This window comes from Anolis sagrei, chromosome 2, assembly GCF_037176765.1.
Source record: "Anolis sagrei isolate rAnoSag1 chromosome 2, rAnoSag1.mat, whole genome shotgun sequence".
Classification (NCBI taxonomy): domain Eukaryota; kingdom Metazoa; phylum Chordata; class Lepidosauria; order Squamata; family Dactyloidae; genus Anolis; species Anolis sagrei.
The window spans coordinates 205718965-205821855 of record NC_090022.1 but is presented as its reverse complement, the minus strand read 5'-3'; the positions used below and the strand labels follow the sequence as shown (position 1 = coordinate 205821855).

At 39.5% G+C, this 102891-nt stretch overlaps 1 protein-coding gene across 1 annotated transcript; it reads right to left on the bottom strand.

Moving 5' to 3' along the window:
* Positions 1-23173: 23173 nt before the first annotated feature.
* LPAR1 (lysophosphatidic acid receptor 1) lies at positions 23174-82257 on the bottom strand. Its single transcript, XM_060762513.2, has 4 exons — positions 82026-82257; positions 56200-56368; positions 51651-52398; positions 23174-26533 (listed from the first exon to the last, which is right to left on the bottom strand). Exons 2-4 carry the CDS (start codon positions 56257-56259, stop codon positions 26232-26234), a joined length of 1110 nt encoding a protein of 369 aa, XP_060618496.1. The 5' UTR covers positions 56260-56368; positions 82026-82257; the 3' UTR covers positions 23174-26231.
* Between the last annotated feature and the right edge of the window lie 20634 nt (positions 82258-102891).

Below are 102891 nucleotides of genomic sequence, written 5' to 3'. Positions count from 1 at the left end.
ATGGAATATGAAGCATTCTCTTCTTTTTGTATTACATGTCTCAGAATCTTCCATCCTGCAGATCCATGGAGTCTCCTGGGAACCCCCAAATAAGATATTTCCAAAGTCTCCTTCTCCACTTGGATATTTCCCCCCCCCCCCCCACAAATTGAGTTTGCAAGATCAATTATGGCACATAACCTGGACTTTATCGCTCAAGGGAAGCAATCCGGCAGTGAATCAGGGCCATCTCCTTTGATGATGGTCCCTATTGCACAACACCATTCACACCTTGTTGCCTCTACTTCATCCACAAACTAACCTGCCCCACACAATAGCAGGGCAAATCCCATCAATATTTGCCAATCCCACAATGTTCCCGTCACCTAGCTTTTGTGATGAGTCTGCTCCACTGGCATGTCAACATTGAAGTTACTTCAGGTGGTGAGATTCTTCTCTTCTCCCCCATTCTCGCTTAGTATTCCTGGATTTTTAAAAATAATTACAATAATAGTTTTTTTTTTAAAATAACCATTACTGGATCTGAAATATTGCTTTAAAAACTAATAAGAAAATACTGAGCAGCGGAAGTGCAGAAAGGCAAGGTTAAGGGTTACTTTTTAGTATACTTTTTTGTTTCTTCTTTTTTCTCTTTTTTTCTTTATTTTCTCACTTTCCTATACTTTATTGTTCTCACTCTTTCGTTGTAATCTATATAAAAATTAATAAAATTCTAATTAAAAAAAGAAAGGCAAGGTTAAGAGGGTATGCAGAAGTATGCTGATGGGATCACGGGTCAGTGAATCAGCACAATTGTGCAAATCGAGAAAAGTACAACAATGAGGGTGCGATAATGTGGGCACTCATATTTCCGACTTCAGCGATGACATGACTATAGTGCATTTAGTGGCTTCATGTGATAAAGTCCTGTGTGTTTATCCCACACTTTCTTCAAGGATGGAAAATGCATAGCATGATGGCATTAACTAAAAGCCTTCCAGACATGGAAAATGTCTTTGAAGGTTCCAGGTTTTTCTCCTGTACAAGTTTATATTATCAATATTCTCAGAAAAACTCCAGGATTACCAAGGACTTTTCATTACCACTATTTAGGTCAGTTAAAACTAAACTACTATTTCCTGAAACAAAATTTACTTCTTCAGGGCTATGTTTATGTTTTACAAACAAAGATAGCCACCATCAAGAAGAATAGCCTTTTTTTCAGATCCCAGATTTAACAGGGATCAAGTGAGAGCAAAAGGAATGCTAGTAATGAAAGAAAATGATCCTAATGCTTAACCAGTGTAACATTGCTAAAGCATTTTAACAATTTCAGTATAATTCCTTCATAATACATAAAAAGGGCTCAGTGGAAATGGAGAAACACCAAGGAGGTGGGGATGAGGGAAACCTGGAATATTTCAAAAAGAGTTGCTATATTTATTTATTTATTTATTTACAATATTTCTATCCCACCTTTCTCAGCCTGAAGGCGACTCAAGGCGGCTTACAAATTGGGAGCAATTTGATGCAATAACAGTCTATAGTATACAATTCAAAACAATAAGACGTTATAAAATCCATACAAAACCATTAAAATATATTAAAACCAATGTCTTCCTGTTAATCTCATTTTCCAATAGCATCGTCTAGGCCATTCCATGTTTTGTTCTTTCATAGTTCCAAGTTTATCTATTATGCTGCATTTTCAAAAGTTTGTTCAAAGAGTCCCTTCAACTTTGTGTATGAGTTGAGGGGAGGTTTAGGGGTGTAAGTTATTAATTTTGCTATGAGCTGTGGATGAGTGCAGGATAAAAGTTAGGGACCTGTAACAAACAAGTATTTTCCTCTCCTTCTAAAAATGCATAAAGGTAGCATACTTCAGAAGAGTGAAAGGGAAGGAGAAGATCTGTTTGTCTTCCTCCTCCTTGCCTTCCTTACTTTTTTCACATTGAGTAGAATTCACTAGCAAAGTGAGGGATTCATTTTGGCCTCTTGAGGTGGAGCAGATGATGGCAGCCATGTTTACTAAGGGCTTCCTGCATAAGCTTCTCTACGGAGAGATTGATATGGCCATTTTTAATAGATCCTGACTATTATAAATCAACAGGTTTTGTGGGGATTTTTTGTCAATTATACAAGAAGATATGTGGTACTTGAGCCTTCTTGATTCTATCCTGACCAGTTTCCCCTTTCTGGATAAGCCCTGCATTGTATGAAACAATACAGCTGTGAGTAAGCAATTCATCACAAAAGGGATGAATCCCAGTGGCAAAGATAACATTTAGTCTGACCCATACACACGAGAGTCCCACTGGATTTCTATTCAACTCAGCATGCTATCTTTAATAAGGGACACTCATATGTTTCTGGGAAGTTTATGAACAGGACAGGGAGGCTGCAGTTGATCATCCCTAACATAAGGAAGGCAAAGAATAAACTGAAATATATAAAGGGATGTTGGCAGTCACATCTTCCACAGACGAAGTGCTTCAGCTATACATAGAATTCAAAACAAAACAAAAAAAGTCAACATAAATCAGTGGCAAAACCATTATCTCTGTGCTGTCATAAACACAGCACTTTAAACATGCTCTTGGGAGTTTGCAGGGGGACAGATGTCCATGTTTCAGACACAAACATACGCTCTTAGCAACTCCATGACACAAACCATCACACCAAACAAATGAGTTCATTGTTTATTCTGAACCATATGTTGACTCAGCACGATGCAGAACAAATATTTTCTTTGGCAAGCATACCACACAATTAAGCAGCCAATTCAAAACAATGCTCATTTCTCTAAACCAGGCCAAATGTACCCAACAGTTTACTTGTTTGATAACAATGTTTAAAATATATTTGATGAAGCTTTTAATAGGGCCAAACATAATTAAAGATACCTCGCCTTGTTGTTGTTGTTGTGGCTGTTGTTGGCCATATATAGCCACAATCCCATAGTTTCACAATAAGCACATAGGCTAACAGAAATGGATAGTAAGGAAACTGTCTAAATGAGTCCCACAATTACATGACAGTTAGCAGTTCTAAAAAGCAGTACACCTTGAAGTATTGATTCTTAACTCAATGATTGCCTTTGGTTTTTACTCTTCTATAAGGAGAGTTTGAGGTTTGACAATATTGTCTGCTTTTCAAGCTTTGGCATTGCTGTTAACATCAGCCCTACTACAAGGCTATATTTTAAATATTTCACAACTGTATTGTTTTAGTCTGAAATATTCTTATGTTTATGGAGAAAGCAACACATTGAGCAACAGAGAACATGCTCTCTGTACAGAAGGTCATTGCCATTTCTAGGAAAGTCTGAGCAAAGCAGTTTCTAAATCCCAGAAGGCCCTTGATTGTTGATAAGGCAGGTTCTTATTTTGAAACTAACACTTATAAATAGAGAAGCGTCATGGATTACTAACTGAATACATATGGCAGTTGTGCCGTAATCTACATTATCTTTTACTGTGTGATGGGGGCCCATGAAGGTTCTGGATATTTTAGAAGGATAACTTGCTTCATTTTTAATTTCTCTCTTGGTAATATCTGGTATTGATCTCTGAAAGATGCTGGGCTTCCATTGTCATCTCTTACTCTTGAGCCAGGTCCAATATATTTAAGATTTCTTTCCATGACACTGCAAGTTTTTACCCCATTTTTTAAAAAAAGCTATCTCAAAGAGTCATAAAGTTGGAAGAGACCACAAGGGCCATCCAGTCCAATAATGGAGGAATATATACAATCAAATCAATCTTGACAGGTGGCCAGTTTCTGTTTAAATACCTCAAGAGAAGGAGACTCCTCCACACTCCCAGGCAGCATACCCAGAACTGGACACAATATTCCAGGCAAGATCCCCCCCCCCCCCCCGCCTTTTCCATTTTTTGTACATGTCCCCTTTAAATCTTACTTCAGTTGAAAGTTCTTTAGACATCCCTCCCGGTTTCTTTAGACTAGTGGTTTCCAACCTGTGGTCCATGGACCACCAGTGGTCTGCAAGAACTAAAATATGGTCCGCAGCCTCACCATGACTACACCATTGCAACAAGAGTGACTCCTCTCACTAAACTCTCTTATAGTGCTGAGGCTTATTAAATATGGCTTTCTGCAGGCAAACAGATGGTGACTACTGGGTGGCATATGTTCTATATCGAAAACTAGAGCTGATATGGTCTGTCCAATACATTTTTCCAAATCAGCACTCGAAATAACCAAATTGAATCTAAAGTTGACCAAAAACTGATTCATAATCCTTTTGGTACTAATGTTGGAGAGTGATCCCTGGTCAAAGTGATCCCTGGTCAAGTGGTTCCCGGTCAAGTGGTCCCTGGTCAAAAAGGTTGGGAACTACTGCTTTAGACAGTGTTTAAGATTGTGCCAACAATGTCTCACTTTTCAGAAACTCCCATTTATCTTGGGGGGGGGGGGTTGTCGTGTCAGGAGCAACTTGAGTAATCTTGGAGGGTAAACCTGGAGATTACCATCCAAGTCACAAGACCTTATAAGCAAGAGTGAAATTTCTAGATTTGCTTTAAGGTTGACTCCTTCCCAAACCCTGAAATCCCAGAACCTGTGGAGGTCATTCCAGAGCCATGCCTTACACATAAAGGGTACCAGGACAGCCACCAGAATCTCCAGGCCTCAAAACCTAGTGCATGGGTTTATGCAACCCACGGGTCATTCTTTTCCTGGCCTAGACTAAAGTTACTTAATCTCACCAATGTGCCTGATATAGTATAGTGGACATGATACAAACTGTTTAAAAACAGGGGGAGGGGGATGTATACCATGATACATCCCCTCCCCCTGTTTTTAAACAGTTTGAATCAATTTATGGAATGGAAAGTGATGGAACCCATTCCACAACACAGGGGGACTTCCTGTCTGCACCTGTCATGATTTGTTATGTGATAATTGAAAACAGTGTCAAAAAAGAGGGGGGGGGGGGGGAGACAATCAGAATGTGATAAGTAATGATTGTCTTCTCTCCTAACACTAATGGATTAAATGCCACAATTTCATGATGCTACCCCCAAATGGGATAAGGTCCACTGTAAGCGTGATCATGCTTCTGATTTTGCCTCAGCCGTGAATGACACTCCCCACCCAATCCATAATCTGTTGCATGACAGTCATTGTGACCTTTCTGACTAGTTTGTTGTAAGGATTATTGATATGAATGCTTTTCTTATCAATGGAAACACGCTGTAGTGCCTCTCTTGGGAATTCATCTTGGTTGAGAAGTGTGTGCATATGGTAAATGTGTACGTGCCTTGAATGTGCTTCTCTTCCATGCATCTGCCAGTGAAAGAATGCAGCTCTCAGGGAGCAACATTCTCAAGAGGAGAGCTTCAGGGAGTCTGTATTTCCAGCTTGCTGAAGACGAGTGTCTTGAATCGGTCAGATGGTTTGGATCCTGACATACTTTGTAATCAACTGATCTCCGGTCGCAAACCAAAATGCTGCCAGAGAAGGTCAGCCACAGGTCACATTTATGTAACTTTAGCAAGAGCATGAAACAATTCATAAATCTGTGTTAATAGCCCTGCAAGAGCACATGGGAAAACTCCTTCACCTTGCCTTTGGAGCCATAAATCTTAATCTTGCAGAACCTTGGCTGTTATAAAAATCAGCATTTGGAGTTCCCAGCAGGACATTTTACAAAACCATCAGGGCTATTCTCTTTCTGTTTCCCTGATGCAAGGCATGAGTACAACACAAGAACTTTAGGGAGAACTGGAATGATTTTTGTAAACTTATGGCACATACATAAAGTATCAGGTTATTATTTCCAACATGGGACATGGAGCAGATGTTACGGGTCAGGTAGCCAGAGTATAATAGTCAAGATGTGTACAATGAAAGACAACTCTTGAAAAGCAGAGCTACACTGTTCTGAATAATAGATTAAGTTCAACTGGGAAGAAGGAGATGGATAACAGCAGCAGAAATACAGCAGACATTGATTGTGTAGGATTTATTTCCTGCATAGCAGGAAAGGGAACTGTGCAGTGCTCAATTGTTTCAATGCAATTCCCAGCAACCTTTCAAAGACTAGGGCAGTGTCAAGGGACTATTAAGATGCAGTTCAACCAACATATGAATTCCTGCTGCTGAGGAATCCATTTGTTTCCAAATGAGCCACTTGAGTTATCTTAGAAAAAAATAAGGGAGAAAGAAGTGATGTCTTTGTGGTCATTCACTACAGACCTCCAAGACAGGTTGACAACTTGCAACAGATGACCAGACATTCAAAGAGGAGAGAAGCCAGTAGTAATAGGACAGTTCAACTATCCTCATCTGTTAGAAGACAAATTCTGCCAAGAATATCATGTCCAACAAATTCTCACTTGCCTTGCTGAAAATTTTATTGTCCAAACGGTGGAAGAGGCAGCAAGGGGATCAGAACCCCAAAGATTGTTCTTCCCTCAGAATGCTGTGCCCTTAGGATAGTGGTTCTCAACCTTCCTAATGCCATGACCCCTTAATACAGTTCCTCATGTTGTGGTGACCCCTAACCATAAAATTATTTTCATTGTTACTTCGTAACTGTAATTTTACTACTGTTATGAATTGTAATATAAATATCTGATGTATTTTCATTGACTGGATCAAATTTAGCACAAATACCCGATACACCCAAATTTGAATACTGTGGGGTTGGGGGGATTGATTTTGTCATTTGGGAGCTGTAGTTGCTGGGATGTATAGCTCACCTACAATTAAAGAGCATTCTGAACCCTACCAACAATTGAACCAGACTTGGTACACAGAACTCCCATGACCAACAGAAAATACTGGAAGGATTTGGTGGGCACTGACTTTAAGTTTTGGAGTTGTATTTCACCTACATCCAGAGAGCACTGTGGACTCAATGGTGGATCAGGACCACAACTGGCATGGATACTCAATATGTCCAAATGTGAAGACTGGTTAAGTTTGGGGAAAATAGACCTTGACATTTGAGAGTTGTAGTTGCTGGGATTTATAGTTAACCTACAATCAAAGAGCATGCTGAATTTACCAACAATAGAATTGGGCTAGACTTCCCACACAGAACTCCCATGAACAATAGAAAATATTGTGTTTTCTGATGGTCTTTGGTGACAGCTTTGACACCCCCTCGCAACCTCCCTAGGGGTCCTGACCCCGAGGTTGAGAAACGCTGCCTTAGAAAGTCTATAGTGGTTATCTCAGGATAACCTCTCTTTAATTAAAGCTGTATCAAATTGCTCTCCCTCTCTTATGCCTTTCAGCTCCAAATAACCTAAATAGGACATAGACTAAACACAAGAAAGGTTATTATTATTATTATTATTATTATTATTATTATTAATGTTTACCTATACCCCCTGTATCTCTCCCCAAAGAGACTCAAAGTGGTGATGTCAGCATTCCAGGATCACAAGCTATTGATGGGCTATGGGTTAACTGGCGAGGAGGCAGTAGGATAAACACAACTTCAATATCAGTTTCCATGCCTTATGCAATAAACTCTACAAGTATGGGACTGCACTGAATCTCAATTATATTCTTCTCCAAGATTCCTGGATGATTTTATGTGTTGAAAATCAACTTTATATGATATTATTTTTACAGAGGTCCTCTGAAATCCACCCCCCTCACCCTAGTCAGAGTTGTGGTTGCCAGAAAATAAGTTAAGTACTGGTCCCTGGTGGGAGATCCACAGCAACACCTCAGGGTGGGGTGACCTCATTCTGAGATACCAATGATTTCCAAGAAAATAGAAGGTAATTATTTATCATTTTGTTCTATTTAAAAGAAACATTCCACATAGCTTATCCATTATTTTTTATATAGTTTATATTTCCAGAAAGTTATAAATAAAGATCTGCATTTTAAATAACACAGGAGTTCAAAGATTAGCTTCAAAAGTAGATATCCAGCTATCCTTGTGTGGCCTTCCAGACCACACATACTTTCCTTTATTGCACTCCGTGTCTTCCAAGGCAGCAGAAGGCCAATCATAAATCAAAACATAAACAACAGAATAGTAAACTTCTTGTCAATAGTATGATATTTCAAGTTCCACAACCTATCACAAAAATGTGTAGTCTCTCAAGGTTATGAGATGACAAAGACTCTTCTGGAGAATGCCCACCTTTCTTTAACATAGTTCTTCTCTGAGTTAGGATAGTTTGGTTTAAGAATAAAAACCGAAAATGTTTGGGCAGCAGGTGGAAGATGTGAACTTGGAACCAAGCTGTAGTTTGTTAATGAATTTCATGATATATGTCTTGGTTTCAATACAAAGTCCAATCCACTTGAGGCAACAAGTTCCGTGACACTTAGGTTGACATTTTCCCATAACACTGGGCCAGAACAGAACTACTACTCTCATCAGCTTTGGACAGATCTCACTTGGTGTGTCCACCATTGAGCACTACAGTTCAAAGAGGAGATTCATAGCCTAGAATGCATCCCGAGGAAGGCAACCAAGGTGATCAAAGATCAGGAAACCAAGCCAATGAACAATAGCTTAATGAGTTGAGTATGTTTAACCTGGAGAAGGTAAGATTGAAAAAAATGACAATTTAAATATCTGAAGGGGTGGCATGTAAAGAAGAAGAAGAAGAAGAAGAAGAAGAAGAAGAAGAAGAAGAAGAAGAAGACCCCACCTCCATTTCCCCAAAGGGACTCAGGGTGGCTTACATGGGGCCCAAGCACAAGGCAGAATACAATTAAAAACAGAGCAATAACAATTAAGACAGTATAAAACAGCGTAAAACAACATAACAATAATAGCTAGCAACAACAATAATAGCAGACTAATTTTGGAGGTGGGGGGGGGGAGGAAAACCACTACGTGAACTAGTTAAAGAATAAGATGGTTTAGTAAGGTGGATAACAATGTATAGCGGCATAGGAAATATCATGGAAACAGAGCAAATTAACAGGATCAGTTAGTATACTATAGGGCATCAGATTGAATGACAATTCAAGTCATGATACAGGCCATTTGTCATAAGAGTCATCAATTGAAAGCAAGACGAAATATCCACGTCTTTAATTCCTTACGGAATGTGGCTAGGGAGGGAATGTGGCAGGAACCTGTCTCTTGAGAAACTGGTTTGTTTGCTGCACTTTATGATCTCTTTCTGCTATGGCCTGACCCCACTCTTGGCTGCCCTGTTCAGAGCATTTGGGTTCTGGTCTTTCTTTACATATTGCAAACAAAATCCCTTGAGTAAAAAAAAGAAGTCATCTCTAGTACTAGGGAGTGGTGGCAAGGAGATGGTCAGAGGTAGATATGCCACATGGCCAATCAACCTGGAGACTGTATGTAGAATGGGAAGGGAGCACGGTCTTTTTCTCCTTTATAAAGAAGCAAAGCTCACACCGGCAGTAGGGATTAAGATAACCTTAATGTTGATATCTCTGTTGCTTGTCAGTTGAAAACTAAGTTGTTTGCGTTATTGGATGCCAAATAAAATTGCTTTGGGGGATAGATTTAGTTGCAGAAGCACACATGGCACTGTTGCACATTCAGAAATGAGAGAGGGCTAATGTTTTAGACCAGTGGTTCCCAACCTGTGGTCTGTGGTCCACAAGAACTAAAATATGATCTGCGGGCTTTCTGTTACTACACCGTTGCAAAATCCTTTTATAATGATGAGGCAACAGGGATGTTGGGAGGAGAAAGGCTGATGACCCATGAAAGGTGCAACAACAAGCCTCCTGACTGCTACTTCTCCTCCTCCTCCCTCCCCCTGATTGGAGCCATTCTATGTGGCTCCTGGAAGCACGGGCACCTTGGTGTCTTTGTTTTTAGGCCTGTTCCTGGGGTTATTTGGGGTGCTGGTTCAGAAAATTGCATTGGATCAGGGGTCCTCAAACCTTTTAAACAGAAGGTCAGGTCACAGTCCCTCAAACTGTTGGAGGGCTGGATTACCGGACTATAATTTGAAAAAAACAAACAAACTATGAATGAATTCCTATGCACACTGCACATATCTTATTTGTAGTGCAAAAAAATACTTAAAAATAATGCAATAATTAAAATGAAGAACAATTTTAACAAATATAAACATATTAGTATTTCAATGGGAAGTGTAGGCCTGCTTTTGGCTGATGAGATAGGGTTGTTGTTGTGTGCTTTCAAGTCGTTTCAGACTTAGGTTGACCCTGAGTGAGGGCCGAATAAATGACCTTGGAGGGCCGTATCCCCGGGCATTAGTTTGAGGACCTCTGCATTGGATAGACCACATCGGTTCTAGATTATTAAATACGGTTTTCTGTAGGCAATCGGATTGTGACTACTGGATGGCATATGTTATGTATCAGAAACTAGAGCTGATGTGGTCTATCCAATGCAATTTTTTGAATCAGCACCCCAAATCAACAAACTGAATCTGACCAAAAACAGATTTGTAACCTTTTTTGTACTAATGTAGGAGAGTGGTCCCTGGTCAAAGTGGTCCCTAGTAATAAAAAAAAAGTTTTTGATCATGGGACTTATTGGCACTCTGTTTTGAAGACAGGGCAGCTTGGCAAAGAAGTGGTGGTGGCAGCTTGACCAAGTATCCTATAAAACTAGCTACTGGCTAGGGTTACTTCACTATCCGTAAGCAGTACTTTATCTTTTGATATAATCTGTAGCACTGATGTTTTTGATGCACACCCAGCATTTTGATTGTGAATATCTCCTTTACAGCTGTTCTCAGAACTTGAGTGGGAGACTAGTCGCAACACTACATTCACTTACCCCAGAGATATTCCCATCCTGCACTTTCATGGAGTTGCTGCGCCCATAATCTTCACAAAATACTTACTCCTGATGTCTGAATAACAGAATCTAGGAATTCTGCCCATCTCCCATTACTTTCTGCACTCTCCCGGCCCACCTTCCTTCTTGTGTTTCCTTGGACTGATCATTTATCATTTTGCATAATTCAGTCTGCTGTATAACTGAACTTATTCAAATATTTGGGACATTTCAGGTGTCATTTGATTAGATGTTATTTTCCTAGATTTTAAAAAGAATTCTAGTTTAAGTCTGGTAAATTGGTCCTTTTATTCAAGTTAAACAAGTGTGATGTGTTAAGATCAAGTAAACATAGTTATGAGTGTGGTGCCAGTAAAATGCCAATTGTTTGAATCATATCTAATTGAATAACTAAGGTTATGTTTTATTATTTAATACAGATTTAAGAGGAATTCCTGTCTTCTGGCAGCTTTATTCTTTCCCCTCCCTAGTGAACTCTCCAGAGGAGAAACTGGATTTAATCCCTCGCTATTAAAAATGTAATAAAAATTAATTTAGTGAATAAATGTGTCAGCAAAATATTTGGTTTCTTCTTAATAGTTATAAATAGGGATCCTGATTTGAAACACATCTACTTGGAATAAAATCTCATTATGTAGTCCGTAAAACACATTTTTTTCAAATTCTTTACCCACAGAGTTGTTAAAATGATTTCTACATCCTACTTCAAGCCTGATTAAAGAATGCAATCATTCTATAGGTGACTGCTTAAAACAGTCACAAGAAACTATTGGTTAGCTGTTCATTTTAAATAATGAATAGTAAATCATGGCTACTGTCCATACTCGAGTATAAGTTGACCCGAATATAAGCTGAGGCACCTAATTTTACCACAAAAAACCTGGGAAAATGTATTGACTCGAGTATAAACCAAGGATGGAAAATGCAGCAGCTACTGGTAAATTTCAATAAATGCCAATAAAATTACTTTCATTGAGGCATCTGTGGGTTGTTTTTGAATATTTACATAATAATGTAATTTCAGATAAGATTGTCCAACTCTGATTAAACCATTAGTCTAATCCTCTTCAATATAAATGTGCTTATGTATCCTTCCAATAATAATATAGTAAAATAATAAATGTAATAACAATAATAAATTGAGTAAAATAATAAATGTAATAAAATAATAATAAAGTAAAATAATGTAAATGTAATAATAATAATAATAATAATAATAATAATAATAGTAATAATAATAATAGAGTAAAATAATAAATGTAACAACAACAACAGAGTAATATAATAAATAGCCTTGACTCAAGTATCAGCCGAGGGGAGCTGTTTCAGCCTAAAAAAGGACCAAAAAACTTGGCTTATACTTGAGTATATATGGTAAATAATATCATGTGATATAATGTTGAGAATAAGGAGCCATGTTGGAAACAATATCTTGAAATAGAGAGCATACAGGCACTATGGTGAATACATGATTTTTTTCTCATTAAGACAAGGTCCGTCATCTGTTACACATTCTGAAGAATGTTTGTTACCTCCCCCTCCTACGAAATGATCACATTACGCAATTTGTAAAATGTTTATCTATAACATATGAGCAAACAAAGAAAGGATCCCCTGTTACAAATTCTTGTATGCATGATATGTGAAGTCAACTGGTTTTTAATTTTGCCATTTGAGAAGCCATTTGTTGAAGGTCCTTCTACATTTGGCCTTTCTATTTTGATCCTGAACGGCAAATGTTTATTTCTTCAGAGGTCGTACTGGGTGAAAGATCAAAGAGCAGTTTTAGTATCTCCACTTCTGCTACTGAGAAAGTAGGTACTTCATCAATTTACCAGCCAGTCAAGGGGTGGCCCTTTTTTCTTGATGGCCATCCCGCACTTAAATCTTGAAGACTATGTCTGTTTTGGACTCATGAAAATTCCTATGGCATTCACATCTATTGATAACAATGATAAAACATATTTATTCTGACACAACTAAACAAGGAACATTGCCAGCTTTCTTTGATGTTCTCTGTAAGTGCGTCAGAGTAAAGCTATTTTACATATGGGGAAGTGAGCAAATGTGTCTACCAACAGCTGTCCAAATTCTGTTGAAAATCCTGCAGCTCATACAAACAGTACAAGGAGGAGCAGGTGCCAAAGGACACATAAAAAAACCTAAAAACATACTTCTGCCAAAGGACACGTAAAAAAACCTAAAAAGATACTTCTCTTCATTGGCCTATGAAGAAGAAGAGAAGGATCAGATAATGATACGGCCACTATACCTCTGACTAAGATCTGTTACTCTTATCCGGGCTCTGTTTTACCCTGCTTGCACAATTAACATTCTTGAAAATAATCAACCTATATATCAAATTAAATGCTGTTGGCTGTTCCTGTCTGACAGGTTGATATAATTTATTGTTGTTTATTCTTTCAATGTTTCCGACTCTTTGTAACCGCATGAACCAGCCCACACCAGAGCTCCCTGTTGGCCGCCACCACCCCCAGCTCCTTCAAGGTCCAGCCAGTCACTTCGAGGATACCATCCATCCATCTTGCCCATGGTCAGACCCTCTTCCTTTTCCCTTCCATTTTCCCCAGCATCATTGTCTTCTCCAAGATTTCCTGTCTTCTCATTATGTAGCCAAAGTACTTCATCTTTGCCTCTAATATACTTCCCTCCAATGAGCAGTCGGGCTTTATTTCCTGGAGTATGGACTGCTTGGATTTTCTTGCAGTCCAAGGCATGCTCAGAATTTTCCTCCAACACCACAGACATAATTTATGTGATAAATATAATGTATGTGATAAATAATTTATGCGGTAGATTCTGTTTTTTATTTTAATTTAGATGTTAAGTTATAATTTGTTTATAAGTTGGGTTATTATTTTGTTTCCTATGTGTATATTGATTGTCGAACTCAGGCATTGAATGTTTGCCTTTTTGTGATTGGAATCTGTCCTGAGTCCCTTCAGGGAGATCAGGCAAAATATAAATAAATTATTATTATTATTATTATTATTATTATTATTATTATTATTATTATTATTATGTGCCAAGGAGCAGATGAGTTGCCTTGCACTGAAGAAAATCTAATGCCAGTGTAAAGTATGTGTACGTAAGAGAGAAAAAAGAGCAAGGGGACACTGTGTTGTACACACTTCAGTCTAATTCTATGCATCAAGATGGGATAATCTAGTATCCCAGATTCATATTTACAGAACTCAGTTTAGATCTCACAACCTTTAAGGATGCCTGCCATAGATGCAGGCGAAACATAAGGAGAGAATACTTCTAGAACATGGCCATACAGCCCGAAAAACCTACAACAACCCAGTGACTCCAGCCATGAAAGCCTTCAACAATATATCAGTTTAGTCCTATAACCTATACAGAATCATAGTCACCCTTCCATATCATAGATTCAACCATATATGGTTTGATTTTTTAAAAGAAAATTCCAAAAGGAAAACCTAGATTTGGCCATTTTGTAAAATACACACCTGGCAAATTATATTATTACACTACTGTACATAATGGGACTTGAGCATCCTCAGATATCTGATAACCATACAGAGTCCTGGATCCAAAAACCCAACAAATCCCAAGGACTCATTGTACACCTACAATGGAGAAATTCTAAGATATAGTCACATTTAAAGTTGTACGGTAAAGGAAAAAGTTTCCCTTGGCATTAATTGTGTTTGACTCTGTGGGGTGGTACTCATCTCCATTTCTAAGCTGAAGAGCCATCGATGTCCAAGCATGTGGCAAGCATGACTGCATGGAGCACCATTACCTTGCCACAGAAGCGGTACCTATGGATCTACTCACATTTTCATGTTTTCAGACTGCTAGGGTGGCAGAAGCTGGGTGCTTGGAATGGCAGAGGGTTGAACTGGATGGTCTCTTCCAACTCTATGATTCTATGATTTTAACAGCGGGAGCTCACCCTGCTCCCAGGATTCAAACTGTCGACCTTTTCGTCAGCAAGTACCGCAGCTCAGCGGTTTAACCCACTGCATCACTGGGGGCTCAAATGTAAAAAGTGTCAACTGTTGACATGTTTTTCTACAAACAAATAAAGAAACTAGGACAGAAATTGTCCTAACAGATCATCAGTTTTTGCTATTGGAATACTGCTTTGTCGTAATCAATGTAATGCATTGAGATGGAAAATATCCTGTGGGTTTATTTTAAATGAATTGAAACAGAAGTAGTGTGCCCTGGCTGAAAGAGGGAAATCAAAACTTATTCCATGGATGGGACTTCTGAATTCTCATTGGCATCAGGAAGTACAAGAAGTGGAAAAGGAAACTCTAACCACGACTCTAATCCTTCACCTAATCCCCAATATATTGGAAGTCTCATTATGGGTCAGTCAGTAAGATTCCTGCACTCAATGCAGTTTTTTATCCTAGTGCATGAAGGTTAAATAAACCTACATGTTGAATTAAACAGATGTTGAGGTGGAGCCCTAAATGGGCTGAGGTTTGTATTTCCAGCATGCCGTAGGACACAGATTATTTCAGGGAATTCCATAGATTGTTAGTTTGTATTTTAAATAACTTGTGTATGTGTGTGAGTGTATTTGAGGAGGATTTATGCCTTCAGTTCCTCTTTTCCCTCTTGTAGGTACACCTCTGCACCATAAACATCTGCAAAGTCAGAGTTTGTGGCCTCCCATTGTTGAAGAACAGCATGTCGATTTGAATTTTCAAGGAGCAAAGCAAGGCTCTCGTTCTTAGGCACAATCACTAGTTCTTAAGCACAATCTTGGAATTGCCCACCTCTGTGCTTGTTAGAGTATTTGTGGTAGCATATACTAGACTCATTCTATGTATACAAAGGGTCCAGACAGACATCTGGTCCCAGGTTTTCTGCTTTAAACTGGATTATATGAGTCTGCATTGCCAGATAATCTGGGATAATCAGAAAACTTGGGATCAGATATAGGGCCTGTCTGGAAGGGCCTTAGTCTTTGATAAGAGGATTCAAAATGTATAAAAATATATGGACAAAAAGCACCAATCTGTTAATAAATCAAGGATTTAAGTCATATGGGAGTAATTAAAGATTGTGAAATTCATAGACTTTCTATCATTACATCCAAAAAGGATAAACAAAATGAGGTGCTCACTGCTCACATCCAGCAAAAAGCCAAACCCTTTCTTAGGTCCCTTCCACACTGCCCCTATATCCCAGAATCTGATCCCAGTTTACCTTCTTATCCCAGATTACCTGGCAGTGGAGATTCATATAATCCAGTTTAAAGCAGATAATCTGGGATCAGATATTGGGATGTAGGGAAGTTTAGAAAGGACATTAGAGAAGAGGACTCAGCCTTTACTTCTAAGTTGACAAGCCTTACTTTCTAAAGAATCTACTGGCAAAATACTCCCCACAGCTTATTCTGCGGTATGGCTGCAAGGCCATGCTAATGTCTGGATTTTCTTTTAAAAATACTTTAGGAAATAGCTTTGTCAGGACCAACCAAAATGCCACAAATGTGTGAAAGCAAATATATTGCCTGATTGTGGGGGTTTCTTCTTTGGAAAGATCACTAGAAGAAAACTTCCTGGAATCCAAAGCAGTTTATTTATCAGTTCCCTGTCAACTACAGCCGAATCATATTAACCTCCATTCCTCCACCTCCTCCTCAGACTCTATTTATTTATTTTTTGCACCACCTGGAAGGGCTGGAATCCTGTTTGATGAATGTAATGAACAGGAATTGAGATGAGAAAACTGTCTGGATGGGATAAAGAAAGGAGTGAGTGTGGGAAAGGGAATTTGCAAGATGTGAATCCATGTGGGCAGTAATGTGTGTCTTGGAAAGAACAAAGTAAGCAATGTGAGCGCTCTAAGAGCTTTTGGAGGCCATTCCAAGTGCCATTATATTCTGAGGATCCAATTCTAGTGAAAGGACTGTGGCAGAGGAAAGGAATTAATTAAGCTTGGAACCAGAGCTCTTTTTGAAATGGAAAACACCTAAAACAATACATATGTGGCATACATATAGGGCAAAAATGCAACCGAGGAGGAAACTTTATTGAGCAAAGAATGCAGTTTTACTTTAAGAGCAACTCTTGTGCATGAGAGGCATCATAAAAATCCTCTTAAAATATATTTTTTAAAACATGAACCTGGTTACTAGCAGTTGAGATGTAAGCCAAGGTAAAAAAAAAGTTTCTGTAAGGAAGGCTGAGTGAAGGAAGATGGACGCTTTTGAACTGTGGTGCTGGAGGAAAACTCTGAGAGTGCCTTGGACCGCAAGAAGCTCAAACCAGGAAATAAAGCATGATTGCTCACTGGAGGGAAGGATATTAAAAGAAAAGAGTAAGTACTTTGGCCACATAAAGAGAAGACAGGAAAGCTTGGAGAAGATAATGCTGGTGGGGAAAATGGAAGGAAAAAGGAAGAGGGGCCGACGAAGGGCAAGATGGATGGGTGGTATCCTTGAAGTGCCTGGCTTGACCTTGAAAGTGCTGGGGGTGGCCACGGCTGACAGGGAGCTCTGGCGTGGGCTGGTCCATGAGGTCATGAAGAGTCAGAAGTGACTGAATGAATAAACAACAACATTGATCTGAAACCAGGATAGGGAAATAGCTATTCATATAGAGAAAGACCTCTTACCACCAGAAGACTAAGAGCTTCATGGTAGTCAGATTAGCTCATTGAAATCCCCCACTATCACTGATTCTCCTTGTCTTGGAGCAAGGAAAACAGTTTTTGGTTTGCACAAAACTTGTAAAATTACCTGAAAGGCTGGCCATAAAACTTGGCAGAGTTATAGCTAAGGTAACCATGGTCCCAGTTCTATATTTTGAACGTTAAGGATATCCCATCTCTTGATCTAGTCCTGTTCATTTGCCCCACTTGTTCATTTATTTTAGTGGATCTTACATTATCCTTATCACCTATGTTTCTGTTGGAAGGCAGGGCATGGTGTGTTGCAGTGGAACATTTTGCATCTGCTCTTTTTAAGTCATGGGATCTGTACTGGCTTTTGTACACGCCATATCCTCCTACAAAGTAGAGGCAACATGATTAAGGAAGGGATAAAGTCACTGGGGCTGCTGTTAAAGAACCCAGAGAAAGGGTGATAAAAGAAAAGGTTGCAAGACCATTGTGTAACCATAAAATCTATAAAAAGAAAAGACTACTTATCTGTTTCTGTATTTTAGGGGCACTCTTGGTAGGAATATGGGAGAGGGTTTCCTGGGTGACTGCTTCGAAACTCTCTCCCTGAGACTAGGCATGTTTTGACACTGCAGAATTAATGTAGATTGACACCACTTTAACTGTCATTGCTCAGTGCTATGGGATCATTGGCATTCTAGTTTTACCCGGCTCTTAGCCTTCCCTGCCAAATACTGCTGATGTCTCACCATTCAGCAACTACCGTGATTCCATAGCACTGAGCCATGGCAATCAAAATGGTGTCAAACTGCATTAATTCAATTGTAGATGAACCTATGGATAATGCATTTATAATCTGGGTATATTTCAGTTGGCAACTACTTGGCCTGTTTGTGTTTATATAACATAAAAATGAGAATATAACTTGATAAAACCTATCAACTGATAAAGATAGAGCATAAGATCAGTGACAACATTTGCTGATTTTCTGTCTAAGAATAAAAGAAGGAAAAAAACTTGTTCAGGTTTCAAGTTTAGGAAGACAGCCTGATCTGACCACGGCGGTCCATGCCTTAGTTACATCTAGAATAGATTACTGCAATGGACTCTACATGGGGCTGCCTTTGAAGACAACTTGGAAACTGCAATTGGTGCAAAGAGTGGCAGCCAGGTTTCTAATGGGGGAATAATTATAGGGAGCGTATGACATCCCTATTGAAGCAGCTCCAATAACTTGCCAGGCTCAATTCAAAATGCAAGTTATTACCTATAAAGTTCTACCTAGTTTAGGTCCAGCCTATCTTTATGATTACATCTCCCCTTATGAACCGATACAGGCTCTAAGATCTGCCGGGGAGGCCTCCTCTCACACCATCTCAAGCGTGGTTGGTGTGGACGAGGGAGAGAGCCTTCTTGGTGGTGGCCCCCCTGCTCTGGAATGCCCTCCCCTTAGGAACTTAGGCAAGCCCCACACTGCAGCACTTTTGAAAAGAACTAAAAACTTGGTTCTTTCAACAGGCCTTTGATAACGCTTAAGATAGCAGCCAGACTATTCTTTAGCCAAGGAAAGCTAAATTGATTGCATGGATTTTTAATCAATGACTATTGCTAGATTTTATTTTTGTCAATTTTATATGTCTGGTTTTAAATATGTTATTGTATTTTTAATGTTGATACACTGTATTTTATATGTGGTGTGGCATGATGTGTGCTATTTGTAAACCTCGCCGAGTCCCTATGGGAGATTGTAGTGGGGTATAAATAAAAGATTATTGTTGTTGTTATTATTTTAACATATGTACATATAAACCACATAGGCAGAGCTAAAGTAATCCTGGTGCATTAGATGATACTTGATAAAAAGGTAGTATGGAGAATTCTAAAATGTGTACATTAAACAAAGATATCTGGTATATAAAATATAAAAACAAGATCTAGGCTTCTGATTGGATAATCAATGTGTTCTGTGATTGGCTGGAGAGAATAAAAGAACTAAACTAGAGCCATGAAAATGAGGCTGCTTTTAGCATGCCTTCAATGCTACCAAAGATGCTGTTTGAATAAACGTTTATTCCAGACCTGTACACCATGCAGCCCACGGGCCACATGTAACCCACACAAGCCGTTGGTGCGGCCCACAGACCGCTGCCTCTGCCCACTGCCAAGGGTGGGAGAAAGAAAGAAAGTTTGGGAAAAGAGAGGAAAGGAGGAAGGAAGGGGAAGGGAGGAGAAATAAAGAAAGGGAGATAGGAAAAAGAGAGGGAAGGAAGGAGGGAAGAAGAAATAAAAAAGATAGGAAACAGAGAAGGAAAGAAGAAAGGGAGAAAGAAAACTAGGTAGTGAAAATAGAGGAAAGGAATTCAGAAAGCATGTAGTGGTTGGACCTTGGGTTACAGTTCTGTGGGTGACTTTAGCCAAGTCATACTCTCTCAGCCTCAGAGGAAGACAAAGGCAAATCCCCACTGAATAAATCTTGACAACTCTGTGATAGTTAAAGTCTGAAATGACTTGAAGGCACATAACAACAATTCCAATTAATCATTCATTATACTTTATTTGGAAAGTGAGGTGCTAAAAATGTATTTGTGGCCCCAAGAAGCTTAGCCTATTTAATTTTGGTCCCTTACTATTGAGTTGTGCAGGCCTTGTTTATTCCTAGTAGCCTCAACATGCTGCCATAATACACTGATTCATGATGGTAATGCTAGGTTAGATATATACCTACCTACATGTTATTACTAAATATTTGTTCAAGGATTGCTTAAGGAGATTAACCCTTGAAGACAGTTAATAAGATGGTAGTTTGTCCTGGATAAGAAGTCATGTGTTAGGACAAGACGTCCAGATGAATGTCTTGACTTATAGTAAGATACCTTATCTTCAAAGTTAGGAAATGCAATGAAGGTGAAGTACCAAAAACATTGCTATTTGCTCATAACATACTATCTAATATTTTTCTTTGCAGGCTTTCTGCCTCTGGTTCATAACCAGATGTTATCTTGATAGTATGGATTAGCCAGATGTATGCTCATAGTTTAGGATCAAATCCTAAAGCAAATTGAACTTGCTCAGTATGTACCTCAGGTTTAGGGAACTGTTTGTTCCCAAACTCATAATCTGCCTGCGTAGTCCAGCGTTGGTCCAGAACATGCCCCGCATCACTGAAAGCATTGTTTGTTCAGTGTTGAAGGCAGTGCAATATAAATAACTGATCTTCAGCAGCAAGTGGTTGTTTCACTTTTAAAGAAACTCCAGGAAAATCAGTAACAGTCCAAAAGATTTTCATGAAATGTGATTTAATCAGTCTTCATTTTGGCATGCCCCTTTTGATGTCAAGTTAAATTACCTTCCTAGTGCCATTTTAAAAATACTGTTTGGCCAATGAATAAAGCTTTAATGCTGATCTAGTAATCCTGTGTCCAGCAAACGCTCCACATCGATGCAAGCATGTCTTGATCAGTGTTTTAAAAATACTGTTTTAAAAAAGAAAGGAAGTGTCTACAGTTTAAAAAAAACAAAATAATAGTTTTCTCTCCCACCTTTATTTAATTTTGAAGTGATCAAGGGAAGCAATTCTTCAGTTTAATTCCCACCACTTTATCAATGCTAACATTTTTTAGACTTAACTTTTGTGTAAATCAAAGGGAACACCTTCTTTAACTTAGGGAGTATTTGCACATGACTTCAAAATCATGTGTCAGGAGCAACTTGAGAAACTGCAAGTTGCTTCTGGTGTGAGAGAATTAGCTGTCTACAAGAATGTCTGGATGTTTTACCATCCTGTGAGGCTTCTCTCATGTCCCCGCATAGGAAGCTAGAGCTGACAGGGGGAGCTCACCAGCTCCCTGGATTCGAACTGCCAACCTTCAAGTCAGCAGTCTAGCCAGCACAAAGATTTAATCCATTGTGCCATCACTTTAGTATACTATTAGTATATATTTGTGTACCATGAGTACACTTTACTCCAGTGGGACCATTTCAAAGCTACCTTACACTTCAATTGCAGCAGATAAAGATCCACTACAAAAAGGGCTGTGTCTACATTTGCTGGTTAGTTTGGGATCGGTCTTGAGCAAAAATGCTCTGGAGCAGCCTTGGGAGTTAGCTACACTCACTATCCCAAACTCCTAGATCAAAGCAGTGGATCAAAGTCTTAGATTTTTTTTAATATCGTGTCAGGAGCGACTTGAGAAACTGCAAGTCACTTCTGGTATGAGATAATTGGCCATCTGCAAGGACGTTGCCCAGGGGAAGCCCGGATGATTTGATGTTTTTTTTTTATCATCCTTGTGGGAGGCTTCTCTTATGTCCCCGCATGAGGAGCTGGAGCTGATAGAGGGAGCTCATTCACATCTCCTCAGATTTGAACCTGCAACCTGTCAGTCTTCAGTCCTGCCGGCACAGAGGTTTAACCCACTGCGCCACCGGGGGCTCCAAAGTCTTAGATGAGTCCACATTGAGCCTACTGGATTGTCCCCTTATTGTATGTGTCACTGTTGTTGTTCCCAAATGGTGAACTCTTGATTGCCGGTGCCCCACATTGACATCAGCAGAAACACCAGTGTAACCAGGAAGAAAGAGGAAGCCCATCTTCCCAGCTTCTTCCTGATCACATGGGCGTCTCTTCTGATGTCAGCACTTCACAATGGCAATGGTCAGGAATGCACATAGAGCTTTGTGACTGTCTGGGAGTGGTGGCAATGGCACAATCCACCCTCTTTTCCCTGCACTGATGAGCATTAGGAAACGAGGATAGTTGCAGTGCCGGATGTGAGCAGTGGATTGATCCAAATTGGACCCAATCCTGTTGTCCACACTGCCCCCAAAGCCATGTTTTAGGCAAACTTTAGAGCCTTAGCCCAACTTTTCTGAATGTGGACCTAAACCAGATTAAAAGATTACGCCATGATACCTACTGGAAGTGCAAAAGTGTCATGGGGACAGCCAGGATTGACCTCTTAAGGGCCTCATCACACTAGAGAAAAAATCAACTTAAAATCCGGTTTCTGCCTCCTGCAGAATTCTGTGGTTTGTAGTTTAGGGGAGACAGCCTTTAACAGCCTCACGAAATGATAAACCCCAGAATTCTGCAGGAGGCAGAAACTGGATTTTAAGTGATTTTTTTTCTCTAGTGTGTTGAAGTGTACTATGGATAATGGTATGGATAATATTGCTCATGTAGTTGAGGCCAAGAAGTGATAGCTGCTTCCAACTGCCTAGGCTGAATATCTACATCATACATGCAATATTAAAACATTTCGTGTTTTATGTGTAGCCACTAAATTTTACTATGCAAATTTTTCTATTTGGAAAAGGATAAAACCAGTTATAAGATTGAAGTATTTGGGTTAGCATGAACATTGCAACATTTGGGAGTCTGGTTGGAGCTACTAACCTGGTAAAGAAGGAGGCATAAGGTTATGCGGAGCCATTGGATCAGGCAAAGGTACTCTGGAGCTAATGAAGCCATACTCCTAATGAAACATAAGTGTTCCTCTGCAATCAAGAAGATTGTATAGCCTAAGGTCAGTTTGCTAAATGTGCAGCAATAAATAAGGCTCCTGCTTATGCTTTTTTCTTAGGGGGACAGAGAGAAGAAAACAAAATTGAACCAGTGTATACAGTAACAGAAGTGAGATTCTTTTATTTGTTCAGCAAGAAATCGCAGTGTATGTTCAAGGTGGAATCTGAGAAAGCTAAAAAAGAAAGAAAAAAAGAAGGAAGGAAGGAAGGAAGAGAAGCTAAATCACATCCTTTAAAGTATTACAGATCTGATAAATGTTGAAGGCACACATACACCAAAGATTAAATATTCATTGAGAAAACTTTATTAGTGGCTTAGCATTTAGGGTATTTAAAAAAATTATAACAGCCTCTTTTATGACATAAGTAAAGGATAATGGGTTCATTGATTTTAATTTTGATAAGGAATTCATGAAATACTCATTGTTATTTGAATTTTAGGTTAACTGGCAGGGTTTTTCTTGGACATCTCCTTGTGGGATCAGCCACACTCTCTTATCTTCAATTTAGCATTTCGTACAGTACTAAATCGTCGGCCTTTATACATACTCTTTACCCTTTTGACATTGCTATACATTAGCCTTCAAAAACTACATACTCTACTCACACAAAAACGATATTGTCTCAGTTATTTTTCTCTGTCATTCCAGAGCACTAAGATGATGTCTCAGTTCCAAGCAAGGGCTCTTTCCAATACAGAACGATTCTCAGCACAGAAGAGGACCACCACAAAGTTACCATTGAAGCAGCACACTGTGCAATGATTGCATCCATCTCAGTTTCTTTCTAAAAAAATATCCTCAGCCATCAATATACACACCTTTAAATATAAAAAGTTGATGAAAAAAGGGCTTTGTATTAAAGCCGCTTTTCTAAACACCAGATTGTTTTGCAGGAATGGAAGACTAATGTATTTCAATTGTAATTATTATATTGTTGCCTCTACAAAACCAAAAAATAATACAATGGCCTAGAAATGTGTACTCTGGGCACACACTTGGATGTGAACAAAAAATTGCGGTGGATATATATAATAGATCTTCAAATCTGCCACTGCATTTTTAATAGCAAATTTGAGGGAGCTATGCCGATTGTGTACTTGTATATTCACATATTCATGTCCTCAATATTTGTCTAGAAATTTTAGTCAAAAATGTCCAAAAGACCCGAGATGACTTAGGCATGGATCAATGGAAGTACCTCAAAAGAAATTATCCTTTCTTCTAAGAAGCACAGCAAAAGGCAAGGGCTTAGTCCAGTGGTTCTCAACCTTCCTAATGTCATGACCCCTTAATACAGTGATCCCCAAACCATAAAATTATTTTTGTTGCTACTTCATATTTCGCTACTGTAATTTTGCTACAGTTATGAATTGTAATGTAAATGTAATCGTAATGCACAAAATACATTTATTTCATTCATTGCACCAAACATGGCACAAATACCCGATATGCCCAAATTTGAATACTGGTAGGGTTGGGGAAGAGATTGATTTTGTTATTTGGGAGTTGCAATTGCTGGGATTTATAGTTCACCTACAATCAAAGAGCTTTTTGAACACCACTAATGATGGAATTGAACCAAATTTGGCACACATAACTCCCATGACCAACAGAAAACACTGGAATGGTTTGGTGAGCACTGACCTTGAATTTTGAAGTTGTAGTTCACCTAAATCCAGAGAGTACCGTGGACTCAAACAATTATGTATCTGGACCAAACTTGGCAAATACTCAATATGCCCAAATGTGAAACGGGTGGGGTTACGGGGGGATTGATTTTGTCATTTGGGAGTTGTAATTGCTGGTATTTATAGTTCACAACAATCAAAGAGAACTCTGAATCCCACCAACGATAGAATTGGGCCAAACCTCCCACACAGAACCCACATAACCAACAGAAAATACTGTTTTCTGGTGGTCTTTGGCAACCTCTCTGACACCTGTGGAAAGATCCTCAACTTATTCACAGGTCATATCAAAATCCAAAATTTTGGTCCCAAAACTTGCCCTTGACATATACACAAGGCTGACTTATAAATTAATATATATGATATTTCAAAGAGGGGGGAAAGAGGTTCATTGGGTTTCAGGTGTTGTTTTAAAAAACCTGCTGCCCACAAGGGTAATAAAAAAACAAGGTCCTCGAAACCCTGCCTTTGCAAACATTGGAGCAAATGAAACAACAGCTATGGCCTTTGTTTTGTATACTTGTGGGATGGAGAAAATGACAGCTGTCACCATCTATAAAAGATTTGTGTTTTAAAAATGATGAAAAGGTAAAAAAAGAGATAACTTCCTAATCTCCAACATTTGAAACTCAAACATCTTTTCTCTGAATTATGTCAGAGTTTTGAGTGGGATCTTGCATCCTTCCCCAAACTGTACCAAATACTTACACTGGACATATATAACCTAGCTTTCACTGGAATGAACAGATATGACAAATCTTCCTTTGGAATAGGACAATAAAAATGCTACTTTTGCCCAAAACCAAAATCCTTTAGCCAAAAGACTCAACACCACAAATAGGTCTTAAAACACAAACGATTCATATTTTGTCCCTTAGGAAATGTGGCTCTTTATATCCCACAAAAAGGATTAAGCCCATGAGAAAATTGTGACTTCCAGTCTATATGAAATAGTTTGTTCCACTCTTAACTTTAAAATAGAGTTAAACTACAACACTTTTAGGTCTCATTGGTTTCCACGTGAGAATCAGGCATGGCTACATAACCACATCATACCTGTTCCCGAACACTGTTGCTAGTAAAAAAAAGTTTTTCATTGTTATTGGCATTGTAAATAATAATGAAAGCTATAACAGATTCTCTCCTTGCCCACAAAACATCCATCAAAAAGCATGCTGATGGGGATAATTATTAAATGAAATTCATTACAAAACATGACACTGAGGAAGGATCCGAAATGTCTAAATGAAAAGGCAGTGAAGCTGCTGTGAAGCTTATTAATTGGAGATGAATTCAGTTAGGACCATCACAAAGTATCAGCTGATGAAGGCTAGTTAAAGGAGTTTAAAATGGCTTCCCCAAGAGTTTGTCAGCTTCTTGGTAGAAGAAGCTCATTTTCCACTCTCACAAAACAGATGTCAAAACTCCAAACCCACAAGTGAGGTGTTTTAGCTTGAATAGTTTCATGGACATTTCATGTTTGAGTAAGTATCATCCATTAGTGATTAAGAAGAACGTTTAAGTGTGTCATTTCCTCTGCTTCAAAGGCTTCCAACAATGGTGTCAATAGCTGCACAAGACGTTTTCCACTGGGCATTAAATTCACAAGGGTAGGCTTTGTTTCCTTTTTGTAATTGTCCATTTCCCTTTTCAAACGACAGAGTGATCATTACTGTGTACTCCAGTCAAGATGGAGTGATTGAGTGAAGAGGCAGAACGGTCAGAGCCTTCTGTTGGGCCATTGGCATTTTCGGTACGCTGGCAGCAAAGAATCTGTTTGAAAGTAGCACTCATTTCCTTGTCCCGATAAGAGTAGATGATGGGGTTCATGGCAGAATTGAACTCGGCAAGCAACAAGAAGAACTTTTCATATGCCAAGACATTGCACTGTGGGCAGCAAACGTCAAGGAGAAGCAAGACTAATCCTGGAGTCCAGCAAATTATAAAAGCACCTGGAAAGGATAAAGAGAAAAATATTTATTTTTCTGCATGCAAATCGTCTTGCACTTTTTCAAGGGCTTCAGTAGAATGCATAAAGTTTTGTTCCCATTTTAGCTTTATAACAGCTTTGTGAATTAAGGCACACAAAGCATCTGAATTGTCACAGAGTAAAATATGCTATAATTATTATTGGTGGTGCAGCAGGTCAAACAGCTGAGCTGCTGAATTTGCTGACTGAAAGGTTGGCGATTCAAATTACAGGGGCGGGGTGAGCTCTCTCTGTTGGGCCCAGCTTCTGCCAACCTAGCAGTTTGAAAACATTCAAATGTGAGTAGATCAATAGGTACAGTTTCTCCAGCCACATGACCTTGGAGGTGTCTATGGACAACACCGGCTCCTTGGCTTAGAAATGGATATGAGAACCACCCCCTGGAGTTGAACATGAGTAGACTTAATGTCAGGGGAAACCTTTACCTTTACTTATTATTATTCATATTGTATTTATTTATACCCCACAATTTAAAATATAAAATTATGCAAACATTAATAGGTAATCAATAAAATGTACTTACATCTGTATTTCTAAACTACTTAGACTAGTATTAAACATTGCACAACTGTGATTAAAGTAGTGAATATTCTGATTTAATTTAGAAAGAGTTTTGTTTCCACATCGAAAAACAAGAAATGTTTGATATGAACAAAACACACGGTTCAATATAGGGGTGAAAATCACACAGCCCTCTAAATGTTGTTGGACTTCAGCTCCCAGCATTCCTCAGTGCTGACTGCATTACTTAGGACTGCTGAGTCTTGCAATTTGACAGTATCTGGAAGATCATATGATTCTGACTCATGATTTCACAGGATAAGGATAGAAACAACATTTAACAACCCCCCACCCAGGTATAAAAAATGCATTTTAACTAAAATGTTAATAATGACTTAAGGTCTTTTTCCAACTTCCCTTAGAAAGATGATTCACCCTGTTTATTACCTCATGAAATGGGAACGTGCCTTTCCTGTCCTCTCAGATTGATATCATTAGCAGTGAGAAAGAATAGTTTGCCTGCAATGTGCTAATCAATTTTAGATCTTTGTTTAACTAAACAATACTTGGACACATTGCATTTTGGAATTGAAAATGCTATTTCAATGGCTTCATTTTCTTCTTCTCAAAACGCTATTCAGCAGCAACCAATTGAGGAACCATTTGTTTTCTCTATCAATGCAGCACAGACAAATTAGCATAGTTATGATTGACCAAGACTACTCTTTCTGCTTCCTCCTGTACTGCATACCGCTCAAGATAATGTGGCATATAAAATATTTAACTAGTTTACTAAATGTATATCACAGTTTCCTCCCAGCACAGGGTGGTTTACAACGAACTGAAACAGCTCAAATGTTGGCAGGAAACTGTATTTATTTTACTAAATAAGGGGTTAGGTTTACTAGTAAGCCACCCCGAGTCCCCTTGGGGAGAGGGGGTGGGATATAAGTAAAGTATAATAATAATTATTATTAGTGACACAGTGAGTTAAAACGCCGAGCTGCTGAACTTGCTGATCAAAGATTGATAGTTCGAATCCGGAGAGCGGGGTGAGCTCCTGCTGTTATGCCTAGCTTCTGTTAACCTAGCAGTTCAAAAACATGCAAATGTGAGTAGATCAATAGGTACTGTTTCTGCAGGAAGGTAACAGAACTCCATGCAGTCATGCTGGCCACGTGACCTTGGAGGTGTCTACGGGCAATGCCGGCTTAGAAATGGAGATGAGCACCAACCCCCAGAGTCGGACACGACTAGACTTAATGTCAGGGAAACCTTTACCCTTTACCTTTTATTATTATTAGTAATCTTAGTAGAGTTATTTAGTTGGATCTGTAATGGTAGGATGCTGTGGTTTATGCTTTAATCAACAATGATGCTTTAAACCATGAGTTTTCAGAATGTTAGTTGTCACTGGCATCTTTGAGCAGCACTGTTCCATAGTAATCTGGTGATATCAACCCTGGGCCTTCATTATAAAAGAAATCTGCCTCAGCTTTTCAAGAACTGTTGGGTGTCTGGTCCAGAACATTGTGGCAAATTGTTATCAGATGCAATTGTCATCTTCAAATAAACCTGGAGCTGACCGAGGAATAAAAAAGCCCAACAAAGAGATTCCTCTACCCTGGAATGATTTCTTTGTGTGAGAGAGGTTCAGCAATGGCAAAGGGAGTGTGTGAGAGACAGCCATTATGGATAATTCCCCTGGAATGTGAAATCACATAGAGAATGTTACAGGCTTTCTAGAAAGTTCAAGCCAGAGCTTGGAAAAGCCACTGAGAGATCTGGGGATTTGAAATCCAAAAGAATCTCTCAGTAGAGTGGTCATGTTGGCTGGAAAATTCTTGGAGCTGTAATCCAATAACTATCCCAAACTCTGTTTAGAACACATGTGGAGCAGATGAACAGAGGTGTCTTTGCAGGCAAATGGATAAAGAAAGGATTATCCATGAAAAAAGAACTTCGCACTCCAAATGTGTGAATCCCCTGGTCTAGCCCATTCACACATAGCAATGACATAGTCTTATTCCATAATCTTATTCCATATTCCATATTCCATAATCCAAAATCCATTGGTAATGCTCTCCAACAAACAGATGAAGAATCTCCAACACATTACATGTCTCATTATGCTTATGGGGTCAGAGATTGTCTGGTGACCAAGGAATGTGTCTGCCTCTTCCAATCCACCCACTGCTGGGAGTTGACTATTCTAAACTACACCATGTTCCAAAACATTTCTTCCCTTTCTTTGGAACACGAAAAGAGGATCAGCACTTTTCATGAATTACAAAAAAAGAGAAGAAAAAGAAAATGTTTGTTTCACTTGGACAAGAAATCAGTGGAGCAAAGCTGGAAAGAATGAGTGGAGGCTGTCAAAATAATAGTAATAGAAAAACACAATATAAACCGAGAAAAAGGAAAGGGAAGATTTGCTTTAAAAAGTGATTTACTAAAATAAATAGTTAAACTCTATGGGTTTTTTTTTTTGCATATGTTCTATGTCAGGTATGGGGAAACCCATCCTATCCTTCCTTCCTTTTCTCTTCCTTCCTTCCTTCCCTTCCTCCCTTTCTTCCTTATCCCCCTCTTTCTTCCTCCCTCCTTCCTTCCCTTCCAAAGGGGGGGGGGGATTGACTTTCTGCTGTTCTAGAGACCAGGGCACAAGGAGCAATGGGTTCATATGGCAGGGAAAGAGATTCGACTGAAAAGATTAGGAAGAACTACCTGAGAGTAAGAGCTGTTGGACAGTGGTGTAGGCTGCCTTGGGGTGTGGTGGAGTCTACTTCTCTGGAGGCTTTTCTGCAGAGGCTGTCTATTGGGAGTGCTTTGATTGTGTCTTCTGCATAGCATGGGGTTGGATTGGATGGCCCTTGGGGGTCTCTTCTAGCGCTAGGATTCTATATCAGGAGTAGGCAATACAAGGTCTAATGGATACACCTTTTCTCTCCCATCCTGGCCAAAGCCAATCCCTTTGGGATCCAAATGTTTCCTGTATTTACTTCACTTTCTGCCTCCAAAAGAGAAGAGGAATGGGAGGAATGAGCAGGGAAGGGGCTTGGGGAGAACCATGCGGCCCACAAGTTATAAAGTTTGCTCATGCCCGGTCTATGTTCTGAACTGGTATTGTCTTTATAAACCAAAAGAAGGTATCATGTTGTCTTCTCCCATCACTTCCAGATCCTTTGAACAAGGGATAATAATATATGAATATTTGCACACCTGAGCTTATTTATTAATGACATTTATTATATCCCATCATTTCTCAAATGTACTCAGGATGCCATACATGGCTCTCCTCTTCCCAAATGTATCCACACAACAACCTTGTGAAATAGGCTAAGCTGAGGGCGAACTGCTAGTCCAATCTCACCCAGTATCTTTCAAATCCCAGTTGAGCGGTTTAATTCTGTCAACACTCGTTACTTTCCACTGTAACTTTGGTTCTGCATTTAAAAATATAATGTAAGCATCCAATAAAAAGAGGGAGTGAAATTTACCTAGGTAATGTAAATAAAACAAATGTAACAGTTGTTTTTTTTTTATCATGTCAGAAGTGATATACTGCAAGTCACTTCTGGTGTGAGAGAATTGGCTGTCTGCAAGGACGTTGCTCAGGGGACGCCCGGATGTGTTTCTATTCTGCGGGAGGCTTCTCTCGTGTCTCCGCAGGAGAAGCTGGAGCTGACATTTGGGAGCTCACCCCGCTCCCTGGATTGAAACTGCCCACCTTCAGGTCAGCAGTTCAGCCGGCACAAGGATTTAACCCATTGCACCACCGTGACCCAATGAGAACAATTTTCATTGTCTCACTCACTGTAATGTTAGAAAGTTCTGAACTAAAGAAAAAAAATCACTGGGGGGCATTATATGGAGAAGAAATATCCTATTTTTGCTCTTCTATATAACTATAACCCTTCATATGAGGCAAATAATAAACAATACATATACATTTAATATTTAAATAGGATCTAACATTCAAATTCTGGTGAACAAGAAAGCCTAAATATTCAAACAAGGCTACAAAATGACCTAACTCAAGGGTGGTACGCAGAATGCCAGTTTCAACTTCAGTCAACTCTCTTTACTGAACTCACGTCATATTTTGGGACTGGTTTTCTTCATGACTCAAGAGAATTAAGTTAACTTTCTTCAGCAAACAAGCTGAACTACTTAGATAAACAAGAAGCTTTAAAGATGACAGGCCAGCTCTAAATGAGATGGTCAGGATTTTCAATGGTATTTAAAACCAGGAAGATATGTGAAACTAATGTTATGAATGAATCCCAGCTGTTGGTCAAGACAATTTGAAATATTTATCCCCTGCAAAAGATATAAAACAGTCCCTATGGAATGTAAGCATTGCCAGAGGCCTGACACAAACAGGAGGTTTTTGTGCCTTTATCATCTTGTATCAATTATACAATAGCTCTGCTATGTTGGTTCAGTGCAAAGGGTAAAAAATAAGAGATACAGTGCCGAACTGCAAAAGACATTTGGACATTGGTGCCTAAAACTAAGTTGGAACAATATATAGAACATTACACAATGCTTTACGTGTATGCTTTATTAGTTGATTGCTGGGGTCAAAAGAGGTCTATTTTACAATTGTTTTCCTCCTCTTTTGGGGATAATTAATTGAAATTACTGGGACAGAAACCAAGTGTATGTTGGATTGCATCCCAAACTATGAATGCTTACGTCAGGAGAGAATGCTTCTGGAACATGGCCTTACAGCCCGGAAAACTCACAACAACCCTATGCATGCTTACAATCTATATATCATGCAGTTACACTGCATTTTGGTTTTCAAGGGCCAAACTCTGATAGAGAGGATTCTGTGGGTGCATGGAGGGCATTGTGTAGACAAGCACAACCAAGCATAATGTCCCAACATGTTCCTATTCTCTATAGACTTATGAAGCCTTTGAGTCTGGGTGCACTGCCAATCCTGTGAAGTGAGCCATTCTTGTTTGTTGCTTATATCAGTAGCCCTGCATCAAGATAAAATTAGATTTTCAAAAAATCCTGTGCACTTTTGTATTAGTAGAAGCACAATTCTATTTCTGAAAATTAAGTCCCATTGACTTCAACAAGATGTACCCCATAGTGATGGCAATGGTTCCTCTGTCTGTGAGGAAGGGAATTCACTACAGGTTTTATTTTAGACTAGATATAGAAATAGATCAGTGGTTCTCAACCTGTGGGTCCCCAGGTGTTTTGGCTTACAACTCCCAGAAATCCCAGCAAGTTTACCAGGTGTTAGGATTTCTGGGAGTTGAAGGCCAAAACATCTGGAGACCCATAGATTGAGAACCACTGTTCTAGATTTTGAAGAGACTATCCAAAGTACTGAAACTATTAAATGGGCAGAACTAGGGTTCATCTTCTTTATAGGTTGGAGTAAAAAACCAAATGCCCCAGAAGCAAGGTAATGGTGAGCCACATTTTAACTCCCAGTAACTGGCTATGCACACTTACCTGAAAGTAAGTGTGGTGGAGTCTCCTTATTTGGAGGCTTTTAAACAGAGGCTGGATGGCCATCTGTTGGGGTGCTTTGAATGCAATTTTCCTGCTTCTTGGCAAGGGGTTGGACTGGATGGCCCACGAGGTCTCTTCCAACTCTAGGATTCTAAGTAAGTTGAACTCAACAGGACTTGCTTCTAGACAGACATGCCTAGGATGGCATTATAAATGCCCACCACTACCCACCTTTCACTTTATGCTTCTCCATCCAACATGATGGGCCTTTATCTTTTAATGCCATTATTTTTGAGGAACAGATAATCTGGAGAGGACCAGAGAAGCAATTATAGAAATTTTAGGCTTAAGAACTCCTGCTGGGTTGCCACACTTTGCACTCGGTAATCTTTTACCTTGAACAGATTTGTGTCATGCTTGTGCATTTTGTTTTTGTTTCTTTGTTTTGGTTAGCAGCTAAACCAAAAGATTTACTTGTACCTACTAAGGCTTGGGGCAATTCAAGGATTTAGGTTAATGAAGTGGGCTGAAAACCAGAGAAGGAGTTTTAGGATTATTTATCCCTTCCATTCTCAGTATGTTAATTTTGAATTGGCCGCACTCGGTTGCTGACAATTGAATAAAACAGGTTGATTCTTACTCATTGTTCTGAACATGTACTGGAAAAGAAACGGTCAATATCTAAAATAAATAAATAAATAAAAATTGCCAGCACATGGAAATCTCCACAACAGCAGCCTAAAATTAGGGGCTTAGTATTTTGAGAAAATGCCACAAAGTAATCCTTTGGAAACCTTTCCCCAGATGGAACACACAACATACACAAGCCAAACAGTTGAAGTCAAGACTTTGAACAAACACATTCAGCACCAAACACACTGGCCAAATTTACTGCAGGGGGTGGGGGAAGCCCCAAAAAGGAGTGCCTGGAAATGCCTGGAGCTATTTTGAAAAAATCCCTTTGTCATTTTTCCTTGCAAGGCAAGAACATCGCAATACAACCATGTTACTGCAATGTCTCACCACAAGAGGTCACCTGAGGCATGAAATGAATATATGGCTGTAGAGAATGTTAGAAGCAGTAACAATGTTGGAAGCAGTAACAGATCCCATATGATCTTAGAATCTAAGCAGGGTGAATACTTGGATGGGAGACCACCAATGAATACCAAGTGCTATATAAGATGTATTTCAGAAAAAAGCTGTCAAAAACCTATTTCTTCCTTTAAAAACTGCAAAATTCATGTGGTCAACAGAGGACTTGAAGGAGCATATCCCCACGCAAGACCCACAACTCTGCACACTTAACAAATCAAAGAGCTTTGCAATTTATCTCATTTGATCATCATAGGCAGAAAAAGCCACTTATGACTATTATCATTCCTTTTATTAATTCTAAATCATTTTATTTACATATACAAATGGGAATGGACGGGGAAGGAATAAATCCAATCTTTACTAACATTCATTTTGAGGAAGAATTAAATGTGTACAACTGTCACATAATTTAAAATCATAGAACTGGAAGAGACCAAAAGGGCCATCCAATCCAACCCCGTCATGCAGGAACACACAAATCAAACCACTCCTGATAGATGGCCATCCAGCCTCTGCTTAAAAACTCCCAGAGAAGTAGACTCCACCACTCTGCGAGGCAGCATATTCCCCTGCCAAACACCTCTTAACTGCCAGGATGTTTTTCCTAATGTTTATGTGTATCCATTGCTACATTATGTCCTAGTCCCTAGAGTAGAAAACAAACTTGCCTCCTCCTCAATGTGATATCCTTTCAAACATAGCTGTAATGTCCCCTCTCAGCATTCTTTTCTCCAAGCTAAACACATCCAGCTCAGTCATTCCTCATAGGGATTGGTTTCCAAATCTTTGATCATTTTGGTCACCCTTCTACGGACATGTTCCAGCTTGTCAATATCCTTCTTGAATTGTGGCATTCCAGAATTGGACACAGTATTCCAGGTGAGACCTGACCAAAATGGGTCCGTGACTTCCCTCAATCTCGACACTATACTCCTAATGATGCAACCTAAAATTGCACTGGCTTTGTTTACCACACTGTTGACTCAGGTTCAGCTTATTGTCCACTAAGACGCCTAGAGCCCTTTCACATACATTGCTTTCAAGCGAGGTGTCATCCATCCTATATCTGTGGATTTCATTTTTACTGCCTAACTCTAGTACCGTACATTTCTTTCTGTTGACATTCTTTTTGTTGGTTTTGGTCTCACTGTCTAATTTGTTAAGGGCATTTTAGGTTCTGATCCTATTCTCTGGGGTATTAGCTATCTCTCCCAATTTGGTGTCATGTGAAAATTTGATCAGCATGCCTTCCATTGTGCCATCCAAGTGACTGATAAAGATGTTGAACAACAGTGGGACCCCACTGGTCACTTCTCTCCAGGATAAGGAGGAACCATTGGCAAGCTAGCTTGGGGTTTGGCCAGTCAATCAATTCCCAATTAGGTGTAACAGTAGCATTATCTAGCCCAAATATTAACTTCTTTGTGAGAATGTCATGGAGAACCTTGTCAAAAGCCTTACTGAAAAAGAAACTATATTATACCCACAACATTCCCTTCAACAACTCAGCTTGTAACACTATCAAAAAAGAGAGATAAGGTTAATTTGGCATGACTTGTTACTGAAAATCCCAAGTTGACGGCATTCCTTTTTATGGCCCCACCCACGCTTCCATATAATGCAGTTTGAAAATGTGTGATATGGTTAATGTAGATGGGCCTGAGATATTACAGACTGCCTTTAATGATTTGCTCCAGAATTTTTCCTGGTGTTGATGTCAGGCTAACAGGGCAGTAATTATTTGAGTCCTCCCCCTCTCACCTTTTGAAGATTTGCCTTCTTCCAACTCTGTTCCGATCAACTTCTCCTGTTCTCCAGGAATGCTCAAAGAGGATTGCCAGTGGCTCTGAAATTACTTCTGCCAGTTCTTTAAATACCCTTGAATTGAGTTCATCTGACCCTGGAGACTTGGATTCATTAACATTAGCCAGCTATTCCTCTACTGCCTCTTTACCTATTCTGTGCTACTTTCCCCTACTGCATCCGCTGCCCCATTATCCCCAAGTTGAGCACTATTAACCTTTTGGGAGAAGTCTGAGGCTAGGAAGGTGTTGAGTAGTGCTGCCTTTTCTCTGCCTTCTGTTAACATTTCGCCATCATGTGTATGAAATGGTCCTACCATTTTCTAGTTTTTCCTTTTTCTATGGACAAAACCAAAAGAGAGCCTTTTTAGTGTTTTCAACTTTTCTAGCAGCCTAAGCTTGTTTGGTGTTTTGGCTTTCCTAACTTTCTCCCTGGCTATTTGTGTTTGAATTCCTCTTTGGTGATTTTTCCCTTTTTCAATTTCTTGTACATATCTCTTTTAATTCTTAGTTCAGCTGAAAGTTCTTTGGGCATCCATTGTGGTTCCTGTTTTCCTTCCTCTTTTTTATTGTGTCAGAAGTGACGAGAAACTGTTAATCATTTCTGGTGTGAGAGAACTGGCCATCTGCAGAGACCTTGCCCAGGGGACGCTTGGATGTGTTACCACCCTGTGGGAGGCTTTTTCATGTCCCCACATGGGAAGCTGGAGCTGATAGACGGGAACTCATGTCATCTCACAGATTCCAACTGCCAACCTTCAGGTCAGCAGTTCAGCTGGCATAAGGGTTTAACCCATTGCACCACTGCAATTGAAACTGTTTTAAGCTGAACCCCTTTCCCTTCTAGTATACCTGACCATGGGATCATGCTCAGTTTTCCCTAGGTTTACTCAAGTTGGCTTTCTTAAAGTCTGGAGCATATGTCTGACTATGCAGCACTTCCTGATTAATCAAAGTGAGAATCATGCAACTGCATAGCACTACTCACCATTGGCTCTGTTGGCTAAAACTGCTGGAATTTGGCATTCAATAAATTTTGGAGGGCTGCATATCTATACCTCTAGTGTAGATATAATCACATCCATCCTACATAGTTTACTAATTTGAGATTACAGCAGTGATTACAGAGATTGCTGGTTCTTTTCTATATACAAAAGTCTGTTGAAATCACTATAAAAAACCCACCTCAGTTCCAAAACACGTTGTATATTTAGTAGGCTAAGGGAAACACAGATGTAACTCTTGTAGCTGTACAGTTCTTAAATTAAAGAGAAAAGCAATTATTTTTTCACCCAAGACAGACCATTCCCACGCTGTGTTCAAAGGAGTCTCTAATTAAGGGTGGAAGTACACATTATGTATACCCCCATGTTTCTCTTTTAGATATCCCTCTTCACTATATGTAATGAAACAATTGAGGCGACTTGGAAAAAGAATGTTTGTTCTTGTAGTATTTGCATAATGTGGGTAGAGGCAGTAACGAAGGGGGAGAACACAGAATGAGGGGAAAGCATTTGGAAGACCTAATCCCCAATAATGTCAGTCCTCTACTTCAAACGGATGCCCCAGCAGTTGCATTGTATAAAAGTTTTAAAAGTATATATATATAAAAAAACCAGGGAACCACATGCAACTCTATTTCTTCTGTAAAAAGTGGACACTGGAAGGAATTTAATTTCCCTCAGTAACCAAGTGTTATATTCCAGTCTTTGTATGTTAAATCCATTAAGATCCAGATCAGGGATTCTCAGCACTGTTAGCTCTCCATCTTAAAATATCCTGACCTGTTTTTCTCGTTAGAAATGAACTGAAAGGCAGTCAACTTTTGGTTTCTGCACTTATTCAAGATACATTTTTCCAGATTGCAAATGAAATGCATATTTGAGCTTAAAATGCATACTCAAAAAATGAACTTGTGGATAAAATGTACCAAAAAAGTATATTATGTGAAAAAATGTGTTTGAAAATAATGTAAATTCTCTTCTTCTGCTCAGCTACATTCAAAAAATAATTAGATGTATGTTGATTTCAAATTAAATATCAACTCTGTTTCTATCATCAGTTTTACTTCATCTATTTGCATGTTCTTTGACAATGCTATACAACTTCTATCACTCCCGAAAAGACTTTTGGGCTATAATTTGGAGACGTGGAAACAGGGAGAGCAACATGTTTCTTCACAGTGGACTGATCAGCTTGAACCAAAGGGCAATGGCCCCCATTGGCTCAATTCTCATTGGCTGGGAATTTTTTCAGCAAGCATTTACAACTGAATAGAGAGTGTTACATTGTTTTTATTTGTTTAATAACCATGTTTATCTTTTTATCGCTTACATTATTTTAATTTTATGTATAGTTTAATACTGTTTTCTACTTGCTTTAAATAAGATACTGAATTTGAATTATGGGAAAATGGTGCGGTACACATAAAGGAGATTCCATCTAAACATTAGGAAGAACTTCCTAATGGTGAGAGCTGTTCAGTAGTGGAACTCTCTGTCCTGGAGTGTGGTGGAGGCTCCTTCTTTGGAGGCTTTTAAACAGAGGCTGGAGGCTATCTGTCAGGGGGTACTTTGAAGGTGATTTTCCTGCTTCTTGGCAGGGGTTTGGATTGGATAGTCCAAGAGGTCTCTTCCAACTCTATGGTTCTATCTTTATCATCACCATCTGCATTTTAAACTTTGTTTGGACCCAAATTAAAAATATGGAAATTGGGTGGATTTTCCCCTCCAAAGAGAATAATAATTGCTCATATTTTCATTAAAATATAAGTTAGAAATCAACATTTGGCAATTGCAAAGCTTTATTTCTAATGTACCATAAAACTATAGATTTGGAGTAATAACATTTGAAGGATTCCAGTTGAATTTAAGAATCTGAGTTAATGTGTTGTCGAAGGCTGTCATGTCTGGAATCACTGGGTTGCTGTATGTTTTTCAGGCTGTATAGTTATGTTGCAGAAGCATTCTCTCCTGATGTTTCACCTGCATCTATGGCAGGCATCCTTAATGGAGGATGCCTGCCATAGATGCAGGTGAAACGTCAGGAGAGAATGATTCTGGAACATGGCATACAGCAATCCAATCTGAGTTAAACCACAATGCCTCTAATATCCATAGATAAGTGTTAAGTCTAACTTTGAACATTAAATTCCTTGGAAAGAGGAAAGGAAGTTGAATTGTGTCTGAGAGCAGATTTGAGTATTGCTAACCAATCTCTCAGGATATGCTATGGAATTCTGGAAACTATAGTCCCAAACTCTTTAGCTTTCTCTGCAAAGAGAGGGCTGGTGCCTCACCAAACTACAACTCCCAGAATTCTACAGCACAGAGTCATGTCAATTAAAGTGATATCAAACTGCATTATTTCTACATGCATCCTGGGAGATTTTGTGACAAGTAGTTTTAGACTTGTAGCCAAAGGACAGCGAGTATAATACTACTCTACTTCATAGGAAACGGCTCCCTGTGCCAATGTATATTTCTGCCTACAGCAGTGTTGGCACAAAAGTCAGAATGTTGTGGTATGTAATGGCAAACCCCAAACTCTTCATAACTTTGGCAAAAACAAAGAAATCCAAACCTCACTCATGTTGACAATTGGCCCACAATAGTTTTTCTATACCATCACGTCCTCTTGCTACTTAACGGTTCCGGCCCAAAATACCTTGCAGACCGCATCTCGGCCTACGAGCCCACGAGGGCCTTGAGATCATCCGGGGAGGCCCTTCTCTCGGTCCCGCCTGCCTCACAGGCTCGTCTGGCGGGGACGAGAGAGCGGGCCTTCTCGGTGGTGGCCCCCCGGCTGTGGAACGCCCTCCCTGCTGAAGTTAGACAGGCGCCCTCACTGATGGCCTTCCGTAGGAGCCTGAAGACGTGGCTCTTCGAGCAGGCCTTTAATTGAGTGTTGAATGACAATGGAATGATGTAGGACTACGAGTTTGGCTATGACCCCAGGACTTGGCGAAGCGGATTTTTAGTTTAAGTATTTGTTATGTTGTATTTGTCCGGTCTGTATTGTTTTGGCTTACTGTACTCTGTCTTTTTTGTTGCTGTTCACCGCCCCGAGTCGCCCTCGGGCTGAGAGGGGCGGTCAATAAGTGCAAGTAATAATAAATAATAATAATAATACTTATTTTGCAACAGTAGAAACAGAAAAAATCTATGTGACCTTCATCCTGAACCCTTAAATGTTAAAAGAAATGTCTTAAGACTTGAAATGCCCATGTCTTATGTGCCAGGAAATATTGGAAACGTACTTCATGACTAACAGATTCTGTCAGTATGGGTGGATAACGACATGTTCCCAAGGTCAATGAACTCACCCATAATGCTGTCAGCAGCAGTGGCACCCTAGAGAACTACATTTCATAGGATTATTGTACCTTGAGATCTCCACTTTTCAAAGAACCAGAAAGCAAGGGAGGAAGAGAGTCCTCACAGAGGGTTTTCCAATTCCTCAAATGCCCCAATCCCATAAAGCACTCCCCAGCCCCAATTTTTAATTTTTATTTTCCAGTGTCAATTTAGAAAGCACAAAACCAAAAATTTACAAAGGGATGCTTATACGGAGATGTTTCATAGACATGTGATTGCAATCCCATGTATAGATGCTTAATTAACTCTGGCTGGATCTACACTGCCATATCATCCAGTTTCCAAATACAGATTATGTGCTTTGAGCAGGATTATACAAGGGTTGAATGAAAAGTAATGCCTTCACCTTCGTAACTCCTCAACAAATGGCAGTACTGGTATGTGGCACGTACTGGTTTGTTCAGTAGACTCTCCTCTACAGTTCCATTTTGGCGGGAAGCCTTAGCATTGAATGGTTGTGTTGTTAAAGTGCAAAGTATGAAACCCTGCTCAGACAGTCAGTCAATGCGACTTAAGCAACATGCAGTAATTAAATTCTTGACAGCAGAAGGTGTCACCCAAAGGAGATTCATCAGAGAATACAAGCCATTTATGATGATTGTGTTGATGTGAGTACTGTGCATTGTTGAGCGAGTAAGTTTAAATATGTTGAGTTGCAAACATCTAACTTGCTTGACAAATAAAGAGTTGGATGTCCTGTGACAGCAACCACTTAGTTTCACAAGCAAAAGGTTGACAGATTGATTCAGGACGATTGTTGTATTACTCAGAGAGAAATTTCAAGCATAATCGGCATTTCACAAGAACGTGTGGGTCACATTATTGCTTTGCTTGGCTAACGGAAGATCTGTGCACGATAGGTTGCGGAAACAGAGCGTCAACTTCTTCCATGGCGGCTTCAGAAAACTTGTTCATTGTTGGCAGAAACATATCCAATTGTCAGGTGATTATGTGGAAAAGTCAATAGTGGTAGTTAAAGGGCATATTCTGAGGATTATTTCTGTGTTTGATTTATTAAAATATTCCAATCCAAACCCAAGTAACAAAGGTGGAGGCATTACTTTTCATTCAACCCTCATATAAATCTACACTTCCATATAATCCAGTTCAAATCAGATAATCTGGATTCCAAAACTGGATTATATGGCAGTGTAGATGGGGCCTCCAGGAATATAGAATATTAAGGAATCAATTGTGAATATGCATACTATGAAATGACAATGAACGATGGTGTTTGGCTTGTTTTGGACTCAGAGATGCTCCCCCAAAGGGACAATTGCCCTAAACAGATATTGAACAAAGAATTTATAACAATGAAAATGCATACTTCTTTCTCACTGAACTCATTATATAATGTGTTACTATTCTCTTTTTGTTCTTTTCCCTTAAGGAAGACATGGATCTGAATTCAGTTTAGGATATATATTGTCTTGTCTGTGGATAGGGGTCAATGTGGATTGAACTGCTGTTCAGAGGGCTTTTTTCCCTCTTTGCATTTACAACACAAATGGCACAAACACTCTGGATTTAAAACAGATTTCCCTTCGTTCATATCCCCTTCCCATTTATTCAGCTGTCTTTCACAAAAAAATTAAATAAAATATTTATGTGACATTTTCAAATAAAAATAAACTTGGGAAAGTTGTAGTAGCTGTAGGACTGTCACAACAGACCAACCAATCAGGGAAGGGTTGGAAATACTTGGGAGGGGATTGTGAGTTTTAAAATGCATTTTCATTGTATTTATTGTATTTTAACTGCCTTTTAACCTAATCGTTGTGGTGCAATGGGTTAAACCCTTGTGCCAGCCAAACTGCCGACCTGAAAGTCAGTGGTCTGAATCCATGAGATGGGATGAGCTCCTGTTTGTCTGCTCCAGCTTCTGACATGAAAAAAACCTGTGGTGTTGGAGGACAGTTTTGAGAGTGCCTTGGACCACCAGAAGATCCAACCAGTCCATACTTCAGGAAATAAAGCCCGACTGCTCATTGGAGGGAAGGATAGTAGAGGCAAAGATGAAGTACTTTGTCCACATCATGAGAAGAAAGGAAAGCTTAGAGAAGACAATTATGCTGGGGAAAATGGAAGGAAAAAGGAAGAGGGGCTGACCAAGGGCAAGGTGGATGGATGGCAACCTTGAAGTGACTGGATTGACCTTGAAGGAGGTGATGGCCGACAAGGAGCTCTGGCGTCGGCTGGTCCATGAGGTCACAAAGAGTCAGAAATGACTGAACGAATGAACAACAACAAACATATTGTTATATATATATATACATGTAACATGTTTATGTGGTAAGATATATTTGGCTTCAAAGTATGCATTTCCTTAGGTTAGTGGTGTGCCTCAGTGATAATAGAAAAAGAGCCTCAACGTGATCTGCTGTTTAATTCCCGTTCTATATTGAACAAAATTGCTTAAAATGACTAATAACAATGATAAAAGGTGACCAATTTAGAGAAGCTAGCATCAGTGACAGAAATAATGTTTACTTGAGTACTGGCTAAACTTCACAGCCTTTTTAAAAAGCTGCATTTTAAAAATACGCTTATGGGGGGAAAGACTTTCAAGGACTAAAATACTGCCGCTGTTGTGTCAAGACAGAAAGTCATTGATGGACAGGCACACATTGGCAAAGCCAATTCCTGTGTTTACAGTCTTGTTTTTTCCCCTACTGTTTGCAATGAATCAATATACAAGCATCATTACTGTTAGTCAGGGGTCAGGTAGGGTTGGCAAAATAAATGCAAAAGCTACTTTAGAGATTTCCACAGTCTGCTGAAGCATTACTTCTTGAACTTCTTTGCTCATCTTTTCACAAGAGTTTGCTTAATAGGTTTCCATGACCTCAAGGAACTAAGGAACAAAGTGTACAATTTAAAGAAATGGCTTGTATCACATATGTCACCAGTCCCTACTGAAGCTATGAATATGCAGAATTCCTACCTGAAACCTGCAGAAAACATAAATTGCAGAAATTGCATGACATGCAGGACATACAGGACTGGGGAAGGATTTTTGAAAGCTCTTGACTACAGCCATATCATCCTTTAAGACAGGGATTCTTAACTAGTTCCACTAGCAACTCCTTTTGGTTCCAAATGTTTTATGTGGCCCAAAGTATATAGGAATATAAAATATGTATAAAAATCAAAAATTACTGATAACAACCAGCATTTGCAAAACTTGTTAAATAGGCCAACTTTACTTTTTTATGAGTACAGCTGAAGCACAAATTTGAGTAAATGCTTAAAAGAAGCCACTGTGGGAGTTGGACCTTAGGGAAGGCTGAGCGAAGGAAGATAGATGCTTTTGAACTGTGGTGTTGGAGGAAAGTTCTGAGAGTGCCTTGGACTGTGAGAAGATCCAACCAGTCCATACTTCAGGAAATAAAGCCTGACTACTCACTGAAGGGAAAGATATTAGAGGCAAAGATGAAGTACTTTGGCCACATCATGAGAAGAAAGGAAAGCTTAGAGAAGACAATTATGCTAGGGAAAAGGGAAGGAAAAAGGAAGAGGGGCCAACCAAAGGCAAGATGGATAGATGGCTGGCATCCTTGAAGTGACTGGATTGACCTTGAAGGAGCTAGGGGTGGTGACGGCCAACAGGGAGCTCTGGCGTGGGCAGGTCCATGAGATCACAAAGAGTCGGAAACGACTGAACAAATGAACAACAAAAAAGGTGCAATTTAGAAAAAGTTTACTGTCCCAAATTTTTGGGACCCCAGCATTGAGCTAAGGGGGCCCAGTTGGAGTCAAGATCCTCAATTTAAGAAGCAATACTTCAAGGGCATCTCCTGGTGCAGCGGGTTAAAACGATGAGCTGCTGAACTTGCTGACCAAAAGGTTGGTGGTTCGAATCTGGGGAGTGGGGTAAGCTCCTCCTGTTAGGTCCAGCTTCTTTCAACCTAGCATTTCGAAAACATGCAAATGTGAGTAGATCAATAGGTACCGCTTCTGTAGGAAGGTAACCGCGCTCCATGCAGTCTTAGACACCTTAGAGGTGTCTATGAACAACGCTGGATCTTTGGTTTAGAAATGATGAGCACCACCCTGCAGAGTCGGATATGAGTAGACTGAATGTCAGGGGAAACCTTTACCTTTTTTTTCTTTCTTTTTTTTAACTTTTTAAGACACTTTGTTAATATAACACTATGGAATACAGTGTAGTGCCATTTTGTTACTTACATTGTGTCTGTTCACACTCATAGCATTTTGTACTTCATGCTTCAGTATCTCATTCTGGCAACTTTTTATTTACTGTATTTAACTTTGCAGCATTTTTAGGGATTGCGCTCTAGCATACTAAGTGATAGTGTAAATATAATCTCCAACTGTTATATGCACTGGCAAGTGGGAAAAAAGACTGATTTGCACTGTGCTTCATGGTGATTGCATGGAACCTAATCTGGTGTGTTTCTTAATTGATATCACAGGATCCTCAAAAATAAAGCTTCACTTCCCAGAGGAACCAATTCCAACTATGTTAGTCATTTTATAATGTAGCTGTCAGGAAAAATAAGATTTTCAGGGTACACTACCAAGTTTATTATTTATACTCTACTACAAAATGTGACAGATAGTGCAAGAGAGAAAACAAAACTATGAGTAGGACAGCATATAGGTTTTGATAAACAGCTTAAGGTATGTAATGAAAAAATATTACACAGAGGAAAAATTACCTCTTCTCTCTCTCTGCTTCTGCCCCTCCACAACCTCACTGCAAAGTACTTAGGCATAACAACTCTAAAAGGAATTTTAACTACAGCTGTGCAAACAATGATCTGCTTTATTGGTAATTTAAAACCACTTAAAACTCATCTATCTTTCAAGATCTTTAGGTGCACTATAGCATCCCAGGAGATCTGAATTCAGTAGAATACAAGGAAATTATACCATCTCACCACTTTCCTTAGGGCTTCCTCTCATGGACTGGATAGTATCAAGCATACATTTATTTAATGCACAGCCTAACAAAAAAACCCCAACATTATTTGTGTCTTGGTTTACAATTATGTTCCTGGGGTTATTGGAGGCACTGATTCAGAAAATTGCATTGGATAGATCACAGCAGCTATAGCTTCTTAGATATGGTTATCATGATTTTCTATGGGCAAGTAAATGGCATATGTTCTATATCTCAAAATCTAGAGCTGATAAGGGAAAACTGTCAGCTCACAGCAGCTGTTCCCAATGAAGACACAGGACCTCGATCCGTTATCAAAGAGAATCTTTACTACTGGATACATGAACATTTGAAAAATGGCACCATTTTTGGAATCAGCCAGTCAAATATACTCAGTAAACAGGGCTAACTTTTGAGGCACCAAAATGTGTGTTGGCCAGTGTTATTTTACACTTGGCAGTACTCTTAGAATCTGTGTGGGTTAAAATTGAAAATGTATCCGAATGTGTGAATGAGGTGAAATGACTTGTCCTGCCCTTGCATAAGAAAACACCAGGTTAGTTCAGTCATCTTGCATTTGAATAAGAAAAATATGACTAAGCTTTCAAAGTTCTGGTCAATCTTGTGATCCTCCCTTTCCAATACAGATTGACATACAGTTCAATACCCATTGAATTATTGTTGTTCTGTGCCTTCAAGTCATTTCTGGTTTTGGGAGGGCTTACTGCAATCCTATAATAAAATATTAATAAATAAAACTTTATTTACAGTCTGCCCCGTCTCTCAACAAGGCACTCAGAACGGCTAACAGTCATAAAAACATAGTAAATAACACAAAACAAAATAAGTAACATATCAAATTTAAAACAATCACAAAATTAACACAATACAACTGACACTATATTTGCTTCAGGCGTGTGCACATGTTCCTTTGCCATTCTGAGATGGAAATAATATAACATGCCCAAGGCAGTCACAGTCAAAACAGTGAGGTTAATGGCTTTTCATTTGTTCTGATGCCATTAATTACTGCTTCCCTCTTTGGGTTAAATGAGAAGCTTAATGGAAGACTACCTGTCTATCTGGTCTGATTACAAAGGGATCAAGATACATTTTAATGTAGCCGCAGTTTGCCATAGCAGTCCCACAGAAAGTGGCCTTTCCATGGCATTGATTTCTTCTTCATTCCTCCCTCAAGACATTGTCATTTACCATGCCTCTAACCCTGTCATGGGCAAACTTTGGCCCTCCAGGTGTTTTGGACTTCAACTCCCACAATTCCTAACAGCCTCAGACCCTTTCCTTTTCCCCCTCAGACACTTCAACAGAAAAGGAGGGGGTTTGAGACTGTTAGGAATTATGGGAGTTGAAGTCCAAAACACCTGGAAGGCCGAAGTTTGCCCACGCCTGCTTTAGCCTGTATTTTTGTTGGCTTGAACAGTGAGAATATAGCCACTTCCCTACATCAAGGACATGGGACAAAGTTTTGTGTTAGCAGATCCTAAGTAGTACATATAAGATACATTTTTTCTTTATTTGTCTAGGAAATTCCATACAGCAAAGTAGCAAAGTTATACTTTCATCATCTGAGTTCTGAACAAATTTACTGAGTGGGGTTTCAGGGTGACTTGGCTGCAGAAAAATATGCTTAAAACTTTACTCTGTTTGAAGCACCCATTATGTTCCAGAAAATTGTCTTTTCAAAAGCAAATTTCAAAAGTATAAAACTTTCCTATTATTGCTTGAATCACTGCCTGAACAAGCTCCATTTTCATGCCCATGTATGCTATATAAATCAATTATATGTAAACCCCAGACCAAAGACGCACAGTGTGGAAAAAGAATTGTATGTCTTCAGTTACTTTAGAAATTTCAAAAGCAGCCTTGTTAAAATGAGAAAAGGGCTTGAACTATGAAATCATTTCCTTCTGTTTAAAGTATTTTACTCAGGAGAAGGGGGAGAGCATAAGCTGTGTAGGGAGGGGAAATCTCCTCTGTTTTGGTTTTGCCCTGGGATTCAACAATCTTGTGGGATGATGCAGCGTGCCAGCTCCCGACTGTTCCATCCAGGGGTTCAAGTCATCTTAGTCATGAATCAAACAATGAAAGCTCTTGTGAAACGTGGCTGGATCCCACATCACCCATGCCACCAGGAGGAGATCTGTCCCCCCCCCCCCCCAATCCCTTGGAGAAAGGAAAGCCATCCTACTCACACAATGCAAGGCTGTAAGGGGATGGGAGACACAATGTCATTCATTTACTGCTTGCAGATAAACAAGATTCATTTGTTTGGCCCTTGTACAAGTGCAGAGGGGATGGAAATAAATTCCATTCATTCAAAAGACCCTCATCCCACCCCACCCTCAGCTATATTAGAAAGGGATGGAGAAAAAGAGAACTTGTTTTGAGTTATGGTGTGGGCTTAAATGGATTCAGAGGGACTTGAAAAATGATGGCATTCAACCTCTTAAACACACTGCTCTGCTGTATATCTGAGTGGATGAAGGAATATGTTAGAAATACATTCTGAAGGGTTGCACAGACAATCACTATGACCATACACTAGAAAATTAAAGTTTCTAGTGTATGCAAGCACTGATGGTTTCTATTAAATCTTCTATCTTACAAACTCACTACTGTTGTTTGCTACACTTTGCAATCATGGTCATGAATGTGTAACCTAGAGTGACACATCCATAATATACTAGCCATCCCCTGCCACGTGTTGCTGTGGCCCAGTCTGTGTATATATGTGTCTGTGTGTATATATGTGTGTATATATTTGTGTATATGTGTATTTATGTGATTATGTGCATATGTTATAATGGCGGGGTTTGTTTGTTTTTTGCTTTTTAAGTCTCTTCCGCTGCGTTTTTCAGTGTTTTTATGAGTGATGGTCACTCATTGGCCTGATAGGTGTCTTGTGGCCAAATTTGGTGTCAATTCGCCAAGTGGTTTTTGAGTTATGTTAATCCCACAAACAAACATTCAATTTTTATTTATATAGATTTAATAGTGTAAGGAATACATAGGGATTGTAAATGTCTCACAATGCTGAAATACTGGGCACCAGCCACTGTGAGCAGCATGGATCTGTTCTGCAGTTGATTGGGATGTAGGCGACTCATGAATCCATGAGCCCAGCAGCTTTGGATGAGGAGAGGAGGCTCACAGCTCCCAACTTGCTTTGCTTGATGAAGAAGCAAGAAAGGCAGGTAGTGCCAGAAAAGAAAATAGAATCATAGAGTTGGAAGAGACCTCGTGGGACATCCAGTCCATCCCCCTGCCAAGAAGCAAGAAAATGGCATTAAAAGAATCCCCGACAGATGGCTATCCAGCCTCTGTTTAAAAGCCTCCAAAGAAAAAACCTCCACCGCGCCCCGGGGAAGAGAGTACCACTGCTGAACAGCTCTTACAGTCAGGAAGCTCTTACAATCAGTCAGTTCTTCCTAATGTTCAGGTGGAATCGCCTTTCCTGCAATCTGAAGCCATTGTTCCGCGTTCTAGTCTCCAGAGAAGCAGAAAACAAGTTTGTTCACTCCTCCCTATTACTTCCCCTCACATATTTATACATGGCCATCATGTCTCCTCCCAGCCTTCTCTTCTGCAGGCTAAACATACCCAAGCTATTTAAGCCGCTCCCGAAAAACAAACTTTCTTGCTTTTTTGGAGGGGTGGATTGGGGTGGTAGATTTGGCATGGGGTGGGGTAAAATCCTTCTCCATGCTCAACTATGCTGAACCAGCTCCTGCATGGCTGGACTAGTGTTGTGATCTGTTTGAAAGTGGAACCATTTGGAGTCCAGCAAGGAGATGACCTTTGCCCACAAGGAGATTAGCAACCTGATAAAGACCTGGCAGACCAAGAGGGAACAGCTGAGCTAGACATCAAGCTCAGGAAATATGAAAGTCTCTGAAAAAGAAGCCCAGAGAAAGTTTCACAAGACAGAAAGTCAAGGTCAAAGAAATGCCATTATATTTTGCAGCCCTTAAATTAGAGAGCGTCTTGTTGGAAATTCAGATCAGGCAACGCTGTGTAACAGTAAGGATATCAAGTTCTGTTTCCAATTCATGCTTTTAGTCTCTAAAATTATAAAAAGAAAGATACATTCCTGGGAGTTTTGATTCGTGTTTTAAGAAGATCTTATTGGTTTTTCTGGATTCATGTTCATGTATTGATTCTTGTTTCCTTGGATTATGCTCATGTTATGTTTCTTATTTTCCTATACTGTTTGGATTATATGGATTATTGCCTTTGCTCCCCAGTTTGGTTGGGCTTTTACTTATTGACTACCTTTTCTGATTACCCGTTGGATTTTGCCTTTCTCATTCCTTTTGGTGATTTTTCTCTTTATATATGTACTCTCTTCAATAAACTGTTTAACTATTGCTTTTGGATTCCTGGTTGGTGCTAAGGGCAAGGTAAACTCTGGCTGGGGTGCAACAGGCTGCCTTGTCCTGTTGCCTCACACAAGGGTGCCAGTTAGGTCCCTGTTTGGAAGGGCCCTAAGTTAGGAAGATTTGGAGTACTTAAAGCCTAGATGCTGACCTCACTGAAGACATTTTGCCTATAAGAATACAAATATTACTCCTTTCCTTCCACTTCAAAGCGAGATACTTCATTTTGTCTTAGGCTCAGACGTAACAGGCTGGTGTTTGGTCACTATAGCTGCCTGTGTTCACTTTTTCTCTACAGAGAATTGTATACAAGGTTTACTGATGCATAAAGCCCCACGTTTATTTGGAAAAATGCATGCAACATGTGGATAAACATTCAGTAATCTTTTCCACATGAATGTCTGAGAGCATATATTAAGGTCTATTTAGCTTTTCCAGGACCAGGAAATAAGAGTTTTGGCAGAGACAGGCTGCTAACGTTGCCATTCGTGCTGTATAGAAAGAAATGCCAGCAGTGGGATACTGAATTTTCCATTCATTTGCTCTTTTAATCATGGCAGCCTTCTGACTATGAGGGATAATTGGCAGGTTAACCTTTTGTTTGGGAAACTCTATTAAACATTTCAGTTGGGAAGAATCCAATGCAACTTGATAAGCTGCAACAGAATTACACATTTAGAGGCCTTGCTTTCACGAAGTGCAGGATGTCTTACATTCTTTTGCTAATCTAGTGATGGATTCTGAATCTCCATGCTCTTACACTAAACAAAATAATCTGCCTGAGATCATAGTCATATATATCTAAATAAAAACTGCATGAAAATAGATGATGCTGTATTCAGGTGTTCTTTTCGCTATTTCAGTAATTATTTAAAAGCAGTTAACACAACTGAAAAACCAGGCAACTCTTTTGCAAGATTACATTTAGAATTCACTGATTTTTCTCCAATGTAACTATAACCATGTTTATTCAAAAGAATAAACCATCAAGCTCAAGAAGGCTTACCCCTAATAATTATATATAAGATTTGTGAAAAATGTATGTATATCCTGCCTTTTCATTCCAACTTAATGTCGAACAGCTAGTATTGAAATGCTTAGCTAGTTTTACCTTAGCTACCTATTAACAAAATGAGGAAAAACAGCAGCCTAAATTATCAACTGAATATCACACCCCAATAGCCCTTGCCATATTATCTGTAAAAATACAAATCAAAGCCATCTTTCCAAATTGTGTTGGACTACAGTCTCCATCAGCCTCAACAATCATGGCCAGTGGTAAGGGATGATGGTCAATTTGGGTGAATTGACCCTGTGGGTTATGTGAATGCCAGAGTCAATTCATTCCCACTGCACCTAATTTCGCTGATGTAAATAAGCCCCATGTGCATCAAGTAAGTGGTATAAGGCATTCTAAGAATAAGAGTCAGTGACTTTGACAACATAATATTTTCTATAAAGAATATTCTAGGTTTATATTTTGTATGTCACAGATTATTGAATACATCCATCAAATAACATTTCAATGTGCTATTTCACATCCCACATTACCAAGTATATTGCCAAAACTTGCCAATGTGAGCTTTATATACCAGAGAACAAAATTAATTCATTTTATCCTGCACAACATTGGTAATTATACAAAGAGAAAATATTTTAATTGACTGAAATGGAAAGTGGAGTGCTTAAGAGTATTTTTCCAGGAAAGACTGTGTAATGGGAGCTGATGTGTAAATATTTATAAAAACCGCAGCACACACCTTCGAGAAACTTAACAATTACTATCAAAATGATAGAAGAGCTACTACTATTACTCAGAGATGCTCACACTGATATGAGATGTGACTAACACTAACCAACCTATAAATCTTTTGTCTTATAAGATCAGGAAAACAGTTTTTCTTTTACTGTCAGTATTGAAAATGTAGTTGATTGTGATTCAGACACAAATGTAAAACTTTCGGTTTGTCTCTCCCTTTCCATTATATTAAATGTATTAAATAACTGAATAACATTTTAGATAACTGCTGCAACAATACCACTTCTATCTGTTTTATAGTGTTTACCTTTTGTACTGTGTTTTAATGGTCAGCGACTCCACAATAAAGATTGAATTGGACAGGACACATGGATAAATGTTACACTTACTATCCTCACTATGGCAGAAAATGAAATGGTTGTCCCCAGTAGGTTCCAGTAATAAATATAGCCCACACCACAATCTAGAAGTTGCTCACCACAGATATAAAAACAGAAAAGCATATTGAAAAGCTATTATTCATCTAAAAAAAAAAACGAGTATGATTTGACAGAATCCAGACTAAGTCATCACAGATGTAGGTACTGCTTAAAGGGCAAATATGTCTGTGGGCTTGGCAATGTACATGTCCTTTGAGGATTTATTTGTATTATAAAACCCTTTCAGCATATAGCATTTCTATAAAGTGTATGAGTAGAGGGATCTTCATTATGTTCCATGGTGAAAATGATATGGAAACATTCTGTTAAAGGTACTCACCAAGCACAATGACCACAGTCTTCAGAAGACTCATCATGGTATCCCGATTCCTACGTGGTCCAGAACTGTGCCTGGACATTCTCATAGTCCTCTGGCGCACATATCCAAAGATATGAGCATACAAGACCACCATGACTACAAAGGTGACCAGGTTGAAAATAGCCCAGAAAACCAAGTAAGAGTCACTGTAGAGTGGTGCCATGTTGGAACAGTGAGTGAGGTCACAGATGCAATTCCAGCCGACACTTGGTATAGCGCCCATAACGATAGCCATAGTCCAAATGACAACGATGACCACTACTACTCGACGGTTACTCATCCGCGTATGTAGCTGCATGCGGAACACAGTGATATGCCTCTCAATGGCAATGGCCAACAGGTTGGCAACAGAGGCTGTCAGGCTAGTATCAATGAGGCCCTGACGAAGGAGCCACGTGCTCACAGTCAATCTTCTAGTGTTGGGTCCCGTGTTAAACATTAGATAAAAATATGCCAGCCCTGCAAAGAAGTCAGCAGCTGCCAAATTTGCCATAAGGTAATAAATAGGAAAATGAAAACGCCGGTTCACATAGATAGCCACCATAACTAAGAGGTTGGCTAGCATGATGAAGACACATACTGTAATCCCAAGGCCCATCACAAGCTTGCTCACAGTGTTCCATTCAGTGGCTAAATATTTTCCACTTCTGTTATAAAAGAAGGCAATGGTCTCATTGTAGTAACACTGAGGTTCACTCATGGCTGTGGACTGAAAAGAAAGAAGAAAACAGACTTACAATTTTGAAAGTGAATGGAGTGTACTGCAATAGCAGAAGAAAGAAAAACAAAACTTGAAAAGGCAGCTGAACACACATACAAATCAAAAATTGAGAAAAGTGAGACCATCTCACTGTAATTACATTTTAGGCCTGCATCAAAGCTATGATTATTAATATAACTCTGGAAAATGCATTTCTTGTGTGCTAGGCAAATTAGAGGGAGCTGGGTTAGTCCAATTTATGACAGAGAGAGCATACGCGAAATCTGCAGTTACTGGTAATTATCTGAACATTACCAAATTTGTTCCACATAGTACTGAGAGATTACCATAACAAGTATTTTAAATCAGTAGAAAAGCTAAAGAAACTCAGTGCAGCTCAAAATACAATGCTTTATCTCAAAGGAAACTCATCTATCCACAAATTGAAATCTGAGACAAAGAAAGAAATTCTCAGTGCCTTATCCCACCTCCAATTCCTTTAAATGTGATCTGGACAGTTGTGAGAGTAGCACTGGTGCAAAGAGAGAAGGGGAAAGGTGAAATTCATCTTTCCCCTATTCCTTCTCACATGCCTTGGTGGATCTTTGCACAGCATCATGCCAAGACAAAAATTCTGAGTAGTTTACTACTTGGCTTTGAGATGTAAATAGATTTTTGTATAAATTACAATATATAGAAACTTAAAATTCAGCTAATGAAGTGTCACATCAATACTGTCTTTCTTGCTAGATCACATGAATGTCTGCATTAGAACATAGCTGATTTATTCCAGTTTAAATGTTTACTTTTTCCAGAAAAATGCAGAAGGTTGTTCTCCAATGACATTGCTGAGCATGGTATATCAATAACCTCTAGCCCCATCTTAAGAGAAATACATTTCCATGGGTTCTCTAAGAAGAGGGAGAAACTACTAAAGTAGTTTATGTGCGTATTGTTGCCATATATTCTCAAATACACGTTGCCTTATGCTCTTATCTAGTTAGAGAAGCTAATGTGTGAAAGACACCTCATAACAGAAAGGATTAAATCTATTAAATTCATTTTCTAATAACTGTAAAAAGTCTTAACTGGCCAATGTCAAAATCAGTATTTTATGGAAGACCATCCATACTGTATTTGCTCATCCATACTGTTCAACTAGATATAATTTCTTAATTTTTTTCCAGATAGACAGAAGCTGAAAAGCCAACAGGTTCATTTAAGAATTAGTCATTTATCTCTGCTTCTTTGTTAACAGAGAAAATAGATTAGCTAAAAGACTTATGATAAGCTTGCAACTAGATGCCAAGATCCAAAAACATTTATACTTGAACATTTATGGATGTTCAAGAATACATACAGGACACAAAAATGGATTTGCTTCAGGCAAATACAGTAAAGGTACAAAACCTCAACTTCTACCATACTTCATTCATGCAGATTATCTACTACATAATCCAGTTTGTCATTAACTGGAAGCAAACCAATTCTTCATTTAAAATGCTGTTAAAGATGTGGTCAAAGGGTTGAACTCTCAAAAGAAAGTAATTTTAGATATTGCAGTCTAACTTTTATGCTTACACAAAATAAAACAAAATAAAATTATTGTTTGAATATCTTCATTTTAACTTGTGTAGAATTGACATGCAAATTATTTTAATTTCAGTAGTAGAGCGCTATTTACATTTGCAAGGACTAAAAAAGTCAAGAAAATCCTACCATCTATTTTCTCCCATTTGCAATTCAATGGAAGACGTGTACCAGCTGTCAAAGGAGGTAATCTGGCCTGGCAAAGGAAATTCTTAAAACCATGTGTTAAAAAGGAATTTTAGGAACTGAAAGGCTGTGGAAACAACTGTGTGTGTCAGGAAGGTCAGAAACCTAGTTGGAAGCTATGATTACAAACATCCAGAGCCCCTGTTGGAAGCTATGATTACAAGACTACGCAGAGTGCAAGGAGAAAACCAAAGAGGGTGTTGACCTTCCTTACTATTTATGCAATGTGAAAATTGGTACAAAGGGGGAAAAAACTTCAGAAAGGGAGAAAATAGAATAGACACAAGGCAGTCATAATATTCTTAACTTTTTATTTAAGAAAGAGTTAATAAATCCTAAATGTATAGTGTCAGATTTCTAAAGTGTTGCTTCCATAAATTTCACAGCAAATTCTTCAAATGGAGTTCACATTGTGATAATTAGAACGTTAATTGAGTATGAGGGCCAAATTATCATTTTGCAAATGGAATTATCATTTGTTGAATAGAATAATCACAACAACTCCTCTTGTTCTATTTATAAGCGTTGGCCGCTTTTTGCACAGATGCTCCTCACTTACCTGTGAAAGAAATACTTGTGAAAAGTGAGTATGCAAAATATTGATTCAAAATACTTTTTGGCTTTTGGATTCCAGTTTTAACAGAAATCATCAGACAATTCAAATTTGACTTAAAATAACAATAACAGTTAGGTCAGTGCTCAAATCATATACAAACACAAAGAACATTGATTCAAAGTTTTTCCTGCTTTTTTGGATCTCTCCAGGAAAAAAGTAAACAAATATACAACTAAATAAACAGACTTTCACAAGGCTAAAGCATACATCTTGAATACAAATAATTCTAAGCATTGTCACACAAAAGAAAAAATGTGTGAAAACTTCAAAGGCTTTAATGGCTGGAATCACTGGGTTGTTGTAAGTTTTTCTGGCTATATGGCCATGTTCTAGAAGCATTCTCTCCTGGCATTTTGCCTGCATCTATGGCAAGCATCCTCAGAGGTTGTGAGGTCTCACAATTATTATAATAAGGGCAGCAGTGCCAAAGTGTTGACTATGCTAACTTCTATAAGACCAGAAAATAAAACAATGCAAGACATGCTCCTTCTGTGATATTGCATGGGTCTGTCTTCACACTGCTATTTCTACAAATGGTGTGTCATTTTGTGAATGTAAAGTCATTATGTGGAATAACTTACTCGTACATCCCCTTGATTTTCCTCATGATACTGCTTACTGCCACCAGAGGAATGCCATTTAGAGAAATTGGATGTGAATCCCTGTGACCAAAGAGTACATACAAAGTATCTCTCCAGGTAAACAGACATCAAATGGAAGCAATTTCCAAATGGACTGATAGATACTGATTATTAACTTGTTATATTTGCCTTTAGAATTATCTGAAGAAAACTTATCTCACCTTAGCTTTTAAAATCAGATGTGTCAGAGATTTCTCTTATCTTGAATCATCTAATAACTTCCTCTTTACAAGCCACAAATGACTTGACTAAGCGTCTTAACTGCTTCTACATTTTTGTGTGGTCAAAACCACCGTAAGTTCTTCACTGCAAAGCAGGATATAGGTAATATCCTGCAACTCACCCTATATATCATGTACAATATGTTAACTAAGAATAATAGATTTTAAAAACCTGGACTGTCAACCCACTGGTTTTGAGAAGAATAACATGCTCTGAAGACAGTAGTCTTTCTTTAAATATTATTTATACTGGAATCATGCAGATAGCATTAGCTCTAGGTGTATTTGATGTTTTTCTTGAAGCTGGTATCAGAAGCTTGTCGGCATTGGTGTAAAGATTACATTGTCTTGGACTCTAGAGACCAGTCCAATACAGAGATCTGCTTAGTGATATGTAAAAAGGCTTAAAATTCATCTCAATTTCAGCTCTTCCATGGCTGACTCACTATCTACTCTGTCCATCTAACATGGCTCACAATTCCTTAGCCAGGGAAGCCCAGAAATTTAAGCTTGGCAGCTGTGCCAGCATACAAAATATTCTGAAGCTCTACATTACCTCGATTAGCTGTGGTTGTGTCATCATAGAAAATGGCACTTCAGCTGAAGGATCTGCCATGGTTACACAATAGATGAGTGGTCTTTGGACCCTTTCTACCTTCCACGGGACAAATGTTTGGATAGTCTTGAGGTTCTTTGTCAGTTCTTAGTCATGCTGACATTTGGCCCTAGAAGACAAAAACATGTTTAAGTAATTTATCAAAAAATCAAATACAATGCATAAGGTGACAAAAGACCCAATTCTGAACTTCTAGTAATTATTTTCAATTCCCCAATCATATCATATAATAACTTAAGAAAAAACAAAACAAAATGGAACACTATATCACAAGTGCAATCCACAAATCATTAAAAGTAGCTTATGAAAAGTTACTATTTTTTATACGACAGTGGTTCTCTACCTTTTTTTGGCCAGGGACCATTCTCCAACATTAGTATCAAAATAGTTACAAATCAGTTTTTGGTCAACTTTAGATTTGGTTTGGTTATTTGGGGAGCTGATTCAGAAAACTGCATTGGATAGACCACATCAGCTCTAGTTTCTGATACAGAACATATGACACCCAACAGTTGCCATCTGCTTGCCCACATGACAAAATCCTGATATTATTTTCACAGTACTGCACTCATTACACAAAACATCCAATACTATCACAAAGTAAACAGACCTTATAATCTTGGACTGAAGTCTTGTTACTGTTTCTGGTTTTTTTAAAAATAGTTTTCTTAAACTGAAAAGACATCACTCATGTGACCTAGACTAATTGATCAGAAACACTGTAAATAAATAAAATAAAAAGTATAAAATTATTATTATTTGTTCTTAGGAACTGGGAAAAAGGAGGTGAGATTAAAGGTGCATCTACACTGTAGAATTAATGATGTTTGACACCTCTTTGGACTGTCATGACTAAATGCTGTGGAATTTTTGTAGTTGCAGTTTTATATGGTTGTTAGCCTTCTCTGCCAAAGAGTGCTGGTGCTTCACCAAACTACAGCTTCCAGGATCGCATAGCACGAGCCTTATTAGATAAAGTGCTATCAAATTGCATTAATTCTGCAATGTAGATGCACCCTAAGATGAAGCTTTCTACAATATTGCTAGAAAACCTTTAGCTTTCTACGCTCAAATATACTTTACATATTGTAAAACAACAACTTCTGCCTCTTGAATTCCTAGAGAACAGGGAATTTTATCTGAAATCCCAGATATAAATGAAAACACTGTATTTATGAAAATACTTCTACAGAGGAAAGCCAACTAACATAGATTTTGGACCTTCACAAAGTACTACATATTTTTGAAGAGTTCTTCTGAAGTTCCTACAGTGTTTTTTTTTCCTTTCTTCTCTTTTGAGTCTCTATGGCTAATATCACTTAATGGTGGGAAATGAGTGGGAGAATGGGTGTGAATGAAGCCGGCAACAAAAAGACACAATGCCCTTGGAAATACTGTAGATAAAAAGCTTTCATGCAAACTGCAAATTTAGTAAGTAATAAGCAGCAGTTCTCTCTTTAACTGAATGGCAATTACAATGGGCTGCACACAATCTTTAGAAAAAGCAAATAAATAAATGGTAGCTATCACTAGAGTCACTTGAAAATAACTTTTTCAAGCATCATCTAACTCACTTCATTTCATTTAAAAATGTGAGATGTCAAACCAATACCACTGCATTTAGGAGGGGAAAGCAAACTGAAATTGAACAGAAGCTTTTTGTTCCCTGGCCAGGAACTTTTGCTGCAGCATTTCAACATCAAAGCTGTCCTTTTCAGCTCAGATTCTGATAAGTATTTCATGAGAAAGAACAATATTGTAGACCTACTGTCTGAAATATGGACTACAAATAAAAATCTAAACAAATTTTGCAATTCACACAAAGTCTTTGAGAAAAAAACAACGTAGGCAACAAATAAAGTCTTTTCTTATTTATTTCAATATGCATGCTTAAGAAAAACCCTTGCATATATATGTACATAATGAAATATTTTGGAGATGGAATCCAAGTCTACACATAAATTCATTTATATTTTAAATATATCTTATAGTCGGAGCCTGAAGTTAACTTTACACATATTTATACAACATGAAGCAAAGTTTGTGGACCCTGAACCATCAGAAAGCAAAGGTGTCCTGATCTCAGCTCAATTTGTAACAGAGATTTCTTACATGTTCACGATTTTTATTTTTAAGTTTATTTTTCAAACAGCTTTTTATTTATATACTAACCCATGAGCAAAAATTAAATTAAATTCACAGAAGTCAGTGGGTTGATGGAGGATGGAGAAGAATTCTCTATACCTCTTCAACAGCGAAAAATTCTTGGCTAATTTTGGTCATGAAGGATCAATGAGGAATTTTAGCAAAGTTCTTCCCACAGTGGCAAAATCTTTGAAAATAGATAAGGTATTGAAGAGTATTCAGTTTAGGACTTGTTACTGTGCAAAATTTGCACATGGTTTTATGAATATGTACCAAAATAACAGGGAGCTCTGGTGTGGGCTGGTCCATGAGGTCATGAAGAGTTGGAAATGACTGAACAAATTAACAACAAACAACCAAAAATAACATTTCTCAAGCAAGCATTTAAATCAGGCATGGAAAAACTTTGGCCTTCCAGATGTTTTGGACTTCAACTCCCATAATTCAATAGCCTACAAGTTGTTAGGAATTGTAGGAGCTGAAGTCCAACACATTGGAGAGCCAAAATTTGCCCATGCCTGATTTAAATGGTTGGAGGTGTATTATAACTTTTTAAAAAACACATGTACATGGTTGGAGGTGTATTATAACTTCTTTTTAAATACCATAAAATGCTCTATGTGTCTCCAAAGAAGTTTATTTATTTTTATTTATTTACACTATTTGTATACCGCTTTTTACACCCTGAGGGGACTCAAAGCGGTTTTACAATATTATTATAGTTTGTATTCATGGGGCATTGTACTCCACATCTGACATCAGTCAAATGTTGAATAGCTGCTTTGTGACACAGAGGAAAAAAGGAATTGTTGTGTACTATTAGTAGCAGACCAAGTACTACCAAAATGCTTCTACCACAGTATTAAACTGAATATCTTCTAACAACAGGTTACAAAGGAAATGGGGGAAATAATGTTCCACGAGTCCTATATCTAGGCACATCACTCAATCTATCATGTTCAGAAATGAGAACCATTTTTCTGTAACAAACTGCCTTCGTCAAACCCACAGCATTATGCAGCCTGGAAAGTGTCCCCTCCCCCAGAAGAACAAATTATGAATCAAGGAAACAGAAACTAGATGTTAGAGAGGCAAAGTCTAAACCAAACGTTTTGCTTTTATTTTCTGTTACTTCATCATAAGTCTACAAGCCTGGCAGAAGTGGCCTTACAATGCCCTGAAATCTGGTCATGCCATGAATTAAGAAAATTGACCATGGCAGCTCAAAGCTGGCATAAGTTGGCAACCCATTAAGTGACTATGGGCATAGCTACACAGACTTTCATCATGAATAAAAGGGGTTGACTCAAGTTACTGCAGGCCAAAGTCTTGAACTACATTTTTAAAAGTCATGGGTTGCTCTGAATTTTCCCCAAGTATAAGGAGCAAACCATGCTTTTGGGCTTGTGTCAGCACCTACTTCAGTTCTAAGACAGAACTGGCTGCACCTGTTCACACAGTTGTTCTGTATTCCCCAAGTTTGGGTGACCCCCTGCTGTTCCTATCATAGTATCAGATAACGTCTGTTGCTCGTCACCTGGAATGGTGCCGGCCAGGACACAAGGCAAAGGAGGTGGCGATTCCTCCTTCTCCCTGCTGCACTGCTGTGTTGCCCAACTGACATCACTTCAGGAAATGTGACTTGGACACTAGCCATGTTGTGCCAGATGCCCACTGTTACAAAAAAAAGAACAGGGTAAGACCCATCGCAAACTAGGTTCCTGCGGGAGAAAACCTTGCTAGCTTGTCCCCGACGTCACGAGACTCCGCCTCTCACCCCGCCCCTTTCTCCGCCCCTTTCTCCGTGCGAGAGTGGTTTTTCCTTTGCTAGGGCAGCATTGCCAGCGTACTCTCTCAGTTGGCAGAATTCAACTGAGAGAAAATGCGGGCAATGCTGCCCTAGCAAAGGAAAAACCACGCTGGCAAAGAGAAAGGGGCGGAGAAAGGGGCGGGGAGAGAGGTGCAGGCTCATGACGTCAGGGACGAGCTAGAAAGGTTTTCTCCCGCAGGAACCTAGTTTGCGGCGGCTCTAAGGCTGGCCATCTGACAGTACTGGGCCTGGTTTGGCATCACTGCATGGTCAGGACTACTTTTCTCTCACACACTAACCTAAAAAATAATAGGACAGGCTGCAGGGTAGAGTCTGAACTGAACCGTTCTTGGGTTTCAATTCCGACTACAATTATTTCGGATTAAATCTGGGGAGGCCCTGCTCGTGATCCCACCTACGTCCCAAGCGCGCTTGGTGGGGACGAGGGACAGGGCCTTCTCTGTGGCGGCCCCCCGACTTTGGAATGCCCTTCCAAAAGAGCTTCGTCAGGCCCCTACTCTAGCAGTTTTCAGAAGGAATCTAAAAACTTGGCTGTTCCGATGTGCCTTCGCAGATTAGGAATCCCCATCTCAAGTCCTAGAAGCACTTTAGCACAACCAATGCTGCTGCACACCACACTTTAATCCTACGTTCCTCCTGCCATCTCAGCACTTTTAACCCTGTACCCCATTGCGCTGGCCGAACCAGTTTTTAATAGTGTCTTGATGTATTGTTATTGTGGTTATTTTGCTTAACTGTTTGATTTGCTTTGTTTATTGTTGTGTTATGTTTTCTATTGTATTGTGTTTTGAGGCTTCGGCCCGTGTAAGCCGCATCGAGTCCTTCGGGAGATGCTGGCGGGGTACAAATAAAGTTAATAATAATAATAATAATAATAATAATAATAAATTCACAGAGAATGATTTACAGTTATTGGTAGCTGAATAGATTGGACACTGCTATGATTATATCAAGATAATTGTCTCAAAATGACAATTACTTCTTTCTCTTTTTGTACTGGACTGTACTGGACTCTAAGAGGCACATTTTGTCTATAGTGAAATGTAAACCTTAACACCATGTTTCCTGCAGCTTCATGTACCCATTGAAAATAAATAAATGGACTAGTGCATTTTATTGCTAAATGGAATGTGTAATTCAAAAGTAGTTTCCTACATGATTTTGAAGTCTAAGAACTCTGATCTCAGCATGGATACAAAATAATCAGTAGCAGTGGAATAGTAACTTCATTGTGTCCATTACAACCGAGAAAGTATTGATCATTTAAAGTATTTGTACACAGTTTTTTTACAACTACATGAAGTGGCATACATTCAAGAACATAGTCAGACATAAGCAAGCATACAAAATGTGAATTTTGTATGAAGTTGATTTAAACATGCTGAACTAAGAATTCAGTTTAAAACTGACTTAGAACCAATTTTACAGCTAATATAAAGAGCTGCACAGAAGTAGCAGCAATATGAAATTTCTGGAAATTATGAATCCAGGGGAACCTTTTCTCCATTTTCTGCTTAAATCTTCAATACTGCATTACCATCACAAGCAATGACGACCCCTCTTTACTAAGACACCACACAAATCAGGTACAGAAATGCATATTGGATTTGAGTGTCCCATATATTTCTAGGATGTCAATCAATCATTTGCATTTTCTAAGTTTCGAAGTATAAATCTCTTTCGAAGTATAAAACTCATTCCAAAAGAGAGAATTTTTCATAAAGGCTAGTTTTTACTTTTCCCAAAGTTTCCAATGTTTCATAGCAGGAAAACCTGAACAAAAATGGTTTTCATGAAAGAAGAAAACATCTTTTTTCTCAATTTATACAGGCCTTCATATCTCTAGAAGTGGCAAGGTCAATTGGAATTTCTGGTGAATTTCTTGTGCACACGAAGAATGTTGATACAGATCTTAGTGTGTGGAGAGGATTATATGAATGAAAATGATCTCATCCCCAACGTATTTATTATTATTATTATTATTATTATTATTATTAACTTTATTTGTACCCCACTAGCATCTCCCGAAGGACTCGATGCGGCTTACAAAGGCCAAGGCCTCAACAAAACAATAGCATAACAAATACAATTCAAAGCAAATCAAAAACATTAAAGCAATAACAGTAAAAACAACAAAAAAATACACCATAAGACAATAAAAACAGGGCCGGGCCAAGTAATGGGTACAGATTAAAAAGTACTGGATGTGACAGGTGGTCTATCGGATTTCAAGGAAGTGCAGTGTGCAGAGAATCTTAAAGTTCTGATAAGGTGCTTCTGGAACTCTAATAACGTGCTTACTGGAGTTTTCCTATTCTGGAAAGGCACATCGGAACAGCCAGGTCTTCAAATTCTTCCCAAAGACTGCCAGTGTGGGGGCCTGTCTAATGTCTTTGGGGAGGGTGCTCCAAAGTCGGGGGGCCACCACAAAGAAGGGGTTTAAAGTAGTTTGAAAACATTGGACTACAACTATTCTAGTAGATGTAAAACAGGGTTACATTTTCTGCTTTCTTGTTCCTTACCAGCATTAAAGTAGCTTAGTATTTTGCACCAACAGAATCTTTTGAACCAGCCTCACAGGCTAGCTAAGATTGTAATTCTATAAACACATGTTTAAGAACTAACTCAGATGAATTCTGAGTTAAGGTTTATTTTGGATTAATAAAATTTAGGAATGTATTATAACTGACATATTGCTAAGGTATTTCAGTATTTCAGGCACTTACAATACTTACAATACATTCAAATGAAAAACCTTTTGATTTCAGCACAACTGCAAAATGGATTGCAATTATCTATGTGAAATGAGGCCTCCATAAAATTAATAATCATTTGAAGCACTCTAGCCAGTTAAATATTCAGGATCATAACTGCTCTCAATGGAAAAGAGGTCTAACTTTTTTATTGATTGAGCCTTAAGTTAATTCCCACTGCAGGTACTTTTCAAACCGTCACCCAAAATCTTTTATTGCCTAGTAATTAGGTGTAATAATACCATGTAAACTAGGCAATACTTAGTATAGATGTTACGGTAATAAATACCTCAGGCTAAGGAGCCAAATTGGTATGTACATCCTGCATTAGTGTTTCATTATCACATCAAAGTGGTATTCTTCCAGAACAGCTTTCCTCATTACTATTATGTACAACTTTAAAACAAGCCTCCCAGTATAATTCAGTGACCAAAAACACACCTGGTCCTGAAGCACTCACAGGGCATAAACTGACACAGCATCTATTTTTGAATACGGGATAATCATGTAATTTCAAAAACAGAGCAACCAGCAGCCTTGTTATCTTCTCACTCACGCCTCCTCGTTGCTTTTAATGGATTAAGACAGCCAGGGATAAATGGTTAGTACTCTCCTCCTTTCCATACTTAGGGCTCTCTCCACTTTTTGGGACTGCCTTCATTTAATATACTAGCAAATTGTGTAACTTCATATAATTTTTGGTTTTCACCTAATGACCTTATAATCAGGCAAGCGTTTTTTTCATACAAAGATAATTCCATACTTTGGTAATCACCACAATGGAGACTGTAGTCATGAACTCAGAAGAAGACTAGAAGTAGGAAAGGCAACTATGAAGGAATTTGAGAAGTTCTCAAGTATAAAGATTGACTACTAAAGTCAAGATGATCCAAACAATCGTATTTCTTGTTTCTATGTATGACTATGAAAGATAGACAGTAAAGAAAACTGATGGGGAGATAATCAACTCCTTTGAGATATGGTGCTAGAGAACTATCCTGTGGAAACTATGAATGTCTAAAAATGCATCCTAATAAGACTGCAAGGCAACTGAATAGGACTAATTAAGGAAGCCACAGCCTGAAGCATCAAGATCTGAGAAAGCTGGTTGAGGTTAGGGTGACTGGGAGGCCCCTTCTTTACAAGTTCACTATTAAGTCAAATTTGACTTCAAAGCAGTTAATAACAACAAAGGGTGGTGTAGTAAATACATTATGCAGAATACACTGTGGCATATGCTATGTATAAGATTCACATGTATGTCAAGTTAGGAGCCTGTACTGAGTATATGTCCACAAAATGAGAAAGAGGGGCATTTGGCCCACAAGACAAAGGAAAGAGGCCTTGCTCATTTGAAAACTTTTTGTTAAGTTTTTAAGAGTTTGGTTTTGCTGAAGTAGGCATGATTTTCTTAAAAGTTTCTTTTGAATAAATTCAAATATATAGGTCCAGTGTGGAATAATTCTCTCTCAATATTTCCTTATCTTGGGTTTTATGTAAGGGATTCTTCAACGTATCATCATCTCATGGTGAAAATTGTATAACATTCCTGAAATATGTTTCAATCTGATTTCCACTTCTTAAAAGCAGCAAGAATTGGGAGGATACTAAAATAAGGTGGCAACTGTGTGTACCAAATTATATCCTATATGAACATTTAAGTAACAATGTCTGCATCACATAAACTAGTGCAGATGGAAAACTGCCTAAATGTCCCAGTTAGGTGAATGGGCGTAATCAGCGAATTTACATATCTACTATTTTCAGTGAGAATTTTCTTCCCCCCTTTCAACACTGGAGCTTAGCCAGAGCATGCAACTTCAGTTTAAATTACCCATATACACTCGAGTATAAGCCAACCTGAATATAAGCTAAGGTGCCTAATTTTACCACAAAAAACTGGGAAAACGGATTGACTCGAGCATAAGTCAAGGGTTGGAAATGTAGCAGCTACTGGTAAATTTCAAAATAAAATAGATATCAATGCAATTACATTAATTGAAGCATCAGTAGGTTAAATGTTTTTGAATATTTACATAAAACTGTAATTTAAGATAAGACTGCCCAACTCTGATTAAAACATTCTTATGCCTTCTTCAATGTAAATGTGCTTACGTATTCTTGCAATAATAAAATAGTAAAATAATAAATATAATAATAATAGTAGAGTAAAATAATGGAAATGTAATAACAGTAATAATAGAGTAAATGTAATCATAGAATCATAGAATCAAAGAGTTGGAAGAGACTTCATGGGCCATCCAGTCTAACCCCCTGCCAAGAAGCAGGAATATTGCATTCAAATCACCCCTGACAGATGGCCATCCAGCCTCTGTTTAAAAGCTTCCAAAGAAGGAGCCTCCACCACACTCCAGGGCAGAGAGTTCCACTGCTGAACAGCTTTCACAGTCAGGAAGTTCTTCCTCATGTTCAGATGGAATCTCCTTTCTTGTAGTTTGAAGCCATTGTTCCGCGTCCTAGTCTCCAGGGAAGCAGAAAACAAGCTTGCTCCCTCCTCCCTGTGGCTTCCTCTCACATTTATACATGGCTATCATATCTCCTCTCAGCCTTCTCTTCTTCAGGCTAAACATGCCCAGCTCCTTAAGCCGCTCCTCATAGGGCTTGTTCTCCAAACCCTTGATCATTTTAGTTGCCCTCCTCTGGACACATTCCAGCTTGTCAATATCTCTCTTGAATTGTGGTGCCCAGAATTGGACACAATATTCCAGGTGTGGTCTAACCAAAGCAGAATAGAGGGGTAGCATTACTTCCCTGGACCTAGACACTATGCTCCTATTGATGCAGGCCAAAATCCCATTGGCTTTTTTTGCCGCCACATCACATTGTTGGCTCATGTTTAACTTGTTGTCCACGAGGACTCCAAGATCTTTTTCACACGTACTGCTCTCGAGCCAGGCATCCCCCATTTTGTATCTTTGCATTTCGTTTTTCCTGCCAAAGTGGAGTATCTTACATTTGTCACTGTTGAACTTCATTTTGTTAGTTTTGGCCCATCTCTCTAATCTGTCAAGATCGTTTTGAATCCTGCTCCTGTCCTCTGGAGTATTGGTTATCCCTCCCAATTTGGTGTCGTCTGCAAACCTGATGATCCTGCCTTCTAACCCTCCATCTAAGTCATTAATAAAGATGTTGAACAGGACCAGGCCCAGGACGGAACCCTGCGGCACTCCGCTCGTCACTTCTTTCCAGGATGAAGAGGAAGCATTGGTGAGCACCCTCTGGGTTCGTCCATTTAACCAATTACAGATCCACCTCACTGTAGTTTTGCCTAGCCTACATTGGACTAGTTTCCTTGCCAGAAGGTCATGGGGGACCTTGTCGAAGGCCTTACTGAAATCCAGGTACGCTACATCCACGGCATTCCCCGCATCTACCCAGCTTGTAACTAATGATAACAATAGAGTAAAATAATAAATGTAATAATAAGTAAAATGATAAATGTAATAATAATAGTAACAAGAGTAAAATAATAAATGCAATAATAATAATAATAATAATAATAATAGCAGAGGAAAATAATAAATAACCTTGACTTGTATAGTTTATTTATCATGTCAGTAGCGAATTGAGAATTATATAGTTAAATTCAGTTTCTATAGTTAATTCCAGAAATGAAGGGAAAGAAAATTCTATTGAAAAAAATATTGAAGTCATGACCATTCATTCTTCTGTGGCTGAGATAATGGATAGCACTGTGTCTGTGCCAGACCATATGGGTGTATGTAATACTATGACATATTTTAGAACAGTAAAAACCCTGTTAAATAAAACTTTTGTAATGTTTCACAATAGAAGTAATATTGACATAAATGCTGTAGTCATATAAAAAAATACACAAGACTAGCAACAGCAGTAATAGTAGGAGCAGCCTTTCCCTAAGAGCTCAAATCACTTCAAATACATTCTTACAATAGCTATGTAAAGTATGACACTATTATTATCTGCATATCACAGAGCTTTAGGGATAGTATGTTGACTAAAGTCATCTAGTGAATTTGTTGTAGAAGTAAAACTTTAATCAGGACCTGGGCTTGGCAAGAATTACAGTATAGTCGACTCTTGGGGTTTGGTTCCAGGATCCTGGATCTGTACCAAAATTTGTGGATGTTCAAATCCCATTATATACAATGACATAGTAAAATAACGTTTCACAAGCTGGATTTCTTTTTAATGTTTTCAAGTCATAGATAGTGGAATGTTTTCAAGTCATAGATAGTGGAATCCAACAATACAGAAGGCCAACTATATAGGAGGGGCTATTAATCACTAACTCTGTTTTTTTTATTTTTAGGTGCTGATTCAAAGATAGAATAAGGTAGATTAGGCACACTGCAGACAAACAACAATAACACGGAATCATTCTTCATCCTAACAAGGGCCAACATTTATCCTGAAATACTACCTTTGTTTGAGCAATTTATCTAATTTAAGGTGAAGATAAGGAAGAAAGAGAAATGGCTAACTTAAGAGTAGATGGTTTTTATCCTTTGCTGTGTCTTCCTTTGGGGCTGTAGGATAAAAGGCTATGACCTATTCCCCAAAGCTAACATTTGTTTATTATGAAACAGCAATGGAACTGTGTGAATAAACTGGTAATCCTCTTACTTCTTTTAACACAGCTATAAGATAGAGAAAAACAAAATCTAAATCTTTAGAAATGTAAACAGAAAGAAGAGCGGCTCTTTTTCAAGAAGCCCTGATTTTTTTTCACAGCCAACACTTAGCTTGATTTAAGATCCAGAAAATAGTTCAATTTTCACAGAACTAGAAAAAAAAGTTTAGGCGTATCCTAAGAAAACATTCTTAGCATATCAACTCCATACCACCTAGCATATAGTATGGTACAGAGAAAAAACGATCCTAGCATTGAGTTACACAAAACTACAAGCATCCAAAGTGGCCCATATCATAACATTACACTGTGAAGTAGCACACAACACCATCTCTCATGCCCTTTGGCCTATTTCACCTGATTAGTTAGAAAAAATGCCTATAAATATGAACCATGACAAAACCTTAATAAACTGGGAGTTAAACATGAAATATTTCTCAATTATGCAAAGGTGAATTAGAAGCCAAGCAGGAATAAGCTAGGTGAACATATTCTCCATCCTTCTGTGTGTTCTTAGGTAGGATCTACTCTGACCCGCTATCCTGAGGGCTGATCTGGAATGGTGCACATTGAAATGAAGGAGAAGAAATGTCACCAGCTGTTAAGGTGTGAGGTAATCTCAACCACCCAGCACCAATGAACCAAATTCAGCAGCACTACAAGGCCACCCTTACAATTCTCTCTGAAATGTATCCTGCAGGTCAGCCATCATCTGCAGTGATCGAAGTGAGGACTCACCCCCTCCTCTCCCCTTCTCTTCTCTGATTAGCCAATTGCATGAGCCGACATCACTGCAGGTCAGTGGTTCTCAACCTGTGGGTCCCCAGGTGTTTTGGCTTAAAACTCCCAGAAATCCCAGCCGGTTTACAAGCAGTTAGGTTTTCTGGGAGTTGAAGGCCAAAACATTTAGGGACCTACAGGTTGAGAACCACTGTTGAAGACAGAACCATAATGCAGCTGGAGATTGCCATGACCTAGCCTGTTCTGCATGGGACCATTCTGAAAGATCATGTTCCAAAGGTGCACTGTTCCTGGAAGGTCAAGTGATGACAATGATTAGGAGTTCCTCTGCCCAGCTTGTGCCAACTCTGCCCTTTCCTGGGGAGGACAGATCAGTACATAGTGTGATTCATGCCCTAGTTACCTCCTGATTTGATTACTGAAATACACTTTTCACAGGATTGACCATGAAAAGTGTTTGGAAACTGCAGGTGGTGTTAATGCATCAGCCAGACTGGTGTTCAATATGCATGCTAAGAGACTCTCTAACATCGACCTTCAAGAATTGCACTGTCTTCCAATTTTCTTCCAAGCACAATTCAAGGTACTGTTTTTGTCCCACAAAGTCCTAAATGGCTTGGGGCCAGGGCATTTGTAAGACCACCTTGTTCATATGGCATGCCTGAAACCTAGGATCATCAATGCTTACTACCTTCCTCTGTGGCTAAACTGGTGGGAATGCACAACATAGTGTTTACTATAGAAGCATGCTGACTGAGAAACTCTATCCCAAGTAAGGTCATGCTGGTTCCATTTGTTATATGCTTCTGATGGGAAGGAAAATGGTGTAATTCTACATGGCTTTCAGCGATTGAAATTGCTCAGTCTGTTTCAGAGATTTCAAAAGTATCCTTTTATTTTAAACTTTTTTATCTGATGTGCATTGCCTATGGGGCCCTTGTGGGCTGGGCAGTAACATACAGTGGTTCTTAAGAATCAGCTAGGGCTTGGTTCCAGGACACAAACAAAAACCAGTGGGCATCAAATTGATGGATGCTGAAGTCCCATTATATACATTGGCATAGTAAGATGGTGCCCCAATATAAAATGGCAAAATCAAGGTAGTTTGGGGGATTTTTTGGGGGGAGGGGGAAGGAATAATTACAAACTGTGGATAATTGAATCTGTGGATAAAGAATCCATGGATAGGGATTGTGTACTTTTCAACAATTCACAGATTATACTTTTCAACAGTCCACTTTACACTGATCTGCTCTTTTGGGTCTTTTAAATGATAACTGGCAACCACTGACTCTATTTGTGATCAAGTCTTTCAACCATATGTCGAATTAACAAGTACCAATTACATATAATTTAAAATGGGCAAACAAACTGAGTGGGGTTTTTCTGAGGGGGTCCTCAGATTGATGTAACTATGGATAAGTTTGGAATGGATTGGAGAAGATCCCTGTGCCAAAATTGTAATATATTATTAGTTATATATATAAAAATGACTGAAACATTTGCAAATTCTCTTCATTTTGTGGTGTAGGAACCTATCCCTATTCTTTCAATATCATTTCTGCCTCTGGTAAATAACTTTCTGTTACAAATGATGCCCAGGAATACATTTAATTTGTTAACTAAGGTATACCTTTAGGGTTTTTTTTTAAATTTTGAAAATTAACAAACTAATTAACAAACTAATGAAGCTAGTCCTATGCATAGTTAGCTAGAATTAAATGTCACTGAATACACTGGTGTTAAGTATGCACAAAGTTGCACCATAAATACGTTGAGGCCTTAGAACAGCAAACATAGTGGCAACGGACAACCTACAAGAAAGCTTGCAGGCATTTTTTATGCAAAAGTGTAAAATGAGCCAAAAATTACACCTCCACAGTTGTATAAATAGTAACCATAACAGGAGCCAAAGCTCAAAATGCTAAAAAAGGTCAAATGTATGTATTTCCTGTAGAATAGTAATGTAAAAAAATGGGACTATAACAATATGAGTAGGCCACAGAGCTAGTAATTTTCAATGCCAAAATGAAATTAGAATCTTGAAAAAATGAGTCATTTCAGAGAAAAGGGCACAATACAACAAAAATATCTTGGTAGGAATGATTCTTTTGGTCTAAAGATTATTGTGTTACATTTTCCAATAAAAGCCCCCAAATCAGGAGAACACAGGATGCAACTGGATAAAAAACACTGTGAAACTACATCCCTCCTCTTCAGCTTGGTTCGACTGCTGACTAGAACCATTGGTTAGACCATTTTTTCTAATATATATTTGTATATTATATTATACTATATTATAGGTTGTTGTTGTGTAACTTCAAGTTATTTCTTCAAGTTATTGTTGATGAGTACACATGCTCAGTGTGGAACACATCTCACCACACTTAATGAGACATGCCGCATTATCACAGGATGTCTACACCCCACACCACTGGAGAAATTATACTGTTTAGCTGGTATTGCACCACCTGAAGTCTGCTGGGAAGTAGCAGCCAATAATGAAAGGACCAAGGCAGTGACATCTCCGGCCCATCCTCTATTCGGATATCAGCCAGCACATCAACGCCTTAAATCAAGAAATAGTTTTCCAAGATCTACAGAGATACTTGCAGGAACATCTCAGCAAGCGACAGTCCAAAAGTGGCAGGCTAAAATCCATAATCTCAATCCATGGCTGATACTGAATGAGAGACTCCCCTCAGACACACAGAAGACTGGACAACTTGGAAGGCGCTGAACAGACTGCGCTCTGGCACCACGAGATGCATAGCCAACCTTAAGAAATGGGGCCACAAAGTGGAGTCCACAACATGCGAGTGTGGAGAAGAGCAAACCACAGACCACTTACTACAATGAAGCCTTTAAGCCCTGGCGCATGCACAATCGAGGACCTTCTTACAGCGACACCAGAGGTACTCCAAGTGGCCTGCTACTGGTCAAAGAACATTTAGTGTAATGCCAGGTTTTTAACTTTGTTTGTGAATTTGAAAAAAAATACATTACAGCTGTACTCTCGGTTCGCTTCTGATACAATAAATAAATAAGTCATTTCGGACATATGGAGATCCTGTCAGTTTCCTTGGCAAGATTTTTTTTCAGAGAAGGTTTGTCTTTGCCTTTGTCTGAGACTGAGAGAGTGTGAATTTCTCAAGATCACCCAGTGGGTGTTTATGGAAAAATGAGAATTTGAATCCTGGTCTCCAGAGTCATACTTCAATGATAAAACCATTACACCATGCTGCATCTCAATGATTACAGTTTATTATCTGTATATATTATAAATTATTTATGATAGTTATGCAGTTTAATAATGGAATAGAGAGAGTGGTGTATCTATTTCACTCCATTCCAATCTTTACTAAGATGCACACTGAGCATAACAAAAATAGCTTCCTAAACGATCCAGATTCCAGAGCAAGACTGTTAACCAAGAATGGTATTGGGAATTTCTAAGTCCTTACAACAGCTTGGTGGGTTGCTGATTTGTTTCTAGAAATAATATGAAGTGATGCTCATGAGCAAAAAGTTGTAAACTCCATAGGATCTGGTTGTTTGAAAGACTGTCTTCAACAAGAGGTACTTCTATCCTGACCATTTAGTATGGTTGGGCCCTGGATCCGCTCTGTTGCCGCCCAACACTGTATGGAGCTGATCAAGGATGTGACCCTGCTCCGTTTTAACCGGAGTTGGGGAACAATCTGAATTCTGGTCCAGAATTTGGACTATTACCCAATTTTGGGCCCACTAGAATAGAACTAGCCACCACTAATTTTATTGCCATCCCGTTTCCCAGGTTTAGATAGGCTAGGGACATGAGATGTCACTTACTGCTCCCCCTCCCCCCATTTTCCATGTCACTGCAGCCTCCAGACTCAAGACTAGTCCTATGTGTCAGCTGGAGAGATGGTGTAATCGCCAACTCCTTTCCCCCCTTGCTTCCCCAATTGCCCCATAGCCCTTGCTGATGTCATGACAAGTGATGGCCAACAAGTAGAACCCATCTCACGGCTGGAGATTGCTGTGACACAGAGGATGGGAGGGGACAGTAAGAGTAGCCCTCTAGTGACCCCAAACCATGTTTGGTCCTGTTTGGTGGCTAGGACTCCCGCTCAACCATTCAGTGACTGGGGGCCTCCTGTTTGGCCCATCTTGGGGCTGAACTGGTGTATGCCATGTCAGATTAATCCTGGTTTATTGGGTCAGTGTAAATCCACCCATGGACACATTAGGGTTTTAAGAATTTTGCGAGGGACCCTCCTCTATCCTATGAAAATGTGATGTATTTCAATTGTTTCAGAAAGGTTGCAGAAATTCTGGAGTGTCTCTGTGTGTGTCAATCTAGAAAGCTGGCAATTCCATTGACAAACATATGTAAAATTCTATTAATACATAATAACAATGCAAGATATCCATACACTATGAAATTTAAATCACATCATTACTGGTGGGCAATATTTTATCAGGACATTAATACAAAAAATAGAAAGGCTTTTTAATTTAAAATTATTGGTTATTTTTAAAACTACAAAAATGGAACAACTTTCTATTTGATGAAGTGATTCTGGGTAGAACAGCCATAGAAAACTCCCCATTTTGCATACTCATCAACCTTAGGTCTCTCACTGGTGCGCTGCACAGTAAGACCTCAGCTGCTGATAGGAAAACCTGGAAAGACCTAGAATAAACTGGTGAGCTCTGGATCCAAACGTCTTTGGATTTTAGAAGGAAAATACAATCATTTTGAGGAAATGGAAATACATGTAATATTTATTTTGATATCTAACCTTCCCTTATTTTATTATTCTGGCAACGTTAAACTGCGAGAGGTCATGAGGAGAGGCGGGTAACACACACACACTTAAACTGTACAACTTCAAACAAGAAGAGTCTTAGTTTTGTACAGCTGTGAATATACACTATATCCGTTCAGCTATACATAGTAAATATAGTCCACTTTATCCTAGAGGTCCTGGCTGGAGCTCAGTTCTTATCTAAAATTTCAAGTTGGTATTCCAAGTGTTTTGCAATTTTGCAGTTTTTGATTCACCTCCCTCTGACCTTTTCATCCGTCAGCAAGAGGAGGGCAATATGTTTCCCAGTTCACAGTGTGCTGTCTGTGTCACAGTTCTTTGAGAGGTGTAAATCTTGACTGAGGCCAGGTCAAAGCAAACACAAGATACTGACTTCTACTGTGGCTGTCTTCATCAAACTAGAACAAAATTTGCCCAGTGGTTGCATTCAGTAATGTGCTGCAAGGAATCCCCCTATATGCTCCTCTCAGGAAAATGACTATCTACAGAGCATAACATCTCTGCATCTTGAATTTGAGTTTTGCTGTATGCAAGGAACTACACAGCATACACATTCTTGCATTCAAATCTTTGCATTGCATAATTATGGAGTACTGAGTAATGTAAGTCCTCAACTAAGATGCAGTCACCCTATTTATTTGATATCAGGTGTTCTTAATTGCTTACCTGTGTAGTGGAGGGCATAATTCACTACATCTAGATTATTTTATTGCCAACACAAATAATATTTCATTTGAATTTGGCTTTGTTTTGCATCTCACCAATGTTTCAGCTGGAAAAATTGAAAATCTGTCCCGGGGAGAATGCTTTCTCTTGCCTGCCTCTACCAATATCCCAAAGCTTTTCCCCAGACTTTCACATCAGTCCAGACTTCAAATGTTGCTAAGGAGAACCCATACTGGCGATGAAAAATATGCAGAATTAGCATAATCACAGAATCAAAAATATGATGAAGATTCCTGAATTCCAGGTAGTCACATCATGAAGCTTTGAATATATGTAAGGTCAAATGTTAAGGTGGACAAGATCAAAAGTCCCAGAAGAGCTATTTTTGAACTTTGCTATTCTAGATCAAGTCTTGGCAGTGGTGGTTGGGGTCATAGAATCATAGAGTTGGAAGAGACTTCATGGGCCATCCAGTCCAATTTCCTGCCAAGAAGCAGGAAAGTCGCATTTAAATTCTTGAAACAGGGCCCTTTGTAAATGTGAGAAAGCTATAGTGTTGGTACACCAGATTCATGCTGTGTGCTGAGATAACTTCTCAGGAGCATCTTTTATAGGTTCACAGTATTGTGAGTATACCTGTTTATGTGTGATGCCAGCACATAACTAAAGGTTATGTTCCACCCATACGGCTGATATTCTTTCGTTAGCTTGGATTTTAGAAGTCGCAGCCATGGTCAAAGGCAAGACACTGCCAGAGTTGAAATCTGGAGAGCCAAAAATTGGCAATGAATGCTCCATGGCAGGCCTGCATAACCTGCAGCCATCCAAGTGTTTGGGCCTCCAGCTATCAGAAGATCTACCCAACCTGCCAGGAATTCTGGGAGTTGAAACACCTGGAAGAGCTGCAGGTTGTCCAGACCTGCTCTATGCCAAGGGAGAACTACGTTTGGTCCTCTGTTTTGGACTATAATGCCTAGAAGATCTAGTTACCCTAAGCAATGCAGAGGAATACTTGGAGTTGCTGTCCAACAGTGTGTGGAGAGCTGCACTTTGGCCAGCGCTGGTATAGAACTACTGAGAAATTTCAGAGATAAGAAAATGGGCATCTTACCTTGCATTCTGTTTATTCTTGTCAAAAATAAGAAGCACCATCTAGTGGATTAGCTCCTGCAGTCAACAGTAACGTATTCAGAATGTCAGCTGGAACCCAGTTGCTGAAGTTCTCCTACGTAAGTGATTGGACATTTTTGCCTAATGTGCAACATCTGCATTCAGTCCAGTCTAGAGTTGCAGAAGTAGAGTTGTGCATGTGGTATTACACATGCAGATGTCTATAAAGTTACACATTAGTTGCATATTTGATTGCACATTCAAGTCTTTGCCATTCAGCGCAAGATTTGCATAGCACAATCAATGCTGAATCCTATTTACCTCTAGAGCAAAATTGTTTAATTGCCCGTATCTTGGGAGACCTGACTTGGCCACGGTGGTCCATGTTCTGGTTACATCCCGCATAGATTACTGCAACATAGTCTGTGTGGGGTTGACTCTGAAGACTATTCAGAAGCTCCAGCTAGTCCAACACTTGGAAGCCATGTTGCTCACTGAAGCAGGGTACAGGGAACATTACGCCAGCTCCACTGGCTTCCTGTTAGCTTTTGAACACAATTCAAAGTGCTGGTCTTGACCTATAAAACCCTAAATAGTTCCAGCCCAGCTTACCTGTCCTAACATATCTCCCTCTACGAACTCCCAAGGACCTTAAGATTGTCTGGAGAGGCCCTGATCTTGGTACCAACTCCATTGCAGTCGCCCTTGGTGGGAACGAGAGACAGGGTCTTCTCGGTGGTGGCCCCTCAACTGTGGAACTTCCTCTCTAATGATATCACATCTGCCCCCTCCCTTATGACCTTCCGGAAGAAGCTCAAATCTTGGTTATGGGATCAAGCATTCAGAGAATAGATGGTTTTAATGGATTTTTTTTAACTAACAGCAATGGATTGATTTGGAAGATGACGTGAAAAGGCAAACTGTTTTAATGTATGTATAATTGTTTATAATGTAGGTTAATTGTATATTATGCTTGTTTTATTGTGTGACACCAAATGGTGCCTGTTGGTAGCTGTCCTCTTCGGAGGCGAGAAGGACAGGATAGAAATTCTCCTAATAAATAAATAATAAATAATTGTTTAAACTTTTTTAATTTTAAAGGAAAAAAACCCTATTATTGAATGAACAGATATGTATAGAATCCACAACCATAGCAAGATGCTACATTTAGAACTTTCAAAGAGCATAGGCTCATTTAGAAGTTGAGTTCCTAGTTTAAGACATTGCAATTAGGAGAGACAAGCAAAAAGAAAAATATAAAAATACAAATTGAGCCACTTAGGTTCTAATTTTTGGCCACCAGTTTTTAATTTTTTTCATTTTTTTGTCTAGGTCTAAGGCAAAGGCTACTTATGAATGCTTTGTCTCTTCAAGTAAATTATCTTAAGCCTGTGAAACTTTAGATCATTAATATTTTGGCAATTCAGTGTATATCTTATCACATTGAGCTCTTATGCCTTGACCACTGAAGTGTTAAAGTTTCTGTAAGTGATGCTGACATAGGAGGGTTTTTTTTTCCTGTATTGAGCAAGCACATATATAAGTGATAAAATGAGAGTGAGGAAAGGAAAAAATGTACAAAAGGTCTTAAGTTGATCTGGAATCCCTGGCGTTTTTCATGTTAATTAAACAAACATGTTTCATTCTGTTGCAACAGACATCATTATGCCAGCTAAAATCCTTTTTAAAAACTTCTATTCAATAAACAAGATACAGCAGCTTGTGGGTTTACAATTTCAAACATACTTCATTCTCTTTCTACCTACATAGTCCTCTGACTCTAGAAGATCATATGCAAAAAATGAATATTGCGGCTCTGTAAACACTGACCGTTTATTAATCTAAATCCATAATTCCATGTTCCACAGCTGGCAATATATTTATTTGGCAAAAAAATCTGTGCAAGTTTTTGACATTTATGACATTTTGCTTCTATTGCTGAGCTGTGGATAATGATCTCATTCCCAGACAAAAATAGTTTAAATAGTTTAAATGTGCATATACTTGGAATCAAATCTCACTGAACTGAATAGGATTGAAATTCTGTTTTGCTTTAATAAACACAGTAATAAGAACGTCTGTACATCTCATGGCTTTTTGGATAAAGCAGGTTATATGTACAGTATCTACTTCAGGCATTGGTAAACTTTGGCCTTCCAGGTGTTTTGGACTTCAACTCCCACAGTTCCTAACAGCCGGTAAATTGGCTGGGATTTCTGGGAGTTGAAGTCCAAAAAACCTGAAGGGCCGAAGTTTACCCATGCCTGATCTACTTCAACCTGGCTTCAGGCCTCGTTATGGGAGAAAGTCCAGTTTCTTTACCTTGGATATGGATCTTTGGATATGGAAAATATGCTACTGTTGCATCTATTGGAGTTCTTGGAAGATTTTAACAAGTCTCTTTGCTCGGACTTGGAGATACAATTTTATGATTACTCTTGTCTCTAGAGCAGTGGTTCTCAACCTGTGGGTCCCTATGTATTCAGGCCTACAACTCCCAGAAATCCCAGCCAGTTTTCCAGCTGTTAGGATTTTTGGGAGTTGAAGGCCAAACCATCTGGGGTCCCACAGGTTGGGAACTACTACTCTTGAGGGACTGTTCGGGAATCTATGTTTGATATCATTGTTTTTGGTCCATGATTTTCCTCAGGGATGTGCTTTGTCACCCATTCTATTTACCTATACCACTAGCAGAGGCGGCCCTAGGTAACTTTCAATGGTAAGCAAACAGTATTTTGGCACCCCCACCCCCAACCAATCACTGATATATATTTTCTGTTCATAGTGGGAGTTCTGTGTGCCATATTTGGTTCAGTTCCATCATTGGTGGCATTCAGAATGCTCTTTGATTGTAGGTGAACTATACATCCCAGTAACTACAACTCGCATATGTCAAGGTCTATTTTCCCCCAAGAGTGCCCCTGGGCAAAATCAACTATACTGCAAATGCTTACTTTGCGTAATGGGTTGAGCCGCCCCTGACCACTAGGGCAGTGGTTACCAACCTTTGGTCCTGCAGGTGTTTGGGATGGGCTCCCACAATTCCTAACAGCTGGTAATCTGACTGCGATCTCTGGGAGTTGAAGTCCAAAACAACTGGAAGACCACTGCACTAGGGAGACTATCTGGAGTACTGGAGTTTACTGCCACTGTAATGTCAATAACATCCAATTCTTTCTCTCTCCCTTCTTTCAGACAAAATCCAAGGAAGCTATTGTCTAAATCAGTGATCTAAGTAGGGTCAGCCTTAGTTAATACTTGAATGTGTGACTGCTCATGGATACGAGGTGCTGTTGGCTACACTTCAGATGAAGGAATTAGCAAATCACCTCTGAGTATTCCTTATCTAAGAAAACCCTATGAAATTCATGGAGTCATCCTAAATCAAAAGGCTTGAAGACACATACGCACACAATCTGGTGTCAGTAATGCACTGAAAGAAGATGAAATTTAATTTTAAATCCAAATAAAATAGAGATGCTTCTGGTTAGCTAATAAATGGATTCAGCAAGAAAGATTCAATCTGTGCTGCATTGGGGTTATACATTCCTTAAAGGTTTGGGTTGAAGTTTGCATGTATGCCTGGATTCTGTCCTCAGTCTAGGTCCTCAAATGTTGATACAGGGCAGAGTTGCATTTTCAAGGATAAGACTAGTGTGCAACTATGTCTGTTCCTGGAGACTGTTGATCTGGCCATTGTGACACATACTTTAGTTACGTACATTTCAACCAACTATAATGCACACCACATGGGGATGCTTTCGAAAACAATATTAATAAATTTCAATTGGTACAAAAGGCAGCAGCCAGACTGTTGAAAGGAGACTGTTAAAGGAAATATGTTAATTTCTTGTTACAAAAGCATCACTGACCATTCATCAATTTCTGGGCCCAATGGAAGTCATCTATGTAGCTCTGTACAAATTCAATCAAGTATCAGAAAAACCACTTTCTTAACGCATTTTGCAGAGAGGGGCCTTCATAATCTCAGACCTCCCACCAGGAAAGAAACATCTGGAGACACAAGAAAGAGCCTTCTCAGGACCAGCACAATACTATGAAATTCCCTACTAAAGAAAGGAGAGTGATTGAGGTATGGTACTTGTTCATCCTGGGAGAACTTAAAAGAAACAGTGATCCCCTTTACAGTTTCCGCCATGGCACTACTTCTCTCCTTTATGAATGACTGAGTGGAGAAATGGCAGTGGTTGGGGCAGAAGGTCCCAACATGACGTCAGTACTTTCTCCTTTTGGCAAAATGACTCTTGACTTATTCAATATTCATTGGTAATATCAAAATCTCCAAATTTGGCCCCCAAATCTGCCCTTGACCTATATATGAGGTTGACTTGTGAATGAGTAAATACGATACTTGCATGGGATTTAACTGCTTGGATTTTTTTTCTGTGTGTGTGTCAGGAGCAACTTGAGAAACTGCAAGTTGCTTCCGGTGTGAGAGAATTGGCCGTCGCCAAGGACGATGCCCAGGGGACGCCCAGATATTTGGTGTTTTACCATTCTTGTGGGAGGCTTCTCTCATGTTCCCACATAGGGAGCTGGAGCTGACAGAGGGAGCTCAACCTGCTCTCCCCGGATTCGAACTGGTGATCTCTCAGTCAGCAGTCCTGCCGGCACAAGGGTTTAATCCATTGTGCCACTGAATGCTTGGGTGCTAGTCCCTTCTTTAATGCTGCATTTTAACAAGATAGGCTTTTAACCCAATCAAGATTTTGTTGTAAATTCTGCGTTTTAGTATTGTTGTATTTCAGCATAATTTAATATATAAATGGGTGTGATCAGGATTGGGCTTGAAGCCTGATTAGAACCAGAGAAGACCTTATTCCTGCCAATGCACTGATACCACGCAGTTGCTAATGTAGAACAGAGCTCATCTACAGGCATGCATTACTGAAAAAGGGGAGGAATTCAACCATTTTGCAAATTTCAATCACCCTGACTACATTTATAACTACTGTGGATAATGTATAAATATACTTTGTATTATTTTGAACCCTGGATATCACTCAGTAAGGCATGGGGTTATATATACAAATGCTTGTGCTAAAATTAACACCAGCTAGTTGAGAAGATGCTGCTACATTCCTTCCCTACCTTCCTCCTCCTTTTTATGTTGCAAGAGAGTAACATGGATGCTTCTTTGAAAACTACTACTAAGATATTTGAAATGCACTGGGAACTTGGTATCTTCTGGGGTTTGGTTCCTGGATCCCTGCCCAAGGATACCAAAATCTGTGGGTGTTGAAGCCTCATATTGTTGTTGTTGTTCTTATTATTATTATTTATATTCCACTATATCTTCCCCAAAGGGCACTCAAAGTGTCTTAACATAAAAGCATTAGCGTAATCATTTAAAATATACACATATACAAACATGGAATTAGGATTAAATGCAAACAGTATTTTTAAATGTAAACTGTTAAAACTATTAAAACAAATTCAAAATTTAAAAAATCAACGATGCTGCTCCTTATATGAAATTGAAAAACCAAAATATTTTTGAGCTACAGATGGTTGCATTGGAGGATGGAGGGCTTGTTATTACCAACTAAATACTGTAATATTTATCCTCTGTAAATTAAAAAAAATCCATCACATGCAAGATACCAGCTAAAGGGTTAATATCCTGGATTGTTGGAACGTCTCAAGTCTCCAAAAACTCAGCTTAAAGGTGGAAGCAAGAAATGCAAGATCCCTTCTTTCTACCAACTTCGAAATGTCAAAGAGCTTCAACTGGGATGGAAAATGTGTATGTTTTACATTGATGATGAAAAAATAATAATAATAGGAAAGCCAACTCTCCTCCAAATAAAATGGTAAACTAAACTGCACTGAGGGCCCTTCCACACAGCCATAAAACCCAGAATATCAAGGCAGAAAACCCCACAGTATCTGCTTGGAACTCGGATATCTGAGTCCACACTGCCATATATCCCAGTTCAAAGCAGATATTGTGGGGTTTTCTGCCTTGATATTCTGAGGCCAGACAGCTGAGTAAAATCCCACATTATCTGCTTTGAGCTGGAATATATGGCAGTGTGAACTCAGAAAGACAAGGGCCCTTCGACACAGCCCTATATCCCAGAATATCAAGGCAGAAAATCCCACAATATCTGCTTTGAACTGAGTTATCTGAGTCCACACTCAGATGTGGGGTTTTCTGCCTTGATATTCTGGGATATAGGGCTGCGTGGAAGGGCCCCCAATTCAAAGCAGATATTGTGGGATTTCCTGCCTTGACATTCTGGACTGTATGGCTGTGTGGAAGGGACAAAAAAGTTCAATTTCAAGAAAAGGAGGAGGAGAAAAATAAGGAGAAGACGAAGAGCACGCATGTCACTAATTTAAAAACCAGAGAAGAGTGCTGAAGGAGGCAACAAAAACCAAAGAGTGGAAACAGAACCAAATAAAGTTTTTCTTTCTGCAGTCTAGGGGCCCTTCCACAGAGCCCTCTATCTCAGAATATCAAGGCAGAAAATCCCATAATGTATGCTTTGAAGTGGGTTACAGGAGTCCACACTCGCATAATGTGGGATTTTTTTTGCCTTGATATTCTGAGATATAGGGCTGTTTGGAAGGGGCCCGAGTTATCTGAGGGTCTCTCCACACAGCACTATATCCCAGCATATCTAGGCAGAAAATCCCACAATATCTGCTTTGAACTGGGTTATCTGAGTCCACATTCAGATAATGTGGGATTCTCTTTTTGCCTTGATATTCTGGGATATCGGGCTGTGCGGAGGGGCCCTTTGCCATCCTTCCAACAAGAAAGAGAGAGCGAGAAAAGATCTTGAGATGATAGAAGAAAGAGCAAGGGGAAAAGTATGACACTTTGGACTTTGAGGAACTTTTGAGCAGACCAAGAGTGAAGGGAAAGAAAAGGAGGAAAGAGGAGGAGGAAGAAAGCTGGGATTTGTCCTGCCTCTACATTTGGTGAGGGAACAAATGGGTCGGAAGGAGGGGATGGAAGAAAGCGAAGTTGGAGAGGAGAAGGAAGGAAGGAAGGAAGGCAGGGAGGCGCGAATACGCACAGGCAACCAACACCTTTTATTTACCTTGGCGAGGCGGAGGGGGGGGACGCCATCCTCTGGGCTCCAAGCGCCAAAAGGCGAGAGGCTTGGGAGCCTTTGGAGTTGCAAGGCGGAGGACGAAAGGAGGAGGAGAAAGGGGGGGGGGCAGACAAGGCGGCAGTCCTTGGAGCTGCCACTCAGGAAAGGCAAAGCAAGGTAGCGCCTCCAGTCGCCGCCAGTCTGGCTGGGAGGGAGTGAAGGAGTGGGTGGGTGGGGCGCGTGCCTGCAGCTCCCTCCTCCTCCTCCTCCTCTTTTTCCTCCTCCTCCTCCTCTTGCAGAGCCCTCCTTCCCTCTGCCTTGGCGCCTTTTCCCCCTCTTGCGCCTCCTCACCTGCCCAAAGGGAGCCTCTCCTGCGCGTTGCCCCTCCCTCCCTCTCTCTCTCCCTCCCTCCCTGGCGCAAGCTTCACCTCCTTTTCCCGCCTCGGGGCTTCCAAGCGCACTAAGGAGCCCCTCTCGCGCTGACCCAGCCACTCCGCGCGCGCCCGCAGGAATGCCACGGGACACAAGGGTTGCCAAACGCTGCTTTGAGCTGGAATATCTTGCATATATTCGTTTCTGTTATCGGGTGCCTCAGGAACGGGTGCCTGCCTATCCTTCCCACTTTCCTGGACAGACAGGCATCGAACAATTCTCACCTCAAACATTTAACTAGGACCCCTGCCACGCAGCGGGGAAAAAATCCCACATATTCTACTGTGAACTGGAATATTCGGCAGTGTGGACCCAGTTCAAAGCAGATATTGAAGGATTTTCTGACTTGATATTCTGGAGGCCCTTCCACCCAGCCCTCTATCCCAGAATATCAAGGCAGAAAAAACCACATTATCCGAGTGTGGACTCATAACCCAGACTGTGCGATTTTCTTCCTTGATATTTTGGGATATAGAACTGTGTGGAACAGGCATGTGGGGGGGGGGGGGGCTCGGGGGGCTTCAGCCACCCCCCCCCCCCCCCCGAAATTCTCATGGCGGTTCGCGAAAAGGCCTTACTGGTGCATTATTTAAACTGTTATGTTTATTCATATCATGATCTGATCACCATACTCAATATATCCCATATGCATGGGGGTATTGGGGTAATGATACAAAAGGTTTGCTAGGCTAGACCCTCTTTCACTCAGACTCAGCCCCCCCCCTGAAACAGCCCCCCCGAACCCCCCCTGAAAAAAATCGCCCCCCCCCCCCCGAAACGAAATTCTGGGTATGGGCCTGGTGTGGAAGGGTCCTGAGTCCACACTGCCATCATCAAAGCAGATAATGAGGGCTATTCAGCTGTGTGGAAGAAGCCTGAGCTACTCCTGAGGTGATCCCTCCTAGTTTGAGGATGATGGCCCTCCAAGTGTAGTGTCTTGGTGGGTTTGTAGGTGGCTGTGGAGCCCTATTCTTGACCCACATGTTCTCCCACAGTGAGGGCATTGGTTTCCAGGTGGAAACTGGTCCCAATCAGGGTTGGCTTGATGTGCCTTCCTCTTGGCACATTTCCCCCTTTCGCCCTCCATGCGTGCCTCATTGAATTCTGCAGCACTGCTGGTCACAGCTGACCTCCAGCTAGAGTGCTCAAGGGCCAGGGCTTCCCAGTTCTCAACGTCTATGCCACAGTTTTTAAGGTTGCCTTTGAGCCCATCTTTAAATCTCTTTTCCTGTCCACCAACATTCCATTTTCTGTTCTTGAGTTGGGAGCAGAGCAACTGCTTTGGGAGACGGTGATCAGGCATTCAGACAGTGGAGTTGATGGTGGAGGACATTTTTTTCAATTCTGGTGGTCTTTGCTTTTTCCAGCACAATGACATTTGTCCGCCTGTCTTCCCAAGAGATTTGCAGGGTTTTTCAGCGGCAGCGCTGATGGAATCATTCCAGAAGTTGAGTGTGACAACTATAGGCAGTCCACATTTTGCAGGCATATAACAGAGTTAGGAGGACAGTAGCTTTATAAACAGGCACCTTGGCCTCCCTACAGATATCTCGATCCTCAAGCACTCTCTGCTTCAATTGGAAAAATGCTGCACTCACAGAGTTCAGGTGGCGTTGCATTTCAGTGTCAGTGTTGACTTTCTGGAGAGGTGGTTGCCAAGGTAGAGGAAATGGTCAACATTTTCTAATATTACACCATTAAGCTGTATTTCTAGCATTGTAGAAGGATTGGCTGGTTACTGCTGGAAGACCACTTTGGTTTTCTCAATGTTCAATGACAGGCCGAACTTCTCGTATGCTTCTGCAACAGTATTTAGAGTGGCTTGTAGGTCTTCTTCTGAATGCACTCGGACTACATTATCATCAGCATACAGGAGTTCTATGTGGGATATTATATGTGGGATATTCAGCTGTGTGGAAGGAGCCTGGGTTATAAAGCTGTGTGGAAGGGCCCAGGGCCTGTCTGGAAGGGCCATCTGATAACCCATTTCAGCTGTTCAGAATTGTGGGAGCTGAAGTTCAAAACATCTGGAAGAGCAGAGTTTTAGAAACCACTGCCTTAAAGACTTTCCATGACTTTGTACAGGTCACTTTGGAGTAAGTACTCTTAAGAATATTAATGCATAGCTCTTTGCATTGGTGTTGAGTTAAGAAGGAATTTCAAATGGCATATACAGGAAGTCCCCAAGTACCAAAAATAAGGTTTCTGTAGGTGTGCTCTGAAAGTTGAATTTGTATGTAAGACCGAGCAGGGACATTTTTTTAAAGTGTAACTCCAGAAAATGAGGCGAAATCTTCTAAAAAGGGACACAGATAGCAAAAGGAACACCACAGGGGTGTTAACTAACTTTCTTTCTCTCTATGTGATACATATATATGTGTGTGTGTGTTACTATAAATATAATAAATAAATAACCCTTCTCTATGTTATCCAAAGGCTGGCATTACAGCTCAAAATGTACCAGTTCCAACTTACATACCAATTCAACTGAAGAGCAAACCTAAAAAACTGATCTTGTTTGTAACTTAGGGACTGCCAATTTATATGTGTGTGTATATGTATATATATATATGAATTTGTTCATGTTTTGTTTTTTCAAACTATAGTCTGCCCCCTCAAGCGAACCAGCCCTCAGCTTAAAAAGTTTGAGGACTCCTGCTCTATATCCCAGTACAGGCCGTCCCCGAGTTACAAACATCCGACTACAAATGTGTCATAGTTACAAATTGGAATGAGACAACAGGAACTGAGAGAAATTTACCCTTCAAAAGGGAAATTCACTCCTGGAAGAGTTATTCGGGGAAAAAGGGGTCTCCATTAAAGCTTTCTCATTTCCACAACAAGCCATTTTTTGCAAAATCCAGTCATTGCAGGGACAAAAAGTAAAGTAAAATTTTCTGAACTGGGGCACAGAGAGCAAAACAAATACCATGGGGTATTAACCTTTTGTTAGGCTATCCAAAGCTTACATGGATGATAAAAACATCAAATCATCCGGGCGTCCCCTGGGCAACATACTTGCAGACAGCCAATTCTCTCACACCAGAAGTGACTTGCAGTTTCTCAAGTTGCTCCTGACACGACAAAAAAAACCCAAAAAACTGAGGGAACAGGCTAAAGCAGGTATTTCTCATTGTTTTGTCCCAGATCTATTACAAATAGTGAGGTAACTCCCTCCTGCTGTAATATATTACTGGTTGCTGCATTCCTCTGTCTTTCTGTTTCATTGTCAGAATCATACTCAAAAGTCTGTGACTTCACTTGCCCTTAAAACTTCCTTCTGCTTTCTAGGAATGTCCTATGCATTATTGTTGTCTTAAAATAACCATACTCTCTCATTTTGTGGCATGTATATTGAGCTGCTTTAATGATTCATTACATCCCCTTTCATTGTTAGTGGAGTCCCAGTTCTTTGTAACGAACAACAATAAATAAAGGCCAACATCTATGATGTTTAAAAATGGGGAGTGGGAAGAAAACTGATTTATCAAAATATCTAGAACATTAGGCTCAAAGCATATTTTTAATGGTTTTGCAAAATAATGTTTTGATGAAATAATCAGATAGACTTGCTGGTTTTCATTATTGTACATATTTTTATTTTGAATAATTGGCAATACAAACATAGTAATGAATCATATACAGTAGACCCAGTTTACTGAAACACATGTAACTGGCAAAACATTAAAGAAATAATATGCTGTTGAAGGCTTTCGTGGCCGGAATCACTGGGTTGCTGTGAGTTTTCTGGGCTGTATGGCCATGTTCCAGAAGCATTCTCTCCTGATATTTCGCCCATATCTGTGGCAGCATCCTCAGAGGTTGTGAGGTCTGTTGGAAACTAGGCAAGAGGGCATTATATATATGTGGAATATCCAAGGTGGGAGAATGAACTCCTTTTTGTTTGAGGCAGGTGTAAATGTTGCTATTGGCCACCTTGATTAGAATTAAATAGTCTTGCAGCTTCAAAGCCTGGCTGGTTGCCACCTGGGGGAATTCTTCGTTTTTTTGGGGGGGGGGGGTAGCTGGACCTGATTGATTCTAGTCTGGAATTGCCCTGCTTTTTTAGTGTTACTCTGTCAGGTACAAATGACATGTCAGGAGAAGGGGGGGCAGGAGTGATTTTCCTCTTGCCCCCCTTCTGGCACATCATTTGTATGCAGCTTTGACGGTGTGGTGAATGAATTAGAACCAGACATCCTGAGGAGTGAGGTTGAATGGGCCTTAAGAAGCATTGCTAACAACAAGGCAGCAGGAGATGATGGGATCCCAGCTGAACTGTTTAAAATCTTAAAAGATGATGCTGTCAAGGTGATGCATGCCATTTGCCAGCAAATATGGAAAACACAAGAATGGCCATCAGACTGGAAAAAATCAACTTATATCCCCATACCAAAAAAGGGAAATGCGAAAGACTGCTCAAACTTCCGTACAGTGGCCCTTATTTCTCATGCCAGTAAGGTAATGCTAAAGATCCTGCAAGGAAGACTCCAGCAATACATGGAGCGAGAGTTGCCAGATGTTCAAGCTGGGTTTAGAAAAGGCAGAGGAACGAGAGACCAGATTGCCAATATCCGCTGGATAATGGAGAAAGGCAGGGAGTTTCAGAAAAACATCTACTTCTGCTTCATTGACTATTCTAAAGCCTTTGACTGTGTGGATCATAATAAATTGTGGCAAGTTCTTGGTGGGATGGGCATCCCAAGCCACCTTGTCTCTCTCCTGAGGAATCTGTACAAGGACCAAGTAGCAACAGTCAGAACTGACCACGGAACAACAGACTGGTTCAAGATTGGGAAAGGCGTACGGCAAGGCTGCATACTCTCACCCAACCTTTTTAACTTGTATGCAGAACACATCATGCGATGTGCGGGGCTGGATGAATGCAAAGCTGGGGTGAAAATTGCTGGAAGAAACATTAACAACCTCAGATATGCAGATGACACCACTCTGATGGCCGAAAGCGAGGAGGAGCTGAGGAGCCTTCTGATCAAGGTGAAAGAAGAAAGCGCAAAAGCCGGGTTGCAGCTAAACGTCAAAAAAACCAAGATTATGGCAACAAGAATGATTGACAACTGGAAAATAGAGGGAGAAACCGTGGAGGCCGTGACAGACTTTGTATTTCTAGGTGCAAAGATTACTGCAGATGCAGACTGTAGCCAGGAAATCAGAAGACGCTTACTTCTTGGGAGGAGAGCAATGTCCAATCTCGATAAAATAGTAAAGAGTAGAGACATCAGACTGGCAACAAAGATCCGCCTAGTCAAAGCCATGGTATTCCCTGTAGTAACCTACGGATGTGAGAGCTGGACCTTAGGGAAGGCTGAGCGAAGGAAGATAGATGCTTTTGAGCTGTGGTGTTGGAGGAAAGTGCTGAGAGTGCCTTGGACTGCGAGAAGATCCAACCAGTCCATCCTCCAGGAAATAAAGCCCGACTGCTCACTGGAGGGAAAGATACTAGAGACAAAGTTGAAGTACTTTGGCCACATCATGAGGAGACAGGAAAGCCTAGAGAAGACAATAATGCTGGGGAAAGTGGAAGGCAAAAGGAAGAGGGGCCGACCAAGGGCAAGATGGATGGATGGCATCCTTGAAGTGACTGGACTGACCTTGAGGGAGCTGGGGGTGGTAACGGCCGACAGGGAGCTCTGGCGTAGGCTGGTCCATGAGGTCACGAAGAGTCGGAGACGATTGAACGAATGAACAACAACAACAAGATAAGTTTATTTTACTCCCCCCCTGTTTTTAAGGAGTTTGGGGGAGGGGGAGGGGCTGGGGCTGTATCCCTGTTTTCCCGTAAGTTTCTGGGTGGGCACCTGGACACCCACCTCAGAAAGCACGAGCTTTCTGGGGCGTGTCTGCACTAGAATCCAGGAACATTCACGTTTTTATACGCAATTGTTCCCAGGTTAAATTGCTTCTGGAAGCACCCTTGGATGAATTAAAATGGACTCTTTATTCTTTTAAAATCAGTTCCTCATTTTCCTATTGAGCTGGGAAGAAATATGGTACTAGGCATTAAAATGCCAGTCCCCAGCATAACCTACCTACTCCTTTCCTTGTCTCTTCAAACCATGGCATCTGTGTTGGTCCTCCTTTCATTGTGGCATCTGTCTGTTTTTGTTTCTTAGATGGGTCAAACCGTTGTGACTCTCTGCTTGCCTCAAGTTGAGGTTCTCTAATGTCATGGAAAGTCTGGGTAACTAAGGAGCTGAAACCTGGAGAAATGTGAGCACTGGCCATTTGATTTCTATTATCTCAGATCAAAATGTGTGTTTTTTTAAAAAACCATTTATTTGTTGTCTACATGCACAACAACCTTTTGTCATAAATAAGATAAATGGCTTTGTAGCTTTGAAATGGAAGCATAAGACCTTAAGCATAAGACCATAAGCATAAGCACAGTATTTTCAAATCATAAGAATCATAATAATCAGGTGTGATGAAGGGAGTATGCATCCTGTCTCAATACAGTATGCATCCAGTCCTAAAAAGATATGGGATGCATACAGATTATATCCCAATGTGATAAGGTCATGCTTATGTATGAGATACCAACCAGCTTGTCATGGGCCCCTTCGACACTGCCATATAAAATCCAGATTATCTGCTTTGAACTATATTATATGGCAGTGTAGACTCATTATTCAATTCAAAGCAGATAATGTAGATTATATGGCAGTGTAGAAGGGACCATAATAAGTAAAAATGAGGAAGGAATGTGGTTTTAAATGGACTTACTGAATTCAATTTCTATTACATTTAGTAAATAAAGCTCTAGTTGGCCTAAGTACCCTAAAAGGCACCAGATCCTATCTCATCTTGGAAGCTAAGTAGGGAGGAAATGGCAAAACCAACTCTGAATATTTCTTGCCTAAGAAAACCCTATGAAATTCATGGGGTCAACAGGAGACTTGAAGGCATACACACACGCACACACACATGCCTAAGAAATGATGAAACTTATTTATGTAACTGTATTAAGATGCACATTTATGGAAGCAACTTTGGGCATCTCAAAAATCCTAAAACGGGGGGAAGAATAAGATTCCAAATGGATACATTTATACTGACTTAGGTTAAAATTTATTCTATTCAAAAAGATATACTTTAAAAATTACTCACAAATCCATAAGTGTGTCAATTGTATACCATTCATATGGAACTCTGTTATTTAATTGTCCTCTGCATTTGGGTTTAAAAAAATACCTTAAGTGTCTGATTTATGCTCACAAAAGGAAGGAAGTTCAATTTTAGGATAAAAAGTCGGCTTCAGCCCACTCAGTCAATGTCTGTATAATATTACAAGGCTCTTTTAACTGATTTTTAGTTGTGATTTGAAGCTAATACCTCTAGGCATATGAAATTTAATTAAGAACAAAGTTTGCACTTTTAACTAGATGCAATCTGTTTTATGTATGGTCAGTAAACCAAAATCCAGATCCCTAAAACATATCTAACCGAAGTACTTCTTCCTTCTGGCATACATTAGAAACTGATTATAAGTAGATATTGTTTACCAGAAATGTATAAATGAGTCTGAAAAAAGTAGTCAGAACATATTTTAATGAATTCTGTTTATCATTTTTGCCACATGGGCCAGATAATACTAATGTTTAGAGAGCATGAGTCATCCACCCAACATTGTAGTACATATTTTTCTGAAATGGAAAAATGGAAACTATATTTACCACCAGAAATTATCCCTCTGCGAGTTAATGAAAATTGGGTTTTTCTTCCTCCTTCCTTCTCCTGATACATAGATCTAAACAATTATTAATGCAGAACTTTTATTAAAACCTAACGTATCTAGTTGGAAAAAAGAATAATTTACTTAGGACTACACTATATGTTATGAGGGATTTTAAAGGCTTTATAAGAAGGGATAGAGAAGAGGCCAACTTAATTTTGGCTACAGTCCCAGGGAGGAGAAATTAAATGCTTCCTTTATGTGTCATTTTCCAATTTTAAATAACCTCTCCCACAAGTGCATACACTTGGTCTGCCATAGGTTATGCACCCACACATTCAACCATCCATGGCTTGATTATTATTATTATTTTTTAAAAAAAATCCATACAGCAAGCCTTGAATTTGGATTTTTATTTGAGGTGCACCATTTTACTATGCCACTGTATATAATGGGACTCGGGCAACGACAGATTTTAATATCCATAGGAGGGCTTGGAACCAAGCCTGAAAAGATACTAAGTGCCCACTGTGTTAGTCTTTGAGTACTAGGAATAATGGGTATCTATCTTCCAGCCTCAGTGGCTTGGGAAATGGGAGAAATTCAGAAATGGCACCAATGGTGGGAGGAATGTTAACTCACTTCTTTGACACCATGCCTCACAATCCAGTTAGGCACCTGATGCATTATGACAAGTCTATGATTTGGGTATCTTTTGCTGTATATAATATGGCTGTTACCTAGCAAGGGCTGGTTCCCCAGCCAATTCTTTCTCCTGGCTATGGTTAATTATAGACTTCTGCAACGTGCTCTATGTGGAGTTGCCTTTGGAGACTGTTTGGAAGCTTCAACTGGTCCAATGGGTGGCACCCAGGTTGTTCACCAGAGCAGCATAGAGGGAGCACACAACCTCCCTGTTAGGTCAGTTCCACTGGCTGCATGTCTTCTACTGAACACAATTCAAAGTGCTGGCTTTAGCCTACAAAGCCCTAAATGGTAATAATAATAATAATCTTTATACCACACCACCATCTCCCCAATGGGAACTCGGAGCGGCTTACATGGGGCCAAGCCCAGACAACATAATACAGCAATAACCTATCTGTCCGAACATACCTCCCTCTATGAACCATCTCGGAGACTAAGCTTGTCTGGGGAGGCCCCACTCTTGGTCCTTCACTGGTGCGGTTGGTAGGGATGAGAGACAGGGCCATCTCAGTAGTGTCCCTTTGGCTGTGGAACTCCCTTCCCAGTGAAATCAGGCCAGCCTCCTCCCTCCTGGTCTTCAGAGAGAAATTGAAGACATGGCTCTGGACCAAGCCTTTGGGTAGAAATGCAGTGCAACAAGAGAAGACGGAATATATGCAATGATGACTGGAACAGCCTTGACTATGATTTCGGATTGTGTGGTTTTAATAATCAGGTTTAACGTTTATATTGCTTTTTTGATTTTATGGTTTGAATATATATGTTAATTTTTATTATTTGTTTGTTGATAAGACATTGAATTGTTGCCTATTGAGTCCCCTTCGGGGTGAGAAGGACAGGGTATAAATACAGTAAATAAACAAATAAATAACTTATGAAGTGCCATGATAGAGGTCTGCCAGGATATCAACGCCAGCCTCTGCCTTAGGAGATCTTCCTTTCATAAAGAAGAAGATGACACTATGTTGTCATTCTATCCAAACTTACCCCTAGGTTCCATTAAATCTTTTTTCTACTCAGTGGATATGCCTAAATCTGAATTTTAATAACCCCAGGAGGAAAAAAAAGTAATTGAATTATATAGACAACAGCAAAACTGGAGAAACATACACTTGATCTCTTAACCTCTTCAGAAATCCATTTACCAGATCCCATAACTGGGTTTTTAATTGCTAGTAGAAAACACACTCCTGAATTTGTGTACCTTATTCTCCCAGCTCTTTATCACTGTTATACTACAAATAAATATTGATGAACTATTTTTGTTTGTTTATCAGAACATCAAAGCCAGTGCACAGGAACTGGTCTTAGTGGTACAGCGATTTTGAAGTAGCAAATGATGGGGTGGTTGGTGGGCTGCTGGACTCTGAAGCAGGAAGGCCAGGTTTAAATCCCCTTTAGCCATTATTTTCATTAGATAGCCTAGGGCAAGCTAAATTCTCTCAGAACAATTTTGTACTGTACTAGAATAATACCCCCCCCCCTCTTTATTTTGTTCTCAAAATATATTCAAAAGTTGTTATCCTCTATTGAAAACCTTTGTTTACACATGGGATAGGGGAAATCATAATAATTTATTTCATTTATTTAAATAATTATACAAGGCCTCAATCTACCACAGATCATTTTTGAACATTAGTGGCATAAAATAGTTAATAACATTTAAAACTTCAATTTACCCAATTGGAAAAATGTTCAAAACAAAGTAAAAAGTCCTTTTAAAAATAGTATTAAAATATCAGGCATTGAAAAACATCAAGAGCATCCCACCCTAATTTTCAGAGCTAAAAGCCAAACAAAATAACACTGTGTTAGCTGCCTGTTGGAAAATTAGAAAGGATAGAGCCAGTGCTGCATCAGAAAAACTTTGCCATATGAGGCTACTAGATTAGGCTCACAGGAGGTGGAGCATACAATGGGGTCTCTAAGGAGAAGGTAGTCTTTCAGATATCCTGACTACAAGCTGCATACGGCTTCAAAAAACAAGACTGGCACCTTGACTTGAGTTAGAAACCAATGCTGTTCTTATAAAACCTGTGTTATACGCTCTCTGAAATTCACACCAGACCACAATCTGGTCATTGTCTTTTGCAATAGCAGCCATTTCTGAACACTTTTCAATAGCAGACCTAAACAAAGCATATTACAGTACTTCCATTGGAAGGTACTAATTTCTTTGAATGTTGGACTATGACTATACCAGGGATCAATTCTTTGCTTGGCCATGTAAAGCACTGAGTTGGATGAGTTGCACACTCTCATCCCCAGAAAACCCTTAGATAGGTTCATATTAAGGTCACCATAATTCTGAAATGATTTGACGACACACAACAAAAACAACTGTAATTAAAACTTGGACTATTGTTTCCAGGTCACTGATTCCTATGAAAAGTTACAGGCTGGCATACGATTTAAAACTACCCAGGGTACTTCTGGTTGCAGCAGCTACCAAGACTTCCAAAGTTGAAATGTGATATTTGAGAGTGATTGCAGTCCCATTCAGAACGGGTTTTGTTGCCAAACCTAAACTAGCTTTCTTCTTGATCAGCAGAACTTCCATATTGTCTGGATGCGTCATCTTATTTGCAGTTAAATAAGTTCTTCACTGCATCAAGACATTGATTCATATCTTTGCAGTCTCCTTGTCATCAGTTGCAAAACAGAGTTAGGTATGATCAGTGTACTGCGTATAAGAGGCAAATTATACTTCAATTATTTTACTTAAGTAACAGATTGATCCTGGCAAAAGTCTTCCAACTAACCTTCACCTAAAGGAAGTGAGAAGAACTGTTTCCTTTCCATATTGGAAAAAACAAGGCAAAAGGGTCTTGAGCTGCATGACAGTTGAATAATGTAGGGTAATTCAGTTGGCAAAAATGTTGCTGATGCATTATAAACCCTTTGCACAGGCAAGAAAGCACAGCAAGGACTTCAATATCCACCCTCCTATACAAGTTTTGGCATTAAAAGGGAGGGACTGCTTTGCCTTTTCCTGTGTCACACACATTTTGTAGTCAGCTCTATATGAGATAGAAAATCTACCTTTGCAATATCATTCATTTCTATTTGATAAGGCTGCAACTGCTTTCCCACCTTTTTATATCTTGACTCCAATGACTTCAGTCAGAGTAAGCTTTGTTTGGTGCTGAAAAATATCTACAGGACCTTTTATTGTGAAATTGAGATATTATTTTATTAGGAGAGCCAGTGTGGTATAGTGGTTTGAGTATTGGACTAAGATCACTCAGTCCTGGAAACCTATTGGGGAACCTTAAGCAAGTTACACTTTCTCATTTTCCAGTTGTTTCTGGCTTATGGTGACCCTAATGCAAACCTATCATGGTTTGTCTAGGCAAGATGTTTTAAAAGAGGGTTTGCCTTTGGCTTCCTGTGAGGCTGGAAGATTGACATGCCCAAAGTTGTCCAGGGAATAACAAATTTAAACACAGCATCTTTCAGGAACCAAAAATCGGGATCATTGGCCAGGAGGCAGTAATAATTTGACTGGATTCTGCTTCTTTAGCCAATACAGTCGTAAATATATTGTTTCATTGCACAGTGAAAGCCAATTTGAGTCCCATACAGTAGAAAAGTGGAATATTAATTAAATGGATGGATGTAATTCTTGGCTAATTTTATTCTTGAAGGAAGTAATGACCCATTGACATCAGGCACAAATTTTGCAGATTTTTGTTTGCAAAAAACAAAACAAAACCAACCAAACAAAAAAAACACACAACAGTATTTTGCGTGAAAAAATTAATATTTTTTCTTTAGAAAGTGATATTTGTCCAAAGAGTATAGATTTGGCAGAAAACAAACCAACCATAGCATTTTTTGCAAAGAAAAAAGATTTTTCTGCTCAGAAATATTACTTTTTGGTGCAGAAAGTGCTGTAGTTGAAGTTTGTGTGTGTGTATGTGTGTGAATGTGTAGGAAACATTATTTTCATCAGAGAGAAAAAATTAAGTGTAAAAAAAATCTGCATCATCCTTCTCTGGGGAGTATTTCTACCTTGTGAAAAAACAAGCAAAGGCACTGTAATTCTCTCCAGAAGTGGGGAGCCTAGACATATTTGGGGGTTTTCAACTTCAAGGGGTTCCTGTATTCTCAAATATGCAAGGCAGTTAGCCCTAGTTTCAGACCTGTGATCCCTGCTTTTTTCCTCTTTTGGAAAGTATTAGGAAAGTAATTTTTTAATTATTAAGGCTGGATGTCCAGAGTAACGTTAAAACCTGTGACTTTTAAAAGCATTTTTAGTTAGAAAGGAATTCTAGAAATACTGGATTGTGACGAGTTGTACAAAATAATGCCTTCTAACTGGATTTATTGGGCTACATCCAATTGTTGACTATTGGTGTCTGGGTCCTCAGTAAAAATCTACATGAGGTGGGGCTGTTCAAGAAATGGAAAATTGGATCCCTTGGAACTAGAAGGACCAGTATCCACTAATTGCAGTGATGCAAATGTATCTAAACACATAGAAGTTCAGTGTATACATACAGATATACAAGTTAATAATACACTGTTCCTTCACTTATTAGGGGGGTTACGTTCCAGGACCACCCGCGATAAGTGAAAAACCGTGATATAGGGACTCTCCCTCCTCTTCCCTCCTCACCCTCTTTATCTTCATTTTCGTCCTCCTCACCGCCTGGGTCTCTTGCCACTGCTTGGGCCCTGTGATTGAGGAGGCGGTGGAGGTGTCGCGGGGCCCAAGCAGCAGCAAGAGGCCCTGGCGGTGACCATGAGGAGGAAGAGGGAGGTAAAGAGGGTGAGGAGAGAGGAAGAACTGCCCCCTTGCCCTCTTTACCTCCCTCCTCCTGGTTGCCACCGGGGCATACAGTGTTCCCTCGCTACTTATATATATATATTTCTATATACCCGCAAAACAGTGAGTCCGCAGTAAGTGAACCACGAAGTAGCGAGGGAACACTGTACTCTACAGAATAAAATGCTTTTTCAGAGTATGCTGGTCCACTTTTCAAGAGCACTGTTGTTGACCCGTTTTTCAAGAGCACTGTTAATAGATCATTTGCCTCAAATAATGAGCTCTTTTGATAAACCAAACTTACCTGATGAAAACTCCTGAGAGTTGAAACTGCTTGTGCAATAAAGAAAACAGGACATTTACTGTGCAAGGATTTTGAGTCTACTCATATGTAGTAAAGTCACAAGAACTATTTTCTACATGCATGAAGAGGATTTTTTTTCATCTTTTGAGAAAAAAACAAATTATTTCTGGTAAATGTGAATATAACAATCTTAATGTTTTACTGACATTTGTATCTGTGTGTATACATTGAACTTCTATGTGTTTAGACATATTTGCATCACTGCATTTAGTGGATATTGTTCAAGAAAAAAACAAATCTGAAAGTATGCTATTTTCTGAGTGAGTAAATTGCTATCTCTGTTTTCTTAGAGTTTGATTCAGAAGCTTCAGAATACTTTTTGCTGAAATTTAATGATCTCCTCCATTTACAGAGGCACTGGAAATGTATAAACATTGATGGACCAGGAAATCTCAAAACTATATAGATAAAAATAATGAAATAGTGAATAGTGAGTTAGGGTGTATGTCTCTGTAATACTAGCCAGCTACAAAGTTGTTCAATATATTTAATGAAACCTCTCGCTCAGAGGTATGAGTGGGTCATTTATGTCTGCACAATAACAACCTCAACAAGGAACATATGAATGCCAGATGGCTGGAACCTTTCCATTAACAAACTGATATTTTCATTGTTTTGAATTTGATTTAGCTGCTCTTCCCTTTTCCTTCCAATATACACATAATTATTCAGCTGCAGTTTTTAAAACCTTTGATAAATCCCCCCATAAATCACAGCCTATTATGCATCCTATAGTTTGTTAAAGTGCATTAGACTTCCAGCTGACCAACATCTTTACTATCAAGGCAATTCACTACTTATAATTTCACACTTCTGTTTTTACACATATGATTAAAAGTTACTGAGTTCTACTCACAGTTTTGTCACTCGTCCATTATATTTCCCCACAGAAATAACTTCTTGCTTGCTATCTTTATTTTCTCCATACTGTTTGTGTATGTGGAATATTTTCATAACCTTGCTTTTCCAGCAGAAGTATCCAGGTGAAATATAACATGTTAACATTTCATAATATAATCAATACAAAAAAGAAAACACAGAATATCTCACACTTGGAAATAAAAATCCAATGGTATCAAGGATGAAAAATACTGTTCAAAATTGTCTTGGGCAATTACAAATACATTAATGTACTGTTATGTATTCACCACTGCTACAAATTCACAATCCCTACATAGTCTTTCATTTAGGGGCAACGCTGGGACAATGAAACTCTCCTAAAATCTGGTTACTGGTAAGCAGCTGCTTTGACCAACAGTGGTGTTCGCTACAGGTGTCCTTTTCCTATCTTGTTGCACCAAAGATTGTTCACAGGGGTGAGTGGAAATATCAGGTTTCTCTTTATTGATCAAGAGGGAATGGATACTTATCAATCTCAGGGAATGGGGTGGATCCCACTGGAATTCACTGCATAGCAACATCGCTACAATGCTAACTCCACAAGTGTTCACATCAGGCATATTGAATATACATGCCAAGTTTGATCCAGGTCCATTATTGTTTGAGTCCACAGTGCTCTCTGGATGTAGGTGAACCACAACTCCAGAACTCAAGGTCAATGCCCGCCAAACGCTTCCAGCATTTTCTGTTGGTCATGGGAGTTCTGTATGCCAAGTTTGGTTCAATTCCATCATTGATGGAGTTCAGAATGCTCTTTGATTGTAGGTTAACTATATATCCCAGCAACTACTACTCCCAAATGACAAAATCAATCCCTCCCAACCCCACCAGTACTCAAATTTAGGCGCATTGGGTATTTGTGCCAATTTGGTCCAGTGAATGACAATACATCCTGCATATCAGATATTTACATTACGATTCATAACAGTAGCAAAATTACAGCTATGAAGTAGCAACAAAAATAATTTTATGTTTGGCTGTCACCATAACATGAGGAACTATATTAAGGGGTCACGGCATTAGGAATGTTGAGAAACACTGGTCTAATAGTTGCTTCCTGTTATCCTGACAGTATATGACATCTGTTTTCAGGAGACGGTTAGTCAGCTCATAATCTGTGCACACAGCTGAGAAACGCATATGATACAATGTCATTTATTTGGTTAGAGGAAGTGGAAGTTATTTTATATCCAGCAGGAATGGATATATCATAAGACAAAGTGGCGTGGCTGCCTCCAGCGGCAAGATGTACCATAGAGGAGTGGCTGCAGGTTGTTTAGGAGGACATTGCTGTGTATACCACATGGTATGTTATGAACTCTTTTAAGTCTTCCTTCTGCCCTAAGGTGCAGTGAAGGACACTGCCCTGTCAGCAGTCTTGAAGTAAGATTCTGCTACTGACCTGGTCAGATTCTGTCTGTTGAATAGGAGTAGGACATCTACTTGTCCTTTGCCTCATGCAGTGAATTGCCAAGCATATCCTTATAGCCAGGGAGGAGGCAGCTGCCCTGGCCCATCAGAAGCAGCTGGATTGTGCTGATTCTGCTTGGCCTGATCAAGCTGGCAATGCTGGAATCAGTGCTGCAATCTTGAACGAGGTGAACTTTGGACTGCTCTAGTAAAGTAATTCTTATGTTCTTGCTTTCTGAAATCATGTTATTACTTTACCTAGGGAAAAAAGACTGATGTTTGGTTCTTTCTTACTCTTCCTTCTTGTAAATCCAGAAACAGGGAACATAATAAATATGTATTTACATTTTATATTAGAAGTTTGCCCTTATAGGTTATGGGTGGGGATGTGATCAGGAGTATGCTCGGGAATGTAGCATAAGGTATGGGAAACCAGGCTAGGAAACTGAAGACAGCAGTCAGGCTGGCTTATCTACAAAGGCATGCCTGGCTCAGAAATACAGAAAGTCAGTCTTCAAACAGGTGTCTCATGAATCCTGCCAGTCTTTGACATGTACATTTTAAATCTCAGTTTAAAAACTATTGTTTTCCCAAGCGTTTGAAAATTTACTTTCATTTGGTTTGATAATCTTGTTTGCTATTGCCTTGGTTTTTATATTTGCATAGCTTGTTTTACAATAGTATTGTACTGATTTTAGATCTGTGCAACTCCTTCCTTCCCGTGTTCCTTTTTTCTTTTAAAATTAGAACGAACACTTTCAGTGGGGATGACGATCTCTTCTATTGTTTTCCTGTTGTGAAGTACCATGCACACTGATGTCACTATATGCTGCTGCTAACAACAATATACACAATAAAATATTGGAGATAAATTGGATGCATAATTAGAAATGGTTTTTATTTTAATCTTCTCAGAAAACGTTGTTTAACCTTTTTGGGGAGTGATCATGGCTCCCAGCTTGCATCAACCAATTTCTCATTCTGTTTTTAATTGCATGGGGCTGAATAGGAGCCAAGCACATTTTGCAATGTTATGCTAAGGCTCAGCACCTCACCAGGGTTGCTACATTCTCTCATATAATGATATCATACATACATTACTATAGAAATAATATTATGCTTCTTGTATTTATTGATTTGGGCATAATAATAATAATAATAATAATAATAATAATAATAATAACAACAACAACAATAACAGCTTTATTTTTGTATTCTGCCACCATCTCCCTGAAGGGACTCAGGGCAGTTTACATGGGGACAAGCCCGAGCAAACATAGTTAAAAGACACCACATTAAAATTCATAAACAGCAACAAAAACAAAATAAAACAAACAACAGCATAACATGTTATAAAAGCAGCCATCAAACCAGTACCTGAAATAGAGAAACAGTTCTGGGCTCAGACAGGGGGTGGAGGGGCGGTACAAATCAGTTGAGGGTAGGGCTGATAGATAAAGTGCAAGTGCCAGATGACAAAATTGGGGAAAGGGCACTACAACTCTGGGCAGGGGACAATAGTAGAGTGCAGGGACTGAATCATAGAATCAAAGAGTTGGAAGAGACCTCGTGGGCCATCCAGTCCAACCCCTTGCCAAGAATCAGGAATATTGCATTCAAATCACCCCTGACAGATGGCCATCCAGCCTCTGTTTAAAAGCTTCCAAAGAAGGAGCCTCCACCACACTCCAGGGCAGAGAGTTCAACTGCTGAATGGCTCTCACAGTCAGGAAGTCCTTCCTCATGTTCAGACAGAATCTCCTTTCTTGTAGTTTGAAGCCATTGTTCTGCATCCTAGTCTCCAGGGAAGCAGAAAACAAGCTTGCCCCCTCCTCCCTGTGGCTTCTTCTCACATATTTATTAGGGCTGGGCGGTTTTGTCTCGTAATTTCGTAATTTGTTAAAAATTCGTTATTTTTTTTGATAACGAAGCGATAACGAACCATTCAGGAGCAACTAAAAAACAAAACGAATTTTTAAATTCGTTTCGTAATTGTTTCGAATTTGTTTTGTATTCATTTCGTTATTGTTTTGAAATCGTTTCGTTATTATTTCCGCATGTCTGGGGCAAGTTTTATAGTTGTTGTTTGTTTAATCACTGAAAAAAATTATAAATATCACACCAACAGTCAACAACAGAGGGAGAGGGAAGCTTCAGAAGTTCCCCCTGTCCCATTTGGAGGTTTTTTAGCGTATTGCGCGGTCGCGTCCGCCATTAACGAATCGATTCGTAATTGTTTCGTAATTGTTTCATATTGTTTTGTAATTTACGAAATTTCGTAAATATCGAACTTTTTAAATGATAAAATTTCGGAATTCTTTTAAAAATCGAAACGCAAAAACTCCCAAAAAATGAATCGATTTTAGAAACAAACTTTTCCGTGGTTGCCCAGCCCTAATATTTATACATGGCTATCATATCTCCTCTCAGCCTTCTCTTCTTCAGGCTAAATATGCCCAGCTCCTTAAGCCGCTCCTCATAGGGGTTGTTCTCCAGACCCTCGATCATTTTAGTCGCCCTCCTCTGGTCACATTCCAGCTTGTCAATATCTCTTGAATTGTGGTGCCCAGAATTGGACACAATATTCCAGGTGTGGTCTAACTAAAGCAGAATAGAGGGGTAGCATGACTTCCCTGGATCTAGACACTATGCTCCTATTGCTGCAGGCCAAAATCCCATTGGCTTTTTTTGCCGCCACATCACATTGTTGGCTCATGTGTAATTTGCTGTCCATGAGGACTCCAAGATCTTTTTCACACGTACTGCTCTCGAGCCAGGCCTTGTCCCCCATTCTGTATCTTTGCATTTTGTTTTTTTCTGCCAAAGTGGAGAATCTTGCATTTGTCCCCGTTGAACTTCATTTTTTTAGTTTTGGCCCATTTCTCTAATCTGTCAAGATCATTTGGAATCCTGCTCCTGTCCTCTGGAGTATTGGCTATCCCTCCCAATTTGGTGTCGTCTGCAAACTTGATGATCATGCCTTCTAGCCCTTCATCTAAGTCATTAATAAAGATGTTGAACAGGACCGGGCCCAGGACGGAACCATGCGGCACTCCACTTGTCACTTCTTTCCAGGATGAAGAGGAAGCATTGGGGAGAATCACCCTCTGGGTTCGTCCATTTAACCAATTACAGATCCACCTCACCATAGTTTTGCCTAGCCCACATTGGACTAGTTTGGACCAGACGGTAATTGTTTGCATCATCCTTTTTTCCCTTCTTGAAGATTGGGACCACATTGGCCCTCCTCCAATCTGCTGAAACTTCTCCCATTCTCCAAGAATTCTCAAAGATGATTGCCAATGGTTCTGAAATGACTTCCGCTACTTCCTTCAATACTCTTGAGTGTAGTTGATCTGGCCCTGGGGACTTGAACTCATTTAGAGTGGCCAGGTATTCATGGATGACTTGTTTCCCAATTTGGGGTTGGATGTCCTCTAATTCCTCATCCACTCCATCTTGCTGAGGTTGAAGATGACTTTCTTTTTGTGAGAAGACGGAGGCAAAGAAAGCATTAAGTAGTTCTGCCTTTTCCCTATCCCCTGTCAGCATTGCCCCATCTTCTCCTCGAAGAGGCCCTATCGCCTCCTTGTTTTTCCTTTTTCTACTGACATAAGAAAAGAAGCCCCTTTTATTGTTTTTAATGTACCTGGCAAGCCTGAGCTCGTTTTGTGCTTTAGCCTTGCGGACCTTTTCGCTACAGGTGTTGGCTATTTGTTTGAATTCTTCTTTGGTGATTTCTCCCTTTTTCCACTTCTTGTGCATGTCTCTTTTGTGTTTTAGCACAGTTAGAAGTTCTTTGGACATCCATTCTGGCTTCTTTGCACTTGTCCTATTTTTTCTCTTTGCTGGCACGGTTTGCAATTGCGCCTTGAGTATTTCACTCTTGAGAAATTCCCATCCATCCGTAACTCCCTTGTCTTTTAGTATCTGTGTCCACGGAATGCTGCTCAGTGTTTCCTTCATTTTTTGGAAATCAGCTCTCCTAAAGTCCGAAATGCGGGTTTGACTTGTCTTAGTTTCGGCCTTCTTTTGTACCTCAAATTGCAGGAGCACATGGTCACTTGCCCCTAAGGATTCAACCGCGTCGATCAGGTCCTCTGCATTTGTTAGGATGAGATCAAGAATAGCCAACCCCCTTGTTGCCTCTTCTACCTTCTGGACCATGAAATTGTCTGCAAGGTAAGCAAGGAATTTGTTGGACTTTGTACTCTTGGCCGAGTTTGTTTCCCAGCAAATATCGGGATAGTTGAAATTGCCCATGACTACTACATCTCTTCTCTGTGCCTGTTTGGTCAACTGTTGGCAGAAGACTTCATCAAATTCTTCCTCCTGGTTTGGGGGTCTGTAGTAGACGCCTACAACAACATCTTTTTGAGTCCCAGTTCCCTTGATTCTTATCCAGATGCTTTCAAGCTGGTTTCCCGGATTGCTGTTTTGCATCTCTTCTGCAGTGTAACAGTTTTTGACATATAAGGCTACTCCGCCTCCTCTCCCCTTTGTTCGGTTTCTGTGAAAGTTATAGCCCTCGATGTCTACATTCCAGCGATAGGAGTCATCCCACCAGGTTTCAGTGATGCCTATGATATCATATTTG

Coding starts and splice junctions, on each gene's coding strand:
- LPAR1 (XM_060762513.2), bottom strand. CDS start 56,259: ATGGCAGATCCTTCAGCTGAAGTGCCATTTTCTATGATGACACAACCA. Junction 52,399..56,199: donor CACAACCACAGCTAATCGAG/GTAATGTAGAGC, acceptor CTTTCTTTTCAG/TCCACAGCCATGAGTGAACC. Junction 26,534..51,650: donor GACTGTGGTCATTGTGCTTG/GTGAGTACCTTT, acceptor TATCCTTTCCAG/GTGCTTTTATAATTTGCTGG.